Source organism: Spermophilus citellus, assembly GCF_964194105.1.
Source record: "Spermophilus citellus genome assembly, chromosome: 12".
Taxonomy (NCBI): Eukaryota; Metazoa; Chordata; class Mammalia; order Rodentia; family Sciuridae; genus Spermophilus; species Spermophilus citellus.
Genome location: NC_138198.1, coordinates 5,485,579 through 5,629,757, shown reverse-complemented (window position 1 = coordinate 5,629,757; position 144,179 = coordinate 5,485,579). Strand labels below are relative to the sequence as shown.

Here is a 144,179-nt window from a genome sequence, read left to right as displayed (position 1 = left end):
AGCAGATCAGTGCTAGTGGCTATGCTCAGAAATTTAGATTGCTGCAGGATAGCCAGAGGTAGCTTTCAGCGGTTCGCCTGAGCCACCCTCTTGAAGTTTGTCGCAGCTCAGTGTTTTCCTGCTCTGAAGCCTCACACCAGGGCACACACTGGCACAGGTGGCCTGAGCACCCTGCGTGGCCACGCTCTCCTGCTCCTCTAGGAAGGAGCTCCTGATCCTTTGGTCACATGTTGTACCGTGTTTCAGATTCAGCTTTAATTTGATTTCGTGGAAAGTCTTTGTCAATAGAGCAGGGATGTTTAGGTCAAATCAAACTCCTTAGGTCCTGCAATGGAAATCGCTGCTTTGCTTAAACAAGTCCAGAAATGAGAAATGAACTCTTTGCAGAACGGGGAGTAAAGCAACCCAGCCCTGGGCCGGTAGACTGCAGCAATAACGTCAGCCACGAGAGGCCGCTCTTGCCACTCACTAGCGGGCTTCAGAAGCCTCCCCTGGAGGCAAGTCCAGCAGTGGTGTCCAGAGGAGAGCCTCGCACCAGCTTGCCTGGGTCTGTTCCTAGGCGATGGCATTCAGCCTGCAGGATTAGTTGTTGATGGTATTTTGCTCGGAATCCAATGGAAGATGCAGAGTCAACAGGAGTCGGGCTGCTCCCTTTCACAGTGAGCATCCTTCTTGGTAAAACGCAGCCTTCTGTGTGGCTTTTCAGTGGACTCATTTATTCATTGCTTAGCTACACACACTCTTACTTTTAATTGTTTCTTTTTCTTTTTTGTCATGTTCACCAGCCTGGCTGGGAGAAGAAGGGAAAACCTAGCACTGACCTTGTGGTTCAGCACGGAGATTCATTCAGGATGTGATGCGGTGATATACTTCAGGAAGGGTGTCTCATACAATAGGGGGGTAATTATTTCAGCAGATGCTTCAATTTGGACCTTTCAGTAATACCGTTAAGAAAAAGAATCTGCAGATGAGTAACAGACTCTTCAAGTTTAGTGTTGAATGGGGCACCATAAAAGATGAAGTCTTTTTCATTTGCTCCAAACTCAAGATAAACTCTTTTAAAAAATTTCTCTGAGGGCTGGGGATGTGGCTCAAGCAGTAGCGTGCTCGCCTAGCATGTGCGGGGTGCTGGGTTGGATCCTCAGCACCACATAAAAAAAATAAAATAAAGATGTTGTGTCCACCGAAAACTAAAAAATAAATATTAAAAAATTCTCTCTCTTTAAAAAAAATTTTTTCTCTGACATACTGAAATGAGTTGGCCTAAAATGTTACCTATCACTTTTAGACAGGTCCTAGTATAGGTTATAATCATAGTGCACTTGTCTGCAGAATGAGCATGTGTTTGTATTCAATTTTAACACATTCATATTTAGAAAGCAAGTTTTGCCTTCATGTTACATTTCATTTTTTTTTTTCAAAATTAAATCCAAGCTCCTAGGAAAAGCAAACCAGTATCTTCATGGCCTATCTCTTTATTTTTTTCTGAAATTACTGAAATTATTTTATATTTGAAATTCTTTTATATGTGAAATTATTTTAGATATGAATTATTTAAATGATTCTGAAATTATTTTAGATATGAGGTATCCCCCCAAAGCTCATGTGTGGACAATGCCTGAAAGTGTAGAGGTGAAATGATCGGGTTAGGAGCGCCTTGACCTAATCAGTGCATTAGTCCACTTGAATGGATTAAGAGGATGGTGACTGTGGGCAGGTAGGGTGTGGCTGGAGGACCTGGTTTATTGGGTCTGTCCATGGTGAGGGAATAGCTTGCTCCCCCCAAGTCCCTTCCTGGTGCCATGTCCCAGGAGCTTCCTCTGCCACACCCTTCTGCCCAGATGTTCTTCCTCACTTCTGTCCCAGAGTACAGGAGTCAGCCACCTCTGAACAGACCTCTGAATCTGTGAGCCCCAGATAAACTTTGCTTTCTCTAGTTGTTCGTGTCAGGTCTTGTGGTCACAGCAGTGAAACAGCTGACTAAAACACCTCCCCTTCATCCTGCCCTGCAATACAGGGCTCCCTCCGTTCGGCCTAAAGTTTCCTTCCTCTTCTCTCCTACCCCTTCCTTGCATGGTCTGCTGACTTTTCCTGAGCCGACTTCACTGTCTGCGCCATACTTTCTCTGTCTCCCACACTCCTGCTCTCACCTCGTGCTCAGTGGATCCCTTAAAAAGGGCACCATGTCCACTGGACTACGCTGCTTCCAGAGTGGTTTGCCACCCCCAGCCCCTGGCACAGCACCCGGGAGGTGATCAGCACCCAGTATCTACGGTGTGAACAGGTGCATCGCTGGCTCTGGCTCCGACTGCTGGACATGCAGGGGACGATGAGGCCGTATGGGTCAGTGGAGCTGCAGCCCCCAGGGTGCTGTTAGGTGGAGAAGCTCGCTGGACTTTGACCGGAGAGTCCCTTTTCTTTTGCGGCTGGTATCTGGAATTCAAATCTAGGCATTGTATTTATCTGCTGTGAACAGCATTTCCCATTTTGTGAGAGTCACAATCTAAATGGGCTTGCATTTATTTTTTTAAACGACTATAAACTAGATCATGAAGTTAATGTGCTTGTCTGTGCACACTCCTCTCGTTTATCACTTATTTTCTTTTGTAGCTCTCACAGGATAAAGTCCTTGGTGTTAGAATGTTAAAGTCAATGAGTCTTCATGACTTTATGGTCACAGGTCCCTAAGTCACTTGGACACGCTGGTGCCAACAGGTATTCGGCATCCCTGTAGCAATTTTTCTTCAACAAGTGACACATCACTTGGAGGGGATGACAGAATGGACCCTTTCCTCTCGATTCTGCTTCCTGCCACTGACTTACAGGAGGCAAACAGGCTTCCTCAGTCTTCTTCCAAGCATCATCTCTTCCCGGGGTGGGTCATAGGATTGTCTGTCACTCCAGGAAGCGGATGCTCCTCTGCTGGTCCTGCCAGTCGCTCCCTCACCGGGTCACCACAGCAAGGGCCCTCTATGGAGTGAGGTCCTTGTGTGTCCACCCACCTGCTGCTGCACGTGGCTGCTACGTGGCTGCCACGTGGTTCCCATTGGTGAAGCTGCTCCCACTCCACAGGGCGCAGCTGTTCTGCATGAGATGCACCTGAGCGTTTCCGTGTGCACACAGGCGGGGGGGGGGCGGGGGGTGGGGGGAGGGCTCAGGGCAGAGCTGGAGCTGGAGTGGAGCCCTAAGGTCAGGGCCAAGGAGGAGCAGGGAGGAGGGCAGAGGGCACTTCAGTGCAGGAGGGACAGCACGGGCAGTCAGCAGTCAGCGTGCAAGGGCTCAGGCAGGCAGGTGCAGGAAATGGGTGAGCACCTCTCTGATTGAAGGAGGGAGCTCAAGGCTGATTTAGGAGATAAAATCCTGTCATGGAGTTGGCTCTTCCTGCTTCCAGTGGGCTCCCTGCTTCACTGTAGAGCAGCTGTTACACAGCAGATCCCGGCACATGATTAATTAGCTTAGAAACATGGTCATTTTCCTTGCTCTTAGTGACTTCCAGTTCTACAGAACATATGGCTTTGTCTGTCCCCTCCCCGAGGACAGGGGCTGGGAGGTCCTGTATTTGCTGAATGAATGGATAGATACTTGCCTAGGGCTCAGCCAGAGTCCCAGGTTCTGCCCTCAGTCACCCAGCTTGGCTTCCTGACCTTCCTTGAACCAGCCCCTCCCAGAAGCACATGCCATTCACCTGGCCAGATCTGCATCAGGTACCCATCTGGACCTAGGTAAGGGGAGCCTTATTCCAACACCATGGAGTGAGGTTTAGGGAAGGCAGTGACTGAAGTCCATCGAATAGACTCAAGACCACTTGAAACAGAGGTTTTTGCAAGGAGAAAAGCAGACTTTAAGTTTAGCGTTATCACTTCTGTTCCCTGAGCGGAGTGTGCTGTTCCTAGAATCCCCCCCGTGGGTAGCAACACACAGGTCCTGCAGATTCATAATGAGTCAGGCCCTTAACACCCCAGGGGGAAGTGGAGGTGCCAAGTATGTGCTTTTATTTTATGAAGTTTCTTGACTTTCTTTCTTTCTTTTTTCTTTTTCTTTTTTTGGTACTAGGCAGTGAATCTAGGGGCACTCAACCACGAAACCATATCCACAGCCCTTTTTTGTATTTTATTTAGAGACAGGGTCTCACTGAGTTGCTTAGGGCCTCACTAAGTTGCTGAGGCTGGCTTTGAACTCAGCATCCTCCTGCCTCAGCCTCCCAAGCTACTGGGCTCACATGCGTGTGCCACTGCGCCCAGCCAAAAGTTTCTTGCCTTTCTGAATGGCTGATTTCTTAAAGCCTGTGTTAGAAAGGGCCCTGATTGCCGGGGATGCCTTGGCAGACATGGATTTTCCAAAGGGAAAACTGAAAATGTCGATCATTCTGTTTCCAGTTGTCTTTATAAATCTATTATTGGACCTTAATATTGTTGAAAGTTATCTGCAGTCAGTGAAACACAGTTGGAAAATTAAGGAGAATCCAAGTGAAAGAATAATGGTGATATTATCTGTTCCACGTATTCACAACATTCTCTTGAGATACCTTAGAATATAAAACTGTGATGTCTCCAGGACTCTTGACTTGAATTTGAACAATATAACTCAATTATATAATTCAGGAAGATTAATTAAGTTTATTGCCTAATGATGATCAAATTGTATACTCAATCAGTTAATAAATACTCAATAGCAGTTTACTGAGCTTGTGCCGTCTTTCAGATGCTGTGCTAGGTGTGCAATCCACAAAGTTGGGTAAATCTTGTACTATGCTCTCAGAGAGCTCATGATTCCCTGGGGGGAGCTAGGCCTGCCAGCCAGAAGTCCCAAGGGCACATGGAAAGCCTAGTATGGATAAAGATATGGTGGCACATAATCCTCATGAATGTGGTAGGTATGTTTTTTTGTGATCTAAAATAGCTTTTATCCATGTGTATGGGGTGGGGTGGGGCTAGTGTACGGGGGATTCACCTATGCATATATGTGGTACTCTACCACGATACCCATACCGCCCTGGCCCCTATCCAAATTTTTTGAATGTGACTTTAGAAGTTGTTCCTGGATTTTTCTTTTTTCCCCAGCAATCATGGAGATCACTGCTGCCCTCCTAATGTGGGTGTAGGAGGCAGTATTCCCTAAACGATGCTCTTTCCTCTTGGATTCTGCTGTGACTCCTCATGGGATCATGGTATCTGGAATCTGAAGATGAAACACAGGCTTGGTTGACTTCTTGTCTCTTTGTGTCTTCGTTTTTAAGATGTCTTTCTGGGAAACTTAAGTAAAATGTTTTAGCGAATTGGATTAGTATTTCAATATTTTTCTCACCCTTAATGTAGCACCTTTGCTGAATTCTGAGAATCCTCACTGCCAAGGTTATCCAGGGAAAATGTGTGCTGGGGAAACTGAGCAAAGCTCCGCTGTGGGCAAACGTGAGGGAGGTATTGAAGGAACCCACGGGCAGCTTGGCAGTGCTGCGTGATTCCCCGGGCCTCTTGTTGTGTGCCTGTAGAAGATCACGGTGGCATCTCGTGCCAGGTGTGTCAAATGCAGTTTCTTAGCCAGAATCTGCTGCTCTTTATATGTTACAATCACAAGTCCTAGTGTCTGACTCACTGATATAAGTGTGACGTCTTTATATCTGGGGAATATGTAGAAAAATGTTTCTGCGTCAACTATTTGTATGTTTTACTAGGATCACAGTGAAAGGTGTTCTCTGTACTGTAGAACACATGCTTCCAAGTGAGTTACTGATATTTTTTCTGTTGCCATGTCTTAAAATGTGCCACTATCTTAATGGTGTTAATAAAACTATAGACAAATTGAATTTTGTACTTTATTTGAGCAAAGAAATGTTTCAAGAATCCACCAGCAGTCCAGCCAGAAAATGGTTCAGGCTGCTCCAACTCACCGTTCTGTGCAGGCAGTATTTATCACCAGAGAACAGGAAATGACATACAGGAGTGACCTGGGAGGCTGCGATTGGCATTTGCCTTAGATGGTCCTTTTTCATCTGTTTTCAACATCTGACTGGCTGGAGGTCCAGCTGCTGTGATGGGCTGAGTCTTGGCTAGTTGTTATGAGAGTGACTTCTAGGTTAGACCATTTATAAATTAGATTTACAGCTCACTATGTATGGAGAAACTTTAAGGATGAACAAAATGTGTATGGAGATAGTTTTAGACTAAACTAAATACAATTTAACAATGGCAATGCTTCTAGATAAGCTGCTGCAATTCCAATGTTTTTATTAGAGCATTAGAGCTGTACATAATAATGGGCTTCATTTTGACACATTCACATATAATTTGTTCTGTTTCAGTCCCTTTGCTTCTTCTCTCCTTTACCTTCTCCTCTATTTGTATCTCTTTAATTTCCTTCTCTTGCCTGATTGCTATGGCCAGTTTCAAGAACTGTGCTGGATTGGAGTGGTGAAAGTGGGCATGCTTGTCTTGCTTCTGTTTTTAAGAGGAAATGCTTTTAGTTTATCTCCATTCAGTATCATGTTGGCCTTGGGTTTGTCATATATGTTATATATTAAGGTAGATTCCTCCTGTCCTTAGTTTCTCCAGCATTTTTAACATGTATGGATGTAGCATTTTGTCAAAAACCTTTTTCTGCATGTATTGGGATGACAGTGTGATTCTTGTCCTTATTCTTCTGCATGTGATGAATTCTAGTTTTTTATTTGTGTGTTAAATCAACCTTGCATCCCTGGGATGAAATCCATGTGATCATGGTGTCTTCTCTTCTTCATGTGTTTTTGAATGTGGTGTGCTAATGTTTTATTAAGGATCTTTGCATCTATGTTCATCAGGGATACGGGCCTGTAGTTTTCTTTTCTTGACGTGTCTTTGTCTGGTTTTGGTAGCAGGGTGATATTGCCTTCATAGAATAAATGGGAGTGTTCCCTCCCATCCAATTTCATAGAATAATTTAAGAAAGATTGACGTTAGGTTTTTAAATGTGTGGTAGAATTTGACTGAGAATCCATCTGGTCCTGGACTTTTCTTTGTTGAAAGGTTTTTAATTGCTGCTTCAATTTCATTACTTGACATTGGCTTGTTTAGATTTACTATAGTCTCGTGATTCAATTTAGGTAGGTCATAAGTGACTAGAAATTCGTCAGAATCTTCTAGGTTTTTCATTTTATTGTCGTATAAATTTTAAAAATAATTTCTAATTATCTCTGGATTTATGAAGTGTCTATGGTGATATCTCCTTTTTCAGCTCTAATTTTGTCAGTGGATCTTCTGTCTTTCTTTTGGTTATTTTGGCTAAGGGTTAGCAATCTCATTTATCTTTTCAGAGAACCAACTCTTGGCTGCTTTGATTCTTTGCATATTTTTTGTTACTGTTCTCAATTTCATTAATTTTGGCTCTCATTATGTCTTTCATTGATTTTTGGAATCAATTTGTTCTTGCTTTTCCAGGGCCTTGAAGTGTAACATTGGATTATTTATTGGGGATCTATTTCTCTTAATGTTAGCACTGAATGTTATAAACTTTCCTATTAGAAGTGCCTTTGTATTGTCCCAGAGGATTTTTCTTTTCAATATTTTTTAGTTGTCAATGGACTTTATTTATTTATATGTGGTGCTGAAAATTGAACCCAGTGCCTCATACATGCTAGGCAAGTGCTCTACCACTGAGCCACAACCTCAGCCCTGTCCCAGAGATTTTGGTAATTGTTTTTCTGTTTTCGTTTTTTTCTAGGGAAAAAAAGGTTTTTTCACTTCTCCCCTGATTTATTCTATGATCTATTCCTCATTCAAAAGTATATATATATATATATATATATATATATATATATATATATATATATATATGCTACACATATTATATGTGTATTACATATATACATATAGTATATATTTGATCTTCAGATGTTAAAATGATTTGTTTTTAATCTTGTTATTGATTTCTAACTTTATTCCATTATGATATGAAAGATGAAAAGAATTGTCTTTATTTTTTTCCTATTTGCTAAGACTTGCTTTGTGTTCTAAAACATGGTGTATTTAGAGAAGTTTCTATGTGCAGCTGAGAAGAAAGTGAATTCAATTGTCAATAGATGGAATATCCTACAGATGTCTGTTAGGTTTATTTGATTAATATATTTTAGTTCTGATGAGACTTTACTTAGTTTATGCAGATACTTCTGGACTTATGATGGGGCCATGTCCTGACAAACCCATCATAAGTTAAAGATACAACCCGTCCCCCCCCCAAAAAAAAAATGCCTTTCATACTCTTAACCCATGGAACATCAAGAGTGTAGCCTAGCCCACCTTAAATGCACTCAGAACACATCACCCTGCAGTCGGGCAAAATTGTCAAACACAAAACCTATTTTATAATGAAGCATTGAATATGACCCCATGCTGATGGACATTTTGCACTCAGGGAATGAGGAAACAAAAACACACAATGTCCAATAAACAACACAGGACACTGTCAAGTACTCAGGTTCATCCTTGGGAACGCGTGGCTGACCAGGAGAGAGGAAGGACTGGGGCCCCAGTATCATCTCCTTTGAGGTCATAGCCCCCTCCTCCCAATAGAGCCACAGGCTGGTGACCAAGCCTTTAACACAGGGATCTTTGGGGCACCCTTACCCACATCGCAACACACAGCAAACTAACAGCCTGTTTCCTGCACCTTTGTTTAAGAAAACATATTCTGTAAAAGAAAACATATTCCTTTTAAGATATGCATACATAAATGAATGAATGAATAAACAATTATGTGCTTTTCCTCCTCCATGGATGCTACAAAAAAGAAGTGAACCATAATAAGAAAAAAACTAGGAGTTGAAGTTAAAGCATAATAAAAAAAATCTTTTTACAAATGCTTTATTTATGCCTGTTTTATTGTCCAAATATGGATAATTAAATAATCTAGGACAATGTGTATAAGAAACGTGTACTTATAGCAGGAAAAAAAAAGACTCAAAGCAAATCAAAGGACATGGAAGACTCTACACTCTCAGTAAACAATCAGATGTTGAAATGATTATACTGAAAGCGCAACACTCCAAGTCGGGTATAATTTGTTTCAAAGCTCGTGAAGATTGTACCGAGACAGATGCCCAGTGGCCCATTTATTCATGCCAAATACGTCCTTCCGAGTTTCAAATGCAAATAAATATGCCTATGTGGAATTTTCCTTCTACAAAGTATCAATCATTATTTTATTAAATGAAAATCTAGTAAGAGTCATCAAGGATCGATAAGAAGGAAAAAGCAAACTCACCATCTTTTTGATTAAGCCTGCGAACCCAGGGCCATGGCTACAGGACAGCTCCGAGGGGCTGCTGAAGGAGGACGGAGGGAGGCAAAGCCAACACCAGAGGATCATCCCGGCCACCTGCCGGGGAAAACGCCATGGTGAGGTCAATGAACAGGCTGCAGCTCTGCGAGAAACCATAGCTCAAAAGTAAGGATGTGGGATAATAATCACTCTTCTTTTAAGTTTTGAAAATTCTAAAATTTGTTGCAGAATAATTTAGGCAGTGAAATTCCTAGGAATAGACTTAAATTGTTCTGAAAGGGCACAGTCCTGTTAGTTTTGACAAAAGCATACAGCTACATAACCTCCACCATCATGAAGGTGTAGAACAGATCCATCAGCCTTCAAAACTCCCTCCTGTCTCACATCTCCTCAATTCTGCCAGGTGTCTGGATGCACCACTAGACCAAGGCTATTATGAATTAGATGTTGAAAGACCCTTGGGCTGGTCCAATAACTTGGCTATTGTGAAGTATGCTGTGATAAACATGAATAGGTATGGATTTTTGAAGTAAGCTGACTTTAATTCTTTTGGATGAATACCAAGAAGTGGTATATGCCGCAGTCTGGCTGGGCACAATTCACGAGCCACTTGTCAAGCAGAAACGAACTTTATTTTTAGAACACACATGCCACACCACACGAGCTCTTCAGGAATTCCCTTAGAGCCTAACTGCCACCACCGGCTTCCCACAAGCCTCTCAACCTCCCCCACTCCTCCTGCTCTTGAGGCCAATTGGCTGGGTCACATGGGCGGAGTCAAAAAAAGTCCCCCAATGAACAGCTCTGTGGTCTGAAAGGGCGGGGAAACAGCCCAATGAGCATCACTGCAGAGGAGCTAATCAGTTGGCAGCTAGAAGTTTGCTCGGGCCGCTGTGAGCCAATCATCAGCCGGCAGCTGGAAGTTTGCTGGCAGCTGAAAGTTTGCTGGGGCCCCTTCGGCTGTGGCTCTCAACATCTCCCCCTCTCTGTTTAAACAACAAGCATGTGGCTTAGGGACCGTGCCTGCCTTAGGTTGTCCAATACTACATATGGTCCTTACCCGTCATTGGATGAGCTGACCTCTGGGCGTCAGCCTCCTGTCTTAGGTTGGTACCATTGTAATTGGATCTTACCCGTCATTGACTACCGGTCCAGCATACAGCCACACCTGTGGAGAGGTCTTTGTACCAGCGGGGGGCGGGGGGTGAGGTTCTTTGCCTTACCTCTGTTGGCCCCCAAATTTTAACTGAACGACCATCACAAGCAGAAGGGAGGAAGATACACCAAGCCAATTGATGGCTCCTTTTGGAAACATTGTACCACCGATGACACTATGAGCAAAAATACCCCAACACTACCACAAGTCGCTGCACCAACAGATAGTTCACAATGCCTACAAGTGATACATAGTCCAGGCAAGTTCTGCAAGCAGTTCAGTGATAGCTATTGCAGAAGCTGTAGATTGGTTTTATCTTTGTCTTTACTGGCACTGGGATGAAGATAGGAATTCTGGCAATAATGGCTAAAGAAAAAATTATGTAACATTCCAGAAGACACTAAAAGAAAACAATTTTCTTAACAATTTACATTATCTTGAACAGAATTATTAAATATAATGAAAAGAAAAGGTGAAAGTAAACAAACAGATCTGTTAACCTCCTTTTCTGTTCACATATTAAAACAATCCTCAACAGCTGTTTACCCAATTTAAATTAAACCATTTAAATCACGTGAATACAAAAAAAATTTGGATCCATTTTTTCATGAGTGCTCATCATATATGATATATGGACATACGTACATACAAACATACAACATAAAACACAAGTGTGCTCACATAATATAATACATACAACACATAACATAATAGTAAAGGCCTTATAACTTTTTACAGGTGAAATCTCCATTGCAATGTTTAAAAACTCTATAGTCAAAAAATAGAACGGATCAGCAAAACATTAACCTAGGTCTGTATGAGCTCAAAAAACAAAATAGAACTTCATGATGTAGGAAAGGGTAATAATAAAATAGATATTGAAAAAAGCATCCTGGTTTTAGCCTCCAGGTGTGGGAGAACCACTGTTGCAGAGGTAAGGATAGCCAAACTGGAGTTCTAGATATCAGCTGTTATGGATTTGAGCCAAATCATCTTCTTTTTGGTCTGTAGAAATCGCTTTATTTAGTCTCTCTGGAATCCAAATTGGCTGCTGTTCTCCCTGTGGAAACACACAAACAGACCCCCGACTCCAGACAATCACTGGGTCAGGACCTTAATTAATCTCTCTGGAATCCAAATCGTCTGCTGCTCTTCCTCTATGGATTCGTGGGCAAATACCCGGTATTCTACTCCTTTGATACCTAGTTTTGTTAAACCCTCCTCCTATGGGGCAATTCCTTTTAAAATGTCCTATTTGTTCACAATTGTAGCATGTTTTTGGCCTGGCATCTAAAACCTGTTGTACTGCAGCTGCCAAGACTTGCCCTTGTTCATTAATGTCTCTACATAATTTAATATATGTGTTTAAATCTTCATGTTTCCATGGTCTAATGACTTCTCTGCACCAACAATTCACTTGCTCATAAGCCAGTTATTTTATTAATGGCATTGCTTGTTCTGTATCCCCCAAAACTCTGGTAGCTGTTTGAATAAGCCTATCTACAAATTCAGCAAAAGGTTCATTAGCTCCTTGTATTACCTTAGATAATTGACCTTGCAAACTTTCATGTCCTGTAAAGTCTTCCATGCCTTAACTGCATCTACAGCAATTTGTGAGTATACACCAGGATCATATGCAATTTGTTGCTGCTGATCCTCATAAGGTCCCTTTCCTAACAACATATCTAGATTTCTCTGAGGATAACCAGCTGCTGCATTTCACCTAGCCGTCTCCTTGCAAAATTCCTCATTGGCAACCTTCCATAACAGGTATTGTCCTCCATTTAGCACAGCTTTACACATACTAGCCCAATCTGCTGGCATCATGTTCAAATTGGTAATGTATTCGACCATGTTTACAGTGAAGGGTGCTTGAGGACCATAGGTTTTTACAGCCTCTTTTAGCTGCTTCACTGTTTTGAAATCTAAAACATGGTGAATTCGCTGCCCTCCTGCCTGTTAAAATTTAGAGCATGCTAATCTTTGAGGTCCTGTCTCAGGATCCCATCTATCAACTATGGGGGTTGGGGGCCTCCCAGCATATGGAGGTGGCGCTGTTTGTTGGACACTTACGTCCTCTGGTGATAGAAAGGTGTTAGTAGCAGTCTCCTGTTGTAACTTTCCCCCTGATGGGTTTTTCTGCTCTAAACTTTCTTCCTCTGTCTGACTAGTTCGAGAGACCTTCTTTTTTACTTGAATTTTTTCTTCTGTCTGACTAGCTCGAGAGACCTTCTCTTTTGCTTGAATATTTCTACTATAACTATAATACAACCCAATAAGATAATGCCAAACAAAACTGAAACAGAGTGAAACAAAATTGGAACAACACAAAATCATTATAATAGCCTCCTGAAATGTCCATCCGTCCTTTCTCCCTATCTGTTCCTCAGATGTGAGTGGTTTTTCTTCTGTCTCACCCATCTCCAGGGACAGGCAACTTAAAACAAAAGTGAAGCAAAACAAAAGAAGAATCTTAAAATGGCTACCCATCCTCTCGCCCTGCCCTCAGGAGCGAGCAGTTTACCTTATCACTTACCCTCAGTCGTTCCCCTTGCGGGCCACCAAATGCTGCAGTCTGGCTGGGCACAATTCAGGAGCCACTTGTCAAAAAAACCAAACTTTTATTTTTAGAACACACACCGCACCACACAGCTCCTCAGGAAAACCCTCAGAGCCCAACTGCCACCACCGGCTTCCACAAGCCTCTCCACCTCCCCACTCCTCCTGCTCTTGAGGCCAATTGGCTGGGTCGCATGGGTGGAGCCAAAAAAAAGTCCCCCAATGAGCAGCTCCATGGTCTGAAAGGGCGGGGAAACAGCCTAATGAGCATCACTGCAGAGGAGCCAATCAATTGGCAGCTAGAAGTTTGCTGGGGCTGCTGTGAGCCAATCATCAGCTGGCAGCTGGAAGTTTGCTGGCAGCTGGAAGTTTGCTGGGGCCCCTTCGGCTGTGGCTCTCAACAGTATAACTGGATCATGTGGTAGGTCTACTTTTGGCTTAAAAAAAAATTTTTTTTTAATTTTTATTTTTTAGTTGTAGACAGACACAACATCTGTATTTTGTTTAATTAGTTTTTTTATGTGGTGCTGGGGACTGAACCCAGTGCCTCACACATGCTAGGCAAGAGCTCTGCCACTGAGCCACAAACCCAGCCTACTTTTAGCTTTTTGAGGAACCTCCATACTTATTTCCATAGTGAATGCACTGATTTACATTTCTACCAACAGTGTATAAGAGGTCCCCCATCCCCCAATCCCTGCCCCGGAGTCCTTGCTGGCATTGCTACTTGTATTCTTGAAGACTGTCATTTGACTGGAGAGGGAATCTCAGTGTAGTTTTGATGTACAAGTCAAATCAAGTGGCTGAAGATGTTGAACTTTTTTTTTTCAATTGTTGAAAAAAAAATGGTTGGCCATTTGCTCTACTTCTTTAGGGAAGTGTCTGTTCAGTTCATCTCTGTTTATTGATTGGGCTATTTGATTTTTTAATGTGCACGTTTTTGAATTCTCTAGGTGTTCTGGACAGTAACCCTCTGTCAGAAAAGTAGCTGGCAAAGATTTCTTCCATTTTTTCAGTTGTCTCTCCACTGTTTTTTTTGCTGTGTAGAAGCTTTTTAACTTGATGCCATCCTATTTATCAATCCTTTTTCTTATTCTCTAAGCTATAGGGTCTTTTGGGAAATCTTTGCCTGTGCCTACATGTTGAAGTATTTACTCTATTTTTTCTTCTATGGTTGCAAAGTTTTTCAAATAGGAACTATTTGAAAGATTTCAGTTTTTTCTCCATTCAGTATGTTGTTGGCTTTGGATTTATCACATGTAACCTCTGTTATATTGAGTTAATCTCCTTCCATTCCTAGTTTCTTCAGGATTTTTATCTTGAAATGGCATTGAATTGTGTTGAAGGCTTTCTCTGCATTTTTAAGAGGATAATGTATTTTTTTCCCCTTGGTTGTATTCATGTGGCATGCTGAACCAGGCTTGCAGTCTTTTACTTAGTCTTTGATCATTTTTTTCTTTTTTTGGGTACTGGGGATTGAACTCAGGGGCACTCAACCACTGAGCCACATCCCCAGCCTTATTTGGTATTTTATTAGAGACAGGGTCTCTCTGAGTTGCTTAACACCTCACTTTTGCTGAGGCTGGCTTTGAACTTGCAATCCTCCCGCCTCAGCCTCCCTAGCCTCTGGGATTACAGGCATATACCACTGTACCAGGCTGATCCTTTTTTTTTTTTAAAGAGAGAGAGAGAGAGAGAGAGAGAGAGAGAGAGAGAGATTTTAATATTTATTTTTTAGTTCTCAGCGGACACAACATCTTTGTTGGTATGTGGTGCTGAGGATCGAACCCAGGCCGCACGCATGCCAGGCGAGCGCGCTACCGCTTGAGCCACATCCCCAGCCCCCAGGCTGATCCTTTTTGAGTTGACTTTTGTTCAGGGTGGAGATAAGGGTCAAGTTTCATTCTTCTACATACTGATATCCAGTTGTCCTAGTACCACTTGTTAAAGAAACTGTCTTTTCTCCCATGTGTGATTTGGGCACCTTTGTGAAGAATCAGATGATTGCTGGTGCGGGAGTTTTCTGTGTCTTCTATTCTGTTCTATTGGTCTGTGTCTGCCGGGTTTCTGTTCTCGTGACTAAAAGGCTCAGGGGTCACTCCAGTTGAACTGGGCTAACTGGGCTGCGCAACATAACCACACAAGAGACACAAATACCTTTTTTTCTGGGGTCACTGTGACGGCTCCTCTGACCTTAAGAGTCCGCAGGAAGAGAGAGAGCGTGCAAGAGCATGTGCTGACCTCTTTTATTGAGGAGAAGCTATTCAAATGAGGTCATGTTTCAGGGGGCTGAGTATCTTCATGATGTCCACTGTCAGCAGGTTGACTGACACCTGGGTAGGCCACACCCAAGGACACAGTAAGAGAAGGGGACACAAAAAGGCACTTCCATGGAAGATTCTATCCCAAACAAAGGAACAGGTGAGCATAGCTTCACCCATGGGGCTATAGCAAGACACACCCATGCACGAGACATGGACCCTCGCACCCAAGAAGGGTAGGGAAAGCTCTGCCACATTCTGTGACTGACTGCCTCAGCACCCAGCGGGGGAGTGTGACTCAGTCACTTGTAAGGTTGGTCTCCCACATGTGTCTATTTTTATATTTTTATTCTCCCCCTCCTTTTTTGAGGGAGGGAGGGAGGGAGAGAGAGAGAGAGAATTTTTTAATATTTATTTTTTAGTTTTCGGTGGACACAACATCTTTATTTTTTATTTGTATGTGGTGCTGAGGATCGAACCCAGTGCCCCGCGCATGCCAGGCAAGCGAACTACCGCTTGAGCCACATCCCCAGCCCCCCCACTTTTTTAATGGCTCTGCAGTATAATTTGAAGTCAGGTATAGTGATGTTTCCAGCATTGCTCTTTTGCTTAGGATTGCTTTGGCTATTCTGGATCTTTTGTTCTTCAATGTGAATTTTAGAATTTTCTAGTTCTGTGAAGAATATCATTGGTATTTTGATAGAGATCCACTGAATCTGTAGATGGCTTTGGATAATATAGCCATTTTAACAATGTTAACTCTGAACATGAGAGGTCTTTCCATCTTCTTGTGTCTTCTTAAATTTCTTTCTTCAGTATTCTATCATTTTTCATTGTAGAGGGCTTTCACCCCTTTAGTTGGGTTTCTTCCTGAGCTTTTCTTTTTCTTTTTTTTTTTTTTGAAGCTACTGTGAATGGAATCATTTTCCTGATTTTTAAAAATATATTTTTTAGTTATACATGGACACAATACCTTTATTTTATTTATTTTATTAGGTGCTGAGGATTGAACCCAAGGCCTCACACATGCAAGGCAGGAGCTCTACCACAGTGCTACAAGCCCAGTCCTTTTCCTGATTTTTCAGTAGATTCATTAATAGTGTGTAGGAAGGCTATTGATTTTTTTTTTTTAAATCAGGATTGAACCCAGGGGCACTTAACTGCTGAGCCACATCCCTAGCCCTTTTTATTTTTTATTTTGAGATGGAGTCTTGCCAAGTTGCTTAGGGCTTTACTAAGTTGCTGAGGCTGACTTTGAACTTGCGATCCTCCTACCTCAGCCTCCTGAGCCATTGGGAGTAGAGGTGTGTGCCACCAAGCTCAACAAAGCTATTGATTTTTGTATATTGATTTTGTATCCTGTTACTCGACTGAGTTTGTTTATCATTTCTGGAAGTCTTCCAGTGGAACCTTTAGGGTCTCCTAAGTATAGGATTATATCATATGCAAGTAGAGATGATTTGACTTCTTCCATTTCTATTCATATCGTTTTCTTTCTTTTGTCTATTTGCTCTGCTAAAACTTCAATTACTGTGTGTAATATGTTGTGAGAATGGACATTCTTATCTTTTTCCTGATATTAAAGTATGTTCAGTTTTTCCCCCATTCAGTATGCTGTTGGCTTTGGATTTATCACATATGACCTCTGTTATATTGATTTCCTTCTATCCCTAGTTTCTTCAGGATGTTTATCTTGAAATGGCCTTGGATTGTATTGAAGGCTGCATTTTTTTTTCAAGAGGATAACTTATTTTTCCCCCTTGGTTTTATTCATGTGGTATATTGAACCAGGCTTGCATCCCTGGGATGAAACCAATTTGATCATGGTGTATGATTCTTTTAAGTGTGTTGTTGATGTTAATTTGATAGTATTTTGTTGAGGATTCTTTTTCATCTATCTTTATTAGTGACACTGATCTGTAGTTTTCTTGAAGTATCCTTATCTGGTTTTGGTATCAGAGTAACACAGTCTTCAGAGAATGAGTCTGAAGTGATCTACCCCTTTCACTTTCGTAGAATAATTTGAGGAGTATTGGCATTAGTTCTTCTTTAAGATCTGTTAAAATTTTGCTATGTACCTGTCCCTTGGATTTTTCCTAGTTGGGAACTTTTTATAAAGGCTTTAATGTCGTGGTTTCTTATTGGTCAGTTTAGGTTTTCTATGCCCTCTTGGTTTGATTTTGGTAGATGGTATGTGTCCAGAAATTTGTCCCTTTCTTCCAAATTTCAATTTGTTGGAAAATAAATTTTCAAATAGTCCCTAATACTTTTATGGATTTCAGTTGTGACCATTGTAATATCCCCATTTTCATCTCTAATTTTATTAATCTGGGTCTCCTTTCTCTCTTTTGATTACTTTGGCTAGGAGTTTATCAATCTTGTTTCTGTTTCCAAAGAATGAACAGTATTTCATTGATACTTTGTATTCTTTTAGTTTCTATTTTTAAAATTTCAGCTCTAATGTTTATTATTTCCTCTTATTTTTATGAATGTTTTGTCCTTCCTAAAATGTATAAGGCTGTTTATTTGAGATTTTTTTTTTAAAAAACATATATACTATAAACTTTCCTCTTAGGACTGTCAATGACTGAGAGATTCTAAATGTTGTATTTCCATTTTCATTTGATTATGAGAAGTTTAAAATTTCTCCCTTAATTTCTTTAATGATCATGTAAAAGGATAGTGCTTGATTTCCACAAATCTGTGTAGTTTCTTTCTTTCCTTATTTATTTATTTTTTTGTGTGGTGCTGGGGATTGAACCCAGGGCCTTGTGCACATGCAAGGTAAGCACTCTACCAACTGAGCTGTATCCCCAGCCCCTCTATCATTTTTCATGTTGATTTATAACCTAATTCCATTATGGTCTGAAAAAAAGTGAAGAATAAATTTCTGTATTTCTTTCTTTGTTTCTTTTTTTTTTTTTTGTATTTGCTAAGACTCACTTAATGACCTAACATATGATCAATTTTATAGAAAATTCCATGGCTGAAAAGAAAGGATATTCAGATGTTGCTGGATGAAATATTCTGTAAGTATCTATCAAGTCCAATTGGTCTTAATGAAGTTTAATCTGATGTGTCTGTATTGACTTTTTATCTGTATGATCTGTCCGTGAGAATGGTATGTTGAAGTCATCCACTATTATTTTATTGGGGTCCATCAGTCCTTTTTTATCAAGTAATGTTTGTTTTGTTACTGGGTGCCCTGACATTCAGAGTATACTGACAATTATTATATCTTCTTCTCATTCTCCCATCCCCTCTATGTAATGACCTTGTATGTCTCTTTCATTTTGACTTGAAGTTTGCTTTGTCTGATCATAGAAAACAAGCTACTCCTGCTAATTTTCAGGTTCCATTTGCAAGGAATATCATTTTCCTTTCTTTCACCTTCAGTCTATTCATGTCTTTGCCTGAAAGGAGACAACATACAACTGGAGCTTGCTTTGTAATCCACTTTTCCATTCTATGTCTTTTATTGGTGAATTAGGGCTATTTACATTCAGTGTTATTATAGAAAGATTCACACCACTTCCTATGATTTTATTTTATTTCTGATGTTTGATTTATTCTTAGTGTTTATTTATTTTTCTAATGTGATGTATTCTTTTCCATATTCTCTCAATTATTCTTATCTTCTTATTCTCAGTCACCAAAGTCCCCTCAAGAGATGGAAAACAAACCAGGTGAGATCCATGGTCTTCACAGCTCACCCCTGGAGAATGGCTGCCACCCACAGGGACTGACGCCCTGGACAGCGGATGCAGTTTTCATGCTGGGAAGGACAGGCGTCTGCAGCTTGCAGAGCCTTGGACAGGGAAGGATGCAGAGAGAGAGAGAGAGAGAGAGAGAGAGAGAGAGAGAGAGAGAGAGATATCCAGGTCTGCAGGGGCCTTGAGTGTTTCAGCTGAGGACTGGTCAGCAGTGAGCAGGGGAAAATCCCTGGGCCTGGGGAATACCCCACAAGAATCAGAGAGAGCAATCCTCAGAGCTCAAGAAGAGCTGGGACAACCTTCTCTCCTGTGGCCATAATGGAACCCCTTGTCATTCATGGGGCATTAAAAGGGAGAATACGAAGGAGGATCCTGATTTAAAATGGGAAAAAACTATTCCCAGATGAACTGCTGCTCCAGTCCCATCCATCAAAATGTAAAAGGAAGACTTGAAAAGGACAAGCTGTGTTCAAGTAGTCAAGTTAAATCTCAGAACACAGCTGAAGATGCATAAATATCCACATCCTGGAACAACTGGACATCCATAGTTAAAAAGTGGACCTAGACACCTTTTTTCCTTTTATGCCTACACAGACTTTATTTCAAAATGAATTGTATACCTAAAAGTGTTGTGGTGTGAACTGATAAATACACTCTTATTGATATAAGAGTGTAAGTTACAGGTTATAGATTAGTAAAAATATAGATTATAGATATAAGATATTGATAAGTGAGATAATTATAAAGCAAGAACTGTCATAGGCAGGCCAAAGACTCCATTTTTTTTTGTTTTCTATAAAAAAACTGTTATAAAAGCTGTTTCTGAGAAACTGAAATGAAAGCTGTTTTCTTATCATATATTGTTTTCTGTACTTTGTACCCGAAAAAATGTACTCAACCCAGGATATGGTGGTCTTGGTGACCCAGGACTTTGAAGTAGATTCTCGTCCCCACTAACCACCTTCCCAAACCCAGGATATGGTTGTCTAACACCTGCTCAAACCCTAGATGGGACTGTCTTGAGTTGCTGTGCTAATTGCTGCTTAGCTTCTACAATTGGCTTGCTTGCATGACACTAAGGAAAGTCCCAGAGCTGTGGTTCATCCTTAAAATTCCCAAGACAGAGGCCAGGAAGTTGCTGCTGTCCCACAGAGCTTCAGTCTCTATGGATGGGTGACAGTCTCTGGGCAGGTCAATAAAGCTCTCTTTGATTTTAATTTGGACTTTTCTGAAGTGGCTCCCCATAACAATAGTTTTAAAAAAAAAGTGGACTTAGATACATACATTTTTTTTTTCTTTTACACCTACATGAACTTCATTTCAAAATTAATTGTATACCTAAAAGCAGAGTAGGAAAGCCTTACGACTATAGAAAATAAGGATGACTTTGAATTTGGAAATAAGTTTTAGATGCAATGCTCAAAGCATTCCCAACAGAAAAAAAAATAATAGTTGGACTCTGTTAAAAAATAACAAAGCAACAGACAATGTCCAAGGAAAAGGGAGAAAGTTTGTTCAGGAGAAAGTGAGGGGACATCATGTATCTGAAAAGGACTTGTACCTACCATGTACAGAGAATTCCTCAAAGCTAACTAAAAGAAATAAAAAGAAATAAAATTAGGCAAACTATATGTATAGACATTTCATCATAGCAGATATACAGAGGCATAAAGCATATGACTTGCAGTAATATCTGAGTGAGGCTAAAGCACTTCCAACATTTTGGTTTTTTTTTTTTTTTTGAAAGCTTGTGTTTGTATGAATTGTGCTGAGTAAGGATTAAGGGGGAAAAAATCTGAAAAACCGTCAGAATTAACTCGCAGGGAGAGGAGCGGGGCAGGTGGAGGCTGAGCGAAGGTATTCTGGGTCGAGGGAGCTTCATCTTTCATTTTCTGATTGGTCGGTGCCCACTAGAAAATTATCCAATCAGAGTAGACCTGTAAGCTTCCTCTCCTCCAATCAGAATGAGTCTTCCAGGAGCCCTCATTTGAATACAGAGCCTATAAAAGGGGTGCTCAGGCGCACGTTCGCCAGTCTTTTCCCTGGGTCTGGTTCGCGACGCCGTGTGTGCTCAGCAGCGCTGAGTCGTAGAGCAGACGGAAGCCGGGGACCAGAGGGCCCGGGTGACCGCGGCGGGAAGGTCTGCTTCTCAGGTATGACTGGGGTGTGGAAGTGGGCTTTTCCTCGTTCGGGAGGACTTTTCTCAGTCTAAAGTGCTTCTCCATCCTTCCCAGACGGCTTATTGTCAGAGGAGCTGGGTGGTGGTCATAGCCCCTGGGACTCTGTGCTCTGAGGGGGCGGGGTCCTGTTGTCACTGCATTTCAGAGTTGAGGGTTTCTTGGGTTCCTTGGAGGGTTTGGATAGTTTTCGGTGTAGAGGAGCAGTGTCCACTCGAGCCGGTTCTCCTTTTAAGCCTTTTTTTCTGTCGTGAGGACCTCGAAAGTCCTCTCACGCAGTAGCAAGACACTTTCCTGGTGGCCCAAGTGTGCACAGATGAGATGTTCCTCCAGGGAACTTTGCTCGTGCCTTTCCTGTAGGCTGCGTTCCCATAACTGCATAAGTTTCAGAGAGTTTCTCTGCTAAGGTTTATGAGTATGGCTTTATAACAACATACTCCTCGTCAAAAAGTATTTAGACCTTGCATTTTTTTCTTCATTCTAAGTCAACTTGGGATTAGAGGACTGTGTTGGTGACTGATCACAGGTCACCTGTGTTGTCCCTAATGGTGTTAGAACTGCTTTAAAATTCTGTGCATTACTGATGTTGCTCCCTGTGGATTTGGTAGGTGATGTTCGTAATATGCTAAGACTTTGAACACCTCAATGCATGTTCTTTGTTTCTTCTAAAACCTGTGTTTAAAACTTTGAAATGGTTTAAAATATGGTGTTTTTTTACACCCCGGAAAGTGTGACAGAAGGCAGGGACTAGGGTTTTTACAGTTGTATCCACAATGTTTGGCACATAGTTGGTGCTCTAATGTTTGTTAATGATTGAAATGACCAGTTTGTAATTTTGGTTAAAGAACAAATCAATGTTGCAAGGGCATGGCGGCACATGCCTCTAATCCCAGCAACTTTCTGGGAGGCTGAGGCAAGAGGATCACAGTTTGAGGCCAGCCTCAGCAATTTGATGAAACCATGTCTTAAAAAAAAAAAAAAAAAAAAAAAGAAGGAATGGGGATCTAGCTCAGTGGTAAAGCACTCATAAATCCAATCTTCTGTCAGAAAAACCAAAACCAAACCAAAAATAAATGTCAACACTCATCCAGTGAGGGTGGGGGAAGTCAAACTGCATGTTCCCAGGCTCCAGGCCTCCTGGCACAGCCTCCATTTTCCCATCAGACTTCATTTATAAGACATAAAACCAAGTGCAACTTAATTCAAGCTAATTTTTTTTGTAAATTCCTGAATTTTAAGACAGGAACCTCAGATAATTAAAGCACAGGACCTTTTTAAAAGCAGGGGACCCTGTGCAACTGCACTGGTCTCGCCTGTGAAGCTGGCGTGCATTTTCCTTTCAATAGATTGATCAGGACAATTTACAACTGACCTTCAATACGTGAGTCCCTACATGCAGGTGGTTTTGTAAAAAAAAAAAAAAAAAAAAAAAAAAAAAAAAATTCTGATGGGAGAAAATGGCGAATTATCAATGGTTAGTCTTATTCAAACACAAGAACCACACCTCCTGAGCACCATCAAGGCCTATTTCAAATGTAAAAAGACCTTGAGGCTCACCTGGAATACCTCCAGCCAACTCCTTTGCCCCTGAGGTGAAAAAACGGAAGGTAGGGTGAACCCAGATGGAAGTCACAGGGAGGAAGGTGGGGCCAACCCAGATGGAAGTCACAGGGAGGAAGGTGGGGCGAACCCTGGATGGAAGTCACAGGGAGGAAGGTGGGGCGAACCCGGATGGAAGCCTTGATATTTTTTCAATACATGTTTTACTCCATGGCCTACTCAGAACCATACTTACACTCCTAAGCTGGCACACCAAAATGGGTTTTTCTGCTATCAGGCACCCTCCCGCATGGTGGGGGTTCTAGCTCTTCTTGCTTAAGTAAATCCTGCTCTGTTTACTTTTTTTTTAATTTTAAATACACAATGCTTTAACCAAGTTTTAAAAATTTGTTGTAATTAGTTATACGTGACAGTAGAATGTATTTTGATACATCATATGTAGATGGAGTATAATTTCTCATTATTTGGATAGTACATGATGTAGAATCCCACCAGTCATATAGTTATATTTGTACAGCAGGTAATAATGTCTGATTCAATCTACTAGCCTTCCTATATCCCTACCCCCTCTCCTCCCTTCACTCTCCTCTACCTAATCTATAGGAACTCTGTTTTTCCCAGCCTCTGCCTCATTGTGAATTAGTATCTGCATATCAGAGAAAACATTCGGCCTTTGGTTTTTTGGGATTGGCTTATTTTGTTTAGCATGATATTCTCTAGCTCCATTCATTTACAGGCAAATTTCATTCTTCTTTAAGGTTATATGCCATTGTGTGTATATATGCCACACTTTCTTTATTCATTCATCTGTTGAAGATAGCTTAGCTATTGTGAATTGAGCTACTGTGAACATTGTTGTGGCTGTGTCACTGTGGTATGCTGATTTTAAGTCCTTTGGCTATAAATTGAGGAGTGGGGTAGCTGGGTCAGGTGGTTCCATTCTAAGTTTTCTGAGGACTACTGCATACTACTTTCCATAGGGGTTGTACCAGTTTTCACTCCCACCAGCAATGTATGAGTGTGCCTCCCCCTCCCCAGCACTTATTGTCTGTATTCTTGATAATTGCCATGCCAACTGGGGTAAGGTGAAATCTTGGTTTTGATTTGCATTTCTCTAATTGCTAAAGATGTTGAACATTTTTTCATTCATTTGTTGATCGGTCGTATTTCTTCTGTGAAGTGTCTGTTCAGTTCCTTATCCCAGTTATTGATGGGGTTGTTTGTTTTTTTGGTGTGAAATTTTTTGAGTTCTTTATATATCCTGGGGATTAATGAGCTCTCTGAGGTGCATGTGGTAAAGATTTTTTTCCCATTCTATAGGCTCTCTTATCACACTGTTACTTGTTTCCTTTGCTGAGAAGAAGCTTTTTAGTTTAAACCCACCCCGTTTAGGAGTCTTGTTAAGGAAGTCATATCATCGGCCAACATGGTGAAGATTGGGCCTACTTTTTCTTCTATTAGCCCGCAGGGTTTCTGTTCTCATGCCTACGTCATTGATCCACTTTGAGTTGATTTTTGTGCAGGGTGAGAGATAGGGGTTTAATTCATTTTGTTGTTACATGTGGATTTCCAGTTTTCCCAGCACCATTGCTGAAGAGGCTGTCCTTTCTGCAGTGAATGATCTTGGTGCCTTTGTCTAGTAAGAGATAACTATTTACAAGGATTTATCTTCAGTGTCCTTTGTTCTGTACCATTGGCCTACTTGTCTGTTTTGGTAACAATCCCATTCAATTTTCTTTACTATAGCTCTGAAGTACAGCTTAAGGTCTGGTATTGTGATACCTTCTGCTTTGCTCTTCTTGAGAAGGATTGTTTTGACTATTCTGGGTCTCTTATTTTTCCAAATGAATTTCATGATTACTTTTCCTAGTTCTGTGACGAATGTCAATGGGATTTTAATAGGAATTGCATAAAATCTGTATTACACTGTGGTAGTATGGCCATTTTGACAATATTCTTTCCATTTCTACAGTTTTCTTCAATTTTTCTTTAGTGTTCTGTATTTTCCATTGTAGAGGTCTTTTACCTCTTTTGTTAGATTGATTCCCAAGTACTTTTTTTTGAGGTTATTGTGAATGGGGTTGTTTTCCTCATTTCTTTTTCAGCACATATTCATCACTGATGCACAGGAATGTGTTTGATTTTATAACCTGCTACATTGCTGAATTCCTTCATGAGTTATAGAAGTTCTCTGGTGGAATTTTTTTTGGATATATAGAATTATGTCATGGTGCAAATAGTGATAGTTTGATTTCTTCCTTTCCTGTGTGTATCATTTCTCCAGTCTGCTCTGGCCAGTGTTTCAAGGACTATGTGGAATAGAAGTGGTGAAAGAGGGCATGCCCTTTGTTTTGTACCAATTTTTAGAGGGAATGCTTCTGAATTTTCTCTGTTTAGAATGATGTTGGCCTTGGGCTTAGCATAGATAGCTTTTACGGTGTTGAGGTGTGTTTCTACTAAACGTAGTTTTACTAGTGTTTTGAATATGAAGGGGTGCTGTATTTTGTGAAGTGCTTTTTCTGCATGTGATGAATTATATTATTGATTTCCATTTATTGAACCAACCTTGCATCCCTGGGATGAAACCTACTTGATCGTGGTGCAGTATCTTTAAAAAAAATTTTTTTTTAGTTGTAGATGGCATTAATACCTTTATTTTATTTATTTATTTTTATGTGGTGCTGGAGATTGAACCCAGTGCCTCACACATTCTAGGAAAGTGCTCCACCAATGAGCTACAACCCTGGCCCCTTTTAAACTTTTTTTTTGTATGTGATTTGCTAGAATTTTAATGGGAATTTTTTGCATCTATGTTCATTAGGGATATTAGTCTGAAGTTTTCTTTCTTTGATGTGTCTTTGTCTTTTGATTGATGAGTTTAGCCTGTTAACATTCAGGGTTATTATTGAGATATGATTTGTATTTCTGGTCATTTTGGTTTATTTCTGGTTTTAAATTTCATTTAGTTTCTCTGTTGATTGGCTGTTCCTTTAGTGTAGTTCTTCCCTTTGCTGGTTGTCACTCCCCTCCACTTCATTCTGATGGAATATTTTGTTGAGAATGTTCTGTTGTGCAGGCTTTCTAGTTGTGAATTCTTTTAATTTTTATTATGGAATGTTTTTATTTCATCTAAAGATCTGAAGATTTTGCTGGACATAAAATTCTTGGTTGGTATCTACTTTCTTTCAGAGCTTGAAATATATTGCAGGACTTTCTTCTTAGCTTTGAGGGTCTGGGTTGAGAAATCAGTTGAGATCCGAATTGATTTCCCCCTATAGGGAATTTGATTTTTTCCTTTCATGGCCTTTAAGATTTTATCTTTTTGTGTTAGTCATTCTTATTATAATGTATTTTGGTGTGGGTCTGCTGTAATTTTGTACATTTGGGGTCCAGTTAGCCTTTTACATATGATTTTCCATGTTGTTCTTTAGGTTTGGGAAATTTTCTGATATTATTGAAAAGATTGTACAAATTTTCTGATTATTATTGAAAATATTGTCATTGAAAAGATTGTACATTCCTTTGGCTTGTATCTCTGGTCCTTCATCTCTCCCGATAACACTTAAATTTGGTCTTAACATGTTATCCCATAATTCTTGGAAGTTCTGTTCATGGTTTCTTACCATCTTCTCTGCATGGTCAACTTTATTTTGAAGATTATATATTTGTCTTCATTGCCTGAGGTTCTTGTCTTCCAAGTGGTCTAGTCTGTTGGTGATTCTTTCCATTGAATTTATAATTTGGTTTATTGATTCCTTCATTTCAAGGATTTCTGCTTTTTTTCCCCACAATCCTTAATTCTTTATTGAGATGATTTTTCACTTTCTATATTTTCTCTTTGATTTCATTCCTTATTCTCTGGTTTACTTTGCAGATTGGTCTGACTATGTACATTCTAAACTCCTTTCTCTGGCATTTCTTCTACTGTGTTGTCAGTGGATTCTGTTATTGGGGCATCTTGGTTTGTTTGGGGTGCTTTTCCCCTTGTTTTAGTGTTTGTGTTTTCCCACCTAGCAGTATGGATCTGGGGCAGCACAGACTCACAGTATTCCTGAAGGTTTCTAGTGCCTTGTTTTAAGTGGGAGACCAATATCAACGCTACCCAAACAAAATACAGTCCCCAAACTCACTAGTTCCTATTAAGATGTCCACAGATTACTTACAATAAATTATGAGTTCAACTATTGTCTATAATATATACAGTAAATTTGCTGAAAGGGTTTACAATTTCAAATGGTGGACAGAGGACAGAAGTGGTATAGTGGTCTGGGGGTGTGGCTGAGTGGTTAAGCACCCCTGCATTCAATCCTCTGTACTGGTGGGGGAGTGGTATAGGATCTGATGTCCATGAGGGAGGAGAGAAGCCAGAAGTAAAAATCCATAGGAAGCAGAAGAAGAATGGGTAGAGATTGGCTATTAGCAGGAGAAAAGACAGAATCTAGGAAAACAGACAAGCAAGAGGAAAAATGTGTACAAAGAAACAAAAATTAAAAATATGAGAATACACAACAAAACTGAAAAATACCATTTTATACATCACAGTCTTCAGTAAACTGATGCATGAAAAATACCTGGTTTCAGATATGGTAGAGATGTTAGAAGAAAAAAGAAAAATCTGATGAAGCACTAAACAGCTGTTCCTGTCAGAGTAGAAAAGTTTCTCAGCCTGTCTTGACTTTTCACAGGATTGCCAGAGCCAGACCGGCCCAGGAAGACCCAGTCACTGCCCATGGATCTGAGTTTCAGATGCCCCAGGCTTGGCACTTTGCAAGATCTCAGTGCTGGTCCAGTTTGCAGAGATCACTGGGGATATGCTTACTCTACGGAGTGACCCTGTGAAGCAGTAGCGAGATGGTGGTCACCAGCCTTCCCAACAAGAAGACCCCAAGCGCAGCCAAACCTGTAGGAACCCCTGGCATTGGACTTCCAGTTCCTGGCTGGTGTCCCCCGACAGAGGTGACTGCGTCCTGAGGTGGTGGTGGCGGCAAACCTGCTGGAAGACCCTGGCCGTCCAGGCACTGACCTGACCAGTGATCCGTGTCCAGGATGGAGGTGGCCGTGTGCAACCAAACCTGCAAGCCCCAAACCAGTGGACCTCTGGGCTGCAGGGGCAGCAGTAGTGGTGGCAGGTGAGCGAAAGTGGGTTGGTGGCAGTGGAGTGGTGCCTGGAGAACAGGGCGACAGTGGCAGCCCACTACTTTTCTATTCAGTGATTGTAGATTTTATTCTTCAGAATTTTCGAGACAGGAGCCCTGAGGACATTGGTGAAGCGGGCGGTCTAAGCTCATCTTGAAACCTGGTTTTGTCCTGGTGGCCTGCAGAGGGATCGCGGGAAGGGTGAGTGAAACAGACATACGCGTGCTCTGTCACTTTGCTCTCTTCCTGCGGTCCTGTACACCGTCTTGTACACCATCTCTGTCATAGTCACCGGGACACTGTCAGCCAGTCACAAACTGATAGCAAGCTGCTGGGTAAAGCTCAGCCGCTCAGCGGTGGGGAGGGCACAGAGGGTCTCTGCTCCAAAGTCGGAACCCGAGTCAGTTTCCCACAACATTGAGAGGCCATTTGGTTTCATCTCAGACCTGTTCTGTCATTGGGGGGTTTAAAAAACCTCCCTGACCGAAGGCTTTGGATAGGGGTCTGTAGCAGGAGGCGTGTTACAGAAGCAGAAGCCATTAGGGGAGGCGGCCTGTCCACAGGCCGTGTTGTTCAAGGTGATTGATACATCATAGTCTTCAGTAAACTGATGCATGAAAAATACCTCGCTTGGTAGCTCAGTCGCTGCTTGGCTCCCGGCTGAGGTAACTTCTCGGTGTGCTCTGACCACTCTGAGGCAGAGCCCCCCCATCAATCTACCCGTGGGCAAGCGCATTCTCTTTCTCTGCCTTGTAGAAACCTCCTTAGGAAAAATGGAGTTGCGGCGTAGGTCCTGTCCCAGTACTCGGTTCTGCCAGTTGATACTTTTATCATACTATAGGAAAAAATGATCGTATCCTAGTTGGAAGAATAAGGGGTCCCTAGATTTCTGATCATGCCATTTTCCCTGGGAAAAGCCCCACGGCCCCCTCTCTGGGTCTTCTGCAGGGAGGACATCATCACTGGCTGCATAAATTAGATTCCTTTTACAACAACTAGGACAGGGCTTCAGTGCCTCTGATCATCAGTAAGATGGCAAATACAGACTGGCAGGTTCAGACACTGGGAAAGCTTGGAACTGGCCCAGGACGTGTGGCTCTTGGGAGCTTGTCTCCCTCTCAGTAATATGGCAGAAAGGCCACTGGCTTGTCTCCTTTGGGATGCCTAGAGCAGTCGGCGTGAGGGTAGACCCAGGACAGGGAAGTCAGGGTTTCTCCCTGTACGAGGGGAGGAACACAAAGGGGATTTTGGTCATCTGTTGGTAAGGAGCAGGTTAGTCCAACCTGCCCAAATCCTAGCCCGGCCTCACCATGTGGTCTGGAACATTTTGAGGATCACAGGAGATAAAACTTGGAATGAGGGCACTTTGAGGGATGCGTTAGTGAGGGATGATTAATCCAACTGACCTGAGTCCCGTCAGTCCTCAGGGGGTGGTCGCCAACAACTTTGAGGTCCATGGTGGGTCAGGGGATGCCTTGATCTGGCTCAGACATTGGAGGGATGCCAAGGGACGCCTTCTCCCCCTTGTCAGATGGGTCACATGCCATCAGGCACAGCACTCTGAGATGGAGTTCCTGTGACCTTGAAACCCTGGGGAAAGAGGCCTCATGTTTTCTGTATTAAAGCTTTGCCCCCAAACTAGTTGGGGCTCAGGGAGAGAGCACTTTTGAGGGGAGCATGACCTACGTCTCCCTCTTACAGCTAAACTGGCCTGAGCAGTTGCCCAGAGCACTTCGAGACCAGAGGGTAAAAGGGTCCCTTTTAATCCAAACCACTGTGGCACTTCCTCGTACTCTGGGTTCTGCTCTCAATAATTACTAAAGGGATCTAAAAACACCAACTGCTCAAATCCTAAGCCATTTGAGGGCACTGCAGAGGCCACGTGGAGGCAATCCAGCAGGGACCCAACTTCAGGAAGCCAACACAAAGGCCCAGGAATACCAGGGGACACCCTAATTCTTCCGGGGCTTTCTTTTCTCTCTAGATGATCGCAAGGAAAAAATCCAGAAAAATCCTATATGAATAATTTTTCTTTGTTAAGAAACCTCTTCCTGAGGATTTCACGTGCTCCCCTGTTCTTTGTGCATCTAGACTGACCGGAATCTCACTCAGACATGCTCGCTGATCTGATGAAGGTGTTCTGTGTGCTCTTTCCCTAGAGTAGTTACGGCAGTTTAATTTTTTGAGGAAAAGAAAAATTTTTAATGTCAGTTTTACTGGTAAATTCACCTATGGTTTTGTGTGCCTAAATTATTTTATACATGTGTATTATTTCCAATTGGTCTTATTTTGTCTTACTGGAGTTTTTAATCCTTTTTTTTCCCTGCTCTCTCCTATTCAGAGGTCAGTTTTTAAAGGGTTAGCTCTCAAATACATTGGGACAAAACATCCTTTTACTGAGCCCTAAGGAGGGCATAAACATGATCGTGACGATGGGAGTCAGTTTGATGCTGTCGGTGTCCACCCTGGCTGCCAGACTCTGTGCCTAACGTTTCTGGCTGTGCAGCTTGCCCTATGTTTAAGTCGTAGTGTGAGAGTCTGATAGACTCTGTTCTAACTTCTAAGGGGTTAAATCTAATAGAACTTAATAAACGTCTGTAGCGTTGTCTCCTACCTGAGGAGATCTACCTGCAAAAAAGCTCCAGGATCTCTGTTTCTGTTTTATGGACGTGTGCACACCTGTGTGTATCTACATGTGCTTGTGTCCATTATCATACACATGGTATCAAGATTGGCTTATGAATGAGTACTCATAAGTTTAATTAATGATCCGAGTGACTTTTCAGTTCACAGAACATAAAACCAAAACAAAAAGGTCAATTTACATTGGTAAGAGTGATGTTGCCGGATTTGCACACAGAGAGACAGGGCACTGGGCGTTCAATAGGAAGTGGTGTTTATTTCGTGTTGGCATGGAACTCAATGTGATTATATCTAAAGGCTGAGCCCCCAAATGCAGCAAGGCTTTGCCTTATATAGCCCTTGCCAGCCCCTTTGTCTATATGGAAAAATATATTTTATATGGAAAAATATATTTGCTCTATATGGAAAAATACATTTTTACATGTTTTCCTAGACTATAAATTCATAAGGATGTTGCAGCAGAGCTGCACAGGTGCATAGGGGGCAGAGGGTATGGGGTGCAGCATGATTGTTTATGCCTCCTGAGTGTGGGCAAAATAGTACTTGTGCCCAGAAAATACTGATACCTGTCTTTGTCTGGGCAATGGGTGCAGGCACACATGGTTACCGTAGCCGTGCATGGTACACAGGAGCTGGTTGTGACACGTCAAATCCAGCTGCTGTGTGCTGGCCGAGCCACATTGCCTTTGTTTGAAGAGGGCACCTGCTGCACTAGCCCCTTTGATGCTCAGATCCCTTTGGGATGAAAGAGTGTCTTCGTGACTTAACGGCTTCTGTTTCCATAATGTTAAGTGTGCAGCCGTCCTTCTTTCAACCATCACCTCCATGAGGATGGAGACAGATTTTGTGACCAGGAGTAACAAGATCGGAGCAGGCATTAAAACCACAATGCTTAGGAGAGTTTGAATCCTCCCACCAATTCCCTGGGGTTCCAGGGTTCTAGGTCTGGACTGGGATGTGGGCGATCTTTTTCATACCATCTGTAATTTCTTCTATGATCTTGTCTCCATCGGTTGGTAAGCAACATTGCTCAGTTTAAATTTCCCACATAGCCCATCTTCAGAAGTCAGCAAGTAGTCGAAAGCCAAGTGGTTTTGATAGATAGCATTGCCCATTGGAGGACTTTGTTAGGCCAGTAACAGGGCTTGTGTGGTGTCGTTAGTTATGATTTCAGCCTCAGCCTGTAGCCTGATGGTACAGTTTAACACATCAGTGGGAGTTTGGTTACCTTAGGACCTAGCCTTTGCCCAGGTAGCTGGGCCATAATAATGAATTGTCTGCTATCAGGGGCTGTTCATCTTCTTTCCAGTCACCAATAGCTAGGGCTCACTGCTCTTTTTGGGGCCCTTGGTCTTCATGTACTGGGACCCCCAATTGTCCCATCTAGCTAATGGAAGGAGGAAGAAGGAGGGACGACTTGTCCCCAGTACACTAGCCCTGGCGCAGGATCCGGGTAGCTCAGCATGGGTGGCCTTTCCGCACAGGCAGTAGAGTCCACCTGGGGCCTGTCATTCGATTTCTATGGCAACTCTAGACCAGGCCTGTTTGAGGTTAGAGAAAAGTGACAAGGGGTGGGGTCTATTCTGTGTGGTTTAAGGATCCCCACTGCTGTTTTTTCTGGGTGGTTAACAATTTTTGGCCCAGACATGTTAGAGTCTGGACCAAGATGATAAAACTCTTGTTCTTCTCAGGCAGGAAGATATTTTCCAAGATTGAGGTTTTGAGGAACTGAACACCAGTGTTGAATGGGGAGACGTGGTTCCACTGTAGGACTGATGTGGGTCTAGCTCTTCAGCTTCCCATGGCCACTGGTCCCCTGCATTGGTTCCTCCACACACATAACAAAAAGAGATGTTCAGAGGTTGACTACAGTCCCCAAGGTAGGGACAGGTTTCTGGTGGTGGTGGAGGTAGGAGGTGGGCTTTTCTTCATTTCCTCATAAAAGGAGGGAAAGCCCTGGTGGCAGGAAGACTTAAGCCAGCTTGTGACCCATCTGGCCCCTCTGAAGAACCTGACAGTCCCCGGGGTCAGTGCCTTGTCCAGCAATTGGGCAGTGAGTTTTTCCATCCTGAGTCTTCAGGGTCAAGAATAGTGAAATTGAAAGGGTTCCAGGCTCCTGGATTACAGTGGGGTGTAGGGACACCCTTTTGTAGTGGGGCAGTTTTTCTCTCACTGTGCCAAGTGGCCCGTGAGAGACAACTCCAAAAGGGACAAAAAACTCGGCTTACTCAGCCTCTGTGGACCACATGCCACATGCAGGCTGTTTGCACATGGGCTTGTCATTGAGCCTCTACCTCCTCTCCCCAGATATGTCTCCACATGTTGTGGGGGACACACGACGGCTCTCAGCAAGTGCCCAAGTCTCGCTCATGACCCACTTCACAGCAGTACTGACACTGGTTGCTTTAGATCAGGGAGGTGAACTTTGTAAATTAATGGGCCTGTTCCACGTGCCCTTCCCGTGATCTGCCTCTGTCCATTCTTCTGTTGGGACACACTGTGGATGGAAACAAATGTATTGACCCCTTGTTGGCAGATTGAGTAGGTGGTCTTCTTATACCTGCAGGTCCCTGAGACCGGTCCCTGTCAGGAGGAGCAGCTCTGATAAAGTGGGGCTGTGCAGTACTTTGGCCTGATGGAGTCATGTGAACATGTGGGTCACAGGATGAGCAGCGAAAGTCTACAGCGGGAGCCAGATCAGACATCTCCAAGAGCCTGGAGCCCTGTCAGGAGGAGGTACAAGACTGCCAATAGAAACTTAACCCAGAGCCTCTCAGCCAGAGCAGTCTCTGCTAATCCTAAGCAAAAATTAAGGCTAGGACCATGACAACAGAGGGGTAAAGGGTGACAGTGGGAAGACTAGGGAGGTAAGCATAGCCCACTTACCTTGAGGACTCTCAATTCCTCAGGCTGCTTTGGAGCGTAGATTAGTCAGCTCTGGATTGTTATCCTCGGGGTCCTCTCTCTGCAGATTTCTTATTTTGGGTGGTCACCTTGTGTTGTGCAGCTGGACCTGGAGTGCCCTCTTAGTCCTGTGAAGCGGGTTCACTGTGCTGTGGTGAAGTCATGGTCCACCTGGGAGTAGGGTGGATAAAATGACAGGAAATGGACCCCTCTAAAGAGGCTCTAGGGGTTGGACATTGCATTCTTTCACCCAAGCAGCTTCTCCTGGTTTAAAGGATGGGCATCAGTGGTCATGGGTGGCTGTTCCCAACTCAGTGGTGTATGTGGTCAGGGCTGAGTGGGGCCAGCATCTGCTGCCTCGGTGTGATGGTGCCCAGTTCCTTTAGCTCTTCTCTCATACCCCTTAGAATGGGAGGAGGGCGTCCATAAAGGATCCAATGGGGAGAACCCTGTCTAATGGGGCTGGACCTGATTCTTACCAGAGCAGTTGGCCACACCTGGTCCCGTGGTAGGTGGGTTCCCAACAGTTGCACAGTTGTGACTTTAGAGTCCTCCTTAGCTGCAGCTCCTACAAGGGGGGCAAGGCAGGCAAGAAAGAGAGACAGGAGCATGTCTTGAACCCTTTTATTGGGAAGAAGTCATTCAAATGAGTCAAGGGGTAGGATTATAAAGGGATAGGTGAGTGTAACTACACCTGGAGCCACCACACCTCATTATCCGAGTGGAGTAACGCCCAAGTCACTGCTGCCTGCCACTGCTGTTCCAGACTGAGGCAAGAAATGGTCAGAACTCAGTGCTGCAGGACTTCAGGCCTCTGCATCCAGGGCAGCTCCTGACACAGGTATGTTCAACCAACCCAGCATCCATATGATGAACCCCACTTGGTCATGGTGTGCTGCATTTTTAATATGTCTTTGTATATGATTAGCCAGGATTTTATTGAGAATTTTTGTGTCTATGCTCATCACAGATATTGGTCTCAAGTTTCTTTCTTTGATGGGTCTTTGTCTGGTTTTGGTATCAGGGTGATGCTAGTGTCATAAGAACTCGTTTGGAAGGAAACTCTTTTCTATTTCATGAAATAATTTGAGGAGTATTGGTGTTAATTTTTCTTGGAAGGTTTTGTAGAACTTGGCTGAGAATCCCTTTGGTCCTGGGTTTTCTTGGTTTGTAGGCTTTTGATGGTGTCTTCTGTTTCCTTGCTTGAAATTGATCTGTTAAAATTCCTGATTTTCATTGTTGTTTTTCATTTCCTCCTCCTAGAATATTTTGCTGAGAATGCTGTATAGTGCAGGCTTTCTCATTGTAAATTCTTTTAACTTTTGTTTATCATGAAAGGTTTTTTATTTCATCATCAAGTCTGAAGCTTAATTTTTGCTGGTATAAGATTCTTGGTTGGACTCATTTTTGTTCAGAGCTTAGTATATGTTGTTCCAGGATCTCTTGGCATTAAGGGTCTGGGTTGAAAAATCTGCTGAGATTCAAATTCGTTCCCCGTGTGATCTGATTCCTCTCTCTTGTGGCTTTAAGATTCTATCCTTATTCTGTATGCTAGGCATTTTCATTATAATGTGCCTTGCTGTAGATCTGTTGTAATTTTGTATATTTGGTGTCCTGTAAGCCTCTTGTATTTGATTTTACAATTCATTCTTTTTTTAGAATGTATTCTAATTTGTTATGCATGATGGCAGAATGCAATTGATTTTATATTACACGTAGAGCACAATTTTTCAAGTCACTGTACACAAAGTATTTTCACACTGTTTGTGTCTTCATAAAGTACTTAGGGTAATGATGTGTAACTCATTCCACCATCGTTCCAACCCCCTTGCCCCCCCATTCCCTTCCCTCCCCTTTACCCTATCTAAAGTCCCTCCATTCCTCCCATGCTCCCCCCATTGCCATTATGAGTCATCATCCTTATATCAAAGAAAACATTTGGCCTTTGTTTTTTTGGGATTGGCTAACTTCACTTAGCATTATATTCTCTAACTCCATCCATTTACTTGCAAATGCCATGATTTTATTCTCTTTTAATGCTGATTAATGTTCCATTGTGTATATATATCAAAGTTTCCCTATCCAGTCATCTACTGAAGGGCATCTGGGTTGGTTCCACAGTTTAGCTATTGTGAATTGTGCTGCTATAAACATTGATGTGGTTGTGTCCCTGTAGTATGCTGTTTTCAAGTCCTTTGGGTATAAATCAAGGAGTGTCGTTTTTTCTCATGACTCATTCAAGGTCACTCCAGGACAGAGATACCTTTTTTGTGTGTGTTTTTTTTTATTTTATTCTTTTTTATTGGTTGTTCACAACATTACAAAGCTCTTGACATATCATATTTCATACATTAGATTGAAGTGGGTTATGAACCCCCAATTTTAACCCCAAATGCAGATTGCAGAATCACGTTGGTTACACATCCACAATTTTACATAATGCCCTATTAGTAATTGTTGTATTCTGCTACCTTTCCTATCCCCTACTATCCCCCCTCCCCTCCCCTCCCATCTTCTCTCTCTACCCCATCTACTGTAATTCATTTCTCTCCTTGTTTATTTTCCCATTCCCCTCACAACCTCTTACATGTAATTTTGTATAGCAATGAGGGTCTCCCTTCATTTCCATGCAATTTCCCTTTTCTCTCCCTTTCCCTCCCATCTCATGACTCTGTTTAATGTTAATCTTTTCTTCCTGCTCTTCCTCCCTGCTCTGTTCATAGTTGCTCTCATTATATCAAAGAAGACATTTGGTATTTGTTTTTTAGGGATTGGCTAGCTTCACTAAGCATAATCTGCTCTAGTGCCATCCATTTCCCTGCAAATTCTATGATTTTGTCATTTTTTATTGCTGCATAGTACTCCATTGTGTATAGATGCCACATTTTTTTTTATCCATTCATCTATTGAAGGGCATCTGGGTTGGGTCCACAGTCTAACTATTGTGAATTGTGCTGCTATGAACATCGATGTGGCAGTATCCCTGTAGCGTGCTCTTTTAAGGTCTTCAGGGAATAGTCCAAGAAGGGCAATAGCAGGGTCAAATGGTGGTTCCATTCCCGGCTTTCCCAGGAATCTCCAAACTGCTTTCCAAATTGGCCGCACCAATTTGCAGTCCCACCAGCAATGTACAAGTGTACCCTTTTCTCCACATCCTCGCCAGCACTTGCTGATGTTTGACTTCATAGTGGCTGCCAATCTTACTGGAGTGAGATGGTATCTTAGGGTGGTTTTGATTTGCATTTCTCTAACTGCTAGAGATGGAGAGCATTTTTTCATGTACTTGTTGATTGATTGTATGTCCTCCTCTGAGAAGTGTCTGTTCAGGTCCTTGGCCCATTTGTTGATTGGGTTATTTGTTATCTTATTGTCTAATTTTTTGAGTTCTTTGTATACTCTGGATATTAGGGCTCTATCTGAAGTGTGAGGAGTAAAAATTTGTTCCCAGGATGTAGGCTCTCTGTTTACCTCTCTTATTGTTTCTCTTGCTGAGAAAAAACTTTTTAGTTTAAGTAAGTCCCATTTGTTGATTCTTGTTATTAACTCTTGTGCTATGGGTGTCCTATTAAGGAATTTGGAGCCCGACCCCACAATATGTAGATCGGAGCCAACTTTTTCTTCTATCAGATGCAGAGTCTCTGATTTGATATCAAGCTCCTTGATCCATTTTGAGTTAACTTTTGTGCATGGCGAGAGAAAGGGATTCAGTTTCATTTTGTTGCATATGGATTTCCAGTTTTCCCAACACCATCTGTTGAAGATGCTATCCTTCCTCCATTGCATGCTTTTAGCCCCTTTATCAAATATAAGATAGTTGTAACTTTGTGGATTAGTCTCTGTGTCCCCTATTCTATACCATTGGTCCACCCGCCTGTTTTGTACCATGCTGTTTTTGTCACTATTGCATCCCAGGGATGAATCCTACTTGATCATGGTGCACAAGTTTTTTGATATGTTTTTGTATTCGATTCGCCAGAATTGTATTGAGAATTTTTGCATCTAAGTTCATTAGAGATATTGGTCTGTAGTTTTCTTTCTTTGAAGTGTCTTTGTCTGGTTTTGGGATCAGAGTGATGTTGGCCTCATAGAATGAATTTGAAAGAGCTCCTTGTTTTTCTATTTCTTGAAATAGCTTGAAAAGTATTGGTATTAATTCTTCTTTGAAGGTTTTGTAGAACTCCGCTGTATACCCATCCGGTCCAGGGCTTTTCTTGGTTGGTAGTCTTTTGATGGCTTTTTCTATTTCTTCCTTTGTTATTGGTCTTTTTAAATTGTGTGTGTCTTCCTGTCTCAATCTGGGCAGATCATATGCCTTAAGAAATTTATCGATATCTTCACTATCTTCTATTTTATTGGAATATAGGATTTCAAAATAATTTCTAATTATCTTCTGTATTTCTGTAGTGTCTGTTGTGATATTGCCTTTTTCATCCCGTATGTTGGTAATTTGAGTTCTCTCTCTTCTTCTCTTCGTTAGCATGGCTAAGGGCCTGTCTATCTTATTCATTTTTTCAAAGAACCAACTTTTAGTTTTATCAATTTTTTCAATGGTTTTTTTTGTTTCAATTTCGTTGATTTCTGCTCTAAATTTAATTATTTCTTTTCTTCTACTACATTTGCTGTTGCTTTGCTCTTCCTTTTCTAGGTTTTTGAGGTGTAGTGTGCGTTCATTTATTTGTTGGTTATTTCTTTTTTTGAGGAAAGAACTCCAAGAAATGAATTTTCCTCTTAAAACTGCTTTCATTGTGTCCCATAGATTCCGGTATGTTGTGTCTGTATTATCATTTGGCTCTAAGAATTTTTTCATCTCCTCCTTTATGTCTTCTGTAACCCATTGATCATTCAGTAACATATTGTTCATTTTCCATGTGATGTAGGATTTTTCTTTCCTTCTTTTATCATTGATTTCCAATTTCATTCCATTATGATCAGATATGGTGCATGGTATTATCTCCACGCCTTTATATTTACTAAGCGTTGCCTTGTGGCATAATATATGGTCTATCTTTGAGTAGGATCCATGTGCTGCTGAGAAGAACGTGTATCCACTTGATGATGGTTGATATAATCTATATATGTCGGTTAAGTCTAGGTTATTTATTGTGCTGTTGAGTTCTATAGTTTCTTTATTCAGTTTTTGTGTAGAGGATCTGTCTAATGGCGAGAGCGGTGTGTTGAAGTCACCCATAATTATTGTGTTGTGGTCTATTTGACTCTTGAACTTGAGGAGAGTTTGTTTTATGAACGTTTCAGCTCCATTGTTTGGTGCATACAAATTGATGATTGTTATGTCTTGTTGGTGGATGGTTCCTTTTAACAGTATATAGTGTCCTTCTTTATCCTTCTTGATTAACTTAGGTTTAAAGTTGATTTTATTCGATATGAGTATGGCCACTCCTCCTTGCTTCCGAGGGCCATGTGAGTGGTATGATTTTCCCCAACCTTTTACTTTCAGCCTGTGTATGTCTTTTCCTTTCATATGAGTCTCTTGAAGGCAGCATATTGTTGGATTTTTTTTTTGATTCAGGTTACTAGCCTATGTCTCTCTTTTTTTTTTTTATTATTGGATGTTCACAACATTACAAATCTCTTGACAAATCATATTTCATACATTAGAATCAAGTGGGTTATGAACTCCCATTTTTACCCCAAATACAGATTGCAGAATTACATCGGTTACACATCACATTTTTACATACTGCCATATTAGTGACTGTTGTATTCTGCTACCTTTCCTATCCTCTACTATCCCCCCTCCCCTCCCCTCCCATCTTCTCTCTCTACTCCATCTACTGTAACTCATTTCCCTCCATGTTTGTTATCCCATTCCCCTCATAAACTCTTATATGTAATTTTGCATAATAATGAGGGTCTCCCTCCATTTCCATGTGATTTCCCTTTTTTTCTCCCTTTCCCTCCCGCCTCATGTCTCTGTTTAATGTTAGTCTTTTCTTCCTGCTCTTCCTCCCTGTTCTGTTCTTAGTTGCTCTCATTATATCAGAGAAGACATTTGGTATTTGTTTTTTAGGGATTGGCTAGCTTCACTAAGCATAATCTGCTCTAGTGCCATCCATTTCCCTGCAAATTCCGTGATTTTGTCATTTTTTAGTGCTGTGTAATACTCCATGGTGTATAAATGCCACATTTTTTTTATCCATTCATCTATTGAAGGGCATCTGGGTTGGTTCCACAGTCTTGCAATTGTGAATTGTGCTGCTATGAACATCGATGTGGCAGTATCCCTGTAGTGTGCTCTTTTAAGGTCTTCAGGAAATAGTCCGAGAAGGGCAATAGCTGGGTCAAATGGTGGTAGCCTATGTCTCTTGATTGGTGAGGTTAGGCCATTAACATTTAAGGTTACAATTGAGATATGATTTGTACTTCCAGTCATGCTTCTTTATTTATTTATTTTAGTTTGGCTGGTTTTACTTTTTGGTTATTTTCCTCCCCCTTTATTGAGACACCTCCTGCTGTTAGTTTTGGGCACTATTTTTCAATTCCTCTTCTTGTAGTATTTTGCTCAAAATGCTTTCCAGTGCTGGTTTTCTGGCTGCGAATTCTTTTAGCTTTTGTTTATCGTGAAAGATTTTAATTTCACTGTCAAATCTGAAGCTTAATTTTGCTGGATACAGTATTCTTGGGTTGGAATCCATTATTTTTCAGCATTTGAAATACATTGTTCCAGGATCTTCTTGCTTTCAAAGTATGTGATGAGAAATCAGTCGTTAACCTAATTGGTTTACCCCTGAATGTAATCTGCCTCTTTTCTCTCGTAGCTTTTAATATTCTCTCCTTGTTCTGTACGTTGGCTATCTTCATAATTATATGTCTTGGAGTTGGTCTATTATGGTTTTGAATGTTTGGGGTCCTGTAGGCTTCCAGGATTTGGCAATCCATTCCATCTTTCATATCTGGGAAGTTTTCTAGAATTATTTCATTTAATATGCTGTCCATTCCTTTGGTTTGAGTCTCTGTGCCTTCTTCTATCCCGATGACCCTCAAATTTGGTTTTTTTATGACATCCCATATCTCTTGAATAGATTGCTCATGGGATTTTAGCATCTTTTCTGTGTTGACTATATTCTTTTCAAGTTGATAAACCTTGTCTTCATTATCTGATGTTCTGACTTCTACTTGATCAAGTCTGTTTGTAATATTCTCTTTTGAGTTTTTAATTTGGTTTATATTTTCCTGCAATTCTAGGATAATTGTTTGATTTTTTTTTTAAGATCTCTATCTCCTGGTAGAGCTTGTTCTTTGCCATTTGAATTTGTTTGTTTAATTCGTTTTCAAAATATACTTTTATTGCTTGGACTTGCTGTCTCATGTCTTCCCTAATATTCCTTTCCATTCGAGTTAGGTAGGCCTTGAGTTCATTCCCTATCCCTGCTTCTGATGTTTCTATGTCCTCCTGTAGAATTAAGTTGTCCTGTATTGTTTGTACTCCTTTTTTCCCTTGTTTTCTCATGTTGTCCACGTTACTTTCCAGCTCTGTTTGATTGCCGTGTTTCTGCTCTCTTCTATAGATTTGTTTTGGTTCTGTATTACTCTGTTGTTTCTTCTTTGTGTTGTTAAACTGTGCCTGCTAACATGGATTCCGCTGGGAAGGAATTCCAATGGCCGAGTTCCAGTGACGTCACTACTCTGCTATGACGGGCCCCAGGCTCCTTGCTGGGGTGTCTTAATGGGGCTGTGTGACTGGACTGTCTCTGTTTGGTTTCAGCTCCCCGTCGAGGCAGGCGGGCAGTCTCCAGCTGCCCAGTATCTCAGGCAGCCGGCGGGTGAACGGTCGCCGGCGGGGGAGTGGACTTCAGCTGCCCAGTCGCTTGGGCAGCGGGCCGGCTGTCGCCGGTGGGCGGGCGATCTCTAGGCACCCCGTCCTGCGGTCGGTAGCCGGCGGGCGGGAGTTCTCCTACCGCCCAGTTACGCGGGCAGTGGGTGAACTGTCGCCGGCGGGCCTGCGGTTTCCAGCCGCCCAGTTGCGAGGGCCTGGCCTCTAGTCCCCTAGTTTCTCCTGCTAGTCTTGGTTTCTCCTGCTAGACCAGATTTCCCCTGAGTGATGGCTCTTGGCAGTTCAAACTGTACTCTGGACCTGCCGTTTGTTGGGTGTGCAGGGTGTGTATTGGGGACCCCGGCACTCTATTGTTTTGTTCCCGTTGTGGGGGATGGGACTGTATCGCTTCCTTCCCCGTCTGAAATCCCGTACTCAGCCCGGGGGTCAGTGCGGGCTTGGCCGGCAGGGTTCCACCGAATGGCAGCCACTTTTCTCCCTGCTTGCTAATTCTGTTGTTTAACTTTTTGAGTTCTTTGTATACTCTAGAGATTAGACCTCTATCTGATGTGTGAGGGGTAAAAATTTGTTCCCAGGATGTGCGCTCCCTATTCACCTCACATATTATTTCTCTTGCTGAGAAAAAACTTTTTAGTTTGAATTCGTCCCGTTTGTTGATTCTTGGTTTTAACTCTTGTGCTATAGGTATCTTATTAAGGAATTTGGGGCCTGCCCCCACATGATGGAGATTAGGGCCAACTTTTTCTTCTATTAGACACAGAGTCTCTGATTTGATTCCTAGATTCTTGATCCATTTTGAGTTAACTTTTGTGCATGGTGAGAGAAAGGGATTCAATTTCATTTTGTTGCATGTGGATTTCCAGTTTTCCCAGCAGCATTTGTTGAAGATGCTATCCTTTCTCCATTGCATACTTTTAGCACCTTTGTCTAATATAAGGTAGTTGTAATTTTGTGGATTGGTCTCTGTGTCCTCTATTCTGTACCATTGGTCCACCAGCCTGTTTTGGTGCCAGCACCATGCTGTTTTTGTTTCTATTGCTCTGTAGTTCAGTTTAAAATCTGGTATCACAATACCACCAGTTTCCCTCATCCTGCTTAGAATTACTTTAGCTATTCTGGGTCTCTTATTTTTCCAGATGAATTTCATGATTGATTTTTCTATTTCTGCAAGGAATGCTATTGGGATTTTGATCAGAATTGCATTGAATCTGTAAAGTGCTTTAGGTAATGTGGCCATTTTAATAATATTAATTCTGCCTATCCATGAACAAGGTATATCCTTCCATCTTCTAAGGTCTTCTTCTATTTCTTTCTTTAGGATTCTATAGTTTTCATTGTATAGATCTTTCACCTCTTTTTAGATTGATTCCCAGGTTTTTTTTTTTTTTTAGAATATTGTGAATGGGGTAGTTGTCCTCATTTCCATTTCAGAGAATTTGTCACTGATATACAGGAATGCCTTTGATTTATGGGTGTTAAATTTGCTGAATTCATTTACTAGTTCTAGAAGTTTCTTTGTAGACCCTTTTGGGTCTTCTAGGTATAGAATCATATCATCTGCAAATAGTGATAATTTAAGTTCTTCTTTTCCTATTTTTATGCCTTTAATTTCTTTCGTCTGTCTAATTGCTCTGGCCAGTGTTTCAAGAACTATATTGAATAGAAGTGGTGAGAGAGGGCATCCTTGTCTTGTTCCAGATTTTAGAGGGAATGGCTTCAATTTTTCTCCATTTAGAATGATGCTGGCCTGAGGCTTAGCATAGATAGCTTTTACAATGTTGAGGTATGATCCTGTTACCTCTAGTTTTTCTAGAATTTTGAACATAAAGGGATGCTGTATTTTGTTGAATGCTTTTTCTACATCTATCAAGATTATCATATGGTTCTTTTTTTTTTTAAATATCTATTTATTTATTAGTTATTGGCGGACACAACATCTTTGTTTGTATGTGGTGCTGGAGAATCGAACCCGGGCCGCACGCATGCCAGGCGAGCGCACTACCGCTTGAGCCACATCCCCAGCCCTATCATATGGTTCTTATCTTTAAGCCTATTGATGTGGTGAATTACATTTATTGGTTTCCGTATATTGAACCAGCCTTGCATCCCAGGGATGAATCCCACTTGGTCATGGTGCAAGATCTTTTTGAGATTTTGGTATCCGATTTGCCAGAATTTTATTGAGGATTTTTGCATCTATCCAATATCCCATTAGGGATATTGGTCTGAAGTTATCTTTCTTTGAAGTGTCATTATCTGGTTTTGGAATCAGGGTGGTGTTGGCCTCGTAGAATGAATTTGGCAGTTCTCCCTCTTTTTCTATCTCTGGAAATAGATTGAAGAGTATTGGTATTAGTTCTTCTTTAAAGGTGTTGTCCAGTCCTGGCCTTTTCTTGGTTGGTAATCTTTTTTTTTATTATGTCAGGTGTTTTATTACAGTAATGAAAAGCAGATTAGCACAAGCATATAAATGGGCTCAAATGGCTTCTTTTGCATCTCTAATGCATTTGAGCTTCATACATGGTCTTTCATATATCAATAATTTGTTCCTTCTTTTTTTATTGGTTGTTCACAACATTACAAAGCTCTTGACATATCATCTTTCATACATTTGATTCAAGTGGGTTATGAACTCCCATTTTTACCCCAAGTACAAATTGCAGAATCACATCGGTTACACATCCACGTTTTTACATAATGCCATATTAGTGACTGTTGTATTCTGCTGCCTTTCCTATCCCCTACTATGCCCCCTCCCCTCCCATCTTCTCTCTCTACCCCATCTGCCTGTAATTCAATTCTCTCCCTTGTTTTTTTCCCATTCCCCTCATAACCTCTTATATGTAATTTTGTGTAACAATGAGGGTCTCCTTCCATTTCCATGCAATTTCCCTTCTTTCTCACTTTCCCTCCCACAACTCGTCTCTGTTTAATGTTAATGTTTTCCTCATGCTCTTCTTTCCTGCTCTGTTCTTAGTTGCTCTCCTTATATCAAAGAAGACATTTGGCATTTGTTTTTTAGGGATTGGCCAGCTTCACTTAGGAATTGTAATAAAATATAAGGTACAAGAAAAACACATAAATTATATGTACAGAATGTACAGAATAGACTTATACTAAAAACTTGCAATTTACTCTTTTGGGGGGACAAACAAAAGAAAACACTGGCAGATAAAGGTGAGAACACAGCTTTTAAAATGATACATCGTACACACAGCTTTAAAAATGATACATGTCTACTCCCATTTAAACCAGGTGTTCTGCTTTCTCCCTTTAACATCCTCCCATTCAGGCCAGCCCCCAACCAAAGTTTCCCTTCACACTTACTCCCCCAACAAGGTCCCAATACTGAAGCCAGGTACCGGCCCTAAAACCTCCACCACACAAACTCAGCTGCCTCCAGGAGCACCCAGGAGCAGCACTCAAGTGCCTCTGCCCCACTGCCCTGCAACCTCTGCCACACCCACTCAGCTCCTGCCAAGAGCACCCAGGAACAGCACACTAACTCCTATGCCCCACTTACCCACCTCAACAGGCCTTAGCATTAGTGCCCCCTCCAGGCACTCCCTCTCAGCAGGCACCCGCTACCCCACCTACCTGCCAGTCCCTCTGCACCTCTCCAGCCAGGGTTGCGCCCCCAGAGGCCTCACGACGTGTGTCTGCTCCAGTCATCACCTTGCAGCCACAGGCACTGAGTGCCCCCTCCCTACACACTACCCCACCTAGCTTCTGGTCCCAGGACACCTCTCCTGCAAGGGTCCAACCCCCACAGGCCTCAGAAAGAGGCCCCTCTCAAGGAACCACCTCAGAGGGGCCAGCACAGCATGCCCCCTCCGCACACACTACCCGACCCAGCTCTAACTCATCCAGCTCCAGTCCCCAATGCCTCTCCAGCCAGGGCTGCGCCCCCACCCCCAGGCATCCCCTCAAGTAACTGCCTCCCAGAGACAGGCACAGTGTGCCCCATCACCACACATTACCCACCGAACTCCTTCACCACCCAGCTCCGGTCCTCTAAAACCTCTCCTCCCAAAGCCATATGCCACATGCCACTGTGGACACTGGAGTCCTCCCTACCTGAGACTGTCCTCATAAGTCCACAAAGACCAACAGGAGGTGGTGGTGAGGGCCATGCTGCCCCTGTGGGAGGCCCAACATCCTCACCCATGAATGAGAAAGGACGGCAAGGACACCTTCCCAGAGGGTGACATAGTCTAGGGGCAAGACTGGAGCAGCCCAGGCAGCCATCATTAGAAAGGATCTCTGTGATTTGAAGGCCCCAGATTCTCCACAATCTGCAGTACACTTTTAGGCTGCCCAGAAATCCACTGTACAGATGCAGTTTGGGATAAGTCCGTGCGTGAATCAGTGAATGTGTGTAAACTGCATGCACATGTGTGTCAAGGGCAGGGCTATGTGCAGGGATGTTCCCAGGCCCTACCTCACAGTTATAGAAACACTTCAGCCCTCCCAAGGTACTACCTCACCCAGCTCTGGTCCCCTAAGACCTCTCCAGCCAGGGTTGTGCCCCTACAAGCCTCAGGAAGACTGCCCCCTCCAGTGACCCCCTAGCAAGAACAGGCACAGTGTACCTCTCCCCACAAAAGTTCCTACCCCACCAAGCTCTACCCCATTCAGCCCTGGTCTCCCAATAACTCTCCAGCCAGGACTGCACCCCCACAGGCCTCAGCACAAGCACCCACTGTAGGCATTGCATTGCAGCGACAGGCACAGCAAGTACCCTCCCCATGTACTACCCCATCCAGTTCCTCCAGTGAGGGCCTTCTTCCCACAGGCCTCAGCAAGAGCGCCCCTTCCAGGCATCTCCTCACAGGTACAAACACAGTGTGCCCCCTCCCCACCAACTACCTCACCCGGCTCCATTCCCCTGAAGCCTCTTCAGCCAGGGTGGTGCCCCCAAAGGCCTCAGCATGAGCTTCCTCTCCAGGCACCACTTTACAGAAACAGCGTGCCCCCTCCTCACACACTACCACACCTAGCACCTACCCCATCCAGTCTGGTCCCCCAACACCTCTCCAGCCAGGGCCATATGCCACACATTGCTGAGGACACTGGAGGTCTCCCTACCTAGGCTCTGCTCCCAGGTTCAGCAGGAAGGATCTCAGGTACTCGAGGAACATGCTTCTCCACTGTCTACTGGCCACTTCTGGATGCCTGGAAACTCAGAGCACAGAAACAGTTTGCAATATGCCCGCCCAAGCTTGTGTGCTTCATGCACTCGCCTGTGTGTTGAGGGTGGGGCTTTGCCCAGGAATGTTACCAGGTAAGTGGCAACAGGCACCGTGAGCCTCCTCCCCAGACACTACCCCACCCAGCTCAGGTCCCTTAAGATCTCCAGCCAGGACCCTTCCCCCACAAGCCTCGTCACCCCTTCAGTCACTGCCTCTTAGGGACAGCACAGGGCATCCCCTCCCCTGCACTATCCCACCCAGCTCCTACCCCACGGAGCTCCTACCTCACCCAACTCCTACCCCACCCTGCTCCTGGTTCCCTAAGAACTATCCAGCAAGGTTCCTATCCCAAACAGGACTCAGTAGGGTCAGCGCATCCATGAACCTCCTTACAGGGAGAGAGACACACTTTGCCTCTTCCCCATGCATTACTTACCCAGCTCTGGTCCCATGACGCCGCTCCAGCCAGTGCTGCACCCCACAAACTGCTGGACACACTGGTGCCCTCCCTACCTGAGGCTCTCCACTGGGATCCAGAACGTCCAACAGGAGCACAGTGGTGAGCGCCAGGCTGCCTTTGTGGGAAGCCTCACATCCTCACCAGGAACTGGAAAGTGGAAAGCCGGAAGGGACTTTATCCCAGAGGGCGACAAAGCTTCTTGGCCAGGAGCAGAGCAGGCCAGGCCGCCTTCGGAAGGTGAGTCCTCAGCTACGTGAAGACACGTGCTTCTCCACCATCTTCCTGAAACTTCTAGGCCTCAGGAAACCCACTGCACAGAGGTAGTTCGCAGTGCGTCCCTGCGTGCTTGCGTCCGTGCGTGCGTGCGTGCATCTGACTGGTGCTCCGCATGCCCCACGTTGGCTTCATGGACTGCTGTGTCTGCCTCCCCCTGCTTTTGTGCCCCCTGCATAGTGGTAGAGCTGGGAAGCCACTGATGGGCTGGGGTCCCAGGGAGGAGAAGGGTCATGGTCTATTCCCAATATCTGGGAGGGTGGTGGCATCAGGAGGTAGGTCTGGCTGTGGTGGCCTTGTGGGCTGTGACAGTGCAGTTACCTGCAGGATCAGAGTGGATCAGAAGTGCTTAGGGCTCTGATGAGGACAGGCTGCCCAGCTGTTCACCCACCAGCCTTGGAGTTTGCAGCTTGGGTCATGCATAGGATAGAACTTAGGCATGGCCATGCAATGTTCTGCTCATGATGGACACTCTGCTCGGCCATCCCTGGGGTGGGCTCAGGCTGTGAGACAGGGCTGGGTCTGTTCTGGAGTCCCTGACCTGTGTGTCCTTTCCCTCTGTCCCCAGAGCCCAAGGTGGTATTTGCCAAGGAGCAGCCGGCACGCAGCGAGGTGAAGGCTGAGGCGGGGGCCTGTGCCACTCTGAGCTGTGAGGTGGCCCAGGCCCAGACAGAGGTGACGTGGTATAAGGATGGGAAGAAGCTGAGCCAGAGTTGGCTACAGGCGGCAGCTGGTGGTGCAGCAGGCGGGCAAGGCGGATGCTGGGGAGTACAGCTGCGAGGCAGGGGGCCAGAAGGTCTCCTTCCACCTGGACGTCACAGGTGAGTCCTGTGGTACCTGTTTGGAGGTGATGAGACTGGCTATTGGCCCAGATGGACATTCCTGTGAAATGTTTACCTATTAGATCTCATCTATCCAGCTTCCATCTTCCTAACTGGAAGACAGTAGCTGGCTGGGAATGGCTCACAGGGAGAGGGCTTTTTATGAACCCCTAGTGGGGTTTCCACTCTCCAATCACCAGTCACACCACAGAGTCTACCCAGAGCCTTCTGGGTTCTACTTGGTGTGCAGGACACTGGCTCTCCCTGTGGTCTGACGTGGACCAGATGTCGTGTCTGTGCATTTCTTTCTGTCGGATGCTCTGGTGCCCTCCACGTCCCCTCACCTGCACCATGGTTAGTTCTCGCTAGTGAGAGAGGTCTGAATTTCCCAACTGGGGTAATGGGTATTTCACCCATCGCAGGGTGTGTGGAATTGTTCAAGGCATATGGACATGTTGGAGTTCTGGTGTTCTGGGGCAGCCTCCCCTCCTGTGAATGGTGTGGCCATGGTCTGTGACTCAAAGCTGGTGGGAATCCCTGACCTAATGTGGGAGGTTTTCCTCCTGTTCCATCCCACAGATAAGAACCAGCCCTTTGCCCAGTGTGTACATGCTGCGTGAGCCCCTGCCCACTGGCCAGTCATCAGGTGGCGTGGTCAAGGTAGTCAGAGTGTCACAGTCTGATGTTCAAGTAATGGCCCCCAAACCACAGGCTTTACTACAATGTGTTCTCATAATTGTTTGCTTTTGTTATTAGGCACTGTTTTTAATTTTTTACTGTGCCTAATTTTAAGATAAGCTTCATCATGCTGTGTGTACGGGGAAACCCAGAACCACACAGGGCTCTGTGGTACCAGTGTCCAGGCATCTGTTGTGGGTCCTGGGTGTGTTCTGAGCAGAGAAGGGGATGCCTCTACTGTGCTGAGGGTGCTGAGGCTTCTCCAGGGTATGAGCTGGTGTGGCCTGCAAAGGGTCTGCCCTAGCCATCCAGCCAGATGTCCTTCCCTAGGTGGCTTCCTGTCCTGGACAGAGTCTCTGAACTGTGCGTCCCTTCCCTCTGTCCCCAGAGCCCAAGGTGGTGTTTGCCAAGGGACAGCCAGCACACAATGAGGTGAAGGCCCAGGCGGGGGCGAGTGCCACTCTGAGCTGCGAGGTGGCCCAGGCCCAGACAGAGGTGACGTGGTACAAGGATGGGAAGAAGCTGAGCCAGAGCTCCCAGGTGCGCGTGGAGGCCTCTGGCTGTAGGCGGCAGCTGGTGGTGCAGCAGGCGGGCAAGGCGGACGCCGGGGAGTACAGCTGTGAGGCCGGGGGCCAGAGGGTCTCTTTCTGCCTGGACGTCACAGGTGAGTCCCTGCACAGCACCTTGCCTTGATGGTGACAGGCCCTGTGCTCTCCGTTAGACTTCTGTGCTCGGCCATGCCCCTCCTCCCTCCCTCCTTGTTCATATGTAGCTGGGCTTGGTAGTTGCGGGGGAGGACTGCCCACCCGCTCACTCTGGAGTATAACTTCACGTGGGGTGCAGTGCACTCTGAGCGCTGCCCTGCCCCTGCTGATGTTCTCTGCTCTCTGCATTTTGCTCCCTCTGGCCTGCAACCTCTGATAGATCAGGTGTCTCCCCAGGGAACGCTGAATGTTCCTCTGCCTCCTGTGATCTGGCTGCTCCTGAATGCTGTCCCCAGCACCACATGGGTAGTTGCTGGTGAGGGACATTTTAATTGATGCCGGGTAGGGTTAGTCTTGGTGTTATCTCAAGATTGACCTTAGGTATCTGGGATGCTCCTATGCCCTTTCTCATAGGGCAGAGATCTCTGTGCACCGCTGGGCAATCTCTAGGCCTGGGCCTTCCTGCAGTGTGTGTGGGCAGAGGGTTGGCAGCCATGTCTGGGCTGCCCCTGGAGTCAGGGTGGGCCTTCAAGGGAAAGTTTGTTTCCTTTTTTTCTTTGGTTAGCACTGTTCTATGTCAGAATTTTACTTTGGAATTTGACTTACAGATTTAGAACTGCAAAGGAATACATTAGTTGAAGCTACATCAGTTTTCCTTAAAGTTGAGTTTCTGTAACAGGATCCACTAGCTGGTAGAGCAGAGCTGATGTTGTAGAACTTCCTAGTGAGTCGTGTGTGTCTGCCTCCCTGACTGACTCACAGGGAGTCTAAGAGCCCAGTTTACTTTCCTTTCACTGTGGAGTCTTAACATCAATCAGGTGGGCTGTGCATAGCAGACCTCCAGGTGCCCAACAGAATGGCATGGCATAGCAACAGAAGGGGTTTGTGATCATGTATGGGTCCCCAACACCCTGTGTGTCTTTCTAAGATGTTATTTTAGGAACTCCAAGATGTTGTTTTATGATATTTATATGGTGATACATTTGGAAAGTCTTGACAAATTGACAGATTCTTGGGAAACGATATGAAGATGTCACACAAGAAAAAATAGACAACTCAAACTTTCCTATAACTTAAAAAAATAAGAAATATTTTTCATAGAGAAGGGTGTAAGTCCAGGAGCTCTCCTGCTAAATGTTCTGGAAAGAACTGACTCCACCTTCCTTGAGGGTCTTCCAGAGAACAGAAGAGGAAGAAACACTCTCTATCCTGTTGGACGTGGACAGCACAGTCCACCACCGGGAAAGTGTGGAAGACAGAGATGCATCTCCTGAGATGTCAGCCCACAACTTCAACAGCACCCAGCAAAAGTGATGGAGCAGTGGCCAGGAGGAGACGATGCACCCCCCACCCCAGGGCAGTGTCCAGGAACACAGCACTGGCTGAGAGTGAAACACTGGGAAACCCAAAGAGCAGCTGCGATAAGGATACAGCATCAGGCCATCCACCAGGTCCCTGACCACGACAGCAATACGTGGACAGTAGGAAGCGCTAGCTGGCGTGCAGCGAGAGCAGGACCTTGAGGGGAAGGCACAGATGGGAAGAGGAAAATGGAATTGAAGGTACTGCAGTTGGAGTTGAGTGGAATTCTGTGGCTCTGTTCCGGAAATCCAAGGATATGTGATCAGGTGGAGTTAGTGGCTTACCAAGGTAGCTTGTGCAGATTTGAGTCCACTCTGCGGGAGGCGAGCAGTGAGCAGTGGAAAATGAAAGCTCAGAGTAGAGGATGAAGTCCTCTTATCCAGAATGTTAAGCCAGAAGTGCTTGGGTTTTAGATTTTCTTGGATTTGGGGATATTTGCATACACATAATGAGCTATCTTTGGGATGAGACCTGAGTGTAAATGTGAAATTCACTTGTTTCATGAACATTCCACACATAGCTTGAAGGCGATTTTGCACAACATTTTAGGAAGATTTTGTGCATGAAACGAGGCTCCTGGTGTAGGATTTTCCACCTGGAGCAATCATATAGTCGCTCAGACAGTTTTGGATTTTGCAGCATTTTGGTTTTGGATCAGGGATGCTCACTTGTGTTTACATAAGAAGCACCTTTCTGATGCTAAGTGTAAAGCAAGACATTGAAAGGCTCTTCAGGGTAAATCAGACATTTTTGAGAGACACCAAATAATGTCTAAGTAAGTGGACATAAGGGCATGGAAGAGTCAGACCATCATCAGCCTGCAGGGTCCCCATGCTGTGGAGCAGGCCTGGGTGCAGGGTGCAGAGCATGCTGGCCCTCAGGCTCTGACAGGCAAGCTGAGCATCCCCCATCGCTGAGAATTGACTAAAGCTACGGTAGCAGACAGCTGGTCCACGGTGTGAGACAGGAGCCCTGCACCCAGCTGTGCCTACGGGACTCCGCATGGCCCTACGGGACTCCGCATGGCCCCCACACAGGCAACACTGTATTCATTCTTGGGAACGTTTGTGAAGCCACATGGAAACACAGCTGTCTGGTACTTCTCACCATGTACAAAAGCTAGTCCGGAGAACTAGAGATTCAGGATCCTGGGAGAGCTGCGGTGGTCTTAGATGACATCACAGATGCTTAGAGACTTCGTGCCAAGGAAAGATTTCTAACAGAACAAGACATGATCACGGCAGAGCAAGAGTGACAATCTGACTATGTTAAAACAAAGACTCAAGACACGTTGGAGGCTTCTGGTTCAGTGTGCTTGGTGTTGCTGCATCTCAACAACAGGCTGGGTAACATATCTGAGAAGTTCCTGTGGCTTACAATTTTTGTGGCTGAAGGTCCAAGCAGCATGGAGCCCATTTCCTGGTGAGGGTCCCATCTGCACCACAAAGAGAAGCAGAAGGGGACTGGCCACATGCAGAGGGGGCCAGACACACCAAGATTCGTGACAGCCTGCTCTTATGAGACCTGATCCATACCTGCAGGAGCCAGCTTTCCCCGCGAACCTCGATTCACACAAGAGGGTGAAGCCCTGAGCTCATCAGCTTCCACTGGGTCCCCTCCAAAGAGTCCCATGACCTCCACACTGCACACAGGAACCAGCTTAAGGCACGGGAGTGTTGGGGGACAGCACATCCAAGCCACGCAACACACAGAGGGAGTCTACAACCATCCTGTGGGGGACAGAAAAGCTTGCATATGTAAAGAGAGCACCTAGATTAAAAGAAAAACCATCAACTGAAAATGCACGCCGCAGTCTTGGTGCCGGGGGAGAATGTGGAGATCCAGGCGGAGGGCACACGCCATCGCCTGGTGCTGCGCAGCGTGGGCTTCACTGACCGCGGCTTTTTTGGCTGCGAGACACCAGACGACAAGACCCAGGCCAAGCTCACTGTGGAAAGTGAGTGTCGCTGTGCTGGCTGGGGCCTGGGGTGTCGGGAGAGGCGGGGTGTCGGGAGGGGCTGGGCGCCACCTTCTCCGGAGGGGCAGGTCCTGGGGTGTGGGTCGATGGCCGCTGGCCTCTGCTCACCTCTGGCACCTCCTGGGGAAGCTGGCGGTGCCTACCCTGGGGTCCCAATGCTGGCTGGTGGAAGGGCAGGGCTCTGGGTACAGCGGACCACTGGCGCCTCTCCTGCATCTCCACAGTGCGCCAGGTCCGGTTGGTTCGGGGCTTGCAGGCAGTGGAGGTGAGAGAACAGGGCACAGCTACTATGGAGGTGGAGCTGTCGCATGGCGAAGTGGAGGGTACCTGGACACGTGACGGACTGCGGCTGCAGCCAGGGCCTGGGTGCCATGTGGCTGCGCACGGGGCCACGCACATTCTCACACTCTTGGAGCTGCAGCCACAGGACAGTGGGCTAGTGGCCTTCAAGGCAGAGGGCGTGCACACGTCTGCCCGGCTGGTGGTCACTGGTGAGTGGGTGGAGGTAGCAGGACCTACTCCAGAGAGGCCTGCGTCCTTCCCCAAGGTGGCCTGGGAGGCAATGGGGACATTGAGGACCAGGATGTGTGACTTGAGACAGCTAGAACTCCCTATCACCTGCCTGGAAAGCACCTTCTAGACCATTGATCACCTTCCTCCTGTCTTCCCAGAGCTGCCTGTGAGCTTCAGCCGCCCACTGCAGGACATGGTGGCTACCCAGAAAGAGAAGGTGACCCTGGAGTGTGAGCTTTCCCGTCCCAACGTTGATGTGCGCTGGCTGAAGGTGCTTCTCTCCCACTCCTTTATGCCCTCCCTGCCTCTCACCAGTGGCAGCTGCCCTCCACCAGTGCCTGACCAGGCCTCTTGGTTCCACAGGATGGTGTGGAGCTACGGTCAGGCAAGACCATGGGCATAGTGGCCCAGGGTACCTGCAGAAGCCTCATCATCTACCGGTGTGAGATGGGCGACCGGGGCATCTATGTGTGTGACACTGGTGAAGCTCAGAGCTCTGCTTCTCTGAAGGTGCAAGGTGAGGCTTGGACAGGTGGAAAGGGCAGGGCCTAGGGTTGTGAGTACCTCCTTGCGCACCTGCAGCCTGCAGCCAGGTGCTTGGCTGCCTGTGCCCTTAGCTCTCAGCAAACTGGAGCCCTGGGTGGGAGCACCAGGATGGCCACTGTACCTGCAGGCATGGCTGGGTCTTGCTCCCTCCTCAGGCCGAAGTGTCCAGATTGTGCGGCCCCTGGAGGACGTGGAGGTGATGGAGAAGGAAGGTGCCAGTTTCTCCTGTGAAGTCTCCCATGACGAGGTGCCTGGCCAGTGGTTCCGAGAGGGGATTAAGCTGCGGCCCAGTGACACTGTGCGTATTTGCCAGGAAGGTGCTTGTGGGGCAGGCTGGCTGCAGGTGGGGTGGACCCGCCCCCAGGCTGCTCCCTTCATTCCAGGGCTGGGGGCTTTTGTCCCTAGGAAGGACATACACTCTCATTTACCGGAGGGTCCTGGCAGAAGATGCAGGGGAGATCAAATTTGTAGCAGAAAATGCAGAATCGCGAGCCCACCTCCGAGTGAAAGGTGAGTGGAGTGTGGAGAGGGGGGGACTGGGGTGTGGGGGTATACGGGGTATGTGATAGCCCCGCCATCCCAGACCAGACCGCTTGCTGGGACTGGGACAGCAGTGGTTAGGAGGAGGAACGGGAGTGTCACATCTTTCACAGGAAGATGTTGTCGAAGAGGGAGGAGCAACCTGGGGGGTGTGAGGACTCAGGGTCTCAGTGAACTCTCCCTCCTTGGGTTGCAGCCATCACTGGAGAGGAGGGTGTGCACTCCAGCAGGTGGCGATGTGGCCTGCCAGGGCAGGAGAGGTGGGAGGGTCTGAGGTTGTGGGTGGGGGTGAGTGCAGGATGGGGGCATGTGGGATGGGGCTTGGGCACTGGGATTGTGGTGTGTGGAGCTGGACATGCACATTCAGGGTACACATCAGCTGTGATGTGTGAGGCGTGGTGGGGGGCACGACCATGGTGCCAGTGGTCTGTGGCACACAGCTGGTCCTAGACCAGCCTGGATGGGGACAGTCTGGCCCCTGCTGCCTCAGGTGTAAGTGCACAGGCTGTTGGGGGCAGCATCCAGTCCTTCAGCAGCCCTGCTGGGGGAGCCTGTTGCCAAAGTGCTCATGGTTGGGCCCTGAACCCACTGGCCACACACTGCAGAGTTGCCAGTGACCCTCCTCCGCCCGCTGAGGGACAAGATTGCCATGGAGAAGCACCGCGGAGTGCTCGAGTGCCAGGTGTCCAGGGCCAGTGCACAGGTGCGGTGGTTTAAGGGTGGCAAGGAGCTGCAGCTTGGACCCACGTATGAGATGGTCAGCGATGGCCTCTACCGCAAGCTGGTCATCAACGACGTGCAGCCAGAGGACGAGGATTCTTACACATGCGATGCTGGCGATGTCAAGACCAGTGCCCAGTTCTTTGTAGAAGGTGTGTTCCAGGCCAGCGGCAGCTCTCAGGTTCTTGGGGGTGGCTGTGGTTCCCAAGATCTGTGGTGGAAGTCCTGGAGGTGGCCCGACTGGGGACATCCAGGCAGCTGGATGTAGACACAGGAAGATGTGGGTGCAGAGGGAGGAGCAACCTGGGGGGTGTGAAGACTCGGGGTGTCAGCGCACTGTGGGGAAGGTTTGTGTTCAGCAAGGACCTCAGAGCCTGCGGGGGTGGACAGGTCCAGCCTCCAGGTCCACCGTGACTACCTCCTCTCCCACAGAGCAGTCCATCACCATCATACGGGGCCTGCAGGATGTGACCGTGATGGAGCCTGCTCCTGCCTGGTTCGAGTGTGAGACTTCCATTCCCTCCGTGAGGCCACCCAAGTGGCTTTTGGGCAAGACTGTGCTGTAGGCAGGGGCGAATGTGGGCCTGGAGCAGGAGGGAACGGTGCACCGGCTGACCCTGCGGAGGACCTGCTCCACTATGACTGGGCCTGTGCACTTCACCATTGGCAAGTCCCGCTCCTCTGCCCGCCTGGTTGTCTCAGGTAAGCTGAGGTGGACATGGCTTAGGGCCTCCAGTGGGCATGGCTCAGATGGTGGGTAGTTATGGCCTGGGCTCACAAGGTGGGGGTGTGTGGGGATACACAGGACAAGGTGGGCAGGATGTATGTAAGGGCTGGGCACACCATGGTGCTTGTGGTACCTGGGCCCGGGGTGGTGGGTGGACACAGCTCAGTGGTTTGTTGGGGGAAGGATCAGGGCATGGGAGATTTTGGCTGGAGCTGGTGCAGGGTTGGGAACCAGTGGTCAGAGGCCTGCAGAGCAGGGTGCAAGCGCTGGGGCAGGGCAGGGCAGGATGTGTGGGGCCAGGGCATACATGGGTAGGTGTGTGGGGTGCGGGGTATCTTGGGGACAGGGAGGGGCATGTGGAGCAGAGTGGGGCAGGAGAGGAGGGGCAGGTCATGATGTGCAGGGCAGAACATGGACTCAGTGGTGTGGGTAGAAGACTACAGAAGAATATAGCTCAGACCCAGGGCACCCAGTCCTGTGGCCCCACAGCCCTGCCTTATTCCCGCTATAGACATCCCGGTGGTGCTGACCCGGCCACTGGAGCCCAAGGCCGGGCGTGAGCTGCAGTCGGTGGTCCTGTCCTGTGACTTCAGGCCGGCCCCTAAGGCCGTGCAGTGGTATAAGGAGAACACACCACTGGCCCCGTCGGACAAATACAAGATGACGCTGGAGGGCCAGATGGCAGAGCTGCGCATTCTCCGGCTCACCCCTGCTGATGCTGGCAGTGCTGAGGTCACTGTGGAAGGTAGGACATGAGGTGGGCAGGCCATGGGAGGGCCTGGGGTGGGCTGTGGCCGTGGGCAGCATTAAGGCCCCGTGTGTGCCTTCTAGCTCGGGATGTGACAGTGACGCAGCCGCTGCAGGATGCTGAGGCCACCGAGGAGGAGCGGGTGTGCTTCTCGTGCGAGCTGTCCCGCGAGGATGAGGAGGTGGAGTGGTCCATCAACGGCACACCCCTGTACAACGACAGCTTCCACGAGATCAGCCATGAGGGCCACCGCCACACACTAGTGCTGAAGAGCGTCCGGCGGGCTTATGCAGGCACCGTGCGCGCCAGCTCCCCCAAGGTGTCCACTACTGCCTGCCTGGTTGTCCGAGGTGAGCTGTGCTTGTGGGGTCTATGGGTCCCCTCTGTTCACGGACAGGTATCAGGCTTCCTTCACCAGCCCCATCTTCCCTGCAGCCAAGCCAGTGGTGTTCCTGAAAGCACTGGATGATGTGTCCGTGGAGGAGTGTGGCACGCTGGCCCTGCAGTGTGAAGTGTCAGACCCCGAGGCCCATGTGGTTTGGCGCAAAGATGGCGTGGAACTTGGTCCCAGCAACAAGTACAACTTCCTGCACACGGCAGGCACACGGGGCCTCGTGGTGCGTGACCTGAGTCACAAAGATGCTGGCCTGTACACCTGCCATGTGGGCAGTGAGGAGACCCGGGCCCAGGTCAGCGTGCATGGTACGTGGCCAAGGGCTGGCCGAGGTGGGGTGTGGGAAGGGTCGGCACATGGTGGTCTTCCTGCATCCCAAGAGGCCCATGCTGCTCTCCAAGACCCCGGGGTTGCTTTGCAGAGCCGGGAGAAGTTGGGAGCTCCCACTGTGGTTGGTGCTTGCGGAGGTCCTGAGAGGTCCCAGAGTGGACAGGCAGGGGGATGGGAGACTCTCTGGATATGACTGGGGGCTGAGGTCGGCAGAGACATTGCTTTGTGCTGCAGGAGCAGGTTTCTGAGCAGAAACCAAGAATTCAGGGTCCGGGCAGGGCCTGCCTAGGAAGGGCTCCCTGGCCAAGGGCAAAGCCTGGTCATGCAGTGAGGGCAGCTGCACACAGATGACATGCACTTCCCTTCTTAAGGAGCCAGACCCAACCTTGGACCCTGAACTCTTGGGTCTTTTGAGTGCATCCTTTTCAGCCAGGGTTGGGTTCCAACTGCAGGGCCAGCACCCCCTATCCAGGTTCAGTGTCTGGTCATCCTGAGCTCAGTCCCTAACATATTCTGTTTCCAGGGTGTGTGGTTGGCAGGCCCACTAATTTACTGACCTTGTGGCTGCTGGCCCAGGTTGGCCTTGGTGGTTTCTGATGAGACAGGAAAGGAGAGGGGGGTGGAGTGTTTGTCACAGAGTGGGGCTCATGCTGTCTGAAGGCTTTTCTCCTGGGGCTCCTGTCCTTTTTCCCTTGGGGTTTGTGAGTGGTGGGAAATGTGGGTGGTCCTTGCTTCCCCTTCTTTGGAGCTCATAGCCACTGGCTACACAGGCACCAGGACATGGCCAGCCCCAGGCCAAGGGTGCATCATGATTTGGTGATCGTGCCCTGCATAGGTCCTGGGCCTGGGGGCCAGCCCACCTGCTGGGGCCAGCCCTGCCTGGGGTCTTGCATGGGCAGTGCTGCCGGTGTCTGGCTCTGGCCTGAGGAGTCTCTGTGGCTTGCAGACCTGCACGTGGGCATCACCAAGAGGCTGAAGACGGTGGAGGTGCTGGAGGGGGACAGCTGCAGCTTCGAGTGTGTCCTGTCCCACGAGAGTGCAGGCGACCTGGCCATGTGGACTGTTGGTGGGAAGACAGTGGGCAGCTCTGGCCACTTCCGGGCAGCACGCCAGGGCCGCAAATACACCCTGACCATCCAAGAAGCTGCGCTCAGCGATGCTGGGGAAGTGGTCTTCTCTGTGCGGGGTCTCACCTCTAAGGCCTCACTTGTCGTAAAAGGTGAGTGTGATGAACCCAGCTGGGGACTTGTCACCAGAGGCCCCCAGGCTGCTGAGCCTGAGACCCTCTCCAGGTGGTCAGGAGTGGTTGAGGGATTGACCCCAGCCCTCAGTGAGCTTTCCTTTAAAGGATGTGGGGGCATAGAGGCACCTGCTGGACCTGGAAGAGATTCTGGCCCTCTGAGGGGGTCACTCTGAGCTAGTGTCCCTGGGCCAGGCCCAGGGTTTGGGTCTTAATCTGACTGCTGTCCTGGCTGGGGTTCCTAATGCACATGGCTTACCCTACCATCCCGCGACTCTTGAGCCGGGGCCACAGGGTCTATGCTTGGCTGGGAGGTTCCCAGCGGTCTGGACCTGTGCTCTTGGTGTACATGCCTGGTGCACACTGCAGGCTCAGTGTTGGGTCTCAGGAGTGGCCTGAGCACTGCTGTGCTGGGTGCTTTCCCCTGGTGGCCAGGGCTCCTGGCAAGTCAGTGTTGGAGGCTCCTGGGGCCTGGGGTCTAGGCTCTGTGGTGTTGGTCTTGAAATGGACACTCCCAATGCCCACCCCTGCCCCTGCCCCTGGCTGAGCATGTCTGTGCTTCCTGGGTAGACACTTTTGTTCCCTTCAGAGAGGCCAGTGGACATCACGAAGCCCCTAGAAGACCAGCAGGCCACGTTGGGGGAGGACGTGGTGCTCACTTGTGAACTGTCGAGGGCAGGCACCCCTGTGCACTGGCTGAAGGATGGGAAGGCCATCCGCGAGAGTCAGAAGTACAAGCTGCTCCGCGAAGGCACGCGGGCTGTGCTGGTCGTCCATGGAGCCTCTCTCAAGGACTCTGGCACATACACGTGTGAGACGGACGCTTCTAAGAGCACAGCCAGACTCCGTGTGGACGGTGAGTGCCCACACGGCCCCACAGCAGCTCTCCCTTGGCATGCCCAGGACCCCTGCCTCAGAGCAGGGGAGGTCTCTCTCAGGGCTCTGCTTCCACAGCCAGCAGGAGGGACAAGGCTGGCCTGGGATGTATGCAAGCTTTACACTCACCTCTTCTGTCTTCTCTCCCAGAAAAGGCCAACAGGTTTACAGAGGAGCTGGTTGACCTGCAGGTGGAAGAGAAGGGCACAGCTGTGTTCGAGTGCAAGACGGAGCTCCCGGCATCCACTGTGACATGGCGCAAGGGCCTCAAGGAACTGCGGGCCTCGGGGAAGCACATGTTGAGCCAGGAGGGCTTGGCCCTGCGGCTCACCATCCGCACCCTGGAGAAGACGGACAGTGACACCTACACCTGTGACATTGGGCAGGCCCAGTCCCAGGCCCGGCTCCTGGTGCAAGGTGAGTGGCTGGTGCAGCCACAGTGCTCATGTGTGCCCTGGCTTGCCGCAGTCTTGGCTGGGCACAGAATCACGAGCCACCACACACCTTGTAGATTCAAACAGCAATTCTTTATTCCTGAACTCACACCGGCCTCTACACACATTCTGTGGCAATCCCAGTTCTGCCGCCGCCCAATTCACCTACTCCACGAGGCTTTTTTCCCAAAATACCTTCTGAATCTCACGAGAACTCAACGGGAGGGAGCTCAGGTAGCAGGAACGCCCTATTTCCAGCAGCAATAATCTTCAACCTCCAACTTCCCTAAAACCCATATTGTCTTAAACCGGAACGCCTTAAACTTGTCTTAAACCGGAACGCCTTAAACTTGTCTTAAACCGGGAACGCCCTAAACCCAAGGACCGGGATACTTGATCAGCTCTAAACCCGGATCCGCCCTGGTCCTTGAGCAAGGTCACCTTACATGCAATGTCAACAGCGAAATTCCAAGGCAAGTCCATTTAACATGGGGTACGCTGGCAAGGAAATTTCGATGCATCATTCCTACTTGGCAATGGCCCTCAGCACTGGCTTTCAGCACCTCGGGGGCTCAGGTGGGCCTTATTGATCCATTTTTTCATGAGCGCTCCTCATATATGATATATGGACATACGTACATACAGACATATAACACAAAACATAAGTGTGCACACATAACATACAATACATAAGGCAATAGTAAAGGCCTTGTAGCTTTTCACAGGTGAAATCCCCATTGCAATGCTCAAAAACTCCACAGTCAAAAAATAGAACTGATAAGAAAAACATGATCCTAGGTCTGTATGAGCTCAAAAAACAAAATAGAACTTCATGATGTGGGAAAGGGCAATAATAAAATAGATATTGAAAGAAGCATCCTGGTTACCACCTGGATTTGACTCTTCTTTTGATATCCCATCCTTCTTCTGGGTTTTGTAAATCTAAAGGAACATTATACAGCAGTTCACATCTTAATCAGTTAGCCACAGCTTCTCTCCAAAATTTAGAAACCTGTGTGGAAGAGAGGGTGTAACTCTATGGGGTGCACAGGAGGAAAGTTGAAGTAACTACCTAGGACAGCTCCCAGTGGTGATGTCCTCCCCATATTTTTCTTTTTCTTTTTTTTAAAGAGAGAGTGAGAGTGAGAGACAGAAAGAGAGAGAGAGAGAGAGAGAGAGAGAGAGAGAGAGAGAGAATTTTTTAATATTTATTTTTTAGTTCTCGGCGGACACAACATCTTTGTTGGTATGTGGTGCTGAGGATCGAACCCGGGCCACACACATGCCAGGCGAGCGCGCTACTGCTTGAGCCACATCCCCAGCCCCTCCCCACCTTTTTCGTTGATATTTTTTAATGAATCCAGAGGCACTTTAACAAACAACTGAACTTATATATTTTTATTTTTAAAAAACATTTTTGTTCCAATCTCTCATTAAGTTGTTGAAACTTGCCTCAAAGTTGAGATATTCTGTCTCGGCCTACTGAATAGATGAGGTGACAAGTATACACCAGTGCACCTGATAAGGGTGGCAACTGTTACACAGAAGCAGTCCTTATTTTTATTTTTTAATATATTGTTATTAAAATGTTTAAACACTCACAAAAATATAAGTACATGGAATACCATCCCACCCTTTTCTGTTATCACACTGTTTAAAAACTTAGCTCTAAAGTACTAAATATGGAAGGATAATTCTTGACCAGGCCAGCATATGATGAAATATACAGTATAGATTAAAAAAACTTTTAATTTAAAGAAATGTACAAGCTTTTGAATTTTTCTGAAAATGAACCTTTTTTCATATGTACTTTATTATGGATAGAAGAGGAACGATGTAGATGACAAGAAGAGCTCATGGAAAAACAGGAGGTAAACTTTTAGCAGATTCTGGATGGGGAGCCAAGGTAAATACAAATGACATTTAATCTCAATTCAGTGAGAATTAAAAACTTTCTGCTTCATGTAAGCAGGGTTACATTCCCAAGAGGCTGGCCTGTGGTACCTGGAGTCTTCTGTACCATCCTGGATGACATCACCTGCCAGCCCAACCCCATCCTTGAAGGGCATCCAGCAGCAGGTAGGGAAGACTCTAGGGTGACCAGGGGGAGTGGGAGGTGTTTCATTCTTTGTCAAAAGAAGTTCCAGGGGACCAGCACAGTGTTGCTGAGGAAGGTTGGGGTGAGAAGGAGATGGGGGAGGGGAGACCATTGAAGCCTGTTCAGGGGTTCTGTGCAGAGCAGAGGAAGTGGAGGCTGGGTGTTTGTTGGGGGCAGCAGCTTTTCAGAGGTGATAGCATGCCAAGCTTGGGAACTGGAAGGGCTTCAGGGTGTGGGAAGCACACTTGGACTGGAATAAAGGAGAGATTTCTTACATAAATAAGTGTCCTGAAGCGGTGTCATTTGAAGTCAAGGTTCAGAACGTGAGCTGACAGTGGTTGTGTTTCCTCTGAAGAAGAACTTGCAGGTTTTTAGTGCAGGTCTATACTTCACCTGATTAGTCTCAGGAGTGGTTATTTTCTTCTTCACTGATCGTTCGTCCCAGTTCAACTGAATGGCAGCAGTCCACTCTTTTGTATACTAAAGTTTTCCACATCCTTGCACAACTTAATGTTGTCAGAAACATTTTGTGTACTTCTTTCTTGACTTTTATTTGGTCTTTCCCAATAAGCAGAGTAGCTGTCCAATGTTGTTTATTAACATGGTCCCCAATGTCTATACAGACATTTAGACCACTGTAGATCCTTTTTTGAAGTGTGTGATGAGATGACTTTTAGTCCAAATAGAATTCACACATGTGCAGTTAAGTACTCAAAAGTATTTTGAACCTGAGGGGCACCATGGCATTCTCCAGTAGGAAAGAAAAAGGATACTGCAGTATGATCCTTCAAGATATCTCTGAACAGAAAAGCATTATATGTTGTGAAAAAAATTAGCTATATATTGAGATTTGTGTGTATCTTTTCTAGGTGGAAGAATCTAGAATTGTTTTAGTTTAGCCTTGATCTGTTAGTACTGTAATAATGGTGAGGACATTGCCTTGCCTTTCCTTATCTTTCTTGCTTCCAGTTTCCTTCTGTATGTAAACCTAAAAAAAAAAAAAAGTCGAGTGTGAGTGAAGTTCTTATTTTCTCTCTCCTTCTTTTGTAAATGATGTTTATATTTTGACCAGTAGAAACTTAGATGTACCAGAGTTGTACATATTCGTGGTAGTTAAATATATTAACATGGTTATTTTAGCTCAATCTGTTTGTGCTCAGTTTTGATAAATGTATCCCTGTTATCTGAATGCTTAGTAACACACTGTGTTTGGTATTAGAAGTGTATGGAAATAGCAGCACCCTTGCCTCTGATCCTTGGCCTGGTAGTTTTCAGGGCTTGCTTGCTGAGTAGAAGTTTTATGAACCTCAAGTCAGTGAACTGGTTTCTTGTGAAGAGTATTTCCTGATAGGGTTGCACTCTAAATTCCATTTTTGTGTGTGACAGGTTGTGTTGATGGGATGGGACACCAAGTATAATGGGAAGAATGGTGCTCCAATGTTAAGGGAATGACTCCTAGAAACATCAGTTCTCACACTCAAACCCAGTGTGATCTTGCAGGTGCTGGAGAGAGAATCTGAGGCTGACCATGAATCAGTGGATTGGAGACACTTGGAGACCCTGCTGCAAGCTAGGAGGCACTGGTTTGCAGTTGAGCAGAAAGGCAGTGTGGGCTCTGGTTCAACATCCACTTGGCCGACACCATCACCAGTGCTTAAGGATGGAAGAGCGCCCCCCGATCTGGATTCTGCTTGACTCCAGGGGAATGACGCACATTGGAGGTTAGTTGTGGCCTACATAATGGGGAAGTGTGCTCCTGAATATTGCTACTGAGAGGACCACGTGCCTTCTACATGTACCACAGTGCTTTGGATGCCTGGAAGCCCTGGGATATGTGTCTAGGTATTAGTGAGCAGCAGGAAAGTGGGAGGCAGTGGGAGCTTCCAGAAAGTGGAATTGATAGAATGCAGGACCCTGTCAGGACAGGGTTCTTGTGGGGATTAGGCTGGGAGTCCTGGGAGGGGAAGCAGTGGGAGGCAGTGCAGGGGCAACTGGCTGAGGAGTAGCAGTTTGGGTCTGGACATTGGCTGATTGATCTTTGAAGAGGTTAGAGAATGCCAAGCCTGGGGACACACACCAGTAAGGATGTGTGTCCTCAAGGATGTAGGGCCTGTACCTGGGGGTGAGGTAGGGTTATTACATGGAGGAGGAAGTATTTTATGGTGACTGATTGTGGGCATTGGTTAGAGAGAAACTTCCTTTTGTTATTAAGCATATTGAAATAGCAAATATGAAATCCAGGTTCTGAAAAACATTTAGCACTTTTTTTTCCTCAATGAGGAGTCTCCTGCAAACTTGTGACTTTTTCACCATAGTCAATAGGTCATAGCTGGTTGGTAGGGTTTCATTGTTTTGTATACCAGTGACTTCTGTAATTTAAAACAAGCTTACCTTGCCCAAAGCTCTTTTTATATCTCTTCTGGTACTTTGAATTTTATTTTACCTTTGCCAATAAACAGTGTCTTTCCACTGACATTTGTCATCAAGTTGTGCAAGCTGAGTACTCAGTAACTTTGCTCTCTGTCCCATTCAATGTTTTAAGCTCACCCATCTTAAAAACTACCTTGCCACTGAAAAGCTGAATATCCAGGTGTCCTGGTGTAAATGCCAGTGTGTTGCACTTTGTACCCTTAGCCCCCAACAACCACAGCATGCCAAGATGGAGGATCCTATCTTGTTGAGACCTACAGCTCCAGGAGCAAAGCCTCTTCCATTTTTGTGCTTGAAGGGAAGAAGGAACCCTCAATGCTGGCAGCTGGCTTGGATCAGGGAGGCCCGGCAATTGAGAAGCAAGATATCACAGGAGCTAGAATAGTGTCTGGATCTTCTAAGAGAGCCTGCAGTGTCGGCCCCTCCCTCAAATTTCACAGGTTGCTTCTCTGGGAGCTCAGGTGTATGCCTGAAGCAAGTGAGGTTGATCAGCACCGTGAAGTGGATCTTCTCAAAATCACAAGTAGAAAGAGAAAAAGGAAAGACCAATATCTAAGATCAGTGTTGTTAAGAAACAGATGCATAGGGGCTGGGGTTGTGGCTCAGCGGTAGAGCACTCACCTTGCACATGTGAGACCCTGGGTTCGATCCTCAGCACCACATAAAAATAAATAAGTGAAATAAAGGTATTGTGTGCAACTACAAGTAAAAAATAATTTTTTTTAAAAAAAGAAAGAAACAGATGCTTAGTGCTAGTCTGACTTACTCATATATTGAGGTTTGGGGTTGAGAGAACAGGAAGTTGTTCTGACCAAGGAAGTAGAAGCTGTGAATGGATGGGGTCTTCATATTTTTGAAAAAGTAGAATTGTCTGGTGATTGGTCTTTGGCTGACACCATGCACCCCATTTTCCATGAACATCAACTCTGCTGCTGGTGACATCAGCATTCAGCTCATGGGCCATTATCAATGTGTGCCTCTTTGGTAGCTCTGTTTGGATGTGTGGAAGTTCCTGCAGTACTGTTTGCTAGTCAAGACATGATGTTGTTGGTCCTGGTGCATTAGCAGCTGATCAGAGCAGACTGTGTACTTGCATCTGTATTGGAGAACCAGCCTTTGAACATGGACTTGAGGATATTTGAGGAAGGAAGCTGTGACATACAGCAGAATTTGAGCAAAAACAAAGATGGCAATATGGTTATTGATATTGTACTTGGGATAGACATTTCAGAACCCAACAATCTGCCAATAGATGTGAAAACCATGACTGAAGTGAAGAAAGGGAGGAGTTCTGGCGTTCTTCTGAGAGAGTGCCAGTAGCCCTCCACTCACTCACTGCGCTCTGTACTGCCTTCTGGCGACTTATGAAGGAATTCTCTCCATAGCCTCAGTTGATACATGTGCAATGTTTCTTTCCTCTGGCAGTGAAATCATATGATGTTTTTTAGGGCATAAATATTGTTTTTAATTTATTCCTCATTGAGAGAGAATTCTCAGAAACTTCAGGGCATTTTTATATATTCCAAAGTACACTTCATCCTGTAGCTACTGCTTTACCCTCTTAAGTCTTTGTAACCAGTCAGGTGGCTCATCACTGTGTGATCTTCTTTCTATTTTTATGTGATCCTGTTTGTTCTTAATTTTTCTCTCTACCTTTTTCATAGGGTATAAAACCTTCAACCCTTTGCATTCTGTGTCTGATTATGTCACTGATCATGTCATTCCTTGTTCCGTTCATAACTTTGCTGGACATAGCAGTCTTGGTTGGTAAGTATATACTTTCAAAGCTTGGAATACTTTATTCCAAACCCCCTTGATTTTAGAGTCTGAGGTGAGAAGTTTGAAGTGAAGCTTATGAACATAAATATAATGAAATTTATACAAACAAATATAATTTTATATAAATGTGACCTAATGTTTTTCATGTGTATCTTTTACTATTTTTCTTTATTTCCATTGTTAGATCCTTTGATTATAATATGTCTTGCAGAGCTGCTTTTTATCTTAATGTTTTTTCTTTGGGATTCTGTATGTATAGTGTATGTATATGTCTATCTTATTTTTAATGTTTGAAGTTTTTTTTAGTGTTATTTTATCAAAAAGGTTGACACCAGTATCCTGAATCTCTATGTTCTTCTCCAACTTTGGCCAAGATTTTCTATTTGACCTTGAGCCCAAAGCAGTGGTGTTTGTCAGCCATGTACTCAAGGTTTTGAAAATGTAAGGAAAAATAAACTTTCCTTCTTAAAATTGTTGTATGATATATTAGTCATATTAATAGATAATTATTAACAGGGAAGGAGATACTTTTTAATCAAAATTTTGAGCTTTTGTGTTTTTTTTTTTCAGTTTATTCTTTTCCAGGTTTTAAGGCTATTTTGAAGTGGAACTTAATGTATCGCAATTTTATATATTAAGATTTACATTTTCATTTATACTGGTTTTGCTTCAATGTTGAGTTTCTCTTCAAAGTCAAATTGGAAAAAATTGATTGAGACTATAAATTTGATCCATTAGATCCTCCAGGATATATTCTTATTTAATATACATAAGCTTATCTCAAATGATTTGGAGAGTTCTTAAGGCTGGGCTACTTGATTTGAAGAGAAGGAAAATATAAATTAAAAGCCTCAAGTTATAAATGCATTTTAGAACCAACTCATATCCTTCTCAGCTATATTGGTGTTTATATATTGTGACTTGTTAACCACCTGTGGGAAATTTCACTGAGCTGTTCCAATTATTATCTTGCAACTGTTGTTTTAATATTAAGTGATATTTTTCTCGAGACAAATCATAAGTATGTTTTCCACTGATATTTTGAGAGCCATATTCACTACACAGTTTTTACATAACAGATACTTTTACCTGTAAATCTATTTTCTGACAGGGTACAGTAAGCAAATGTTTTGTGGATTTGTATGGAAAATTAAATAACTCTACCCAATGGAAAATATAAACATTTGACCATGTATCTGAATCAAAAACATCAAGGTATGTTTCTATTGTAGATGTAATAAAATAAGATTTTGAATCACTCCTTCTTCATACTTATAAACCATTCTTTTAAAAATGATTGTAGTAGAGTGACATGAATTTAATGAAATTCTTAAAACTATATGAGCATCTCAATTACAGTTGAATGGCATTCCCTTGTCTCTCATTAATACTTGACCATATGACACAGAATGAGAATTCAGTAATGAACTTTCCTATGGTTGGAAGAATGATTGATATTAGTATAGAAACAGAAGATCTGTCCTTGAACCATAAATGCTCTTCAGCAGGGAGTAAATGCTCATATAATTAAATACCTATAACTATAAGCTACCATAACTTCTATATTATGATATGTAAGTAAGTCATTTTATGTTGCCTTTATAAGGTATGTGGGTAAGGTTACTTTTATAGTTTTCTATTTTTTGATTCTTATTCATTGTTATTCAGAAAGTTTTTCCTTGGAACCTATTTTCACATGTAGCAGTATTTTGGATGCTGGAAAATATATAATAGCATTTTTATTTGGTATTTAATATATTTACTTTTAATATTGGACAGGTTGTCTATCCCATTCTGTTTTAGAACATGAATATATCTGTAGGGATATCAAATTGGGGTTAAAATAAATAAAGGACCCAAACAAAAAGCACTTCAGTTAGAAAACCACAAGCCATTATATAAAGAGCATAAGTTATGCTGTCTTTAGTTAAGTGGGTCCACATTTGGAAGGTCAGGGGCTCACCCTGCTTATGAATAGGTTGAGTTCTTTTGTAAGTCTTGAGTGTCATAATCTATCTATCTATCTATCTATCTATCTATGTCTATGTTTAGTACAGTAATTTAAATATGCAGAAAAACTTACACATACATGTGTACGTATGTAATAGGGCTTCCAAGAGACAGAACATCATTAAATGATTATAGATATTTGTAGATTTTTAAGCTGAAACAATGTTCACACTGGCTATTTTTTTTTCAACATTTTTAAAATTTGTGCATTATAATTGTACATAACAAGGATTTGTGTTATATATTTATACATGCACAAAATTTAACAATATAATTTGGCCAGTATTGCTTCCCAGCACTTCTTCCCTCCCTGCCTACCTCTCAACCCTTGGTCTTTTTCTTTAATTATCTCCCCTTGATTTTCCTGAGATCATCCCCAACACCTTTCTATTTATTTTTCCATTCTAGCTTGCACATATGAGAGAATGCATATGATCTTTTATCATCTAAGTTTGACTTATTTTGTTTAATATTATGGTCTCCATCTATTTTCCTGCAGATGACATAATTTCATTTATTTTATGGCTGAGTAAAGTTTCATATTATCTCACTTCTTTTTGAATTCCTAGCATTAGGCACACAGGGAAGCTAGTGTTAGTCCATCATGTTGATGATAGTAATAGCGCAGCCCTCCGTTCTCATTCGCCTCCAATTTTGGTGTTCCTCATGTGTGCCTGCCATGATCCTTTGGGTGATCTTTCATCCTTGTGGTGGAATAGTATAACTTGCAGTAAGGATGAAGGATACTAAGCCAGAGAAGGAAACAGATGGCTGTGGAGGGAACCCCATTAGTTTGACTCCATGCCCATTATCTTTTTTCTTTGAGAAGCGTGGGTGCCAATTTTAAGCCAGAAAATGTCTGCAGTATGAGGATTGCCTTCATCTTATAAAATTTTATTCTTCTTGTATGTATCACAGTATTTTTCACATGTGAACTATAATTCTGTATGTAGTATAATTTTGATAATTATTTGACTTTCTCATTTTTTCTGGTTGGGGATATGTTAGTATTGTAATAAGGTTTTTCATTAATGAAATAGGTGGATTGGATCAGGTGATTTCTAATTCTGATTTCATCTTTGATACACCTTTTAATCTTTTACAGTTATTTGATATGTGTTTCTTTTTTCCTGAGCACCTAAAAACATTTTTTATTCATTCCATTTAGTTGTACATGGCAGTGGAATGCTCTTTGAGACATCATACATAAATGGAGCATAACTTCTCATTCTTCTGGTTGTACATGACGTAGACTCACTGATCATGTAGTCATATATGCACATAGGGTAATTATGTCAGATCCATTCTGCTATTCTTCCTACCTCCATTCCTTTCCCCCTTCCTTCACTCCCCTCTGCCTTATTCACAGTACCTCTGTTCGTCCCTAGGAACCCCAGCCCTTATTGTCAATTAGCATCTGAAATTCAGTGAAAACATTCAGCCTTTGGTTCTTTGGGATTAGTTAATTTTGTTAAGCATGATATTCTCCAGTTCTATTCATTTATCACCAAATTCCATAATTTCATTCTTATTTAAGGCTGAGTAATATCTGGTTGTGTATGTATACCACATTTTCTTTATTCATTCATATGTTGAAAGGCACTTAGACAGGTTTCATAGTTTAGCTATAACATTGATGTGGCTGCATCACTGTAGTATTCTGACTTTCAATCCTTTGGGTATGAACTGAGAAGTGGGATAACTGGGTCAATTCCAAGTTTTCTGAGGAATCTCCATGCTGCTTTTCATAATGATAAATTGAAAATTTGCCTTCCCACCAGCAAGGTATGAATGAACCTTTTTTCCTACATCCCCCCAACATTTATTGGTGCTTGAATTCCTGATAATTGCCATTCTGACTGAAGTGAGATGAAATCTCAGTGTAGATTTGACTTGCATTTTTATAATTACTAAAGATGAACGTTTTTTCATATATTTGTTGATGGTATTTTTTTCTGCTGTGCAGTGTCTGTTCAGATCCTTAGTCCATTTATTGATTGGGTGGCTGTTATTGTTGTTGTTATTATTAATATTATTATTAGTAGTAGTATAAAGTTTTTGAGTTCTTCATATATCCTGGAGATTAATGCTGAAACTGACGTGCAGGTGGTAAAGATTTTCTCCTGTTCGGTAGGCTTTCTCTTCATATTATTGTTTCTTGAGCTGAGAAGAATATTTTAAAGGCTGCTTCTTTGATTCCATCCCATTTATTGATTGTTGATTTTACTTCTTGTGCTGTTCTGGTGTTGTTAAGAAAGTAAGTTCCTAAGCTTACATTCCTACTTTTTCTTCAGTTAGTTGCATGGTCTCTATGTTCTAATGCCTAAGTCCTTGATCCACTTTGAGTTGTGTGCAGGATGAGAAGTAGGGGTTTAATTTCATTTTGCTACATGTGTATTTCAAGTTTTCCCAGCACCATTTGTTGAAAATGCTATCTTTTCTTCAGTGTTTGTTTCTGGTGCTGTTTTATAATATTAGATAACTGTACTTGTGTGGGTTTTTCTCTGTGTCTTCTCTTCTTTACCATGGTTCTGGTACTGATTGTAATGCCTCCTGCATCACTTTTCTTGCTAATGACTGCTTTGCCTATTCTGATTCTCTAATATTTCCAAATGAGTTTTATGGGTGATTTTTCTATTTCTACAAAGGAACTCATTGGTATTTTTATAGGAATTGCATTGAATCTGCAAAGCACTTTGGGTAGTATGGTTAATTTGACAATATTAATTCTGCCTAAGATAGGCAGAATTAGGGCCTGGGAGATCTGTCCATCTTCAAAGGTCTTTAATTTCTTTCTTCAGTATTCTGTAGTTTTCATTGTAGAACTATTTCATACCTTTTCTTGTATATATTCCAAAGTATTATATTGTTTTCTGAGGCTATTTTGAATAGGATATTTTTCTAATTTCTCTTTCAGTTCATTTGCCATTGATATATAGGTACATAAATTATTTATGGGTGCTAATAACCCAATGAATTTTGATGTATTGTATGCCTGTTCCCATTTATTTCTGAAATTTTTTTCTCCCCTGATTGTATCTGTTATCCAATCCTAATCCAGAGTTGTATATTTTAACCTCCAGGCATTAAAATGTTTCTTTCTTGTCATTAACTTCTTATTTCTTTCATTTATGATTTTATAGGGTTCAAGAAGTTATCTCTATTTCTTGTATTTACCTTGTACTCAAAAATATGATTTTTTTTTTTTTTTGGTTCAAGGGATTGAACTCAGAGGCACTTGACAATTGAGCCACATCCCCAGCCTTATTTAGATACAGGATCTCACTGAATTGCTTAGCACCTTTTGTTTGCTGAGGCTGGCTTTGAACTTGCAATCCTTCAGTCTTAGATTCCTGAGCTGCTGGGATTACAGGTGTGCTCCACCACGCCTGACAATATGAACTATTTCAAAGAATGGTCATTGTTTCATGGAGAAGCAAATGAATTTATTGTTGATGGATTAAATAGTCCATAGATGTCTGTTCAGTCTATTTGATTAATGTTTTCCATTTAGTTCTGAAGAATCTAAGCTGGCAAGTTTTTCTTTTTGGGTGGGCATGGTACAGAAAGGTTTCCCCAAACCTCAGCAGTGCAAAGAGTATGCAGTGTGGTCCTCACAAGGCCTTTCATCTGCCACGAAAACTCTGTGTTCCATATATGGCTCCCTCCAATTGTCACCTCAACCAGCCCCCCAACACTAGACCATTTTATAGGAATCTTGTTTTGTTTAAAAGCATTGACCCAGGTGTTGGGTATATGGCCTAGTGGTAGAGTGCTTTAGCATGTATGAGAACCTGAGTATGGTGCTTATCTCTTTAAAAAAATGACTTGCCAAAATTATTTTTGCCAATGAAAAAGCTTATCAAGGGAGATTGAGGGATACTGGCTGATGTGGCCCTATGCAGAGGTCCTGACCTGAAAGCCTAGAGAAGCAGAGAGTCCATGAGTGTCTCCATGCATCTATTCACTCATTTTGCAAATTTGACTGAGTCCTGGAAGATAAAGTGCAAGTCAGTTATGTAGGTTAGAACAGTGTCCAAGATAGTATGTCTGGTCTCCTTCATTTCAGTTAATATTTAGGGGTAAAACAAATTAAGTACAATAAATACAATGAAGAAGGCCCTGTAAAGGACACAAACTAGGCATTCAGTGTTCACGGTTCCAAGACTGGCTTGCTTCTGAGTGAGGGCTTCATTGTCCTGTGATGGCAGGAAAAGTGGGAGCAAGGTGCTACCAGAGGCATTGGATGAAGTGCAGGGATATGAAATAATGCCACAGGCCCTGAGGGGAGGGAGCGAGATCAAGGGAGGGTACAAAAGGATTACGGAGATCATTGCCTGGTCATGGGGACTGTGGACCATGGTGAGTATTTTGAACTTTATTCTAAGAGGAATAGGAAGTCATCTGTGCCTGAATCAGGGTGGGTGTCATGGGTTGGCTCCTGGTATAAACTTTCTTCATTGAACTGATTTTGTTTTAACCCAACTGTTATGTTGTTCTCCCATTTTCATTATATCAAGGTCTCTAATTTTGTTGGACCATTCATTTAATGAAGACTTTTTGTGTTCCTTGTGTTACCACGTTTCTCTGATTCTTCTTGACCCTAGTAGCTTGAAAAGGTGCATGCACATTTGAAGAAACCATTACTTCTTCCAGACTTAAGGACTTATTTGAGGATGGAAAAGCTTTTTCCTGCAGAGCAGTATGGGAGGACAAGCTGACCTAGTATAGCACTGGTCTAGTGGCATGGAGCAACATCTTTGTTATCTGAGGTTGAAGGATGCATTGCTTCTCTTTTAGCAGGCACAACTGTTGGTAACATGAGAACCTTCATGGTCATTGGTGGCTAGAGCTATGGGAAATCTAGAGTTGCTATGAGGACTAGCTGGGTCATAGATAGTGCCTCTAGATCCATGCAGAGAAGACTAGAAAAGGTGAAAGACATATGGGCCAGGCATTGTGCACACTTTGGTGCAGTGTCAGCTGCAGGCATGTGCAATGTAGACAGGCTACCTGTGGGCAGAGAAGTAGTAATGAAAAGCTAGGACCAAGGACAGAAGCCAGGGCTGGCAAAGAGGGCCTATGAGGTGGGACCTAGTTTGTTAAAGCATAGGACTGTAAGATCAGATCTGATTGTAGACACATAGGGCTTCAGGGAAGGACCAGAAGTAGAGCTTTGCCTGGCTGCTGTGTATCTACAGATCTGGGGCCTGATCATGGATGCATAAAGCTAGAAACCTCACCTGTGAATTGAAGTACGGTGGCAGGGACATGGAGGTGTTGAGGATGGTTGTAAACATGCACTATTTTTTTGTGAGTGGAACTGAGGAGAAACGTGTGCAGTGGCACAGAACAACTCTCTTCAGGCAAAGCTACATGGTGGTGGGGATGGTTAATGGGACTCTGGGTGCTTACATATGTTAATAACACCATGAAACAGAGCTGGTGACATGTGTATGTAACTTCAGAGGCTGCTAAATATGGCGAGCAGTGGCTGGTGGCAGGTGTTGGAAGTGGTATTGTGCATGTGCAACTGCCAGTCCAACATCTGGCAGTGTGCATGGATATGGCTGCAGGTGTACACCCATCACATGGGATTGTGCCTCCAGTATGGGCTGCAGCCTTCATGTTCTCTTGCACAGGAAAAGGCTGTTTGGTGACCTTGAGTCTGGATTTGTGGCAACTCTAGCTGAGGTTACCTTGGGTAGGCAGAATCTAGAGGTAGTGGTACAGGTGCTTGGAGACTGTGAATGCAAACACCTTTGAGGCTTTTTGTAGTAGAGAAAGATGCAGGGTTCCTCTGTGGCTGTTGGTTTCCTCAGTGGCAAAACCTACTGCAGTCTGTTTGGAGAAAGCACCTGAAGTATGTAATGGCAAACCCTGAGGGAACACCAGAAATGAAGGCTAGAGTTGTTTACAGAAGGAGACAGTGCAGAGGTTGTGGGGGTTCTGGGCACAGTAGCCACTGGGGACCATGATTTCTTCGGCTGCAAGTTGATCCATGTGTTGCACCACTTCTTCTTTGTTTCGGGTCATCTCCAAATAGCTCATCTCTTCTTCTCTGCTCAGTAATCTGGATCGGGAGAAATCAAATCAGAACATTTTGGTACTACACTGGAAAGCCTAGGGTGATGGTTGTTACACTATTCTCCTTTTGCTTTTGAGTGGAACTGGTGGGCTGTTTACTCCCTCTTTGTGTTGAGCAGAGCTATGTCAGGGAGTGGATGATGCAGCAGAGTGACACTAAAATTGCTTTTGGCGCAGTTATTCTGTTGTTTTCTTCTAATCTGTTGCTTTAAATTAAATGCATTCCTGAATTTTTCCAGATTTTTTTAATGGACATCTTAAGTCAGGGATCTCCTTTTCTGCCATTTACTGAATAAAGTAATAGGAAGAGTGCAGTATTTGTTTCCTGCTGTGGACATAGGCAGCTGTGCAATGGCAGAGAGGATGAGTCCTGCCCACCCAGGTCTGGGTGTGGGGGGTTCTCACCTGCCCGCCATTGAGGCCCCCCTGATTCTGGTGGGTCATCTCACTCACTGTATGGGTCTTGGGGGGGTCTCAGAGGAGTCCCACCTGGTTCTTGGTGGGGTCTGTACAGAATAGCCAGGCGCTGATCACAGTACAGGGGGCGGAGCTTCCAGGAGCCAATCACCTAGGGCCATGCAGATTCTGGAATGTGCATTTGTGTTTATCAGTGTCACCTGGCAACGACTATTTTGCCAGTTGGTTGGCAGATAGGTAATGGCAGACCTGCTTTGGTAGGCCACTTAACAGAGGTTGTTACCTAATTGTCTTTAGGATGGATAGAGCCTGGAGAAAGTTTGTTTATATAAGCCTGGGAATCAAGTTTTTCGGATATAACCCTCTTGGGAAGATCCACCAGGCTGCCAAAAATTGTGAACTGGGAAGAATTAAGCGTTATCTGGGACGTGGATGTCCTGTTGATGGCACCGATCATAAAAATAGGTAATAGGGTCTGGGAGGCCAGGGACTGAGGGGTAAGGGACCAATGGGCTGATGGAATTGAAGCCGGTACCATCCAGGCTGTGCCAATGGGAGCAGAGCAGAAAGGATACCAGTTCTCCTTTCACCAGAATATTTGACTTTAATATCCTGTGGAGTCCTCAATATCCAGGACCTGCACACCTTGGGAGTTCAGTACCCAGAACTTCTAATGGGCAGCTAAACAAAACCAAATTTATAACTGGTTTCCCAGACACTTAAAATTTCCCTGTAAGGTCACTGATTTAAAAAAAAATAAACACAACAGCTTTTAATGTACACATTTTCAAAAGCATTGAAAAATTTTCAGATGTAATCTATTACCTGTTGTGTCCCAAGAGCCTCACAAGAACTCTGAATTGGGAAGATGGCTCCATGTTCTTTCTTCTTTTTTATATTTTAAAATTCCTTCACACTAGTATATTTAGGGGTGTGTCTTCCACCTCTAAAAATAAGATTTTACTTATTTCTCACATGCTTCACTCACTAATTTATGAAATTCTTAGGATAACTTGGTGTCATCTTGATCATCCAACCATTTTCATAACAACAGTGTTGACAAGCCCTGAATTTTCTGCAAATACTTCATTAACTTCAGTTAGTGAAGTTAACTACCTTTAGCTACCTTTCCACAGAGGACACTAGAGTTCACTGGCAGCTTTCACACTTTCCAGAACACCAAACACAACATGCTTTTTCAATTTTGTTATCACTTTAGACTAAAGTAAAAAAGCATCTGCCAAAAGCTTCTCGCACAAAATTCCAAAATTGCTGATTCCACTGTTCCAGTACCCTTTCCTGTAGTTATCCATTACTGTGTATCTATACAAGCATGAAGAGTAGAGCATTGGTTGAGAGCATCCAGGCCGTGCAAGCTCTCAGTCACCAGGGCCAAGGGAGTAGCACACAAAGGGTGCCTAGTCTGTACAGTGCTGCCTGCTGCTGCCCTACTGTAGCTTGCCCTACTCTGTTCTGAAGGGACTAAGAGTATCAAAGGTAGGCCCTGCTTGTGGTTTGTGCATTAGAATACTCATTGACCCCAAATGTGAGCTCTCTCTGTGGTTATCAATTACACAAAAAACAAATAAAAATATCTGTACATTTTTTAGTTCCACACGCAGTCATTTAGGGTCATGATGACACTAACAAAATGTTTGCAATGAACAAAGACTTGCCATTCTGTGTATCAAAATACATTATTAACTTTCACAAATTACTTGTTTGCCAATGGCCAAAAGATAAGTGACTGGAACAGGATAAAAAGAATACTCAAATATCTGGAAGGGAGAGTAAAATGGAATTGGTAGGTAGTGGCATGCACAGTTTTAAATGCGGCACAGCAGTTATCATTAAATCATCTATTTGAGGAGCAATAAACAGCTCAAGCCATAATCAACAGCCAATACCACTACTCTTCAGCTTCAAAATACTGTAGCTGCGAAATTTATTTCATTTGTTAGACTTAAATTCCTTCTATTGCCAAGGACATAAATATTTTTTCTATGTTCATATGTCACTGTCACTTGAGCATCTGTAAAATTAGAGTATTTTATCTGATTAAATTAGAATTCCAAGGTTGGAAATGTAGCTCAATGTTAGAGCACTTCTTGCATGTCAAAGCAAAGGGTAAGGGGGCAATCTCCAGCAAAACAACAACAATAACATTGTCATCATCATCAACATAATAAATTTTAAAAAGAGAGGTAAGAAAAAAAGAAGTCTTCTTTCAAATTCATTATTTCTTAGAATGCCTTTGCCAAAATGAAGAAAGCATTTATGTTTTCTTCTAGTACATTTCTATATAGATGTCCTATAGTGCATTTCATCTATTGTAGATATTACTATACATACATTTCTTATATATATATATTTTATTTTACATATGCAATTATAGGTTAATAATTTTGTTTTCGAGAGAATAGAAGAGAGCAAGTATAAAAGATTATTACTCCTGAAAAAATATTGCTTTACTTTATAAAAGTTTCACATAAAAATACTAAACTTCTCAACTTTAGTATTTTTAAGTGAAACTTTTATAAAGTAAAGCATTAAAGAATTATTCTTTAATTCTATTCATTTGTACTCATAAAATGAATACGTTTTTAATGTGCAAGAACTGCACAGCTACTTATTTTGTATTTGACATATTGTACTATCTCAGAGAACTCTTACATAAAAACTTTCTAGGTGTGACCAGTTAATTAAAACTGACGTGATAGGACTCAATTTCAAATGAAACAGTTCTTCCTCCTTTTCAATCATGCATTCATGGAGGTAAGAAATTGTAAACGTCCCTTGTGAAAAATTAAGACAGTATTAAATACTGAACATTGAAAACACCTGATTCATATATAAATCCCATATATATATATATATATATATATATATATATATATATATATAAATACTGAATTAATTTAACCATATTAATTCATTTGGGTTCTTTTTCCTTTGGCATTGTTTGCTTTCGGTTTGGCCTTTTACTGTTATTATTCAGCCTACTTTACCTATCATACTTTTAAAACTGAATTTTAATGCCATCCATGTCATGAGAACTGCCATAAATCTATTGTTTGTCTCACATTTCACTTAAGGTAAGGCACCATGAATTATGATGGTTCTTTATTTTGTTTATGAAGAAAAAATTAAATGCTGCCAATTGTAGTTGTAATGCAGCCCGAATTATTAGTGGGATTCCATTGTCAGTGTTGTTAAAATGATAAGAAAAAAAATCATCTTAGACTCATTGAAATACATAGTTTTTAAAATATATTTTTAAAAATCACTACAATACTACTAACTTATTAATTGAAATACTCTTAGTTGATAAAAAGCAATAATATTGATTACAATAGCTACCAATTATGGAGCTGTTGCTGGTGCCACAAAATCTTCAGATGTTTTACATAGATTCTCCATTAAACATCCTGGTAGTATTCAGGGAGATACTCATTTTATTCCTTACTTTTTTAGGAAATTGAGGGAGAGTAAGACTGTGGGATAACTAGTACATCACAGAGTCTAAAGTAGAATTCATACTGAAGATGAGCTAAATCTCAAGTCCATCTTCTTTCTAGGCATGTGGGCTGCTCTGCTCTGGGGATGTGGTTCTGTGGTAGAGCCCTTCCTTACCTAGAATGCTTCAGGCCTGGGTTCTATCCCCAGCAATATGAAAACAAAGCAAACAAAAATAAGTAAAATCAATGGAACCAGGCACAGTCGCACATACCCATGATTCCAGTGACTTAGGATGCTGAGGCAAGAGCATTGGAAGTTTAAGACCACAGTGGGCAATTTAGTGAGACCCTGCATCAAAATTGTTTATATAATAAAAATGTGCTTAGGATATGACTCATTAGTTGAGTAACCCAGGGTGCAATCTCCAGCAGTATCAGAAACAAGAAATAAGAAGAAAATGTCAGTGGCATAGGCTGATCATTCATTAATAAAATAAGTAATGACAGCTACTAAATATTGTACCATCTTCATAAGAAAATAGAGGAATTATGAGCTACTTAATGTTTATAATTGCATAAATAGTTGTATATTTCAAAAGGTACCTTATGAATTCCTAATAAAGCTTCTTACTTGCACAGAACCCCTCTACATTATGCCTGTGCCTATGGCAATCCAGCAGTGGTGGCTCTTCTAGTGAAGAGGAAATGTAATGTCGATTTGTGTGACAGTGATGGCAACACACCATTGATGAAGGTAGATATACCAGTGGTTTTGCAGGAAATGAATTTGATGAAATGCTTAGAAAAAAAATTGGTTAATGCCATTTAGTTATAACTAATGAGTAAAACGTGAAATATTTTTCTTGGATTTCCAAAATTTACAATCTATTTCTTGGTTAAAACCAACAGGCCCTACAATATGAGGAAGAGGAATGTGCAATTATTCTTCTAGAACATGGTGCCAATCCAAATGTTCACAACAACAAGGGTGAAACTTCGCTCCACTATGTTATCTTTTATAGGAACACATTAATAGCAACAAAACTGCTTTCATCCAACGCAGATATTGAAGCCAAAAACATGGTATATTCATCAATCACTATTATTTTCAAAATATTTAAAATTTTTCTTAAAATTAACAGTAATGCATGTTAAAAATACTGATTATAAGCAAATTTTCTTTTTATTAAAATACTAGCAAATGTTGGAAGTTCTTCTCGTATTCTTCCTCCTTCTTTTGTAGCTCATGTGTGTATTTAGTTTGCCTCCATAAGTTGAATCCACACTTAGAATTCAAGAGACTCATGCAGAAATCTGAACTTCAAGCTTCTGTGAAGGAACCTGATGCGGTCCCCTTGAGCCATAGTACTGTGTGGTGTGGTGTGCAGGGTTTGCCTCCCACATGCTGGGCACACATGTTCTTCAGTTTGCTTCTGGCAACTGCAGCACTTACTCCAATCACCTACTTTGCCTCTATAAATGAGGTTACAACTCCTCTTTTTTAATATAGTGTGATAAAGATTTCATGGTGTTTTCTACTGATATACAAGAATATGGACTACATAATATATTATGAGTCTCTTTCAAATGGGATTAATTGTTTGAATTTAGAATTTCGAAGTTAAATAGTGTTCTCTATATATACTATAAAAATCATGTTCCCACTGGAATTTTTGAAAGGTTGATTGGGTCACTCATTGCTAGAATGGATAAATTATTGCTAGAAGTAGTAACTCATGGATTTTGCCAGCTGTACTATGTATTAGTCTTCAGCTTTGTTCCTTAAAAATGCAAATGTTTAGTGCCTTTCATGATACTACAAGTAATCTGTGTAGATCAGCATAAATCTTGATGATACACAAAATTTCTGAATTAAATTTTGCCTAAAATTATAAGTAACTTTAAGTAGCAATTAAAGTGGATGAGAATAAAAAGAATTTTGGAAAATATCCAAGCATTATGTTACCAGGATTGTCATTACAAGTGAGAATACATTTTCAATGTTATTTTTATTAGAGTTTATAGTTTTACATAGTAGTTGAATTCATTCCCCCCAAATCTTACATGCATGGAATTATGGAATTCCAGTTGAGTCATTGATTCCCTCTTTTCCATCTGTCTACCCCTCCTCCTCCATTCTCCCCCTCCTATTCTCCTGGACCTCCTTTCACCTATTTATTTGGTTGATTCTTTTTACTTATACATAAGGGTGCAATTACCTGTGGTATATTTATATATGCATATAACATGAATTTTAAAGATTTCCTTCTTCATTGCCTTCCCTTTTTCATTATCTCTGTGCCTCTCAATCTTCTTTTTCTACACTAATGATCTTCTTTACATCTTTTGATATTCTGTTCTTCATTTCTTTTTCTTTAATTAACTCCAGCTTCCACATATGAAACATTTTACCTTTGAGTTTCTTATTTGACTTATTTCACTTAGCATGATATTCTTGGATACCAACTCATTTACCAACAAATGACATAATGTATTTTTATGGCTGAGTAATACTCCATTGTATGTATGTGCACCAGAATTTCTTAATCCTTTCATCCATTCACAAGTACTTGGGTTAATTTCATAATTTACCTGTTGTGAATTGTGCTACTGTAAACACATGTGACTGTATTAATATACAGTTACACGTAAAATTTTGTTTTACTAATTTGGGGAAAATACTGAGTCATGGGATAGCTGTTTCATGTTGTGGTTCCCTTCTTAGATTTTGGGGAATTTTCAAACTGTTTTCCAGGGTGGTTGTACTAGTATGTAGTCCCACCAACAGTGTAAATGTGTGCCTTACCCCCACATTCTTTTTTTTGACCAGGGGGAGAGAGAGAGAGAGAGAAAGAGAGAGAGAGAGAGAGAGAGAGAGAGAGAGAGAGAGAGAGAATATTAATATTTATTATTATTATTATTTTCGTTTTCAGCAGACACAACATCTTTGTATGTGGTCCTGAGGATCGAACCCGGGCCACACGCATGCCTGGCGAGCGCGCTACCGCTTGAGCCACATCCCCAGCCCCACATTCTTACCAGTATATATTACTGTTTGTGTTCTTGATAATTACCATTGTGGCTGGAGTAAGATAAAGTCTTAGTGTAGTTTTTATTTGCATTAACATAATTGCTAGAGATGTAGAAGACTTTTTTATATATAGTTGGGACATTTGTGTTTCTTTTGAGAAATTTCTGTTTAGTTCTTTTGCTCAGTTATTGACTGGGTGTTTTTTTTGTTGTTTGTTTGGAGTTTTTAAAAATATTTATATTTTAATTCTTATTGGACACAATACATTGATTTTATTTATTTTATGTGCTGCTGAGGATCAAACCCAGGGCCTCACATGTGCTAGGTGAGTGCTCTACCGCTGAGCCATAATCCCAGCTCTGTGTTAATTTTTTTTGAGTTGATTATTTCTCTTTGTTAATCCCCTCTCAGTGGATTAGTTGGAAAAATTTTCTCCAATTGCATAAAAATAATATATTTTTGTATTGAATTTTCTGACATGTAAGATAAATATCTTTCAACTTATAATAAGAGAAGACACAGGAACAGTTATGAAAAAGCAACATAGTTTACTCAGACTCTATCAATTTTAAGCAGAAATTCCTTCCATTGGAATCTGGGATTCTGATTTCATAAATAAAAAAGAATCAAGTGGACTTGTATAACATGGAGAAAACTTCCATGTTGCTGGAAAGCTCTCAGAAATATATTCCTGTAACTTCAATTGTTCACATGTGAATATCTCCAATAAAAAAATCAGTGTCAAGTAGGTGTTAAGCAATGGAAAAGCTATTTCTGTACTACTGGACATACAATGCACAGTTGTGTAAATTTTCTCTAGCAGTAAAACAAGGAATCTTTTCTATGAGGCTTGGTATTACTGGAAAAGTAGATGTTCTTCAGAATATGATTTATACACCCTACTAGTGAGTTGAGAATTTGGCTTGTTAGTGAAATATAATACTTATATCCTTTACTAATATGTATTAGGGAATGGGTCTATTGGGATATAAAATACAGTTTATGTCCTAACGATGCTCTTGGTTGAGGAGGATTCATGTTACATAACTCCAAGATGCCAGGATGAATGCTTGACAGCGGCAAAGATCCATGGAAACAGTAAATGTATGAAGCAGTTTTAGAAATGCTGGAGTTCATGTGGCCACTCTAGTCAGAGGAGAGGCATCTCAAAATGAAAGAGCAGCACGTATGGCAGCAGAATGGGAAGAGAAGAGAGTGGCTACTCTTAATTTACATTATTATTATATGCTTATGTTCATACAGTATTTTGTAAGGTTAACTTCAGTTGAAAAGTAGTAATCTTGTGAATAAACTATATTTGTTGTTTTTCAGAGTGGCCAAACACCACTTCTACTCGCCGTAAAGAAAAACAGAAAGATGATGGTAGAATTTTTTATTAAGAATAAAGCAAACATACATGAAGTTGATGATAAGGGAAGGTATAGTACTTTATATTTTTTAGAAAAAGGTTAATATTGTAGTAAAATCACTCAAGTTAAAAATATTAAATTAATGGGAATGACATAATCATTGGAATAGAGTGAAATTTATGAACGTAAACTAAAATTAAGGAGAAGAGCAATTATTCAAACTGAGCAACACAAATAAGAGTATGTAGTATGATTCACATGCCCTTATAATTATTGTCTGATAATTACTATTTGATTTTGTTGATCACATAATCTTGTGTTAGCTAGAGTTTTCATGTTAGTTTTGTAAAATATAGACTTTTAGTTTGTGCTTTTATTCAGTATTGAACTTTTTAAATTTTCTGCAATATTTCATCTTCTCCTGGAATAGTTTTCTTTTGCAAATGCTGTGTTGAGTATAGATAGACATTGAGAATTATTTTTTTCTTTATATGACTATTTTCTTTAAATTACTTAATTTGTAGAATATTGATTTCAGATTTTTCCTAAGTGACGTCTAATTAGTCTTAACAAGAACATTTATAATGAAAAAGAGTGTAACATATGCTTGAAATCTGGTTGCAAGATTATACATGTAGCATTGATTTCAATGCCTGGCAAATGCTTCTCAGAGTGAATGACTGAAGCAACAATTATTATTATTATCACCAGTGCTACTGTTAATATGTTATACCTGCAAATACCTTTTTACTCCTTGACCTTTGGCTGACTGTGAGTTACAATATATTACATCACTCTAAGAAAGAAATGGAGCTTTATTCATTGAAATCTTTGCCAACTCCAGATGAATGACCTCATCATAATTAATGTTCATTGAAGGATTTTAAGTTTGTAACTCTCCCCTTTTGGGACACGTGATTTATTTTTTTATGTGTTTATTTTCCTTTTAGACTTACAAATGATTTAGAAAGATAAAGATTTGATCTTCCAAGATGTATATGTCTGTTAGTGTATGTAAAGCTAGATGTCAAATTGGTAAAAAGTATTACAATGGCTTTTTAAATAAACTTATTAAAATACCTAAATTTGAAGTTATCTCTCCTATTTTAGAACAGCCCTCATGTTGGCTGTGGAACATAAATCAACACACATAGCTGAGCTGCTTCTTCAATGTGGTGTTAATGTGTCTGCTTCAGATAATTGTGGAGAGACTGCCTTGTCTTATGCCATTGCTAGTGGAAATACTGCGTAAGTATTTATATTACAATACTAATCAACATTAGATGTATATCCACAATAGTTACACCTGTTGCATCTTATATATGAGGTGAGATTTCATAGCATTACTATGTATGGAACCGTAGTGAGTTAGGACAGTTCATTAGTCAGAAACCCTTCAAAGTCTAGCCAAGAAGCAGTGATGATACTTTGATTGGGCAAAGAGAAGGATGGAGGGGTAATGGAGGCAAGAAAGATGGTGCAGTGAGATAGACATTATTACCTTGGTACAGGTATGACTGCATATATGATGCAATGGTACATCGTGTAAAATCAGAAATGAAAGTTGTTGCAGTTGTGTCCAATGAATCAAATTGCACTCTACTGTCATATATACATAATTAAAATGGATTAGTTATTTAAAAAAAATAAGTAGTGATGTGTGCATGAGTCACCTTCAAGGTTTGTTCTCTTCTCTCTCTTCCCCTCTCCTTTCTTTTTCTTCTCATGCATGCTGGGAAATTTTCCTACCGCTGAGATATACCACTAGCTAATATCTTAGGACTTTGTAAACCTTTATCCTTAGGGTTTCCAGCATTATCCAATTCATTTCAAGCATAACCCCTCCTCAAAGGGACAGATAGTATCACACCTATGATTTTATAATTTGCTATTTGAGTCTTGAAATTCCCTGTTTAGCTGAAGTTAGCTATTCTACCATCCCCCTTTAATTTATCAAGGACCTAATGATATCCTTGAAGTGCAAGGAAGATAATTCTGTAGTCAGATGGAGGGGAATAAATAGATTTTTAAATTGTTCCTTTATCTCTGTCAGTTCTGTTGCTGTGGTGTTTCTGCCAGACCTGGCCCTGTAGTCTGGTAGTGAAGAGCTTTTATTTCAAAATATCCTGACTGATCCAATCCCTGAGTCTTCATGGTAACCCACACTTAGACTCAACACTCTTTTTAGTTCTCATGCACTTATGCTTTTTATTCAACAGTTGTTTCCAAGCAGAAGCACACTGCTTTGACAGCTTGGCCTCTAGCTTTGGCCAACAAATACTAAGCACTCTGACCCTGTCCCCCCTTTTAGGAACCTTATGTGGAATCCCCATATTAGCCTTGCCCTTTCTGGTGCATTATCCTTTTAGGACTTTGTCTTTTCTGTCATAAAATTAAAATCATTCAAATCTATTAGAAAGCTTCAAGTAAAGCTTCAAGTAATCTCTGGAAGAGATCAGAGTTTTCTGTCATCTTGGCTAACAGATCTGTGCCCCAAATCCTTCCATCCCTTGAAGTAGATTTCCTTTGACTGCAGCGGGTTCCACATCACTGTTTTCCATGGTGAGTGCCAATTTAGATTGGCACTTCTAGTAGTTTTCCCAAGTAATGGAAATTTCCAAGCTGTTGGAATCGCTGCCTAAAGTTTTCAGCATTTATTAAGGTCTGCCTCAAAAGGAATAGATTAAGCAGATTCATTGAATCTAAGAGAGCTAAGCCCCATCATGACTCCTCAGTATCCATTGTGTTAAAGAAAATTCTGTGTTCCAAGTCAGTTGGAGATCAACATGGAAATGTAGCTACACTTATCTGCTGATTCTTTTCAACTAGGTAGAGAAGAAATAGTAGTAGTCCAAGTTTTTGGCATTTGTTAATTTCTTGCCTTTGTTGTTATTGATTAGTCTCACAGAAGGGGATGATTATATTCTCTAATTTAAGGAGATATTTATAAATAGTTATAAATTAATTGTTGATTTGCTTTGAGTTATAAAGCACAAAGAAGAGCCCAATTGATCATGAAAATTAGGACTCAAGCATTTTTTAAAATAATTTTAACTTTTGAATATTAGAACCTATGAAAAATGCACATTAGTTCTAGCTGAGATTGTAAGTAGTTAAGTATGCCATTATTTTACTATTTTGCTTAACATGTTTCAATATTATCTTAGTAAATCTCCATAACAACCTGGTGAACTAAAGTGATACAACCCTTATTTTTTAAAAGGCCTTAAGCCTAAGAGAAAGAAGTTGTGCAAGAACAAAAAATTATTTTTTACAGAGACAGGGCATTTTCTGAGTTCAAGCTACACTAGTTAATATATTTACCTGTCCTGTTCTCAATTAATGGTCATTTCATCTCTTTTCTTCTTTAACTTCAAGCTATGGGTGCAGTGACACATGCATTTACCCCAGCTACTTAAGAGCCTGAGGCAGGACAATTGCTTGAGCCCAGGTATTTAAGATCAGCCTGACCATCATCATGAAATACCATCTCACAAAACAGAAAAAAACAAACATTGTACAAATAATTTTCAAGTTAACAAAATGTTTATAGGGCATACAGATTAGGAGAGCATATGAAAAAGTTCTGATACTAGATCTAAAACATTATAAAGTATTGAATTATATTTGATCAGTGTTTTCATATGAGTGTTAAAATACCAATTTTATTACTTTTTTCAAATATAGAAACAGGAATTTAATTCTTCAATACATGAAAGCACAATCTAGAACATCAGTAAATTTCAATCCAGGTAAGACTTAAAAAAATGAGTTACTCTTGGTGTTCATGCCCTGTGTAAATAAGAGTAAGAATGTTTGATCACAAAAGAAGAGTGGGAAAAAAAATAAATGTTCAAATTCCATTCATATTTTTTATATCTTTCTTGCTCATATAGAATCCAGGATATCTTAATAATTAACTATAAGAAATTTATCATCTAAATGATATTGTCTGAAGAAATTTTACATTAATTTTGACCCTGAAATTTTATGTCTTTGCAGAAGTAAGAATATTTTTAAATTATATATTCTGTTTCGTATATGGTCACATGATAGCAGATTGGACTTGTTATAAAACCAGGTGTTCTTGTCAGTTGTTAATATCAGCTCCTATTGAGTGCCTACATTAGTGAATTTCACAGTGATATTTCTATACACACATATACAATACTTGAATCCTGACCACTTTCCTTACTTCCATTTTCCCCCTCTACTCCCTTTTTCATCCCCAGTTACCTTCCCTCTTCCTTAATGTTCCCTTCATCATTTTCTAGTCATTCTTATTTTCTTCCCAGATTCCACATGTTAGGGAGAGAATGTGATAATTGGGGTTTTGTTTCTGATTTTTTCACCTTAACATGATGACCACCCTTTCCATCCATTTTACAATTATTGTCTTTGTTTCTTTTTTAACATTTTTATTTGGGGTTTGAAATATACCATTTCCTGGGCCTTAAAATTTCTACTCAGAAATCTAATATTTTTCTGATATGTTTATAATTGCTTTGGCCCTTATTATAGATTTCAGTGTACCTTTGGTAATTTTATAGACTATGATTTGGAGAAGTTCTTTTCGGGCCATGTCCATTTGGTATTCTAAAATCTTATATCTGGATGTCCATAACTTTCACAAGATATAAGAAATAGTTTCTTTTATTCACTGAGAAAGCTTTCATTGCCTGTAGCCTGTACCTCTTTTCCATTATGTGTACCAGTGATTCATAAAAGTAGTCTATGAATTGTGTCTAGTGGTTTTGTAATTTTGATTGTTGTTGATATTGTCTGAATGTGATATTTCATCGTCAACTTCAAGCTCTGGTATTTTTTCTTTCACTTGATCTAGTCTATGGGTCTAACTTTAACTGGATATATTTATTTGAGGTATTGAGCTCTTTATTTTCAAGATTTCTAATTGATTCTTTTTCAGAATCTGTATTGAATTGTTTTTTCATGCCCTGCATTGTTTTCCTTAATCTACTCAGTTTTTCTTTGCTTCATCTTTGAAATAATTCACTATTTTAACATTTTTTTTTGAATTTTATTCTGGCATTTTTTTATATTGCATTATCTTTGGAAATAGTTTCTAGGGTAATTAACTATAAAACAGTCATACTACTTTGCTTTTTATCTTTCTTATATTTCTATATTGAAATTTGTACATCTTCAGGGATATATATCTTTTCCACATTTATTTGAGTGTCTGCTTAGGAAACTGTTTTCCCTGGATGATGTGTCTTATGCTATTGATTAAATGTGTGATATTGAATTATTTTCCAAATGGTGTCTCTGTTGTAGTTTCCTATGTCTTATCTGTGACTCCTGAATGGTGATAGCTTGCACTGTTAAGTAACAACTTTCTTTGTCAGTGTTGTGAGAGTGGAGTCATGTTAGTGAAATAGTGATATAGGCAGTAGAGTATCTGAAATGCATTTTCTGTGGTGGTTCCTCCATACTTGTCAATAATATGGTGTCTGCAAATATATGGGAGATACCTAGGCTGAGAACCTGCATAAATGAAGATCTCAAACTCGCATAATTCTGTAAGAGTTTCTTCATTTATTTCTAGTCTTGCTTTAGTGTGTCCAGACCACTGAATTTTAGCCATCTCTTTCCATTACTAAATGTGTGTGTTAGGTTAAAGCTTTTTATCACTGTTCTTATTTTTAATTTTTTTTCAGCACCATGTTTTATTTTATTTTTTTAGATATGTATGACAGTAGAGTGTATTTTTTACATACATGGGCTACATCTGATTCTATTTAGGATCAGAGAGAACTTTTGGCCTTTGGTTTTTTTGGTATTGGCTTATTTCACTAAGTATAATAGTCTCAAGTTCCATCCATTTACCAGCAAGTGCCATAAATTTCATTCTTCTTTATGGATAAGAAATACTCCATTGTGTATATGTACCCCATTTTCTCTAACCTTTCATCTGTTGAAGCTCACCTAGGTTGTTTCCTTAGCTTAACTATTGTGAATTGGGCTGCTGTAGACATTGATGTGGCTGTGTCACTGTAGTATATTGATTAAAGTTCCTTGGAGATATATATGCCCAACTCTCCATCATGTCAACTTAGGAACTGATTTCCTCAACAAGACTTCTAAATTGCAACAAATAAAATCAAGATTCAACTGGGGTGATAACTGGTTGAATGGTGTTTCCATTCCACATTCTCAGAGGAATCTCCATACTGTTTTCCAGAGTACTTGCACCAATTTGCAGTCTCACTAGCAAAGTATGAGTGTAACTTTTTTCTCACATTCTCTCCAGCATTTATTGTTACTTGTATTCTTAATAATTCCTATTTTGCCTGGATCAAGAATGGAATATCAATGTAGTGTTAATTTGCATTTTCTAATTTCTAGAGAAATTTAGCATTTTTGTGTTTTTTCTACTTTTTATTGATTTTATAATTTTTAAGTGCACAATAACAGTGGAATGCACTACAATCCTTATTACATATATAAAGCACAATTTTACCTCTGAATATAAAGTATGTTTATGTCAATTTATGCCATTTTACATGTACTTTTTTTGCACTACAATTTGTTTTTTATTTTTGTTTCAGTTAGTTACACATGACAGTACAATGACCTTGACATATCATACATTTGAACCACATGAGATACAATATCTCATTTTTCTGAGTATACAGGTTGTAGATTCACATTGATCATGCATTCACATATATACACCAATAATAATAATGTCTATTCCATTCTACTATCCTTCCTATCTTTCCAACCTCTCCTCTCCCCTCCCATCACTTCTCTCTTCTTAATCTAAGGTAGCACTATTCCTTTTTTTTCCTCACATCTTCATACATGTGGTTTGTATAACAATGAGGCTCTCCTTCCACCATCCGTGCAATTCCCTTTCTCCCTCCCTTTCCCTCCCACACCTCTTCCCTGTGTATAGGTAATCTTCTTCCAATGCTTTTTCTCTCTTCCCCATTTTGAGTCACCCCCCTTATATCAGAGAAGACATTTGGCATTTGTTTTTTGGGGACTGGCTAAATTCACTTAGCATAATATGCTCTAATGCCATCCTTTTCCCTACAAATGCCATGATCTTATTATTTTTTTAGTGTTGAGTAATATTCCATTGTGTATATATGCCACATATTTTTATCCATTCATCCATTGAAGGGCATCTAGGTTGGCTCTACAGTCTAGTTATTGTGAATTGTGCTACTATAATCATTGATGTGGCTTAGTCCCTGTAGTATGCTGTTTTTAGGTCTTTTGGGTATAGTCCTAGAAGAGGAAAAGCTGGGTCAAATGGTGGTTACATTCCCAGTTTTCCAAGGAATCTCCATACTGCTTTCCAAATTGGCTGCACCAATTTACAATCTCACCAGCAGTGCAATTCTGATCAAAATCCCAATGACATTCCTCACAGAAATAGATAAAGCAATTATGAAATTCATCTGGAAATATAAGAGACCCAGAATAGCAAAAGAAATTCTAAGCAGGAAGAGTGAAACAGATGGTATCACTATACCAGATCTTAAACTATACTACAGAGAAATAGTAACAAAAACAGCATGGTACTGGCATCAAAACAGGCTGGTGGACCAATGGTACAGGATAGAGGACACAGAGACTAACCCACAAAACTACAGCTATCTTATGTTAGACAAAGGTACTAAAAGCATGCACTGGAGAAAATATAGCATCCTCAACAAATGGTGTTGGGAAAACTGGAAATCCATATGCAACAAAATGAAATTGAATCCCTATCTCTCACCATGCACAAAAGTTAACTCAAAACGGATCAAGGGTCTAGGAATTAAACCAGAGACTCTGCATCTAATGGAGGAAAAAGTAGGCCCTAATCTTCCTCATGTGGAACTAGGCCCCAACTTCCTTAATAAGATGCCTCTAGCACAAGAGTTAAACCCAAGAATTAACAAATGGGATGAATTCAAACTAAAAAGTTTTTTCTCAGCAAGAGAAATAATATGTGAGATGAATACGGAGCCTACATCCTGGGAACAAATTTTTACCCTTCACACATCAGATAGAGCTCTAATCTCTAGGGTATACAAAGAACTCAAAAAGCTACACACACACACACACACACACACACACACACAAATAATCTAATCAACAAATGGGCCAAGGACCTGAACAGACACTTCTCAGAAGAGGATATACAATCAATCAACAAATATATTAAAAAATGCTCACCATCTCTAGCAATCAGAGAAAGGCAAATTAAAACTACCCTAAGATACTAGCTCACTTCAGTAAGAATGGCAGCCATGATGAAGACAAACAACAACAAATGCTGGTGAGGATGCGGGAAAAGGGTACCCTCATACACTGCTGGTTGGATATTGACCATTTTAAAAATATATTTGCTCACCAATTGTATTTCTTGTTCTGTGAACAATCAGTTTCAGATCCTTTGCACATTTATTGACATCCTATGACCACTAGAAGAGAATATTAACTATATTGGGTTGTGTGTGTGTGTGTTAAGTTTTTTGATTTTTTTTTTCATGGGGGCACGTAGTGGGGATTCAACTCAGTGGCATTCAACCACTGAGCCACATCCCCAGCTCTATGTTTTATTTTATGTTATTTTTATTATTTTTGTTGTAGATGGACACAATTTACTTATTTACTTGTTTATTATTTATTTATTTATTTTTATGTATTACTGAAGGTCAAACCCATGGTCTTACACCTGCAAGGCTAGTTCTCTAACACTGAGCCCCATACCCAGCTCTGTTTTGCATTTTATTTAGACATAGAGTTGCTCAGTGCCTCACCATTGCTGAAGCTGGATTTGAACTCTTGATCCTCCTCTTTCAGCCTCCTGTGCTGGTGTGTTTTGAATTCTTTATATATCCAGAAGACTAATGTTCTGAGGTGCAGGTGGTAAAGATTTTCTCCCATTTTGTAGGTTCTCTGTTCGTGTTCTTGATAATTTTCTTTCCTGTGAGAAAGCTTTTTGTTTCCTTCCCATTTATTGATTCTTGATTTTATTTGTTGCAGTTTAGAAGTCTTGTTGAGGAAGTCAGTTCCTAAGCCAAGATGATGGAAAGTTGGGCCTATATTTTCTTCTAGTGGGTACAGGATGTCTGGTTTAATGCCTAGTTCCTTGATGTACTTTGAGTTGAGTTTTGTGCAGGGATAGGGGTAGGGGTTCAATTTGATTCTGCCACATGCATATTTTCAGTTTTCTCAGTACCATTTGTTTAAGAGGCTGTCTTTTCTTTCAATGTATGTTGTTGGTGCCTTTGTCTAGATTAACAAGACAGTATGCATGTGATTTTTGTCTTTGTGATGTCTTTTCTGTTCCATTGGACATTTTGCCTGTTTTGGTGCCAATCCCATGCCATTTTTGTAGCACTATAGTATAATTTGAGGTCGGATCTTGTGATGTCTGCTGTCTTCTTCACTTTTTTTCACTAAGGATTGTTTTGAATATTCTGGGCTTCTTGTTTTTCCAAGTGAATTTTATGACTGCTTTTTCTATTTCTTTGTGAAATATCATTGACACTTTAATAGGAGTTGCATTAAAACTATAGCATTTTGGTAGTATGTCAACTCTGGTAACATTAATTCTGCCAATCCATGAACATTTGAAATATTCCATCTTCTACGGTCTTCTTCAATTTCTTTCTTTAGTGTTTGGTAATTTTCATAATAGAGGTCTTTCACTTCTTAGATTGTTTCCTGATTATTTTATTTTTTATATTGTTTTGAATCCATTGTGATTCATCAGCTGATGCATAATTTGTATACAGGATCATAATTGATTTATGAGTGTTAATTCTATATCCTGCTACTATGCTGAGTGTGGTTATGAGTTTTAAAAATTTTGTGGTGCAGTTTTGTGTCTTCTACATATAAAATATTGTTGTCAGCAAATAGGGATATTTTGAGCTCTTCTTTTCATATTCATATCTCTTTAATCTCTTTTTCCAAACGGCTCTGGTTAGAATTTCAATATTCATATGTTGAATAGAAGTGGTGAAAGAGGGTACCCTTGTCTTTTTCTAGTTTTTAGAAAGAATGTTTCATTTTTTTCCATTTGGAATCATGTTAGTCTTGGGTTTTTTGGTATAGAGCTTTTAAAATGTTCAGTTACATTTGTATTATCCCTATTTTTTCTACCATTTTGAACATGAATGAATGCTGTATTCTGTCAAATGCTCTTTCTTCAACTATTGAGATAATTATGTTATGTTTTTTAAGTCTATTAATGAATCCTGTTTGATTTCCATAGGTTGAACCAACTTTGTGTCCCTGGGATGAACCCCACTTGATCATGGTGCACTATGTTTTTAATATGTTTTTGTATGTAGTTTTTTTCAGTATTTCATTAAGAGTTGATGCATGTATGTTCATCGGGGATATTTGTCCAAAGTTTTATTTCTTTGATGTATCTCTGTCTGGTTTTGGTATCAGGATTATTCTTCCTTCATAGAATGAGTTTGGAAGTGTTTCATCCTTTTCTATTTCATGGAATAATTTGAGGAGTATTGGTGTTAGTTCTTCTTTAAGGGTTTGATAGGAATTGCTGGAGAATTTATCTAGTTGTGGACTTTTCTTTATTGGTAGGTCAAAATATTGATTTATGAAAAATAAGTTGCTTCAATAATGCTAGAAATCTCTGGGTTCAGTGGTACAAACCGATAATCCCAGCAGCTTGGTAGGCCGAGACAGGAGAATTGTGAGTTCAAAACCAGCCTCAGCAATGGCTAGGTGCTAATCAACACAGTGAGACCCTTTCTCTCAATAAAATACAAAACAGGGATGGGATGTGGCTCAGTTGTTGAATATCCCCAAGTTCAATCCCCAGTACCAAAAAAGAACTACAAATGTAAAAAAGAATTATGAATATGTATAAATGTCCATGAATCATTCAGGTAACAATTAAATAGGAAAGGGAAAATACATTTTAAAAAAAATCTCAGTGCTTTTGTGGTGCCAGTGATTGAACCAATAACATCATGAAATTGAGGCACATTCTCTGTGAGTGGGCTACATTTAAAGCTGTTGTCTTCCACTTTTAGTACGTTTTTACATCAGTATAGGTCATGAGGGTATATAGATTGCATGCTGAAGAAGTGTGAAGTCTCTAAACATCTTCCACTTAATGAGGAGGATTGAGAAAATTGACATCATATTGTATAAGACAGTACTAAATGGACCATCCTGCTCTCCTGGGACCAGATAAACTCTACTTTATGGAATTTAAAAGTCTCAATAAATCATAGTTTGGGCTGGGGTTGTGGCTCAGTAGTATAGTGCTCACTTAGCACATGATAAACACTGGATTCGATCCTCAGCACCACATAAAAATAAATAAAATAAAGAAATTGTGTCCAACTACAACTAAAAAATATTTTTTAAAAAAGTCATAGTTTATAAAATTGTCATCAAATGGTCTTTTACATCTACCTTGCCATGTGAAATAAGACTAGAATGTGAATAGCATGCATGAATTGAAATACTCCTCTTCTTTTGAGTGGTGAATATAAACTCAGTCTATATAATTTTAACAGTACAAGTCTTTTGTACTCCTCCTCCTCCTCCACATCATCATCAGCATCATCATCATCATCATTGTCAGCATCATCATCATTATTTATTTCACTGTTGGGATTGAAGCCAGAGCTCCTTCATTCTATGCAATACATTACCACTTAGCTCTTTCCTCTGCCCTACCAGTAGATTCTCTCAGAGTAAATGTCTTATGTGTTTGTTGTTGTATTGTTTTATAGTTTTAATGAAGTGGGAAAGAATTTCTTCTATATGGAGAGACAATGTTTGGCTCATTCTGAAAGCATGAGTGAGTTCATAGCCTATTTAAATGTTTTATCATATCAGCTATTACTACATAACAACTTGCTGCTACCTCCGTAGTGCTTCTTTCTGTATTTCCCTATGACCATGTGGTATGGATAAGAGTGTAGAAACTCTGAAGGTTGTCATCTTTCAACACTTTTGTCCCTAGGGGAAGTAAAGTTTTGTTTGTACCACACATAAGATAGAAAAAGTAGCTGGAAGTAAGAGATGAGCATATTTGCTGTCTCCTACACTGGAATGTCTTTGTAAGCTTTCTGTTCCTGATCTGTTTACTGCTTTTCTCTAATTTCTGTAGATGTTTTTTTCCCATACATTTGTTGACCATCTGTATTTCTTCTGTGAAGTGCCTGTTGAATTTCTTTGCTCATTTATTAAATGGGTGGAGGTGGGTGATGGTGTTATTAGTTTTTAAGCTTTGTTGTTGTTGTTGTTGTTATTATTATTATTATTATTATTTTATGTATCCTGAAAGTTAATGCGTTTTCTGATGTGCAGGTGGCAAAGGTATTTTTTCCTATTGTGTTGGCTCACTTTTCATGTTCTGGGTTTTTGTCTTTGCCGTGAAGAAGCTTCTTAGTTTGATGGAGCACCATTTATTGACAATTGATTTTACTTTGTGTTGAGGGGCCTGCCCTTTCAGCATCTACTCTTGGGAGCTTGAAGGCATACAGAAACCCCTCCAAAGACAGTTGCAGATAATTGCTTCTGCTATATTATGCAGCAAAACTAGCTTTCATAGTGGCTATGTTCCAATTTACATATAGCAGTCATGAGAGGCCAGAGGGGATACACAACATATAATATTATGGGAGTCCTGCCACCAAGAGTCTAGCAACTGCCTTGTACCAACTGGGGAGTAATTTCTTGTCAAAGGAGCAGGTAAATTGTGCTTGCCAGTGTTCTGACAACACTCTGTCACAAAACATAGTGTTGTATTTTAGGACATCCCTGCTGCACAATGAGAAAGATGAGCATTCCTCCGTGTAGATCCAAGGTCAGGCCCACCAACAACTTCTTTTGCTTTAGAGATTTTATTAATAAGTCAGTTCCTGAGCTGATATGTTGGGGTTTGGGGCCTACGTATTCTTCTATCCAGTGCAGGGATTCTGGTCTAATACCTAAGTAATTGATCCACTTTGAGTTGAGTTTTTGTGCATGGTGGGAGGATTAGGGTTCAATTTAATTCTACTACATATGGATTTCAAATTTTCTCAGCACCTTTTGTAGAAGAGGCTATCTTTGCACCAGTATATGATATTTGTGCCTTTGTCTAGTATGAGGTAATTGTATTTATGTGAGTTTGTCTCTGTCTTCTGTTTCATTGGTGGTCTTACCTGTTTTGTTGCCAATACCATACTGGTTTTGTCTTTATAGCTCTGTAGTGTAATTTGAAGTCTGATATTGTGATACCTCCTGCTTCATTTTTCTTGCTAGGTATTGTTTTGGGTATTCTGGGTCTCTTGCTTATCTAAGTAAATTTCTTTATTGCTTTTTCTGTTTCTTTGGGCTCTGGAAGGGAGAGCATTTCTCTGGGCTCTGGAAGGGAGTTGCATTGAAATTTTATAGCACTTTTGGTAGTATGGTAATTTTGACAATATTAATTCTGCCTATCCAAGAACATGGGAAGTCTTTCCATTCCTAGGACCTTCCTCAATTTATTTCTTGAGTGTTCTGTAATTTTCATTGTAGAGGTCTTTTACCTTTTTTGTTAGATTGTTTCCCAAGTGTTTTTTTATGCTATTTTGAATAGGATAATTTTCCTAATTTCTCATTTAGCTCATCTTTTATTGGAGTATAGAAACAAAGTTGATTTATGAATGTTACTTTTGAATCCTGAAATTTGATGAATTCATTTGTGTTCTAGAAGCTTTCTAGTGAGTATTTTTTTTTTTTGAGGGAATCTTCTTAATATAGAATCACATTTTCTTCAAACAGTGCTCATTTTAGCCCTTCCTTTCCTATTCATATCCCTTTAATTACATTCCTTTGCCAAACTGCTCTGGCAAGAGATTAAAGGATGGGATTTGTTCAGCTCTCTATTTATCATTCAGTCGTGAATTTGGTCTTCTGGTGTTTTATTCACTTATGATCTGATAGATTGCAGAGTATTATCTCTACATTTTGTATTTGCTAAGAGTTGCATTGTGTACTAATAGAAGTAGTGAAAGTGGGCATCCCTGTCTCATTGCAGTTTTTAGAAGAAATTCTGTAGTTGTTCTCCCTTCATAATTATGTTGTCTTTGGGTGTGTCATGTATAGCTTTTACAATGTTGAGGTATGATTCCTTCATTCCTATTTTTTCTAGTGTTTAAAGCATGAATAGATGGGGTTTTATGTAAAAAATAGATGCTGCATCTATTTTGATAATCAAGTGTTCTCATCTCTGTATCTATTTGTGTGATGAATTACATTTATTGATTTCCATTTGTTGAATCAGTGTTGTATTCCTGGGATGAAACCCACTTGGTCATGTGCACTAAGTTTTTAAAATCTATTTTTGTATGAGATTTAGCAGTATTTTATTGAGGATTTTTGCATCTATGTTCATCAAGGATATTAGTCTGAATTTTTCTTTTCTTGATGTATCTTTGTCTGGACTTAGTATCAGTGTGAGATAGGCTTCATTTAATGAATTTGAAGAATTCCCTCTTTTTCAATTTCATGAAATAATTTGAGGAGGATTGGTATTGGTTCTTCTTTAAAGGTTTGGTAGAAATTGGCTGAGCATCCATCTGGTCCTAGGCTTTTCTTTGTTGGTAGAGTCTTGATGACCTTTTTATTCTCATTATTTGAAATTGATCTCTTTAAATTTTCTATATACTTCTGGTTAAATTTGGGTAGCTCATGTCTCCTGGAATTTACTGATGTCTTAGATTTTCTAGATTATTGGAGTATAGATTTTGAAAAAAATAGCTTCTATTTATGCTCTGTTTCAGTAGTATCTGTGCTGATATTTCCATTTTCACCATAAGTTTTGGTACTTTTCATTTTTCTCTGATAGCTTGGTTAATATTTATATATTTTGTTCATTTAAAAAATTTTTGATTCATTTCTTTTTCAGTTTTTACATCTTGATTTTGTCAATTTCATCTTTGATTTTTATTTTTTCCTTTATTTTGCTGATTTTAGTGTTTTTCTCTAGGTCCTTAAGATATAATGTTAGATTATTTTACTGAGTAATTTTCTATTCTTTTAATGTGTGGGCTCAATGCTATAAACATTTCTCTTAGAACTACCTTCATAGTGTCCCAAAGGTTTTTATATATTGTATCACTATTCTCATTTACATTTAATTTTTTTATTTAAACTCTGATTTGTTCATCTATCTGTTCATTATTCAATAGTGAATTTAGTCTCCTAGTGTTAGTTTTTTAAAAAATTTTCATCTTGTTGATTTCTAGTTTTATTCCATTATGGTCTGAGAGAGTTCAAGGTATTAGCTCTATTTTTGGTATTTGTGAAATGTTGCTTTATGTACTAAAATATGGTCTATTTTGGAAAATGTTCCCTGTGCAGCTAAGAAGAAAATGTATTCAGTCATTGACGAGTAAAATATTCTGTGCATTTCTGTTAAGTCTAAATTATTTATTGTAATTTTAATTTTATATTTAATTTTTGTTGGTATGATCTTTCTAGTGATGAGAGACACATCTTAAAGTTCCCAATATTACTGTGTTGTGATCTGTTTGATTCTCTATATTGAGAAGGAGCTCTTTGATTACTCAGATGCTTCATAGTTTGGAGCATATATATTTACCACTATTATTTCTTTCTGTTGTATTACTCTACTAAGCAGTATGAAAATGGAATTTTTTATGTGTTCTGATGAACTTTTGCTCAAAGTCCATTATATCAGACATGAAAATAGATACACTTTGTTTATAAGATCCATGTGAATGATATGTTTTTCCCATCCTTTCACAGTTAGTCTGTGTATATATTTGTCTAAGAGGTGAGTCTCTCGGAGACAGGCTATTGTTGGGTTCTTTTTTTTCCAAATCAATCTGCCAGTGTATGTGTGTTGATGTGTTGAGTCCATTAACATTCAGTGTTATTATTGAGAGATGATTTATGTTTCCTGTTATTTTGGTTCATTTCTAGTTATCAAGTTGAAATAGATTCTACTTTGATTAACTATTCTTTTAGTTTTAGTTTCTGTATGTTTTTATTTGCATATTTTATTTTTTCTTAATAAAATATTTATTGAGTGTGTTTTATAATGCCAGCTTTCTAGTTGTGATTTTTTTAACTTTTGTTTATTATGGATGTTATTATCTCATATTAAAATCTGATATAATTTAGTATTCTATGCAGAATCCGTTTTCTTTCAGAGCTTAGTATATATTATTTCAAGACCTCCTAGCTTTTAGGGTCTTTGAAAAATCAGCTGAGATCTGGATCGGTTTGCCTCTGAATATGACCAATCATTTTTCACTATCAGGTTTTAAAATTCTATTATAAGTAAAATTCTATACTTATTCTGTATGTTAAGCATTTTCATACTATTGTGGCTAGGTGTGTTGTAATTCTATATATTTAAAATTGTATATACCTCCTGTGTTTAATTTTTCATTTCATTCTTAAGATTTTGGAAATTTTCAGTTATTTCATTGAAAAGATTGTTCATTTTTTGTTTTGAAATTCAATACCTTCATCTATCACAGTGAATCTTAAATTTGGCCTTTTCTTATTATCCCATATATTTTTTAAAAAAATTCTGTTCATGGTCTGGTAACATCTTTTCTCCATGATGAACTTTATTTTCAAGATTATGCACTACTTCTTTATTACCTGAATATTTGTCCTTCAAGTCATCTAGTGTATTGGTGATGCTTTGCATTGCATTTTTAATTTGGTTTATTGATTTCTGAATTTTGAAAATTTCTGACTGATTTTTCTTTAGAACTTCTATTTCCTTATTGATATTTTACTTCTTGTGTCTTCTCTGTGATTTTACTTTTTACATTATCTTTTATCTCATAGATCAGTTGAAATATAAACTTTCAAAATTCCTTCTCTGATATTTTCTTCACTGTGGTTTTTGTGGAATCTGCTTTTGAGTCATTCTGGTTTGTTTGGCATGCTTTGTTCCCTTGCTTGTTCATATTGTTTGTGTGTCTATTCATGTATCAAAATGGATCTCTAACAACAGAACTTCTATTCAGTGCATTTCTAGTGATCCTGTAGATATCTTGTGGCTCACAGATTGGGGGGGAGCCAAGTAATTGCAACCAACTGTGCATAAAAAATATAGAACTAAATTGCATACTTAATTTTTATTTTCACACAAAGTTAGTTGGCACAATAAACAGAAATGTATCAAGTTATATCAGTAACAACGGTAAGTAATCATGAGTTATAACTTTCATAAAATAAAAGAATAGGTATTTTCTATAGCTTCAATTTTATTAATTGTTGCTTTAGCATTAGTGGTGGTATGTGGAGTTTTATAAACCAAGAGCTCTGGGAGAAATTAAAAATAGGGTTCATTATGAAGAACAAAGCAATGGTGATAGAAAAGGATTAGCAGTTTCAAGATGTGAGTAGGGCAGAAGCAAAGTGATATACGATGTATTGTTTATGAGGAAGAAGGAAAAACAAGTAAAAGAAATAAAGAGTAAAGTGAGAATAATGGAATTTGACTGTTTGTAAGAGAAAAGAAATAGAAACAAAAGAAATAAAAGGTTTAAAACAGAACACAAACTCAATCCAAAATAGGCTAATTGAAAACTTTAACCCTTAACAACAGAGTAAGGAAAAATAACTATGTTTCAGAATAGTACAAATGAGAAAGCATAAACAAACATGTACAAGTATATGAATGTCCTTCATGTATCCATCAGTACACATACAAAAACTGAAAAGAAAAAAAAAACAGGATTGTTACTGAGAGTATGTGCTTGCTGTCTCTTCCAAAGTGTCTTTCCATCTCTCAGTTTCCATTCTCCATGGGATGGTATGGGGAGCTGTGAAAGGTGCTGTTGGCTCCACCCCCAGGGTATAGGTCTTGCTAGGTTCTACAATATGTTCTCAGTGGAGGCAGTGAGGTCCTGTCTGTGCCCCAGGTGTTTCACTTCATGGGGAGTTACTGGGCATAAGTAAATTAGTGCACACCTAGGACTCTACTCTACTTTTCTCCCTAGGGCTACATTCATGGGACAGGGATGCCAGTCCTTTACCAGTTCTGTTTTTTCAGGGTACTGTTCTTTCTTACCTCCTTAGGTCTGCCCTCAAGCACCAAGGTCCATCACTCCTGCTCATTAGGATTTTGAAGCAACTGCCACTGGTCTTGGGCACAGCTGTGTCGAGGGAGGAGAGGAGGACAGGCTCTCTTTGGCCTATCTGACTAGTGTTACCCCCAGGAGAAATACTGTCCATGATAGAAATTCTCCTGATTTGCTAGGCTCAGTTTATGTCTTGTGGATGGTGTCTGCCAGATTTATATATCGGACTGAGCCCCAACACATGGATCTAAATTCCCAGTCTGAATTTGTGCCATTGCAGTGCAGATGTTTAAATATGTCTCCAGCTTCAACTCTGTGTACATTCCAGGCAGACTGGTGGTGACTTTCATGCCACAGTTTAATGAGTAGAATAGCTTGACCCTGTGGTCCCACATTCTGCATTCCAAGACTGTCTGCTGCACTTTTCATATATATAATTAGTTTTAGGTAGACACAGTATCTTTATTTTATTTTACATGGATTGAAACCAGTGCCTCATGCATGCTAGGCAAACACTCTACCACTGAGCCACAATACTAGCCCCTTGTCTGCATCACTTTTCAGTCTTTTTTTGTCCTAATGTACTGATTTCCCCCTACCACATCAGATCCTAAGCTCCAGCTCTGTTTCTCATCTTTGTCTGATATACCCCAAATTCCCCAGTTTTCAAGGTCTCTGTCCAATATTGAGTATCAGTGGCATGCTTTTATCTCCCACCTCACAGAGAAGCAGTTTTCTCACTCTCTGAGTCCCATATGGTGGAGCTGTGAGAAAATCCACTTCCTGCTAATTCACCATCATGTCTCCCCTTGTTTGACACTTATATATTTATGCTACTTTATTTGACAATGATAAGGTTTTCTTTCATTTTTGCAACTTTTAATAAGGATTATGATTATGGGACCAATGATTTACTTTTAAGTATCAAACTTTTATAATTTCTGTTGTTTCTTCCTTGCATTTGATAAGTACAAAGTGGAAAACATAGGAGTTGTTAATGCATTCATTACTTACCTGTCATAAATACAATTAATATTAATTCTAAAAATTTCTCCAAGTATGGGTCTGGAGGAACATTTTATAACAAAACATCAGAGTCATAAAATTTTATATTTTATATTTCTGTTTTTGATTAATTATATATTTTACTGTTTTATTTAATAGTGAAAGAAAGTCTTAAAGATGACTCATTAAGAAGGTATGAATTTATAGATTTTAAATAAAAAATGTCTATTAACTAAGTGGAGAGTGAAGGTAGAAGGATTTGTTGAGTATTCTAGTGTGGGACAGACACCACATTCAGTTAACACTTGTTTCCTAAAGTTATCTTATAAGCACTTTGAAAGTATCTGTGCTATTATAATCTGTTAATTACTAATAAAGAGCTGTCATTCATTAAGGTTGACTATTTGTCCCATATTTGTGCAATTAATAAGTTTCAGGCCTGTGTTTAGACTGTAGTCTTACCTGGCTGACAACTCCATTGTGTTGTTGCACTGTACAGGTTGATACCAAGTGGGACCTATACAGGAAAAATCAATTTTACAATTTATTTCAATGTGTCTGACAAATGTATTCTAAATAACATATATATTCACATTTTAGCTTTCATATTGTGTATCATCAATTTAGAAAGTCAAAGGCAGTTGTGTGTTAATTCTGATTTATATTTTACCTGATAAGCCAGGTTGTAGTCCAAGATTTTGTCCTCATATTGACAGTTCCACTAGTAATCAGGATTTTTTCTTAATATATGAAAAGCTTTTATGGAAAATCTCACAGAGCTATGGCCTCATGGTTTCTAATAAACAAGAAAATCAGGCAAGTGCTGTAGAGAAATTATTTTACTGAAAGTTATGAATAACATCATTTAGACAATGTTGTATTACTTATATTAATCCTTAGAGGACATTCTAATTTCTCTACTTCCTGATTTTCCAGGTAGTTTCTCTTCGATTACTACCCCTAACAATTTTATGAAGACTTTTACTTTTATATTTTTTTCCTTTTTTATGACTATAACCTTTTATTTAATTTCTATTTGTATTTTCTGTTTTGCTCTCTTTGAGTTTCTGTTTTATTTTGTCAATTGAATATTTTTTTTCTTTTGACAGATCAAAAGTTTAGAAATTTCAGAATTTTAAGGAATTTTAGAAACCTTCTAGTCTTTCAGCATGTGTTCTACATGCCAGCCAAATGATAGTTTTGAGGATGTACCTGAAACTTAAATATATTAAAGGGAGTTTTCTGGGTACAAACAATGACAACAATGAGATTTAAACTCCAGTTTCTTAATTCTGAGCTCAGTACATTTTCTGGTTATCATTTTTAAGGTGATTTTTTAAATAATAGATTGAAGATTGGCTATAGGAACCCAACTAGAGAGGACAAGACTAGAATTTTTAAGTGAACACAGTGGTAGAGGATCAAAATTTAACTAGTGAAGGAAAGGGCTATAAAAGTATTCACCCAGAGTAACAACACTGTGTTGGGTAGGAATAAGCATTTTAAAAAAGAGACCAAAATCTTAGGGTTTATGATTAGTTTGATGAGCACAAAACAGGAATGAAGGACACAGAATATTAAAAGCTCTCTATAAATGCATATTAATACAAAATTTAGAGGAAGTCTTAATAGCTTGTATTTTGCCTGCTTTCATCTCTGCGATGCAAGAATGGATTAGAGACTAGTGAAACAGACTGTGGAAATTGTTAGAATACATGAATCTGTGGCACAAAACAGGTTTTCATTCACCTTCACTTTCTTTCCAAATTGCTGATGTCCTTAAAATGTACATGTAGTGCTGGGCAAAGGAGTGATTGGCAGGGAAAGTTATTACAAAGCTTCAGTTGAGTAGTTGGAAAGGTATTGAGACAGGCCAATGATTGAGACTCCATTTAGTTTAACCTTGTGTCAGGAATCTGAATATTCAAGGATGTAGATTTCAAGTTTAGAGACTGCCACTGAGTTTTGCAGATGAGTGACTGGGAAATGGATTCCCAGAGGAAGGAGGGTATTTACATAATAGCTAGGGAAACAGAGGTACAAATACCAAGACTCTGCTTTTCTGGCAGTCTTTTCCCCTGGGTGTCTGAGTGCTTGTAAAGGTTTTAAAGGGCTTGCTAGTTTATGAGGACCTAAATAAAGTGAGACCTATACAGGAAAAATCAATTTTATAATTTATTTCAATGTTTCTGACAAAGGTATTCTAAATAACATATATATTCACTTTTTAACTTTCAATAATTTTTAAAGTTCCAGAGAATTCTGTGCATTATTTGTGGGTAGAGGGAATAAATAGTGTATTATTATTGGTGATTTTCATGCTGAAGAACAACATTGCTTAGTGTTTGACTCCTGGATATTCACGAGAGAGAACTGTGCCTCTTGTTATCTTGTCTTGTGTTTCCAGAGGTTTGTTTCAGTTCAGGTGAAAAAAAATGTCAGCCATTAATTGGGTTTTAAATTCAGCCTTTAAGACAGGCAATTTGCAAGAACAAATTATTGTCTGTTTCTGCTCATGTATTGGCTATTGCTCTGAATTGGAACTAAGAGTGCCTTAATATCTATATTGAATATTTTATAGATTCACAGCAGTAGAGTCAGAAAGAGGTGAACACAAGCTATTTTTTTAATTGGAGGTCATATTTTAATTAATCAATCAAGAAACCCCATTTAATAAGTTATACCTTTAATTAAACAGAGTTTATTTTAAAAAGAAAACTATTCACCATTTTTTGTTATACATTTTTGCTTTAAAGATCTATCAAAAAATCACACTCAGATGATTCCTTGTGTGCAATGGTTCGGGACAGCTATGAAGCTCCTATTAAGGTAAAGTGATCTTTTGTAAAAAACCTCATGTTCTTGCTCTGAATTTTGTGTTTTAAGATGTTAATGCTGAAAATTTAGCTATATTTTTTCTTATATTTTGTATGAATATTTGCTAAGAATCCATTTTAAAGAATTATGTTGATTTTTTTAAAAAAATGCTTTTTGTATCACTGTTCTCTCAAGTGCTTGGGGATCGTGGGGGCTGGAAGTAACAATGGGCTGTGAAATACATAGTGAAAGAAAAATTGCATTAGAAACAGCTTTCTAACTGTAGAGGAAATATAATATTTATTCAAGGATTTTTTGTATCAGTTTTCATTACTGTGGTTTTTAAATCATTCTTACATGACTTACAATACTCATGCCTAAATTAATTTTTATAAAATTGTGGAATTTCCCTGGTGCCTTTAGTTTGGAATATATAATATACATTGCACATAACTTTTCTTTTTTTACTTGGACCCTTGATATTTTGGTATCATAGCATTTGCGGAGACCTATATTCTCTATTTCTTTCCGTGGCTCCATATTTATACTAAAGTAATATTGGGAATTATGGCAACGCAGAAATCTAGAATTTGTATCTTAATACTTGTATTAAAATGGCTTGCATATCCATACTTTGAGTCTTTCCACTAAAAGTGACAGTAATTTTAAAAAAAACTATAAGTAAATAGCAGAAAGATTAGAAGAACAGAAGGAAGTACTAGGTCCTGAATTAGAACAAATTATATTCTATGCTTTTATAATTATATTCTAGTATATAACTTCTATTTTGACGTATAACTGAAAAGAACCAATAAAAATTCTAAAGAAATTTGAGGTAATGAAATTTTTTAAAAATTTACTCTTCATCTAATCAAAGAATAAATGGTGTGTGCAAAGTAATAACCAGTTCTGGAAGCAGAAACACTCAATAATTGTATGGTAATACTTTAGTTTCAGAATTGTTGTTTTTCCATTATAGTTTCTTAAAATATATAGATTCTATGTCAAATTTTGAAATTTCAAATTTTAGATGTTTCTGTATTTACTTACTTTAATGTTTATTGTAAAACACTACTATTTTTATGAACTATTCCAGGTTAGGAAATATATTTGCAAATATCCTGAAGAAGCTAAAATAAGGTTAAATGTAAATGATATCTTTTGTTTTTGAAATTACTTTAATTTTATTTCAGGTATGAAAAGCTAATGGATAAAATTTATTATTCATCTATTTTTATGTTGAACATTTCCACCTCTAGTTTTCCATGTGAGAGAAATATATGATACTTGTTTCCTGAGTCTGGCTTATATTATTTAACATTATGCTTCCCTGTTTTATTCATTTTCCTAAAATTAACTTAGTTTTGTTGTTCTCTATGCATAGAAATCTTTCTTGTTTATATATACCACATTTTCTTTATCCATTCTTTTATTAACTAGCATCTAGCCTGATTCTATAACTTGCCTAATATCAATAATGTCATGGCAAGATGGGCATATGTTTATCTCTAAAATAAGCTGACTTTAATATTTTCTGGTAAGTACTGAGTAGTATATTTGAATAATAAAGTAGTTCTATGTTCAGTTTTTGAGTAGCCTTCATATGAATTTCCATAGTGATATAGTAATTTATGTTCCTGCCATTCACATGTAAGAGGTTTTTCTCCTCATCTTCCAGTATTATTTGCCTTCTTGATGATTGCTTTTTTGAATGGTGGAAAATGGGAGCTTGATGTTGTTTTGATTTGCATATTCCCGATTGATAAAGATGTTATGGTTTTTTTTTTCCCTGAAGTGTTGGCCATTTGTATCTCTTATTTTGAGAACTAGCTGTGCATTTGCTCATTTATTGAAAACGTTTTTGTTTTTCTGGTGTTAAGATATTTGCATTAATATTTTTAGGATATTAATCCTCTGTCAGAAGAATAGCTGGCAAAGCTTTTCTCCATTTCTGGAGGCTACCACTTCTTACTGTTTTGTGTTTCACTTACTATGCAGGAATTTTTCAGTTTGATGCACCCTCTCTTATCCATTGTTGCTCTTATTTTCTGAGCTGTAGGGAGCTCTATTCAGGAAATTATTGCCTACATACTGAAGTGTTTTCCATATATTTTCTTCTAGTATTTGTAAACCTTCTAGTCTGGTACATATGTCTTTAGTCCTTTCTGAATAAACTCTTGTACAGTGTTAGAAAATAGGCATCTAGGTTTCTTCTTTTACATACGGATATCTAGTTTTTCCAACACTATTTCTAAAATGTTGTTTGTCTTTTCTCCAAAATATGTTTTTGGTGTCTTTGCCTAGTATCACATGACTGTACCCCTGGGTTTGCTCTCTGACTTCTTTTCTATCCATTGGTCTATGGGTCTTTCTTTACACCAGGACCATGGTTTTTATTACTATAGCTCTGTTTTATATTTTGAAATTGGGCATTGTGGTTTATCCATTGTTTCTCTTATGATCAGTATCACTTTGTCTAAGTATTTTTGTTTGTTTGTTTGTTTTTCTTCCATACAAATTTAGAAGTAGTTATTTTCCTCCCATTTCTGCAAACAATATCATTTGAATTTGAATGGGAATACATGGAATCTATAATTCATTAATGGTACTATGCCCATTTTCACAATATTAATTCTGCTTCTCTATGAACATAGCAGATCTTTTTTCTTCCTATTGTTTTCTTATTTTTTTTTCTTCAATGTGTAATTTTTCTTGAAGAGGTCATTCACTTTCTTGTTTAGGGTTATTCCTAGCTATTTTTAAAGTTATTTGAATGAGCTATTACTCTTGCTTTATTCTCTCTAGGTTTGCTATGGTATGTAGACAAACAGCTTATTTTTATATGTTTATTTTGTATCCTGTTACTCTGATGAATTCATTCATCAAAGTAGAATTTTCATAATATATTATTTATGTTCTTCTAAGAATAGGACTAAATCATTTGCATATAGAAATAATTTAACATTTTAACTTTCCTATTTGAATCCTTTTTATTTCTTTCTCTTTTTCTAAAATTTTAAGTACTGTGATTAGTGAGATTGGCAGCAATGAACATCCTGTGTATTTCCTGATTTTAGAGAAAATGTTCTTCATTTTACTATTGGCTTTGTATTTGGTATACTTCGTCTTTATTGTAATAAAATTCTCCTATTTCTAATCTCTCAGGGCTTTGTCATGAGGGCCATTGAATTTGTCAAAGGCTTTTCCTGCCGCTTCTTAAAAGATCATGTAATTTTGCTCTTGATTCTATATGTGATGTATTAGTTTTATTGATTTGCATGTATTGAATCATCCTGGATCAAAATCAGCTTTTATGGATTTTTTTTTTTTTTTGTATGTGACTAGAGTCTCAAACCAGGAGCATGGCACAAAGGAACCACATCCCCAGCATCTTTTATTGTTCACTTTGATAACAGGTCTCACTAAATTTCCCAGGCTGGCTTTGAAATTACAGTGTTCCTCAAACAACCTGATGCTTTTCTGAGAGTATAGACCTACACCACTATGCCTGATATGTATGTTATTTTGTAATGTGTTGTTGAATGTGGTTTGCAAAGATTTTATGAGAATTTTTATACTATGTTCCTCAAGGATATTGATATCTATTTTTTTCTTGTTCTGTCCAATCTTCACTTTTCCAGTCAGGGTAATACTTTTCAGAATTGCTTTGGAAGCATCTTTCCTTTGCTCTTAAATGTAATGGGGGATTAATATCAGTTCTTCTTTAAATATTTGATAAAATTTAGCCATGTATTCACCTCTGAACCTCTGGTCGATAAGGCTTTTTATTATTGCTTCAACCTAATTGCTTGTTATTGAGCTATGGTTTTCTCTATCTATTTGATTCAACATTTAATGACATATTTCATAAATATCACTTAGATCTATTTATCTTTTGATTTTATTCTTTAAAATAGTCTAAATTTTTCCCATTCATTGAAATATAAGTTTTCTAATAGTCTCTAGAGATCTTCTGGATTTCAGTGGTATCTGTTTTAATATTTCACTTTTTGTTTCTAGCTTTATTCATCTGTATCTTCTTTTTTCTTTTAGTTCCCTTGGCCAAGGGTTTATCAATTTTATTTACCATTTTAAAAACAAACTATTTGTTTCGTTATTACTATGTTTTTTAAAAAAATTATCTATTTTATAATTTTGGCTCTGACTTTAATTAATTCTTTTCTTGTATTGGTTTTAGAATTCATTTACTGAGGTTTTTCTTAGACCCTGGGATGCATTATGAGGTTTTTAAATTGAAATATCTTAGATTTTCAAATGGAGGTAGCCCTTAGTATAAACTGTCCTCATACAACTGCTTTTGGTAGATTAGTGGAGAGATATTGGAAGGGTTAGAAAATGTACTGGGCAGTAAGATTTGTCTAAATATATGCATTTCTGTATAAGTTATAATGAACACCATTATCTCATATATATATGATCCACAAACCTAGCCCTCGTGTTGATAGTTCTCTATTGTCCTTCTATCCTGGTTTTATAGAGTTAGTAGACAAATGAATATAATATTTGGCTGATTTGCAGAGTATATATAACACTGTGATATAAAATATTTCAATTTTTAATGTATACTTCTCTAGTTTTTAAATCTAATTTATTTCAAATCTGGAAAATTAAGTGTCTCCTTAGAATACTGATTAGGCAATCTTCATATAATTCATTAGTTGTTTAATTTTACCAGACAACTCTCGCTCAGATTCTTCCTCAGAATAGTGTTGGTCATTCATTTGGTGATGCACATCAAAGAGAAAAAGATGGTATAAATGGACATACAGAAGGTAAGAACCACTCATTATAAAATCATTGGATATAATGCATGTTTAAAACATGAGCACTAGTATGATTTAATAGTGGAAGAAATGAAAATAATAAATAGTATGGGAGTTGAAATAGTGTGTCTTATCAAGTTGCAACCACAGGGTAAGTTGGAGTGGTCCTAGAGGAGCTGAGTTATTAGTGCCAGACCTGCTGAAATTAGAGGAAAGTTGGGACATAAGAAAGGGGAGAGAAGAATTCGGAAATGAAGAATGAGAAAAGACTATAGACAACAACAACCAAAAAAAAAAAAAAAAAGAAAGAAAGAAAGAAAAAGAAAAAATAAGCAGATGCACATTGATGATGGCCTGATAAAACATTCCTTGGAAAGATTATGACTTCTGATACATCTACAAATTAGAGTACAAAATAGGGAGAATTTTAAATAGGTGAAATAAATGGCCAGGCACATGGTGCATGCCTATATTCCCAGTGGCTCTGGAGGCTGAAGACGGAGAAATAATTTTTATTTTAAAGCCAGCTCAGTAACTGAATGAGGCCCTCAGATATTCAGCAAAACCCTTTCTCTAAATAAAATATAAAAAGGGATGTGGATGTTGCTCAGTAGTTAGACACCCATGGGTTCAATCCCCAGTACCAATAACAAAATAACAAAGCAAAAAGAAACATCAAATAGGCCTGTTAAGTTAGAGGAATTGGTAGAAGATTAAGCATGCATAAGAACTCTCAAATTTTATTGAATCATATGTTGGGGACCATGTACAAAATGTATGTTCTGACTCAGCAGGTCTTTGGTTCTACATCCTGAATACATTCAAAGATGCTTCCAATGCTCCTTGATCCACAGACTACATTCTGATTTGCAAGAGCAGTTGAATGAATTGCCCTTTAGAAAATCTAAATTAAGAGCCATTGTGTCTTAGTTCATGGCATAACTATATTAAATTAGAGCATAAATCTTGCTTTGTTTTTGATTATGTCTGTTGGCAAAGGGGAAGAACAAATGGATGAAACATAGAAATTGTATTTTTTAAAATATTTTTTGTAGTTGTACACAATAACTTTATTTATTTATTTATTTATTTATTTATTTATTTATTTATTTATTTATTTTTATGTGGTGCTGAGGATGGAACCCAGAGCCTTGCACATGCAAGGCAAGCACTCTACCGCTGAGCCATAACCCAAGCCCCCAAATTGTATTTTTTTAAAGATTTTTTGAGTTGTAAATTGACACAATACCTTTATATTATTTATTTTATATAGTGCTGAGGATTCAACCCAGTACTTCACATGTGTTAGACAAGCGCCCTAAGACTGAGCCAAAACCCAGCTCCTAAAAATTGTATTTTTAAGATACAGTTACTGCATTGGGAAGAAAAAGTAGTGGGAATAATCTAAACAACAACAACAACAAAAAAAAAGAATCAAGACTACAGGTCTAGAGATAGCTTTTGAAAATCAAAGGGAGGGGTTAGTGAGGAGGGAATAAAATTAGCTAGGTAATTTTGAAGGTAATAATTAAGGAGACTGAGGTAATGCATTTCAGCTGGTTTCACTATATTTGCCTTCAAACAAAAGTGAGAGTTACTGGTCCAGAGATGGTTTTAAGCAGGGGAAACTGTTAGAATTGGGGCAACCAGCCACTTTAATTCCTTTGCTCCATAACTACCAAGTATAGGGATGTATTTATATCAGTATTTGAGATCAGAAACATAGCATTTAAGAAACATGGGGCATTTAAAACGACAATTAGTTTTTTTCTTTAATGAAACCATGGCTTTGGGCATGCTAGGAATGCACTCAATTACTCTGCCAAGTCCTTTTCTCTAAATAGCTAGTATTTTGATATGACAGATATTTTATGAAAATCTTTGAAAGTCTAAGAAGTTATATCAAACAAGGCTCATTTTGTAAACAGCAGACTCTTTAGGTTAATTTGTTGAATACCAAAGCTGTTATTTTTTGTATATATGCTAATGAATTTGAAATATAAAAGGTTTTTCATGTCTGATAATTCTTTTGCATTTCAGTTCACTTTTCCCCTTTGGATTACCATATATTAATATTTTATGCTTATTAAAAATTATTTATTAGATACAGTTCCTATGTCTTCTCAAATGAATGAATCAAGAAACTTTGAGTGGGTCAGACCAGAGGATACAGTAAAAGAAGATATAGCACTGTCCTCCATGGGTATGGAAAAATGATTATTATAATAAATGTATACCAAAGCTGATCATTTCTCAGAACTTTCCTCAATGCAAATGAATTATACTTTCCACTTGATGGTTATCACACTTTGGACTTACTACATTGTAGGACCAATGGAGGAACAGGATATACATACCTGTAATAAAGTTAATGAAATGATTGTGAGAGGCTACATTAAACATACCTGCTGTTAAATTATTTTGTTTATTTTATATATTTATGCCCCAAAGTTTCTCCTTTGCTCCTCTGATTAGATATTCCCATTCCCTCAATCAATCCGCACCTTTACTTGGTATGTGTGCATTCCCTATTATATTTGTGGTAATTGGAAATGTAATCTCACTTTTGAAAACTTAACTCTTTGCTTAATTAAACTAATATTGGATGTTTTTCTTCAATATATTTGAATCATGCTGCTGTACTCAACAAAAACCAGCAAACACAGAAGTCCAAATGTTAAAATATTATTTATCAAAGCTAACCCTTCGAACTTGACTCCATGTCAATTCAGCAGGAAGGTGTGGGTGATTTTGTCATATTCATGTTTTGTGGATTGTGTATCCCTTTTGCTTTTCAGTATTTCAGAATTTCACACATCCTGTTGTGCAGGTAATTATAAACTTCTATGTTTATCTTGAATTATTAACTGTGTATAGTATAAAATGTACAACACGTATTTAATATCTACTTTCCAAACCCATACAGCCTATCTTAGACAGGAGGTATTTTCTTCAAAAGAATACAGTGGGGACAACAGAAGAAAGGGTATGCAAATCAGGTAAAAAAAATATATATACATATACATACATACACACATACATACACATTCCAGTGTCTATATTGGCATACAAGTTTAAAATTATATCTTTAAAGTCACAACAAAATGATTTCTAAAAAAATCTTTATCTCAGACATTTTTAAAATTAAATTTCCCGGAATTCTTATACCTGTTAGGTGAATTATGAGGCTCTATTTTCCTCCAAAATTTTATAAAAACTTATTGCATAGCTGCCAATAATTTCCAAATCTTGGGAGATGAACATAAAAATATGTGTCTGAACCCAGAGATTAAGTATAGTGTGTGAAACAAGACCCAATCAAAATTTAATTTCAATTCTAATATAATACCCACTTTATTGAATAATTACATTGAACCCGTGTTGTACTTTATGCAGCTGTGGATTCTATGTCCTTCATCAGTTGTGATTATCTCTGTATTAAACCATACAAAGTATTATTGTGTATTCTTTATATTATTCATTTTCTATAAAACTAATAGAGTATTTTTAGGAAATTACTCTTTTATGATTTTTATTGACCCAGAGTTGTAAATTCAAAAATACTTACACAAACCACTTTATATATTCCCTCTTCATGCTTTTCTTTCTTTTTTTGTTTGCTTTTGTTTTTAGTTTACTTTTCAATGGTGGGGACTGAACACGGATACTTTGGCATGCTAAGCAGTGGCTCTGCCGCAAAGCTTTTTCTCTTATTCATTGGAAGGTTGGGTAAATCCAAGATTCAGAAAACTGACCCCCAAGCACTAAAATGAGTCCCGTAACATACAAAAATGAGAAATTCAAATATTACATGGTAAACCCAAAGAACTTAAACAGTTGGTGTGTTTTATTCTACATGTCATTTGAAACCTTGTGTAACAGTACAGAGCCTCTTATTCCAGAGACCCAGCATTGTCCTTTATTACTTAATGGAACTTCATTCTACACTGGTCCCAGAAAATGATATATCCTCTATTTTTCATGGAACATTTTTTCCATTCTGGCCTGCTTCCCTCTATTTGGCACTCCTGCCACCTTCTTATTCATTTCTGCTCATGCATATGCTCTCCACACTCATCCTATCTTCAGCATTTGGAGCCATCTAGCTACAACGCAAATGTGACTATGAACCTCTCTAGAAGATAAAAGGCCAGCTTTTAAAATTACCCAGAAATCTTTCATGCGTTCAGCCTAACACTTTATCCTTTCCCTTAATTTTACTGTCATCTTGATGGCTCCTCACCAATCCCTATATTTTCAGACAAATACTGACCCATTTAATGCTTCACTCTGTGTCTAGCTACAGCCTTTTAAGCTTCCCCCATTTTCTGCCTCTTACTGGTAACCTCATTCCTTTAGTCTCTGCTGAATCCTAGCTCTAGGAAAGCCATTATTCCTGCACCTTTTTACTCTGTTCTCATAGGGAACATAATAATTCTTGGTTCAAATAAACTGTTGATGCTAAGGTGATATAAAAGAGGTCTTCTCAAGTTCAGGAGCCGAAGGGCTAGACAGGGGAAGGAGTAATTTACAAGTCAACTGGTAGGTATCCAGTTGAACAGTGGCTGAAATGCTGAGACACCTCAAGGGGGTAAAAAGCAGTTTATGACAAGGAGATTGATAATCATGCAGGACTGAACAGACTAAGTCTTACAGAAGAACACATTTTTTTAGAGTAATGTAGAAAAATATTACATATGCAAGATGTTCATTGATAACAGTAGAGTCTAAGTCACTGTGGAAATGACTACTGATGAATAGTTGTTTTTAAAAGTTACTGTTACGGGGAAGAGAATACCAAATTGTGTGTATCCCCACATTTCTATAGTGTTTTTAAAATTTAATTCTGGCAAATTTTCATTCATCTTGAGTGGATATACCTTTGAGATATTCTGGTTTCTTAAACCTGGTGATACATAGTGTCTCCTCAGGTAGACGGTTGAAGTTTTATACCACTAAAAACATTCCCTGAAAAAAAATTCTCTGCTGGGTACAGTGGATCACCTCTAAACACAGCTATTGGGAGACTGAGACAAGAGCATGGCAGTCTCAGGCCAAAACAAACACTTTAGAGAGACCCAGTTTCCAAAAATAAACAAATATACAACTCTGGCAGAGCTCTTGCCAATGTTGCAATGTTCTAGGGTTAAATCACTGAGTACACACAAGTATACCCCACCAATAAACAGTTAAAGAGGTAATAGCACCTAAAATTCAAGCTTATTATTACTTTTTATTTTTGGCAGACTATCATTCTCTCTAAATGTTCTAAGTTGTTTACGTAAATCTACATACATTTTTCAGCTGAACCACTTTGGTTCTCATCATCTGAAGAAGAGGAGGAAGGTCTTGATGACACCAAAAATAAGCAGCCACAGGTGTGTTCACTCAGATATATTTTTTAAAACTTCTGATTTCTTACTGTATTCCTTGTTTTAAGAAAGTCAATATGGGCAAATTTGATTACCTTTCATAACAGTGGTTTGAAATATAAAGATGATAATTTAATATTGGAACCTAATAGAATTTAACTGGTTATGAATCTGAAAATAGCATTAAAATTCAGGATAACATGTAGATAAATATTATCCTTGTGATTCGGGCAGATTTTTTTTCTGAATATTATTTGGGTTTCTGTTTTTTTAACCCCTGAAAATGATGAAGAAGTTAAAATTAGTGGTTTTGCTAATAACCATTTTAATTAATGAACATATATAGTGGTGATGGTCATTGAGTATATTTATGGTAAAAGGTGGTCCTTCCCAGTGGCTCAGTTTTAGTTACATATAAACATGGAAAATCACACCCATCTCAGGTGCTCTGTGGGTGTCACAGGCAGAGTGAGTGAAAAGACACACATACATGCAGATCCTAATCAGACAGTAATTTCAGACTAGTTTTTCTCATACACTCAAATGTGCATAGCTCACACATCCAGCCCATGGATGGCTGGTGAAATCCTTGAATTTATTTACTATTCTAAAAGCCAAAATTCTAGGTTTCATTTGGTCTGAGGCTCTCTACGGTGCCTCTCCAGGTTTTCTTTTTTCCATAGCTGCTCTTTTTTTATCCAGAATGCACACAGGAGCCAATATGACTCAAGCTCTGAAAAATAGTCAGGAAGTGCTGTACATTTTTGTGCCGTCATTTTTCTTCATTGGTGTACTTTTTAGTTCTCTCTCAGAGGAACATGTTGTTTACTCTACCCAGATCCTGTGTGTTGCTTTCTAACAGTACCATAGGAACATTTCTTCACCCTACTTTGTCATTTTATTAAACTGGATTATCTCACAGTGAAACACTTACTATAAGCTCTTTAGATCCTGTGAGACTGTGATGACCAAAATGAGGCAAGTCCAATACAGTCTTATTCCTGCTCAATATCACATAATTCCAAATCTCTTATCACACTGAGTCTCATAAGTCTGATATTTAAAGCATGTATTGCAACATAATATGAATTATATTTCTCAAGAATGTTTAATTAAGTATTTAATGCATTCTCATCTTGTGGGGTTGTGATATATAGTTGTTTACACTCTTAGAATACATGCATTTATGTTATTAAATTTTCAGGGAATACCTTTTCTATGATTCCATCCTGCTTTTACCAAATCAGGAGCCATTGGAAGACAAGAGTTCAGCTTCATCTGAAGCACAAATTCTAGGTTGCCCTGTGGAAAATATGACTGTACTTATCTACATTTTAGTTAGCTGCTTTCAAGTCCAAAATTTGGGTGATGTCTAAAAGAGTGATAGTGAAGTTTTCATGTAGCTCATTGGGGTCCTTTATTTTGCAGGTATTTTCTGAGGGTGGTCCACAGATGTGCATTTCTCACTCATCTGGAGAGAAACATTATATAGCAAAAGAGAAAGCAGATGAACATGTCCATGGTAAGAACTACATACTCTACACGGTTCTTTGGACAGAATATTGATTTCTAACTTGAGTGCTGATTTATTCTAATACTTGGAAAAATGAACCTAGTAAACAGGTAATAATGAAAAAGTGAGAAAGATAATGAGTTGTCTCTCTTAAGACCAAAGTCCAGCAGCAGGTTATAGAGGGAGTGTCCCTCTTAGTTTCTATACAAGACATGCATAGATCATAGGGGAGTTGGAAAATGTAAAATAGAGAGGATAAGGGTGAATACACATTGGGAAAGGCAGAGAGAGTGAGTGCAGTGAGTAAATGAAGGAAAAAGAAGCCATGAAGGCTGATAAATTTCAGTCATGTACCAGAATAGAAAGACCACCTGTTCAAAATGTGGAAGGAAAATGGGAGTTTCCAGTTGTGCAAATGACTCAAGGTGTGAATATTTTTTCTCACCACTCATTTCTGAGTTGTCATTAGAAAGGAATTGACGTGTGAAGAACTGATCATGAAGAAAGGAAGTTTTTTTTTCTTTTTAAGTGAAATGTTCATAAATCCATGTGTCTGGTCACAAATTTATATAAAACAATATTGTAATTAAAACAAATAAAAAATAAAAATACCTATATCATAGACATTCTCGCCACTACCTGGGATGAAGCACAGATGGCAGAAACAGAAGTATGGGAAGTGGAAAAATGTGCAAATTGTTATGGACTGATACCTAAATTCATAGGTTTTTAAAATATTCTTTGGACAATTTGGAAAGGAGAAGGAAGAATAGACACTTGAGAAAAGCAGAGAGAATACAGTGAGCAAATGAAGGAGAAAGGACTTCTTCTCATCATTCAGGTTTGGGAACATCATTGGGTGGAAAACTGGCTCTATTATTGTAAGGCATTTGAAGGCAGGGAAATGAGAAGCAGACTAAGTGCAGACCCAGACTCTCAGACTCTAATAGATCATCTGTGGGGATCCCTATTCAAAATGTATACTCTGACTTACCTGGCCTGCACATCTATGTTTTCTTCCATGTAAGGTGATTCCAATGATCACTATCTGCCGGCCACCACGTAAAGAGGTCAGGAGAGGATTTCCTTTTAGCAAAACTAAATGCAGAGCCACTGGAACATCAAATGTAATAAAGTTATTTCATACATCTAGTTTTTATTCTGATCTTGTCTCTTGGCAAGTGATAAGAACTCAAAGTATAGAATTTATATTTCTTAGGTCTAATCCTTAAATTGGGAATTAAGAAAGAGTGGTGTACTTGGGTTGTAGCTCAGTGATAGAGTGCTTGCCTTGAATGCCTGAGGCACTGGTTTATCCTCAGCAACACATATAAATAAATAAATAAATGAATAAAGACATTGTGTCCATCTACAACTAAAAAAAAAGAAAAAGAAAGAGTGGGGATAATTCATAGACAAAATGGAAAATATAAAGAATCAAGACCAGAGATCAAGATGTTGCTTTTGAAAAGTTCCTGGGAAGGAGAAATGTGGAAGAAACAAAATAAGTTAGCTGGGGAATCTTGGAGGGAATGAAGGGGAAACTGAGAGCATGCAATTCAGGGGCTATCAGTACATCTATCTTTCCACAATATGTGAGAGACTGTAACTTGTCCATCATTTGAATCATGAGGGGCTTGTAAGTTGGGGAAAGATTCCAGCCATGACCATCTTTTCTCCATACCTATCATACATACTGCTTGCTGTGGTTTAAATTGAGTCATTCTGAGGAGCAAAATTACATTTCAGAATCATTCGTGATTTTTAATGACAGCTCTACTCTTTCTCTTCTTTCCTCTCTTCCTTCCTTCCTTCCTTCCCTCCTTCCTTCCTTCCTTCCTTCTTTCCTTCCTTCCATCCTTCTTTTCTTTCTACTCCCTTACCTCCCTCTCTTTTTTCCTTACATAATTACTTTCTGTATTTCTTTCCTATTTGCCTAAAAATAAAATTTTGATCATGGGCATTCTAGAAATTCACTTCATTACTGAGCTACATCCTCATCCTTCAAAAGCTAATTATAATTTTTTGATAGGCCTGGCCTTTTGTGAATACACTTAAAACACTGGCAAGTCATACCAAACCAAACTCATTTGCAAACAGAACTCTTTATACAGTTTACTCTTTGAATACCCAAAATCTTTGTCATATATGCGTGTGTTTGTGTGTGTAATAATATATTATTGTTATCAGATAAAGCTGTGCTCTTCCATTTCAACTTTCCCTTTAAATTTTTATGTCTCAAAAGTTTAAACCAATTAACCTTTATTTCTTAGATGTAGAAACTATCTGTTCTCACACAAGGGGATCATGAAAATCTAATCTGTTTAAACCAGAGAATACAGGAATAGAGGATGCACAAGAGGAACCAGCATCCCACCTGAATATAAGAAACAAATAATAGATGTCATAGCTTTCAGTGTCAAAATATGTATATCAACTGACTCCTTCAGATATCTTTGTTGAGAAATGAACCTAACGTTTCCCTGGGATCTGAACACAGCTTTGGCCTTACTAAACAAAAATGAAAGGACAAATGCAGTAAATATCTACATACTTAAAATTATAAAGATTAAATCTTTTCAATAGTATTTCAGTAAGATAGGTTCTATGGCTTGTTTTTGTTTTGACTTCACCTTTGCCATTGAATCTCTTAGGGACCTTCTTTGCTTCTCCACTAGAGGATTGTTGGATTCTCCATCAATCTGTATCTTTGCATTGGTATATGTTTCCTTGTCTGTTTTATTTATGGTCATTGGACAGATAATCTCAGGTTTGTGAAATGAACAGCATGTTTCACAAAACCTATTCACAAAATTCCTTTACTCACATGATTGTTGTCAGCCAAACCAGCCAGCACAGAAACCCAGGAGATAGCATAATTTTTAGCACAGCTGAACCATGGACCTCAGATGTATGTGGAGGCATCTGTAATGCATGAGTTGTTTTGTCCTCTTCAACTTTGCTTGATTATATACCCCTTTTGTTTTTCAGCCTCTAGGGATTCATCTGATTTCAGAAAGGTAATTAAATTTCTATATTTATTCTAAATTATTAACTTTGTAGTCAATGAAAAATACACTCTTTATGTACTATCTTCTTTCTAAGCGCACTGATCCCATCACAATAAAAGAGGCGCTTCCACGGAAAGGATTAGGCAAGGTGAAAGAAAAGACAGTCAAATTGGGTAAGTTTTGCATTACAACACTCCAGGGGACACAATGTTAAAACACTTGAAATGCTACCAGTGTTCCCACATGTAAGGTGGTTTTCCCAAAGAGGTGGGAGGATTTTCCTCACAATGTCATCAGTAGTCACAGAAAATGATCTCTCCTCTGTGTTTCTGGGAATATCCCCTCAATTCTGAATTGTTTCCCCTACATATCATACTATTACATTCTCCCTATTTCCAGCCTTTGGAGTGAACTAGCTACCATGCAGATGTCACCATAAGCATCTCTTTAGAATGTGAAAGGTCAACCTTCTGAAATTTCTTAGAAATATTTCCCGACATGAGCCAAGCCTCATTCTGTATCTTTATACCTTTCCTCTGCCTCAACTGTCCTCTGGCATTAGGCCTCACCTATCCCTTTATTCTGAGACAAATCCTGACCTATTTCATACTTTTCTCTGTGTGGGCCTACAGAATTTCATGCTCTCACCATCTCCTGCTCTCTGGCTACTCACCTCTCACCTGTCTTTTTGAGGGGTGAGTAGCCAGAAAAAACACCATCCCTGGGGGCACATCTTCTCTGCCTTCTTAGGTCATTTTCTCTGACACTTCAGCTGGTCACATTAGCTTCCAGACACATAGGTTCCCCTTTGCCCTTCTCACCGGAGTCACATGGGTATAGTCTAGCCTGCACCAGTTTTTTCTTCCTTCCATCAGGCACAACCTAGGTCCCTTGATAGGCACTTCCAGGATCCTCATGTGCGTGCGTGTGTGTGTGTGTGTGTGTGTGTGTGTGTGTGTGTGTTGTTTAGAGGAACTGAATCAAAGAAATTACTGTTGCAGTCTTTCCGAGGATGGCTATGGCTTCAGCACTCCCATCACCCATTGAGAGAAGAGCATGCTTTTTAAGCACCAGTGCATAGTGCACCTTTTGGTCAGATCAGTTTAAGCAATATTTTTTTTAATTGGTTGTTCAAAACATTACATAGTTCTTGATATATCCTATTTCACACTTTGATTCAAGTGGGTTATGAACTCCCATTTTTACCCCGTAGATGTGACTCTGACTCTGTAAGCAATATTTTTGATCTCAGGTTTCTCCTTAGCAGGGCACATCGTGGTACAACTTAGAATGCAACTTCCTCTTCTCTCTCCCCCTTTGTCTGAGGCAGATCTGCATGCAGGTTGTAGGCTTTTTTTGTTTATGGTACACAGATTACTGAATCTCTGGACTTTTTCAGTGTTCAGAAATTTTAGGGATTTGAATAAAATCCCTCTTTCACTCACTTTGCTGAGAAGCTCTTCACCCACTCTTTGGTCTCCATGCAATAGTGCCGCTTAGAATGCAGCTTACTCTATACTAACATTTTCCCAGAACCAGCCCTTCTTTCCATGTGTATTTTCAAGCTTGTTTCTTAGCAAATTTCATTGATCTTGAGTAGACAAATCTTGGCAATATGGTTTGCACTGAACCTTGTATCCTGTCATGTCTATAAGATGTGTGTTGAGGATTTGGATCAAGAAAAAATACTCCCTGAGAACTCAATGTTTGTTGGGTGCAAATGGGTACATCTTCATTCACAACTACTTGGAAGTCCAAGCCTTGAAGGATGGCTGTATTCAGTCCACTCAGAGGACTCCAGTTGCCAATTAAAGTGGCCATGGGATAGAACTAAATGGTAGAGTATTTGACAAGAATGCATAAGTTTGTGGGTCTACTCCCAAGGTGTATACACAAAGAAAGAGAAAGAAAAAAGAAAAACTGTGGAAAGTTGAAACCAGTAATTATTCACCAAATATTAAACTTAATTGGAAATCATATTTGGGAATATTAAGTTGTTTTGGTGTTACAATTATCCTTTTCTATTTGGATTGATGTTCACGCTTTCTAATGCAGTTCTAAGGAATGTGAGTAAATGTATTCATTTATCAACAGAGACCCATTTTGACATGACTTCAGAAGAAGAGGACAAAAGTTTTGATGACGCTCAATGTACCCAGTCTCAGGTATGTCAACATATAAAGCATTTCTTCCTGTTTCTTCTTGTTTTTCTTTCTTGAGGAAAGTAAAGGAGGCCAAATGAAAATACCTTTTAAATAGTCTTTTGGAATCCAGGCATTATATATTACTAATTACATCTAAAACCACTCTGAACTGGTTAGAATCTGAAAATAGCATTAGTAGTCCTGTCAACTTATAGCTAAATTTACTATGTAATGGAGGCAAAACAATTCTAAATGTTGCTTGTGCTTCCACTTGCATAAACATTTTGAAAAATAAAAAGTTGAGACTAAATTTGAGACTGACGAATAACCACCTGGGTTATGAATGGTAATGGTCACTGACTGCATTCATGTGAAAGGGTGATGTTGTCACAGGCTCAAAATTCTAGTGAAAATCAGTAGTTATTTGCTACAAGTTGAAATATATTAACTTTACATCCTGGTTAATGTTTATTTGTTATTTTTTGTTTATTTTTATTGATTTTTTAAAAAATAAATGACAGCAGAATGCATTATAATTCTTACTACACATATATAGCACAATTTTTTATATCTCTGGTTGTGTATACAGTATGTTGATGAAATTTCTGTCTTCTTACATGTATTAAACAATTTTTCTGTGGTGACCTTTTCATTTTGTTTCTCATCCTTGCAGAAAATTCAGTCAATATGTTGAATAATTTTATCAAAATGTCTTAGTATATTAAAGAAATGTATTTGTGTGCATTAATGGGGGAATGATGGAATTTAGAGATGCTATCTCATCTTTTTTCTCACATTGCCAACATTCCTGGTGTGAGATTTAGCACACATCTAGATTTATTTTATTTGGCTGGCATATGTAGGTCCTTGGGTTTACAGCTTTCCCTTTGGGGTGTATCCTGGGCAGGGGCCATATCTCAGTGTCAGATCCCCAACTGAACACCTAAGTCTCATATTTTCAAACAAAAACTTTGTTAGTTCATTGTTTAAAAAGTGTAATCCTATTTAATATGAAACATACTCCTCAAAATTCTTTAAAATAAGACTTGAAAGCCTTCTCACATTTGATGGTGAATGCAAAGTCGGATGAGTTACAATGAATATCATTCCTCCCATCCTTTGGGGTGTGTACACCTTTGTTAGCACGTTGTCAAGGAATGCCTTTTCTATGACATCCACCCTGCTTTTACCAAATCAGGAGCCATTGGAAGATAAGTGTTCAGCTTCATCTGGAGCACAATGCTAAGACACCCTATGGAAAGTATGACTGCTCAGTCTGTAGTTATCTACATGTTAGTTAGCTGCTTTCAAGACCAAAATTTGGGTGATGTCTAAAAGAGTGATAGTGAAGTCTTCATGCAGCTCATTGGGGTCCTTTATTTTACAGGTATATTCTGAGGATCATCCACAGATGCGTGTTTCTCACTCATCTGGAGAGAAACATCATAAAGCAAAAGAGAAAGAAGATGGACATGTCCATGGTAAGAACAACATATTCTACACAGTTCTTTGGATAGAATATTGATTTATAACATGAGTGCTGATGTATTCTAATACTGGGAGAAATGAACCTAGTAAACAGGGAATAAAGAAAAAGCAAGAAAGATAAAGAGTTGTCTCTCTCAAGACCAAAGTCCAGCAGCAGGTTATAGTGGGAGTGTCCCTCTTAGTTTCTGTACAAGACAAGTATAGAGCACAGGGGAGTTGAAAAACTTGAATTTTTATGTTGGAAAGAATAATGTTCTTCACATTCTACCTGCTTTCTGTTCATTTCTCAGTGTATTTTTATTTTCCTCAGGGAATCTTTTCTAAAGATCAGATATATGTATTAGATCACAAACCTCTTTTCTAATATCATCTGTCTAAAATTATAATGATCTTTTTTTGTGTCTGTCTTCTCCATTAGATTTTAAGCTAAAGAACAATAGGGGTCTAATCTCATTTGCTATATCTTCAGAGTTCAGCATATTGTGTCACGTGTTTTATGCACTCATTGTTTTAGTGTATAAATAATGCATGTGAAATATACAGCATTCATATATTTAAATTAGTCACATATTTTATTTCTATCTTCTTTTTTCTGACAGATTCTGTTAGCCTATCGAAAATCCAGAAAGCAGTTCTATCACTTCAAAGAATAATAAAAAGCAAAAAAAGTCACTGCACACAGTGTTCACTACATTTTGAAAAAAATGCACAACTGGAAAATGAGATTCATGAGCTAAAAAAGAGGGTATCAGAGTTTAAGCAAGAAAATATAGAAGTGAAACAACAACTCCACAATTTGAGGTATTATATCCTAGATCAAAAGAAGGAGTGGAATCTTTTCCTTTAATCCAGTAAAATAAGAAGGAAATTTTTTTTGTAACTACTGCCTCATCTGTTAGCACTTTGCAAAGGAGAAAACGTGAATAAATTATAAATTCTTACAAATATGATAGCATATTATTAAATGTGATTACTTCTAAAAACTAAGTTCATATTTTTCCCATAACAATTTTAATGTCTCTGTGGAACTCCATCTGCTAGTAATCTATTTATTTAACCAGCATAATTTGGGATTGTTATTTGTTTATATTTTTAACTTTTTATTACAATTAATATTTCAAGAAATATCATTTATAAAAAAATCATTTCCTACTCAGGTACCATGGCATGTGCCTATAATTCCAGCAGCTTAGGAGACAAAGATAGGAGGATCAAAAGTTCAAAATAGGGTGGGAGCGCGCCAGGCCGGGCGCAGGGCTGCGCGCGGGGCGTTCATGAGCCCCGGGAGCCTGCACCGTGACTCACCCCCCGCCCCCGCTTGTGTCTCATCCCCCCCCCCGGCAGGATGCCGGACCAGATCTCCGTGTCCGAGTTCATCGCCGAGACCACCGAGGATTACAACTCGCCCACCACGTCCAGCTTCACCACGCGGCTGCACAACTGCAGGAACACCGTCACGCTGCTGGAGGAGGCTCTAGACCAAGATAGAACAGCCTTGCAGAAAGTGAAGAAATCTGTAAAAGCAATATATAATTCTGGTCAAGACCATGTACAAAATGAAGAAAACTATGCACAAGTTCTTGATAAGTTTGGGAGTAATTTTTTAAGTCGAGACAACCCCGATCTTGGCACCGCTTTTGTCAAGTTTTCTACTCTTACAAAGGAACTGTCCACACTGCTGGAAAATCTGCTCCAGGGTCTGAGCCACAATGTGATCTTCACCTTGGATTCCTTGTTAAAAGGAGACCTAAAGGGAGTCAAAGGAGATCTCAAGAAGCCATTTGACAAAGCCTGGAAAGATTATGAGACAAAGTTTACAAAAATTGAAAAGGAAAAAAGAGAGCATGCAAAACAGCACGGGATGATCCGCACCGAGATAACAGGAGCTGAGATTGCCGAAGAAATGGAGAAGGAAAGGCGCCTGTTTCAGCTCCAAATGTGTGAGTATCTCATTAAAGTCAATGAAATCAAGACCAAAAAGGGTGTGGATCTGCTGCAGAACCTTATAAAGTATTATCACGCACAGTCCAATTTCTTCCAAGATGGCTTGAAAACAGCTGATAAATTGAAACAGTACATTGAAAAACTGGCTGCTGATTTATATAATATAAAACAGACCCAGGATGAAGAAAAGAAACAGCTCACTGCACTTCGAGATTTAATAAAATCCTCTCTTCAGCTTGATCAGAAAGAAGATTCCCAGAGCCGGCAAGGAGGGTACAGCATGCATCAGCTCCAGGGCAATAAGGAATACGGCAGTGAGAAGAAGGGTTACCTGCTGAAGAAGAGTGACGGGATCCGGAAAGTGTGGCAAAGGAGGAAGTGCACCGTCAAGAATGGAATTCTGACCATCTCACACGCAACTTCCAATAGGCAGCCAGCCAAGTTGAACCTTCTTACCTGCCAGGTGAAACCGAATGCCGAGGACAAGAAGTCTTTTGACCTGATTTCACATAATAGGACGTATCATTTTCAGGCAGAAGATGAGCAGGATTATGTGGCGTGGATATCGGTGCTGACCAACAGCAAAGAGGAGGCCCTGACCATGGCCTTCCGGGGCGAGCAGAGCACAGGGGAGAACAGCTTGGAAGATCTGACGAAAGCCATCATTGAAGAGGTCCAGCGGCTCCCCGGGAATGACGTGTGCTGTGACTGTGGCTCGTCAGAACCCACCTGGCTTTCAACCAACTTGGGTATTTTGACCTGTATAGAATGTTCCGGCATCCATAGGGAAATGGGGGTTCATATTTCTCGAATTCAATCTTTGGAATTAGACAAATTAGGAACTTCTGAACTCTTGCTGGCCAAGAATGTAGGAAACAATAGTTTTAATGATATTATGGAAGCAAATTTACCCAGCCCCTCACCAAAACCTACCCCTTCAAGTGATATGACTGTACGAAAAGAGTACATCACTGCGAAGTACGTCGACCACAGGTTCTCAAGGAAGACCTGCTCCTCCTCGTCAGCTAAGCTGAGTGAGTTGCTGGAGGCCATCAAATCCAGGGATCTACTTGCACTCATTCAAGTCTATGCAGAGGGGGTGGAGCTCATGGAACCACTGCTGGAACCTGGACAGGAGCTCGGGGAGACCGCCCTTCATCTTGCCGTCCGAACTGCAGACCAGACATCTCTCCATTTAGTTGACTTCCTTGTACAAAACTGTGGGAACCTGGATAAGCAGACGTCCCTGGGAAATACGGTTCTGCACTATTGCAGCATGTACGGCAAGCCCGAGTGCCTGAAGCTGCTGCTGAGGAGCAAGCCCACCGTGGACATCGTTAACCAAGCTGGAGAAACTGCCTTGGACATAGCAAAGAGACTCAAAGCTTCCCAGTGCGAAGATCTGCTTTCCCAGGCTAAATCTGGAAAGTTCAATCCCCACGTCCACGTAGAGTACGAATGGAACCTTCGACAGGAGGAGATCGATGAAAGCGATGATGATCTGGATGACAAACCGAGCCCCATCAAGAAAGAGCGCTCGCCCAGACCCCAGAGCTTCTGCCACTCCTCCAGCATCTCCCCACAGGACAAGCTGTCACTGCCAGGTTTCAGCACCCCACGGGACAAGCAGCGGCTCTCCTACGGGGCCTTTACCAACCAGATTTATGCCTCCACGAGCACAGACTCGCCCACGTCACCAACTGCAGAGGCTCCACCTCTGCCTCCTAGGAATGCCGGGAAAGGTCCAACTGGCCCACCTTCAACACTCCCTCTAAGCACCCAGACCTCTAGTGGCAGCTCCACCCTTTCCAAGAAGAGGCCTCCTCCCCCACCACCCGGACACAAGAGAACCCTGTCCGACCCTCCCAGCCCACTACCTCACGGGCCCCCAAACAAAGGCGCAATTCCTTGGGGTAACGATGTGGGTCCGTCATCTTCAAGTAAGACCGCGAACAAGTTTGAGGGGCTGTCTCAACAATCCAGCACCAGTTCTGCAAAGACTGCCCTTGGCCCAAGAGTTCTTCCTAAACTACCTCAGAAAGTGGCACTAAGGAAAACAGAAACGAGCCATCATCTCTCCCTAGACAAAGCCAACATCCCGCCTGAGATTTTTCAGAAATCTTCACAGTTGGCAGAATTGCCACAAAAGCCACCACCTGGAGACCTGCCCCCAAAGCCCACAGAACTGGCCCCCAAGCCCCAGCTCTCAGACTTACCTCCCAAACCGCACATGAAGGACCTGCCCCCCAAGCCCCAGCTGGGCGACCTGCTGGCAAAGTCTCAGACGAGTGACATCTCGCCCAAGTCTCAGCAGCCCTCCGAGGTCACACAGAAGTCACACCCCGGGGATCTCTCCCCAAACATGCAGTCCAGAGACGCTGTCCCGAAGCAGGCATCTGAGGACTCCAGTGACCTCACGCCCACTCTGCCCGAGACGCCTGTACCACTACCCAGAAAGATCAACACGGGGAAGAATAAAGTGAGACGCGTGAAGACCATTTACGACTGCCAGGCAGACAACGACGACGAGCTCACCTTCATCGAGGGAGAAGTGATTATTGTCACAGGGGAAGAGGATCAGGAGTGGTGGATTGGGCACATCGAAGGACAGCCTGAAAGGTAGGGGGTCTTTCCAGTGTCCTTTGTTCACATCCTGTCCGACTAGCAGAAAGCAGAACCTTATGGTTGTCTCCATCCTCCATGCCAGACTTCTGCTTCCATGCCACCCTGTGCACAGTGTGTGTATAGCTGCTGTTACAGAATAGGAAACTCCTCGAGGGCCACCTCGGGAGGGGAACAGAGTATGTATTGTAAATATCCTGTGGTCTTCTGCCTTTGCCAGTATGAGGGTAGCCTCGGGGCCCGGTGCGCCTTGCTGGTTTGCCAAAGCCGTCCCTGGCACCTAGCACTTACATCTCTCTCTATCTGTGCTGTTTTACAAGCAAGCAAAAATAAAAAATAAAAATAAAAAATAAACCAACTACAACAAAAAACCAGGAGTGTAGGAATTGCTGGCTTTGAAAGTAGAGTGATTTCTGTTCAGCAGCCATTGAAGGGCCTAGAGTCGACTCTGCTCCTTCCAGTGCAGTATTCTCAATCTTGTTACTGAAAATGCAGCATTAGCAAAGAGGTGGGTTCTGTTCTCCAGGTGAAACTTCTAGTTAGCTCCATGACAGACCAGCCTGTAGTTATCTGTGTACACAGTTTACAGCTACAAAAACCTACTTTGGTATTTATTACAGACAAGTGCTCAGTTAAATATGTTACTCCTTCAGCAAATGTTCACTGACCCAAAACTCTTTGTGGCATTTTACAATGCACACAGCCTCATGCAAGTTGAGACAAGTGGATTTATACTGTCTTATGATGATGAGTGCCCACCCTTGAGATATTACCTCATTATGCAAAAATAACATATCCTTCATGCCTATTTTGACAAAGTTTAAAATATGTCTGATGAAGTTTAACTTTCAGGAACCAAGGACTGCCAGAAAATATTAGCCTCTACATTATGCATGCATCTAGAAGCTTATACCTGAAATCTTGCCTTTTATAAAGGAATAAATAGTATGAATAAGTTGAACTGTACATTTTTTTTTTTTTTTAAAGAGAGAGTGAGAGAGGAGAGAGAGAGAGAGAGAGAGAGAATTTTTAATATTTATTTTTTAGTTCTCGGCGGACACAACATCTTTGTTGGTATGTGGTGCTGAGGATCGAACCCGGGCCGCACGCATGCCAGGCGAGCGCGCTACCGCTTGAGCCACATCCCCAGCCCAAACTGTACATTTTTTAAACTTGATTGCCATTAAAGCAGAAATTATAAGGTTGCAACTATATCTGTTTGTAGTCAGTCATTCAACTCTCTCAAAGAGTATGAATTTACATAATGTATTATGAATCAGCATCCCTCAATTGTGTTGAAGCATCTAAAGTGTTGGTTTTAAATTATTTTCTTAGTTTTGTTCTTGGATAAATTAACTTTTAAAAGACTATTCAAAATGAAGAAATTAAAAGTCAGCCCTTCACACAGTGTTTCCAGAGTAGGATCCAGGTGCTGAAACCAAGCTCTTCTGCTCTTCTTCATACATCAGTGTTCCCATCTGAAGCGCCAGCCACTAGACAGTTCCCTTTCAAGTCAATTCATAACCAAGTTTTGGAAGCTGCTATGAATTGCACTGTGAAAAAGCTCTCCCTGCAAGGAATCTTGTCTCTGTTTCTCTGTCACTTGTGCTCTTTCTCTCTCTCTCATTTTGTTTTCATCCCAGCCATGCTTATCAGACCACTAAGAACATTGTGTTTTGATCTTTGGCATCAGTCTGAATTTTGGACAAGAATACAGCAGTCATGTTCCACAACCAATGGAACTGTCCTTGATTCTAAGGCTCGTGTCATTCTGATGTTCCATTTGCTTAAACTGCTATTTTGGCAACAGCACAGAAGACTTAATATTTTTAAGCAGATAATCTTAGCCGTGAATGAGAAATGTTAATTTCACAGAAGCACAATTCCCAACCAAATCCATAGGAAAAACCCTCTTTCATAGTCACAGTGCTCAGTAAATATTTAGTTCTGCTTAAGTGGTTACTATGAAAACTTTGAGTAGCCACCTGAAGAATAAACCTTGCATGGCATACCTGAGAAATATTTTATCAGCTACTATTGGAAACTGATTTTAAGCAATTGCTTCCTCAGCATCAGGGCACACGTGCATTCCCGCACCTAACCCAGAATGTGAGGGAGGCACCAGGCCACGTGCTGATATGTGACTGGCCGTGCCAGCAGCCTCAGCATTTAAGCCACACTGGTATCAGGACAGGAAGTCAGCATCTGAGGCTGCCCTGAGTCCCAGCTCATTCATTCACAATTTGAAGTTGCAGTAAAGAGCCGTTCTTCATTGTGGCCAGACTATTTGCAACTCATCTGAAAATAAACTAGTTATTTTAAATACACACACAAGCTCCGTCTCTAGAGTTATGTGGAGGCGATGTCTATTCTGTTTCCCCTATTGTAGAAACTCTCACAGATGCATTTTTCAGACCTTTTTTTTTTCCTCCTCCTCCTCTCTGGTTTTGTTTTGTTTTCCATGAGGAATTTGAGTTCTCTCTAATCCAGCTTACTGTGGGACATAGGAAAACTAGATAGAAAAACCATTGGCAATCTTGTTGAGTTTAAATCTGATCTCATTCTTAAACTCGGTGAAGAGCCATGATCTGCCATTTTGTACATGATATAGTATTTTGAAGGAATGGGACCTTCCCCCCCCCAAAAAAAAATAGCAAATTAGTTCTTTTTTTTCCCCGGAGGAGAAAGTAATGTTCTGCAAGTAGTGTGTGTCTGTTTGACTGTTGAACAGCAATTGCTATTTATTTTTGTATTGCCTAGATCTTCAACGTGTTGTATAGGAATCCCATAGTGCCACTCGTTAATTTCCGAATCCTCATCTGGATGTTACCATCAAACATCAGTACACTTTTCGTTTCACATGTATTTAATGTGACCATTTTTCAGTACTGTATGTGTTAATTTCTACTTTTTTAATATTTAAAATTGCTTTTAAATAAACATTCTCAGTTGACCCCCCCCCCAAAAAAAAAAAGTTCAAAATAATTCTCATTAACATAGCAGCAATGTCCTAAGCAAATTAATGAGACCCTGTCTCCAACAACAACAAAAAAAATGAAAAAGACCTTGGGATGTAGCTAAGGGATTTAGCTTCTGGGCATTCAATTCCTGGTACCAAAGTTGGGGATGAGAAGAAAAGAAAAAAAAATAACTTTCTATATTTCTGTTTACTTTTGAAAAAAATTTCAATATAGAGTTATTTGGTTAAAGTTGGGAAACTTTAAAAAGATTACAGGATTTTTAAATTTCTCTCAAGAAAGTTTGTATTCCACCAGTGAGGCATTTTTCACTGCCCTGAAACATGTTATACATTTATAGTTTTTAGGCTGATTTTGGGGATCAAACTCAGGGTTTTGTGTTACTAGTGTGATGTGCTAGTGCTGAGCTAGACACTAGGCTACACTTCTAACATTAACATTCATTAAAAAATGAAATGAAAATAGATTATTTTTTATTCAAATTCATTCTCATTCATAAATTTGTTCATATTTCTATATTGAAAGGACATATACTTTTTATGTTTTTAGGTATACATGACAGTAGACTATATGTTGACATAAATTTATTTTTGTTATGTCTTATATTCCATTGTGTGTGTGCACACACACATATTTTTTTTATCCCTTCATCTGTTGAAGAACATTACTCTTCATTATTGGATTAAATATTAGGTCCCATCTTGTTCAAAAATGGATTTTGAGTTTTTTGTAAAATACATAATGATCAAAAAGGTAAGTTGAGAGTGTTACCATAAAAGAAACATAAAAAGTATAATAACAGGTATTAGATTATTTATCCCAGTTCGGGGTTATAGTAGTACAAAAGATACATATTTTTTATATCTTTATTTTATTTATATGTGGTGCTAAGGATCGAACCCAGCACCTTACTCATGCTAGGCAAACACTCTACCACTGTGCTACAGCCCCAGCCCCAAAAGACACATATTGAAAAAAGAATGTCTGAATATGCTGTTACACTGTAAGCCAGTTATAGGTATACCTGACATATTTTATGAAGATAAATGATGTTACTACTGAATTCATAAGTTTGTATATAAACAATGTCTTTAAAACTTATTTGACATGAAATTATCTTTTTAACTGGGGAGGACCTATGATTGTGCAAAAAAAATTACCTTAAACTTGTCAATTTACCAAATCATTTCTAATTTACTTTTCTGTGGTATCTAAAAGATTTGCTAGTAACAGAAACTTATCAAATAACAAAACAGTCTTTTATTATTGACTTTCAGTTATGTATGTTTTACACAAGATTAAAGGAGAAATTTAAAATGTTAAACTAGAAAAGCTTCAGAGAACATAAAATTTTTATTAAGATACTAAATCAGCATACAAAGAGCCAGAACATAAAAAGACATGTTTGGGTTTTGGCAAAAATCAATTAAAAGGCATCTGTATTAACTTCAGATATACCTTAAAAGAAGATGAAGTGAATAGAAAAAATGATGATATGTTACATGAAAAAAATAAGAACCCATTAAAAGAAAAAGAAACAGAATTTAACAAAGAGGATCAAGTGAGAAAGCAAGCTGAAATCTCTGTTTGTACAATAGATACAGAATTGGAGACTGCAAGAAATCATTTTAATCAGGTAAATGAACGTTCAGTAAAGTTTCAAATTTTTACTGTATTTCATTTGAATTATTTATAAAATCCCTTTAACTTATAGTATGTGGCCATGTTTCACTTAATGATGGCAATGTGGTCTGAGGAATGTGCTGTTTGGCAATTTCACCAACATGCAGTCATCATGTGTGTGTACTTCCACACACTTCAGACATCTCCCACAATGCCAGGAAACACAGACTTCTAGGACCTCCATTTATATGCAGTCTGCTGTTTCCCAAAGCATGGGTATGTGGGGTGTGAACTATTATTTTGATTTAAAACACAATGTTCGTTATTTGGCAATAAAAAAAATTAAAAAAAGATCTGACAAACCAGAAAAAAAAAACACAATGTTATCTGACTCTAAAATTAAATGATGATATTTATGACAAAACTAGTTACAGCAAAACTTAGCATCTGGTAGTTGTTCAGCATTTGTTTTCTGAATGAAGAAGTTTAGTTTAATCACTGACATAAATACAAATTTAGGTGTTTTATGTTAAAATACAAACTAAATATCTATGCACCTATTTAAATCATTTTTTTAAAGTGTTTCACAATTACATTTCTGTCTGCATTTAAGAAATTTTTTTTTAATTTTTAAATTTTTGTAAAGATAGAGAGAGTTTTAATATTTATTTTTTAGTTTTTGGCGGACACAACATCTTTGTCTGTATGTGGTGCTGAGGATCGAACCTGGGCTGCACGCATGCCAGGCGAGCGCACTACCACTTGAGCCACATCCCCACCCCAAGAAATGTTTTCACTCACCCAAATTTATCTGTCATTTGTGCAGGTGAAATGTAAGACATTTACTCATGAAGAATAAATCTACCTTTTGGAATTATTTTTTAATCTTGAAGGTCCCACTCTTAAATTAATCTTTTAGACTTCTGTCACCTGCTGATATACAGCCAAAACCTTGCTGAAATAAATTTGTAGATTTTAGCAGAACAAAATGAAACCTACAGACGATTTCCATGAGACCATAATGCCAGAATTTACAATATGAAATTTCAGTAACACATTTTTGGAAACAAAAAGAGATAGACGTGCAGAAAGGAAATGTTTCCTGAATTATTTTCTTCTGTTTTCAAATGATTGAGAGAGAGAGAGTGAGTGTGTGTAACATAGTTAAACAGTAAATCTATTAATTATGGGAAAGTATAGAGGGTTTTAAATCCATATATTTATAACCATAATGTACATATTTTGGAGGTGAGGGGTGCAGTTTTTGTCCCATTGAATTAAGTAATGTTCTTAATTCAACTGTATTTCTCCGCAGCAGTCCCATCCATGACTTTCAGAGTAGCCTTATAAAGAGAAAAGACTTTTAATATTTTCCAGAGGAATAGTTGATTTTTCTATGATCTCAAAACCCTTGCTTCTAATAGTAGATCTTCTAGTTTGGGGAAGTGACTTTGCTCTCTTGTTGTATTAATGTGCATTACTACTCCCACTGTTAAGTAAGGAGGAAAAGTGGGGCCAGCAAATACTCTGGTTTTGTAAATCATTTTCTCACTTTTAAGAAGAGAAACAAACACTTTGCTTCAAGTAATCTCCTACTTCAGTACAAAACACCTTTGGAAAAAATGGCATACCATAGTACGTTCTTAGAAATAAATTACTGGTAAGTATTTGTTCCTAATACATAAGATCTGTTTATTTCCTTTATTTTATATTGACTCATGTTTCAATGTTCACTGAGATGAAACAAATGTTACTGAGTAGAAATCTCAGGATTTTCTGAGTAGAGCCTTACACATTTTGCCTTATTTGTCATTTGTATTTTGAAACACAGGCCTTCTTTGGTGTTTATCCATTCATAGGACAGAAGTAACTGGCTTTGTGGATGAGCACTAGAAGCAGAGACAAAAGACTTCGAGAAAAATCGTGCAATTTGCCTATGTTTTTAGCCTTGTGCTCCTTTTCAGAATTGTGATACATTGTTCATTGATATAGATCATGTGTTTAATGCTGTTCCTACATTTATAATTTTATGTATAGATGCAATTCTCATTCACAGCTACAAAATGTTAGAAAACAGAATATGCTAGGAATATTTTTAGGAAAAGACCTTGGAGAACTTTTGTTATGTCTCAGTAGATGTAGAGCTAAGGCTCTTACTATGGTCTGGTTGAATACATGAGGTGTCAGATTGCAAACTTATTCTTCTTAAAGTTAAGTGTTCTTTTATTTGCCACTGAAGCCATCCCAACAGATAGGTACATAATAAAATATTTGGAATTTTTAACTGTTTAAAGGGTAGATCATACGATCCTAAAAGTGGATCAACATAGAAGTAGTGAATTCTAATTTTTATTTATTGTTTTTAGGTATACATTACAATAGAGTTCTTTTGGTGTATTACACATACATAGCATATAACTTCTTCTATGTAGAGTTTTTCTGGTCATGTATTCATATGTGAACATAGGAATGTAATGTCAGATTCATTCTACTATATTCCCCTCCCCTCTCAACCCTTTATTCACTTTTGTCTAACCAACAAACTTCTATTCTTTTATCCTCCACCCTTATGTGTGTTACCAACTACATGTTAAGGAGAATATTCAGACTTTGGATTTGGAGGGCTGGATTATTTCACTTGGCATGACAGTGTCCAGTTCCATTCATTTGCCAGCAAATGCCATAATTTCATTCTTCATGGCTGAATCCATTGTGTATATATGACACATTGTCTTTATCCTTCCATGTGTTGAAAGGCACCTAGGTTGGTTCCACAGCTTAACTTTTGTGAAGAGCTGCTATAAATATTTATGTGGCTGTGTCACTATAGTGTCATTGGAGTATACACTGAGGAGCAGAATAACTGGGTCAAATGGTCGTTCCATTCCAGGTTTTGTGAGAAATCTATATACTGCTTTCCTGAAAAATTGCTTGGTGCAATGTATGAGTCAATCTTTTCCCCACATTCTCACCAACATTTATTGTTACTTGCATTCTTTATATCTCAGTGTAGTTTTAATTTTCATTTTTCTAATCGCTAAAGATGTTGAACATTTTTTTCATATACTTGTTAACTGTTTGTACATATTTTTCTTTGAAGTGCTTGCTCAGTTTTTTGTTCATTTATTGATTGGGTTATTTTTTGTTTGTGAGTTATTTTTTGAGTTGTTTATATATTCTGGAGATTAATGCTCTATCTGACATGTCAGTGACAAAGATTTTCTCCCATTCTATATGCTGTCTACTCACATTCTTGATGGTTTCCTTTGCTGTAAAGATACCACCCCATTTATTGATTCTTTATTTTACTTCTTGTGCTTTAAGTGTCTTTTTGAGGAATTCAGTTCCTACACTGACAAGATGGAGCGCTGGGCCTGTATAGTCTTGTAATAGGGTCTTTTATCTATTATCTAGGTCCTTGATCCACATTGTTTTTGAGAAATAGGGGTTAAATTTCTCCTACGACATATGGGTTTTCAGTTTTCCCAGCACAATTGGCTGAGGAACCTATCCTTTCCCCAATGCATGTTTTATAGTGTGTTTGTCTAGTATTAGATAACTATATGTGTGGGGTTTTCTCTGTTGCTTCTCTTCTGCAAAGTTATTTTTTTTACATTGGCAAACTAACTAATCACTTAATCTATTCTTTCATTCTGGTATAATGCAGATTTTTTCAATCTTTAATTTTTTTCTTTTTTTATAACCAGGAATTGAACCAGGGTGCTCAACCACTGAGATGCATCCCAGCCATTTATTTATTTATTTATTTATGTATGAATGAGTCAGGGTGTCACTGAATTTCTGAAGACTGGCATTGAACCTGTGATTCTCCTGCCTCAGTATCCTGAGACACTGGTATTACAAGCATGAGCCCCTGAACCTGGCAGTTCCTACATTCTTTAAGTTATAATTTTCTTTTACTCCCATAGATCCATCTTTTTGAATTAACTTGTGAACTCTTGGGAATTTATATTTTGATAAGCTCAGAAGTTTACATCTAATTTTTCTTCTGTGGGTATCTATTTATTGAAACCCTTTCACCATATAAATAAACAGATTTTTCTTTAATTTCAGTGAAAATTATGAAACATCATTTTATTGAGTGCTAGCTAAATGTATCCTTGGTTTTATTTAGGTTTCTCCTAGTGATGGGACAGAGAACAAGCTATTGCATAAATATCACAAGAAGAAGGATGAGGTCTCTATGAAGAGACTGGGAATGGACACAGTAAAATATCAGAACCAGGAAAAGAAGTGCTTTGAGAATACTGAAATTTTAAGAGAAAAGAATACCAGCCTTCCATGGACACAAAAATTGAATGAGGAAACACTTATGGAAATATTTCAGGACAATGGACAGTTGGGTATTTGGAAAGTTGAGAATACATTGCAAAATTTCACACCTGAGAGTGAAAAACAAAGCACAGAAAGACCAGAAACAGATGTCAAATCTCACTCTGCCAGATCTGGTCCTGCTCCACCCCATCAAGGTGAAAGTCCAACACCAAAAAGAAATGTAAAACTTGCTTTCCAGAGAGGCAGAGATAAAGACTTTAGTTCACAGGAAAAAAAGAATATTGATGTATCTAACCTAAACGGTAGTAGTGAGATTCCTTCCCAACAGGTTCCAAAGTTTGAGGTAAAAACAAGTGACCTAGAAAACGAGCTGCATCAGACAAGAGTAATGACTTTGGCTACAGATCAAGTAAACAGACACCTAAAACAAAGACAGTGCCAACCGAAGGAGACGGAACACAGGTATCAAAATGAAGAAAGAAAAAGGTATGAATACCTCAGAAAGCAGGAAGCTTCTAAAGAGAAGGTATCTGAACTACAAAGAGAAACTACATTGCATGAAGACCAATTGCATGACTATCAGAACAAAGGTGAAAATAAAATAGATGGAATTATTAATGTCCAAACCCAATTTTATGATGTTATAAAAAAACTTCAAGCTCGGAATGACAGATATCGTCTCATGCTGGAAAACAAATATTTGGAATTAATCAATGAAACTAATCATTTAAAAGAACAACTGGATCAATATGGAGAGGAGAAAGCAGAAGAAGTAAGTATCAAGCAAGATATCTTTATAAAGAGTCTTCAAAGGAATACTCAAAGTGATACCTGCTTATGGCTAAATGTTGAATCTTGATGAATATAAAAATGTAGATATTATGAATGTGTTTCTGTATCAACACAGAACTACAACCTGTTGTCCGGCAAAAATAACTTAGACCTCATTTGCAGCACAACCAATCTGTGTTTGAAGTGCTGAGTATTCCAATTTCCCTGCTCTGATTCTTACACACTGTGTACATATTTTAAAATAACTATAGGTACTCATGTGTCAACTAAACACAAAAGACTTAGTTAAAATGGATTTTAGTATTTAAAAAGGAGGAAATTTTTAAAACTTGGGCCTGACCCTTCAATTTAAGAAATTGTTTCTTATAAAAATTTAAGAGGTTAAGATTTTTTTGTAGGTTTATATGCTGACATTAGTAATATGGTCTCAATAATGCTGAAACAATGTCTAATTTTGGTGCTATTAATTCAACCCAAAGTTTGCACATGCTAAACACATGTTCTACCAATGAGCTACATCCCATTACTGAATAACAATTTTAATGTCTTCTTGTTGCTATACTTGAAGATCACAATGAAACACATAATGGAAATGCTCATACCTAGTTTCAAATAAATTAGTTACTTTTACAGTTCATTCCAGATTTTACAGTTGAACTGAAATGTAGATGCTGTATTTTGTAATAGACTTTCTTCAGTATAGTTTTGTATATTTCTAGTTGGTAAATTTATTTTTAGTCATTTAAGTTTATCATAAATCTGAAAAAAAACTGTCCTGATATTTTTTTTTTTTGTTTTCATTCATGTCTTGTCCACCTCTTTAAAAGCATCTATTTGTCATTATCATAAATTGGGACTAATGTGATGAATTGCAGCAAAACCACAGTTGATTTCATCTGTAATTTGATGCATATATTCATGATAACTTGCTAATAGTTTTCTTCATTTCATAGCCTAATTCCTATTATATGGTGACAAAGATAATTGTAGCCATCTAAAATTCATTAATTTGGCACTGAACCCCTGTGTCTAGACTAATGAGGGTGGCAGGGTTTATGTAAAGCAGGAGTGGTGTGAAGACCAGTGAGGTGGAGACCAGGTTACCTAGCATCTCCTTTATTCTTTGTGAAAGTATATTGGAATTATTTTAGCAAAGCTTTAAAGATGTGAGGATGTGGAGTATTAACTTGAGTCTCTAATAAGAGAGGGATAATAACCTCTGTAGAATTCACCACTACCAATGAGACCTGTGTAACCATTTTTGATTGAGATTTCAGTAGTTTGTTAAACATTGCAACTTTATCAAGGGCAGTATGTAGAGATACAGGGCTCACCCTGTTGTGTAAGGAATGTGATAGTGACTAAGCAGGAGTACACAATCTTCTATTTTCTTAAGGGAATTCAGAAATAAACAGCAGCTTACTGTTGTATGTAGTGATAATTTTTCAGAGTAAACATCATTATATAATAATAATAATAATAACAATAGTAATAATGATAACAATAACAATAATAATAATAAATTTTTAAAGTGAGCTGAGTAACAAAATCATTAACAGAAATATCAGGTAGTTGCGAGACATCTTGAAAAACAGCCAGCTGGTACCCTGAAACTACAACATGTATCAGAGGCTTCTCTAGAAGATTTAGCACATTTTCACATAAATTTAAAATATAAAGACAGGATTTAATGAAGAAACTAAGACAAATGACAAGTCATGTATGTAGAAAATTGAACATGTCATCTGTAAATCAACACCTGCTTAAGTAATAAAAGTTATTCTGGGATACTAATTTCAATGAACAGCTTTCTTTATATTTTCATTATAATTGATTTTATTATATTTGGGGATCTTTATACTGCACTTATTTCTTACACTTAAAATTTTCTTTTAGAATTTTTCTCTTACAAAATCAGCATCTTTCATTAAAATATCTAGTCTGAGGAAAGCTGAGACTTTTTTCTATAACCCAGCAGCTTTTCATGCTGTCTCTACTTCCATGGTACAACAAGGAAAACTAAATAGAGGTACTATTTAATATAATGTTTCAGGAAAAATTGTTATTTTTACTTCATTTTTGTGCATCTATTCAAAATCTGCAAGTAATTACTAAATTGACTTTAAAAATGTGTACAAATTTTTTTATGGTTTTCTCAAAATACAGATATGTTTAGGTTTTAGTTTAATTATTGAAAAACTTAGGCTATTTCTTTATTTTTTCATTTATTTAGATACATTATGAAGTATATAAATATTTGTATTATGTCTGGACTGTTATCCAAACTAGACAATGAAAAATGTTAGCTAAGTTTTTTTTCAGTACATCTCTTAAAAGGCATTTTTATGATATATGTAATGCACCTGACATCGAATTCACCCATATAACATGTAAAATACAGCGTCTCTTAGTACATTAACAGAGTTATGTATGTAACCATTTACACAGTCAATTTTAGAACATTTTCATGTTCTTGAAAAGAAACCTGGAACCTCTTAGCTGTCAGTTTTCTAATCCCTACACGTCCAAAGTCCTAGAAAACTACCAATATATTATTTTAGTAATTTACAAATGTAAACAATAGTACTTTTTATTTATTTATTTATTAACTTTAGTCAAGACTCTATTTTATTTTTATGTGATTTTTAAATTTGTTTTAATTAGTTACCCATGACAGTACAATGACCTTGACATATCATACATTTGAATCACATGGGATAAAATATCTCATTTTTCTGAGTATACAGGTTGCAGAATCACATTGGTCATGCATTCACATATATACACATGGTAATAATAATGTCCGTTTTATTCTACTATCCTTCCTATCTCCCCAGCCTTCCCCTCCCTTCCCATCACTTCTCTCTACCTAATCTAAGGTAACACTATTATTTTTTTCTCACATCTTCATACATGTATTTTGTATAAAAATGAAGGTCTCCTTCCACCATCCATGCAATTCCCTTTCTCCCTCCTTTTCCCTCCCACCCCTCTTCCCTGTGTAGAGGTAATCTTCTTCCCATGCTCTTCCTCTCTTCCCCATTTTGAGTCACCCCCCTTATATCAGAGAAGACACTCGGCATTTGTTTTTCTTGGGATTCGTTAACTTCACTTAGCATAATCTGCTCTAATGCCATTCATTTCCCTGCAAATGCCATGGTCTCATTATTTTTAGTGCTGAGTAATATTCCATTGAGTATATATGCCACATGTTTTTATCCATTCATCCATTGAAGGGCATCTAGGTTGGCTCCACAGTCTAGCTATTGTGAATTGTGCTGTGATAAACATTGATGTGGCTATGTCCCTGTAGTACGCTGTTTCTTTATTGTTCTTTTTAGATATATATGACAGTAGACTGTATTTGAATATTTACATCATAGATTATAACTTCACATTTTTATATTTGTACATAATGTGGAGTTACACTGGTCATGTATTCACATGTGAATATAGGAAAGTTGTTTCAGATTTATTCTACTGTCTTTTCTGTTTCCATTTTCATTCCCATTCCTTTTGTCTTAATTCAATGAACTTCTATTCTTTTTACCCACATTCCTTACTGTGTGTTAGCATTCACTTATGAAAGAGAACTTCCAGCCTTTGGATTTGGAGGATTGGCTTATTTCACTTAGGATGATAATCTCCATTTCCATCCATTTACTGGCAAATGCCATAATTTCATTCTTTCTCACAGCTTATTAATATTCCATCCTGTGTACATGACACATTTTTTAAATCTGTTCATCTATTGAAGGTTTCATAGCTTCAATATTGTGATTTGAGCCACTTTAGACATTGTTGTGGCTGTGTCACTGTAGTATGATGATTTTAAGGATTTTGTGTGTAAGTCGAGGAGTGGGATAAGTGGGTCAAATGGCGGTTACATTCCAAGATTTCTGAGGACTCTCCATACTGCTTTCCAGAGTGATTGCATCAATTTGCAGTCCCATCAGCAATGTGTAAGTGAACATTTTCCCCACACTGCCACCAACATCTATCATTATTTTATTCTTTTCAGTTGCCATCCTGACCCGAGTGAGATGGAATCTCAGTGTGGCATTTGCATTTCTCTAATTGAATTTTTTTCAGATATTTTCTGACCATTTGCATATGTTCTTCTGGGAAGTGCCTTTTCAGTTCCTTTGCCCATTTATTGATTGGATTATTGGTTGGTGTTCTTTTGGTGTTAAAAAATTTGAATTATTTGTACATCCTGGTGATTAATGTTCTATCTGAGGTGCACATGGCAAAGATTTTCTCACATTTTGAAGGTTCTCTGTTCATAATTCGTGATGGTTTCCTTTGCTGTGAAAAAGATTTTTAGTTTGATACCAACCCATTTATTGATCTTTAAAAAAAAAAAACAGTTGTACATAGACCACAATATCTTTATTTTTATGTGGTGGTGAGAATCAAACACAATGTCTCACACATGGAAGGCAAGCACTCTACCACTGAGCTACAGCCCCAGCCCCAGCCCCATATTGATGCTTTTAAAAAATATTTTTATTTGTAGATGGACACATTATCTTTATTTATTCATGTGCGGTGCTGAGGATCAAACCAAGAGCTGCACACATGCTAAGCAAGCACTCTACCACTGAACTACCAGCCACCATTTGCTGATTCTTGATATTAACTTTTGCTTTTTGGAAATCTTGTTTGGAAGTTGGCTTATAGTTCTAACTCTAAAATTACTCTGTAATGGATATTTCATACAAGTGAATTTATACAATAGTAGGTCTTTTGTTTTTTACCAGTTTCATTGACTTAGAATACTTTTTTCAGGGATCCTCTGTGTTGTAGCAAGCATCACTATTTTATTTCTTTCTGTTGTCTAGTAGAATTTTGTTTTATGACCATGTCACTTAGCCAGTTATCAGTTGCTAAACCAAAAAATGCTTCCACCTCTTGACAACTCCAGTACTACATGACTGGGGGCATCTATTTACAAGTTAATATTTGGACATGCTTTTATTACCCTGCCTCTTTGTGGTCTTCATGAATTGTGCCGATTGTACCATATCTCTGTCTTATTCATGCTGTACTTTCTGACTTGTCTGTTTTTATTCACTTGATCATGATTATTCAGAGATCACATAAAATGAATTTTTATTTTTCATGCACTTTCTCTGACTTTTCTGTCACCAACAGTGTTTGCATGGTGATTATCTTCTTGAGATATAAATTCTCCCAAGGTGAGAGTAATATCTGATATCCACACCTATTCTAGAATGAATGGAAAATATTAATGCCTAATAGTTGTTTTAACAAAATTACTATTTGATATCAATCAATATTTTTTGTTAGTAGATTGGCCTGTTAAGACTTTTATTCTAACTATATTTCAGTGACAAAATATAAAATTAAATTCACTTAAACCAATAGTAAATTCAGTATAGGAAAAATCATCTTCTATATAGATTTCCTCAACATTTATTATGTAGCCAGAATTGGGATTTATAGATGTGTAATCCTTACCAACTGAAAAGCTAATATACCTTATTATCGAAACTTTATCTACTCTTCATAATGCTGGTATAGATTATGTTTTGTTGCAATTGAATTTATGTAAAATTTGTTGTTTGAGTTTGTGTCGAATATTTTCAGTATCTTATTTTCGTATTGTGTTTTTTCATACTTCTTTTATTCATGCAGATGGATGATCTCACTGCAAAGATGAAAAATGCATCTTCAAAGCATTTACATTTGAGAACAAACTATGACTGTTTTATGGAAAACTTGTTTTTTATAAAAAGTATACAAGATACATTTGAAAAAATAGAAAGGAATCAAAAGAAGTTGGAAGAAAATGTAGTAAACTTTCCAAGGCACACACGGAGCACTCGAGTAGAACGAGGCCAAGGAGTACGGTGGGAATGTGACATTGAACATCGAGCAAGATGGGATTTAGAGGAGAAGCAAAAACAAGTATTTCTGATTTTACAGGCTATCTTACTTATCTGCAGTTTGCTTTAATTCATTTCATTGTAAACTGTATTTTGGATATACGTATCATAGGTGTATTCTATATCTCTTGAGGAAAGATGTTGTGTAGATTTCTAAGAGAAGGAAGACATTTGATGCCCCTTCAAATACCACAATTTACATCATCCTTTCAGCTAATTTGATCTGAGTAATAATTTTCATCAGATAACTGTTGGATATTTGATAATAGTGGGCATAAGTAAGACTATGAGGAGAAAACAATGTGATGCAGAAATATACTTTTGAATTGTTAAGTTAAAATTTTCAACTTTCATATTTAGAATTGATTCTATTATTCTTTAAATTGTCGGATGATCTGAGTGCTAACATGAGAATGATTCATTACTTTGAGCACAGATCAATGGTAGATAGCCTAGCCTGTGCAACGCCCTGGGTTCCATTCGCAGTAGAAAGGAGGAGGAGGAGGGCAGGGAATGAGGGGGGGAGAGGGGGAGAGGAAGAACTCAATTATTATTGGTTCAGATTTAATGTAATTGATACTGATGACAGAAGTTTACAGTCTAATATTTTTTTCTTCACATTTAAAATTGCTGTCTGAATTTTTGACTCAGAACTAAATAAAATAACTACATAATAATTATTTGGGTTCTAATTATTTTTAAAATATATTCTTTTTATGTTCTTTAGACACAAGAAGCAGCTCTGGAAATTACAGAGCAGTTCAGAAAGACTAATTTTACTTCAATAAGAAGTCAAATGGAACTCAGAATTAGCCATCTGGAATCTGAACTGAAAATTCTAAGAAATGCAACTGAGAGAATATAGGCACTTCCATAGACAACAATCCAGATTCCACAAGTATGTCAAAACCTAGACTGAAAGAGAGCAACTTAGTCTCCTTAATTTGTGTCTACTGCATAACTTTGAGACAGGTTGATGAGATCGGTAGCATGCAAAAGCGAACTAGACCCTATAATTTGTGGAAGTAATGTTAGGAAATGAATGTACTCTTGAAATATTAGTCTAGGAAATTTATCTTTCACTCACCTTTGCATTTTACATCTGAAGGTAAACTATTAAGCTTTCTTCCCTGTCTATTAGACTTTTAGTTAAGTATTTTTGAAGTTTTGTGATTCACATAGTTATATTGTGACAAAACTGCTTCTACATGGAAACATGAACAAGTTTCACAATTTTTGAAAGATTATAACTGAAACCTTAAGTGTCCAGTGTTGCTATAACTACACTCTGGGCACATTCTGACACCTGACAGATTAACTGATTTTTATTTTAATTTTTAAATATTATCCTTACATGGTATCTAGAGACAAAATGTTCTATATAGTTTTTCCTCTCTACATTGTCATACTTGTGATGATGGGAAGTATAACCTGCAAAGTGGTTAAAAATATTCTGATG

At 39.8% G+C, this 144,179-nt stretch overlaps 3 protein-coding genes and 1 long non-coding RNA gene across 4 annotated transcripts; all 4 read left to right on the top strand.

The window, feature by feature from the left end:
* Positions 1-47,783: 47,783 nt before the first annotated feature.
* On the top strand, positions 47,784-50,398 carry LOC308632074. The gene is made up of 3 exons (XR_014018418.1): positions 47,784-47,896; positions 48,963-49,238; positions 50,380-50,398. It is a non-coding gene; the product is annotated as an uncharacterized lncRNA (long non-coding RNA).
* Positions 50,399-52,425: 2,027 nt separating this feature from the next.
* Positions 52,426-55,503, top strand: LOC308632073 (obscurin-like; the record flags this gene model as incomplete). Its single annotated transcript, XM_081263717.1, has 8 exons — positions 52,426-52,597; positions 52,843-53,109; positions 53,290-53,402; positions 53,495-53,648; positions 53,833-53,994; positions 54,083-54,187; positions 54,823-55,089; positions 55,370-55,503. The coding sequence occupies exons 1-8, from the start codon at positions 52,441-52,443 to the stop codon at positions 55,501-55,503; spliced, it is 1,359 nt and encodes a 452-aa protein (XP_081119843.1). The 5' UTR covers positions 52,426-52,440.
* Position 55,504: 1 nt separating this feature from the next.
* LOC308632097 (obscurin-like) lies at positions 55,505-63,479 on the top strand (the record flags this gene model as incomplete). The annotated part of the gene is made up of 8 exons (XM_081263770.1): positions 55,505-55,639; positions 56,176-56,409; positions 56,496-56,762; positions 56,848-57,114; positions 58,083-58,355; positions 58,966-59,232; positions 59,403-59,863; positions 63,285-63,479. The coding sequence occupies exons 1-8, from the start codon at positions 55,576-55,578 to the stop codon at positions 63,477-63,479; spliced, it is 2,028 nt and encodes a 675-aa protein (XP_081119896.1). The 5' UTR covers positions 55,505-55,575.
* On the top strand, positions 60,933-128,087 carry LOC308631963 (arf-GAP with SH3 domain, ANK repeat and PH domain-containing protein 1-like). Its single transcript, XM_081263512.1, has 24 exons — positions 60,933-61,765; positions 63,285-63,505; positions 65,879-65,981; positions 66,290-66,434; positions 67,105-67,208; positions 78,605-78,719; positions 78,875-79,048; positions 82,329-82,435; positions 83,477-83,614; positions 86,054-86,118; positions 101,584-101,617; positions 104,181-104,253; positions 108,938-109,034; positions 111,130-111,228; positions 111,824-111,855; positions 111,952-112,024; positions 114,330-114,403; positions 115,826-115,919; positions 118,902-118,930; positions 119,016-119,094; positions 121,016-121,086; positions 122,453-122,546; positions 123,153-123,354; positions 123,898-128,087. Exons 6-24 carry the CDS (start codon positions 78,714-78,716, stop codon positions 127,118-127,120), a joined length of 4,764 nt encoding a protein of 1,587 aa, XP_081119638.1. The 5' UTR covers positions 60,933-61,765; positions 63,285-63,505; positions 65,879-65,981; positions 66,290-66,434; positions 67,105-67,208; positions 78,605-78,713; the 3' UTR covers positions 127,121-128,087.
* The last annotated feature ends 16,092 nt before the right edge of the window (positions 128,088-144,179 follow it).

Bases quoted from the DNA above. Each gene is read 5' to 3' on its own strand.
- LOC308631963 (XM_081263512.1), top strand. The intron at 121,087-122,452 runs GTATGTCAACAT...TTTATTTTACAG, and splicing joins CTCAATGTACCCAGTCTCAG to GTATATTCTGAGGATCATCC. The intron at 123,355-123,897 runs GTATTATATCCT...CCCCCCCGGCAG, and splicing joins CAACAACTCCACAATTTGAG to GATGCCGGACCAGATCTCCG.